The sequence below is a fragment of the Salvia hispanica genome, chromosome 2 (genome assembly GCF_029641045.1).
Source record: "Salvia hispanica isolate PSC_SH4W2 chromosome 2, Shi_PSC_v1, whole genome shotgun sequence".
In the NCBI taxonomy this organism is placed as follows: domain Eukaryota; kingdom Viridiplantae; phylum Streptophyta; class Magnoliopsida; order Lamiales; family Lamiaceae; genus Salvia; species Salvia hispanica.
In genome coordinates, this window is record NC_142693.1 from 26407462 (window position 1) to 26544466 (window position 137005).

The 137005-nt window shown below is 36.7% G+C and overlaps 6 protein-coding genes, 2 long non-coding RNA genes, 1 other non-coding gene and 5 pseudogenes across 12 annotated transcripts; 7 read left to right on the top strand and 7 right to left on the bottom strand.

Annotated features, from left to right (window-relative positions):
* Window positions 1-1424: 1424 nt before the first annotated feature.
* TRNAR-ACG (transfer RNA arginine (anticodon ACG)) lies at window positions 1425-1503 on the bottom strand. Its single transcript has one exon. It is a non-coding gene; the product is annotated as a tRNA-Arg (tRNA).
* Window positions 1504-15838: 14335 nt separating this feature from the next.
* On the top strand, window positions 15839-16814 carry LOC125197429 (uncharacterized). Its single transcript, XR_016134845.1, has 2 exons — window positions 15839-15892; window positions 16135-16814. It is a non-coding gene; the product is annotated as an uncharacterized LOC125197429 (long non-coding RNA).
* Window positions 16815-17555: 741 nt separating this feature from the next.
* On the bottom strand, window positions 17556-18489 carry LOC125195196 (receptor-like protein 53). The gene is made up of 2 exons (XM_048093381.1): window positions 17970-18489; window positions 17556-17896 (listed from the first exon to the last, which is right to left on the bottom strand). The coding sequence occupies exons 1-2, from the start codon at window positions 18487-18489 to the stop codon at window positions 17556-17558; spliced, it is 861 nt and encodes a 286-aa protein (XP_047949338.1).
* A 2187-nt stretch (window positions 18490-20676) lies between these two features.
* On the top strand, window positions 20677-25494 carry LOC125198524 (transposon Ty3-I Gag-Pol polyprotein). The gene is made up of 2 exons (XM_089064966.1): window positions 20677-24909; window positions 25053-25494. Exons 1-2 carry the CDS (start codon window positions 21173-21175, stop codon window positions 25492-25494), a joined length of 4179 nt encoding a protein of 1392 aa, XP_088921092.1. The 5' UTR covers window positions 20677-21172.
* Window positions 25495-26794: 1300 nt separating this feature from the next.
* On the top strand, window positions 26795-30161 carry LOC125198523 (uncharacterized; annotated as a pseudogene).
* A 14989-nt stretch (window positions 30162-45150) lies between these two features.
* Window positions 45151-50468, top strand: LOC148931955 (uncharacterized; annotated as a pseudogene). The gene is made up of 6 exons (XR_016135228.1): window positions 45151-46514; window positions 46794-46865; window positions 47363-47434; window positions 47901-47972; window positions 48668-48739; window positions 49045-50468. The product of XR_016135228.1 is annotated as an uncharacterized LOC148931955 (transcript).
* Window positions 50469-58939: 8471 nt separating this feature from the next.
* Window positions 58940-60828, top strand: LOC125216359 (uncharacterized). Its single transcript, XR_007175402.2, has 3 exons — window positions 58940-59083; window positions 59712-59859; window positions 60474-60828. It is a non-coding gene; the product is annotated as an uncharacterized LOC125216359 (long non-coding RNA).
* A 5439-nt stretch (window positions 60829-66267) lies between these two features.
* Window positions 66268-67206, top strand: LOC125209623 (receptor like protein 22-like). The gene has a single exon (XM_048109213.2). It carries the CDS (start codon window positions 66283-66285, stop codon window positions 67204-67206), a length of 924 nt encoding a protein of 307 aa, XP_047965170.1. The 5' UTR covers window positions 66268-66282.
* A 1600-nt stretch (window positions 67207-68806) lies between these two features.
* LOC125209621 (uncharacterized) lies at window positions 68807-72902 on the bottom strand (annotated as a pseudogene). The gene is made up of 3 exons (XR_016135902.1): window positions 72311-72902; window positions 71741-71777; window positions 68807-70100 (listed from the first exon to the last, which is right to left on the bottom strand). The product of XR_016135902.1 is annotated as an uncharacterized LOC125209621 (transcript).
* Window positions 72903-74085: 1183 nt separating this feature from the next.
* On the bottom strand, window positions 74086-77930 carry LOC125201410 (receptor-like protein EIX2). The gene is made up of 2 exons (XM_089065953.1): window positions 75070-77930; window positions 74086-74886 (listed from the first exon to the last, which is right to left on the bottom strand). The coding sequence occupies exon 1, from the start codon at window positions 76276-76278 to the stop codon at window positions 75076-75078; it is 1203 nt and encodes a 400-aa protein (XP_088922079.1). The 5' UTR covers window positions 76279-77930; the 3' UTR covers window positions 74086-74886; window positions 75070-75075.
* Window positions 77931-91335: 13405 nt separating this feature from the next.
* On the top strand, window positions 91336-92412 carry LOC148931956 (receptor-like protein 39). Its single transcript, XM_089065954.1, has one exon. The coding sequence runs from the start codon at window positions 91495-91497 to the stop codon at window positions 92410-92412; it is 918 nt and encodes a 305-aa protein (XP_088922080.1). The 5' UTR covers window positions 91336-91494.
* Window positions 92413-103961: 11549 nt separating this feature from the next.
* LOC125190767 (receptor-like protein 9DC3) lies at window positions 103962-104982 on the bottom strand. The gene has a single exon (XM_048088166.2). It carries the CDS (start codon window positions 104862-104864, stop codon window positions 103962-103964), a length of 903 nt encoding a protein of 300 aa, XP_047944123.2. The 5' UTR covers window positions 104865-104982.
* Window positions 104983-117192: 12210 nt separating this feature from the next.
* On the bottom strand, window positions 117193-123330 carry LOC125199634 (putative metal-nicotianamine transporter YSL7; annotated as a pseudogene). Its single transcript, XR_016135967.1, has 6 exons — window positions 122801-123330; window positions 121364-121524; window positions 121178-121273; window positions 120414-120548; window positions 120086-120275; window positions 117193-118461 (listed from the first exon to the last, which is right to left on the bottom strand). The product of XR_016135967.1 is annotated as a putative metal-nicotianamine transporter YSL7 (transcript).
* Window positions 123331-134590: 11260 nt separating this feature from the next.
* Window positions 134591-135585, bottom strand: LOC125198796 (receptor-like protein 9DC3; annotated as a pseudogene).
* Window positions 135586-137005: the final 1420 nt, after the last annotated feature.

The following is a 137005-nucleotide window of genomic DNA, read 5'->3' on the forward strand; positions in this document are numbered from 1 at the left end:
AATGATGTTATAAGGAGGCAGAGATGGGAAGATGTATCCATTAGGCTTGATTTTTAAAGAGGTAATTGTATGGAGTATACAAGGTATGAGCTACCACTATATATACCTTGAAAGAGTACGTGCTGTATATGAATTTTTTAAAATTTCTACTTAAATAATTTAACAAAGATAAAGAAAAAGTAGTCTAAAAATCATATATTATCATGAAGAATTAAATAGTAGTGATGATTTTTCCTTGGAATGGTCTAGTGTTATAAGTTAGTTACTAATTTGTAAATTAAATTAAAAAAAGGTGTTTCTGTAACATTATATTCATATACCCCAAAATTATTTACTTAAAAAGTTGGCCAATAATTTTTATTTTTATTTTTATTTTATCAATGCAGTTTTGGCCGATAAGATTCTTCACCTCATATTAATCTAGCTACGTCCTCATCATTAGTCAGCTCTTTAGACCTTCAAAATCAACTTTTCTTTGTTATTGAGAAGCTATATTGATTCAAAATTTCTGTCATGCTATTGCGCTGGTGTCAACTTTCATCCTCTTCTAGAATTAGACCCCACTTTTCATCACTTTTTAATTCATATTCCATCGGTCTCCTAATAATAGAAATTCTTTTCTTTTTATTCATCTTCTAAAAGTTTAAAAAATTCTTGGCAAATTTTTTCTCTCAACTAGAATGAGACCTATTTTTCACTAAAACACTTTTCTCTTTATTTCTCTTATACTTTACCAACTTTGCATTAAAATCAGCATAATTTTAAAAGTTTTTATTTAGAATATAGAGATAATAGTATAACTATCAAATTAAAAAAATAATACTCCCTACGTCCCACTTTAGGAGTTCTAGTTGAGTTCGACACGTGTTTTTTAAGAAATGTTAAGGAAAGTTGGTGAAAAAGATAGTGGAATGTGAGTTCTACTTTTTATATTAGTTTTATAATAAAATATGAGTGGAAAAAGGTTAGTGGAATGTGGAGTCTAATATTATGTATGGAATATTTTAACCGGAACTCTTAAATTGGAACACCCAAAAATGGTAAACCTGGTCTCCTAAAATGGGACAGAGGGAGTAGTATATTACGTAAAATCATGTGTCTAAGTAAAAATGCTTTCACGTAGAATAAGACGGAAGGAGTACTATTAATAAATAATTTACATTAGTGGAGGTTTTATCTTACTAGTTTGTAGCATGCATATAAGTAACTCAAAAGTTATTTAACAAATATAAAGATTAATTTAATTAAAAAAAACTCATAGTACTCGCTTTGTTCCATAGTAATGGAGGCATTTCTTTCTAGTACGAAGATTAAGAAAAATTATGTTAAGTGAAGTAAAGGAATGATAAAGTAGGAAATGGAAAAGGTAGAGAGATTATTTTCCTACCCCCAGAGGGGGAGGTACTTCCCTTTTGGGCCGGTTGTGGGCGAGGAGGGATTCGAACCCCCGACACCGTGGTTCGTAGCCACGTGCTCTAATCCTCTGAGCTACAGGCCCCACCCCGTCTCCACTGGATCTGTTCCCGGGAGTACCCTCAAAAAAAGGAATCTTTCCTCTCCCCGGCCATTTCAGGCTAAGAAGATGTGAAAGCGCGTTTATCTCTATAAGAACGGTACGTTCCGAGGTGTAAAGTAGGAGAGAAGGGATGTCATGATTGGGGTTTTGAATAAGACGAAGAGAGAATAAAGTAAGAGAGAGTAAAGTAAGTGAGAAGAAATATGTTGACATAAATGAAATGACTCCACTATTATGAACGTACCAAAATGATAGAATGACAAAATTACTTTACTACAATGGAATGGAGGGAATAGTAAATTAGGATTACCAGTACAGCATGGTATAATGAGTTATCCAATGCACTCCCTCCGTCCCATAATAGATGTCACACTTTCCTTTTTAGTTTGTCTCACAAAAGATGTCACATTTCTTCCTCTAGAAAATTATAAAATTATATTTTCTCTCACCACTTAACATACAAAAATAACAATCTCCTAAAATATCGTGCTATCTCTCAATTGTGACATCTACTATAAAACGGAGGGAGTATAAAGTCTGGCCCCGTCAATTCTAGGAGAATAGTATGTGTGAACACTATTTGCATTTTCAACAAATCTATACATATATCCCTAGATGGGAAGACTTTAGGAGAATTAAGCCAAAAATTTACTCGTAGCTTGATAGGATAAAGGACCACTTTGTCCCCAGTGATTAGTCTTCGTCAAGCGTCTAATAAATCATATAAAAAGGTTCGCATGCATATTGAGCTATCAATCATTAATCACACGACAATGATGAAGTTCATTTTTGGTTAAATGTAAATAAATTCATTTTTTAGAATGTTTTCATTCTAAAATATTTAAGAGTTTATAAACTCTTTGAAAATCGTTTGACAAAATCAAATACTCGATTATAATTCCATTGAATTTTGTAATTTTAAATACCCTCGTCTCTTCAATAATTACAATTAACTCTCTTCAATTCATAATGACTGTAGTAAATATTTCCGTTATATTTGATGTCTTCTATAAAACTATATACTACAGTTTCATTTCTTCGTATTTCATACTCACATCGTTCTTGAAAAGTATAAATTTTTGGTTTAGATACGGGTTTAAAAGTATAATTGGTGAATCAGAGAGTGGATATTGGAAGTAGTGTTAATTAGTGGAGAGTGAAGTCCAAATTATTAGTGTAGTTTAATTTCCAAAACTTAAAAGTCCATACTCCCTCTGTCCATGAAATATTGTCCAAATTTTTCTCTCCACGGGTTTTAAGAAATATGAAGAAAAGTGAGTTGATAAAAATTAATATAATGAGGGTTCCGCATATATATACTCTCTCCGTCCCATAAAAATATGGGCAATGGATATGACACGAGAATTAATACAAAATCTGTCAAATAAGAGAGAAGAGGAAAATGGTAGTTAAAATAATGTTAGTGGATAGTGGGACCTATATTATTAAATTGATATATCTTTCTAAAAATGGAATGCACATATTTTTGTGGGTGCATATATTTTTATGGGACGGAGGAAGTATTAGTTTTATAATAGAATGTGATAGTAAAGAGCAGTGGAAAGTGAGATCCATTTACCAAAAATAGAAATAAGAAAAGAAAAAGTAAAAAAAAAAAGAAGAACAAGAAGAAGAAGAAGCTAACATGACAACTTTTCATGGACGAACTAAAATGACAAAAATGGACAACACTTTACGGATGGAGGAGCAATTTTCAGAGATGGAATAAAAAAAAATATGGTTCGTATTATTTTTAGTGACGGTGGAAGTATAACTCTTCAATTTTTATTTTAGCGTCATAAATTTACAATTTTTAGTGTTTTAAATTATGATGGGCTTACGATTGGGCCTCTATAATATATTGAACTCATTTTTTGTGAATAACATGTGATATCTCCACGGAATCAGTTCGAGCCCAATTGGCTAACATGAAAAGGGTGGGTGGATCAAACTGAGCCGTTGGCGATGGATTATAGTAATTTTTTTTATAATGATGAGAGATGATTATAATTTACTATAAGTTATTTTAACACAGAAAAATAATTAATGTTAATTTTATTGTTGCTGGTACTACTATTCAATGACGGACCCAGAAAATATAGCTCGTGGGATCGGACCGAAAATTTAATAGTATATAATATTTAAATAATAATTTTATAATATATATTAAATAATTTTTTTATAATTTTTGTTGTTCTTATTACGTTTTTTGTTAATAAAATTTATAAACTTGAAATAAATCAATTAAATATAAACATTTTTTTAATATTAACATATTTATATAATCTACTAAAGCTAAATTAGTTACACGAAATAAACAAGCTCATAGTATTAAATATATTAATTACTAGTTTATATCTTAAAACTAAAATATAATAAAATAAAAGTCATAAATAAATAAAACTATTCCTAGATTTAGCGCCGCCCCTTATCTTCTTCCAATTATTATGCAACTTACCACTAGTTTACAGCTTTTTTAACTCAAAATTTCTCTAAATTTTTATAGTATCCTTAAATTCATTCTTATTCTCTAAATTTCCTCCTCATTATAATCCATAACAAATGGTTTCTCTATATTTCTCTACTCTTTTCTCATTTATTCTCTTGTTTCCTATAGAGGCGGAGTTGTTGTACGTGGGTCGGAAGGCGGAGCTGCCGTGGGTCGGAAGGCGGAGCTGCCGTGGGTCGGAGGGCGGATTATAGAGCTTCCCAAACAGTTGTCACGAACCGACGGTGGGGTCGGCCGATCCCGCCTGACCCCACCTGGGTCCGTCGTTGCTACTATTAACATCATTACGAGTTTATTACTCCGTATATTATCTAATACTCCATCCGTCCCAGTTTAAGAGTCATGTTTTGTCATTTCCGTCGGTCCCAATTTAAGAGTCCTATTTGGATATTACCGTATTTAGATACAAAATTTGACCTCATTGTTGATGAAACTTACACTCAAATGTCATTACTTTCATAAAAATATAATAAAACAAAATCATAAATATACAAAAAGTCAAAAGGACCTCACTTTCCACTACTTCACTTCAATTATTTCACACTCCAACAACAACAACTACCTTACTTCAATTATTACACACTCCAATAATTTCTTAAAACTCTGTCCTAACTAAACACTCCTTAACTGGGATGGAGAGAGAGGAAGAGAAAAGCCTAACAGAATTAGTGTTAGTAAATTATGAAGTCCATTTTTAAAAATGGAAAGTTTCTATTTTCATAAAACAGACAAAAAAGAAAAGAATTTCTAAAAGAACGGAGGATTATAACTTCTTGGGTCGGGCCAGTCCATTTGGCTAATATATTTTCTGTCAAAATATGTTTGGCTTGTTAATTTTGGGCATATAGTTTGTTCCTTTTTATGAGAAATAAAAACACTCTTAGTGAGACGTGAAACGGCTCGAAAAAAGGAAAATATTTCTTATATTGTTTACATTCTTAAAACACAATTTCACAGATATATCATAGTATATAGTAGTAACAATAAGCATATAGTCGTTATTGATTTGACAAAAATATGATACATTCGAAATTATATACAGTATGAGCAAAGTAATGATTTTATATAAGAAAGAATTGTGATGGAAAAAAATTAAAGTGAGCTCATGAATTTATTGCGAAAAAACTGCATTGATTTCTCTTGCGTAACGTGGAGGTGGAATATTGTGGAAAATATGTGGAAACAAATTAAATGGACCTCAATTATATAGAGGTATGATTTATTTTGACTTAGGCAGAGGGCTCAATAAAGTAAGTCTTAACTTAATAGAATGATTTTTTTTATAAGAAGGCAAATATGAAAACTATAAGATTTTATCTTTCTATTAATGAAGAGGTAAAGACCCTTTTTATCTTTCCCCTTTAGAGCCAGAATGTTCTTATAATTTCAAAGGTGGAGGACACTAGTTCTTCCCTACAATAGTCAGTTTATAAATAATTCCATTATATTATTATTTATTTTCAACATATATGTAACGTCCCACTTTTTCGAATCTTAATTTTTGAGACGTGAAAATTTTTGCATTAAATGCTTTTAATGCTATGATATATGTGGAATTAAATGATGAGTGATTTATTGCAATATTCTTTGTGACCTAATTGCGATATGGAATTGAGTTTGAGTTGAATAGTCAAACTTGTGGAATATGTGACATGGCTATTGAATAGTCAATATTGTGGAAAATATGACGTGGCCGTGGAATGGTCAAAGTCGTTGGAAAATGTGGAATGGAGGTGAAATTCGAATATATGAATAATTCGATGCGGAGTGAAATAATATGTGGCGAATTATTTTTCCTAAGGGATGAGTGAGAATTAAATAGGAGCATTATTTGCTTATGTGGAAATTTTTGACCCCTCGTATTTATTGGAAGAAATCCTATTTTTCTTGGATTTAATTATCTCTAGCAAGCACATAATCCTGTAAGTTAGGAACCTCAATGGCATTCTGAATACCAGCAGGGCATTCTGAAATAATACCAGCAGGGCTATTAATCACATTTTGAACACCATTTGGGTGTCCTTCATTAGGTGTCTCATCAGGCATATAGGCTGGATAGGTGTTCCAGAAGGGCTGCTCCACCTCACTTGGAGCATCATTGAGAGGCTCCACAGCAGTGAGTGAGTCTGTGGACTCCACCTCACTAAGAGGCTCATTGTCCACATCTATGGGATCTGGGGTACTTGTCAATCTTAAGCAGGGGAATTCATCTTCATTGAAAACTACATCTCTGCTTATGATGACCTTAAACCCAGGTTCATCCCTAAGCCAGACCCTATAACCTTTAACACCCTCAGGGTACCCTAGGAAAACACCTTTCCTAGACCTAGGCTCAAGTTTATCAGACTTGTGATGCACAAAAGCAGAGCAGCCAAAGACCCTTAGGTGAGAAAAATTAAGAGGTTTTCCATAGAACACATATTCAGGACACTGACCAACCAAAGGCACAAAAGGAGACCTATTCACCAAATAAGTAGCAGTTAATAAAGCCTCACCCCAAAACTTTTTAGACAAACCAGACTTAGATAGCAAGCATCTCACTTTTTCAAGAAGAGTCCTGTTCATTCTTTCAGCAACCCCATTTTGCTGGGGAGTATATGGCACAGTTTTATATCTTTTAATTCCAAATCCATCACATAAGTCATCCATCTGATTATTGCAGAACTCCAGGCCATTATCAGTTCTAATAGCCTTGATTTTCTTACCAGTTTGAGTTTCTATCAAGATTTTCCAAGTTTTAAGTTTTTCAAAAAACATCAGACTTGTGTCTCATCAAAAAACACCAAACTTTTCTTGAAAAATCATCTATCACAGATAAGAAATATACACAACCAGAGTGAGAAGACACAGAAGCAGGACCCCACACATCCATATGCAACTATTCCATAATGCATTTACTTACATTAGCAGGTGCAGGAGTAGTAGGGAAAGAAACCCTATGCTGTTTACCCAGCACACAAGAATCACAAAAGGGCAACTCACTTTGGACATCATTATCAGACAAGATGGCATACTTTTTCAGAATACTCAGACCTTTAGCACTCATGTGACCAAGCCTATTGTGCCACAACATGGTTCTATCATTTTTAACAACATTGGCATAAGCTTTTTCACATGAAAGAGGCACAGCAGTACAGACATATAAACTACACTTTTTGTTAGCCTTGAACAAGCACATAGACCCTTTGCAAATTTTCATGCAGCCTTCCCCCTACTTTCCCCCCATACCCTCATTTTCAAGAGCAGTACAAGACATCAGGTTATAACACAGATCTGGGACATATCTCACATCCTTCAAGTTAAGCACATAACCATTTTCAAACTTCAAACACACAGTGCCAATACCAAGAATTTCACATTTCTTGTCATCAGCCATTGACACAAAGGTTTTAGTTACAGGTTTTAGCTCAGAGATCACTTCCTTGAAAGGACTGATATGATAAGTACATCCAGAGTCACATAACTAATCATTAGTAGTAAAGGGGCATGCAGGGGAAACATTCACAAGAGGCAGATCATGCACCATGAACACAGAATCATTCATGTTATCATAAGTAGCAACATTGACAAGAGGTTCAACCTGGGAATTATAATTCTGGGATTTATTCTTTTTAGGTTTAGTGCACTCCTTTTTATAGTGCCCTATATCCCCACAGTTAAAACACTTCCTATAGGTCTTAGGATCCTTACTTCTGGACCTAGATCTATACTTTTTCTTGCCATTATTACCTGAGTTAGAGCCACTACCTGATTCATTTCCCCCTCTAGTTTTAGACCTACCTCTAACATTAAGGACTTTGTTATAGGCATTCTTATCAGCAGCTCTTTCCCTAAGTTCAAGTTCCTTAGACTTTAGAGAGCTAACAATTAAGTCCAGAGGAGCAGAGTCTCTGCCATACTTAATGGCAGCTTTTACATCACTATAAGAGTCAGGAATGGCATTCATTAGGGCAATACTGGTATAAGCATCTACTGTGGTGTCACAAGATCTTTTAATATCTTGAACAAGCTTCTGAAACCTATCAACATTATCATCTATGTCCTTAGTAAGATCAAGCTTAAACTTAAACAACTTTTCAAGCAAATACATCCTTGAGGACATAGAGGTTTCAGTGAACAAAGTATCAAGTAATTTCCACATTTCAGAAGCAGATTCAACATGATCAACTTTTCTAATCACAAAATCAGACAAATTTAGCACAATAGTGGCCCTAGCCAACTCATTCAACTCATCTTTCCTATCCTGAGCAGTATCCTCAGTTAAGGAGCCATCAACAACCTTGAAAACTTTTTGTTGAATCAGAACACATTTCATTTTCTGTTTCCAGATAGCAAAATCATTTTTACCATTATAAGGAACCACACCAACAGGCTGAGACATTTTTACAACAAGTTTTGCAAGAACACAGGAGGCAAGGCTAAAACACACAAACTTACACACCTGAGAACACACAGACATCCACCAGCAAACACAAGACCAGGTTATGGCGCGGTTGGCGCCGAATCCGATGCTGATAATTACATCTCGGTCGATGATTACGATATTGATGACGTTAATGTTAATCTGAACGATGATAATGAGGATAGTGACGGTGACCACGAAAATGAGGAAATGCCCCCCCTCCCCCCGTCAGAAGACGGCCGCGGAGAAAAATCTAAATATAAATCTGATATGTTTGTGAAACATTTCAAAAAGGTCCCAATAGTTTCTACCGCTAATGAAGTGCCGATATTTTTTATGGCATATTGTAACTACTGCACCAAAAAATACAAATTCAAGAAGTCCCGGGGATATGGCTCTCTCATCCGTCACATGCAGACGATTCATCCCAAACTATATGGGCATAGCGCTAGCCAAACCCAACTCAACTTCCAAAGTGCGAGTGCCCATGGCTCTCGCCTCCGGTTCGTCTCAAACAGGTACGCCGTCCTCCGCTCTTTTAAGATATGATCATAAGCATACTACTGACGTTATGGCTAAATTTGCTGCCATGCATCATCTTCCTTTTGGTATTTATGATAATCAAGATTACGAAGATTCGATGAAAGAGTGTTATAATTTGAACTCAAAAAGACAACCTAGAACTAGTATTCAACAATCTACCAAAAATCAATATTATGAAATGAAAAAAGATTTATCACAATATTTGAGTAACATGGGACACAAAGTGAATATTTGCTTATGGACTGACGCTTTCCAAAAGCATGCATACATGGGAATTACGGTTCACTTTATGGACAATAGTTGGTCTTTGAACAAACGTTTAATTGCTTTTAGAGATTTTCCTACACCACACACTGCAAATGCAATTGCTTTTTTAATTATTCAAGTTTTGAATGAATATCAATTATGCAATAAGGTGTTTTCTATTGCTTTTGATAATGCAACTGCTAATACTGCGAGTATTAGCGACTTGATTGATGCGTGCTCTCCGATTATCGATGGTAAGTATTTTCATCAAAGATGTGTATGTCATATTTTGAACTTATGTGTACAAGATGCGCTTTCTTTATGGCAAAAGCATGTTGATCCTATTAGAAATGCAGTTAGAGCGATCCATTTCAAGCTTGGCAAGGCTTGGAAAAAATATTGCCGTAACAGGAACATCAGGTATACAACTTTTATAATGGATGTGTCTACTAGATGGAACTCTACATATGATTGCCTCAATTCTACTTTGGAGCATAAAGATGCTTTGTGCGATTTTTTTAGAACTAATCCCTATGGTGATATAGTTCTTACGCCTAATTGTTGGGACCAAAGCATGAGTTTATGTCAATTGTTCAAAGCTTTCAAATGTGCGACCGTTGAATTATCGAGTGTTTACTATTGCACATCTGTTCGTGTGTTAGAGCATTGCATGTATATAGCACTTGGTTTTAAAACATGCATGAAAAATGCTAGATCTCGTGAGTTAATGTGTGTTTTATTTTATATGATTGAAAAATGGTTGAAGTATTTTAGTGAAATTCCAACTGTGTTTTTAATTGCTAAGTGCTTGGATCCGAAATGGAAATTAGCTGGCACAACTAAGATCTTAGATTTCTATTATCAAAATTTGCATTCTATTGATCTTAGTCCACTTCAAAATTTGCCTTATGATGATGATGAAACCTCGAGAGTTTTTGAACTAACCATTCCTGATAGATCACTTGTTCAAGCTCAATTTGAAAGTAGTTTGCGTACTCTCTTTGCGGAATATGAAGAAAAGTATAACCGTACCCACCAAATTCGTCCACGTACACAACTTGCTCCTCAACCGCAGCAATACGGCGGTTTTGGTTTTGCTTATGATGACCCCGATGCTCAATCACAATTAGCCGACTTATACGGCTACGACACAGGCTCAAGTTCAAGGTCCACCTCAATGGGATCGGTAAGCGAGTTAGATTTTTATTTGGAAGCACGCCACCATACTTTTAGTGATGCAGGTCCTACACCCGCCCAAATCGACGTCCTAGAGTGGTGGGGAACACACGAGAAAGATTATCTCATACTTGCGTCAATGGCTAAGGAGATCTTTGCAGTCCCGGCTTCCACCGTAGCCGTCGAGTCCGCTTTCAGTGTTGGAGCATGTGTCTTGGACGTGAGAAGAAGCAAACTCTCCGCGAGAAATATGGAAGCTGTGATGTTACTTGATGATTGGGGTAAAGCTGCAAAGAGAGCGCAAGAACCATATTGGGATGCTCGTGAAGAGAGTGAGGAAACCTTCACCAACACCGAGGATGAAGGTGGAGAATGAAGGCCAACCGTCGTCAACCGCCAAGTCCAACCAACAAGGTAAGCAAGGTAAGAGAACTACGTGGACTTTGATTCCTCAATGCAATTGAGCATTGAGGATACGTAGGCACCTCAACTTAAATTTTAAATTTAAGTTGAGCTCAAGTCCTTTTCCTTTTATTTCTTTTTTTTTTTTCTAATTGTTTCAACTTTACTTTTAATATGTTTTTTGTAAATTGTAATTTTTTATTTAAATTTTAAATTCAAGTGTATAGTTGTATTGTTGTATTTTGTAACTTGTAATTGTAATATTGTATTGTAGAAATTTACATTCAAAGTTTCAAATCAATAAAATTGCAATTCTTTAGCGTTATCAATTCTCTTTGGATTTTACTATAGAATTGCAATAAAAGTTATAACTCTAAGATTTAAAAAAAAAAATGAACCGGAACAGAACCGGTGAAAAACCGGCGGTTAGTAACCGGAACCGGAACCGGCGGTAACCGGCGGTTAAACCGGAACCGGATAACCGGTATCCGGACCGGTTACGGTTCACGATATCGACGAACCGGAACCGGCGGTTTTCGAACCGTGGCCACCTCTAAGTTGGACTAGTTTTTGAACACCGGGCGTCCAATTGGCTCCTTCACTACTTTGATATAGTCATACAGGCTCAGCCCTTGACACTAATGATTCAAGCCGGATACTGCGTGCCCCTCATATTTTCTTACAGGCATAAGGGGTGGCCAAGGCGTGGTTGATGGTGTGCGACGATCCGCTGGTTGCGACCAACATGTGGGCGAAGATTAGAGCTGCCTACAGGAGGAACTGCCCGCACGGGAAGGACATCAGCGGGGAGGAGTGCCGGAAAGGGTGGGAGCGCATGATGCACTATTTATTAGCACTAAAAATACCTGCAAGTTTACAGGGTAGATCTAGTATAGCTAAAGGTCAGTACCGGGATATCGAACACATGGAATAAGATTGCAACTGACTACCATATACTAAGCATCACATACTATCTAGAGACACGCATTATTTTTGGTTTTTGGTTTTATAAACTAGACATAAATAAAAATAAATAAAAGAAAATAAAATAATACAAAACATGCTAAAGAATGTAGAGTTTTAGGATCCAACTAATATAAACTAGTGATGATTAATCTCATAGAACCTTTACCTTTATGTGTCTCCAGGATTATTAGGAAAGTCGCGATTATCAGATAAGCCCCCTCTCGAGTGTACCTATCCAGTAGATTAGACTATAACTATCAAAGTCTCCTTCTAATAGATTAGATTCTAACTCCTTAAGTTCCCAAGACTCAAGCCCTCACAAAGGGTCCCCTCTCTCGAGTGCAGATAAACCTATGTGTTGTACCCGTTCCTTTTACCACATAAAACTAGCTATCTCTCGATTAATCTAGTTAAACGGACATAGTTCTAAAGTTGGCCAGACAAAAGAACAATAAAAGCACAAGAACAAGCAAAACAATCACAAGAGCTAGGAAAAAGTTCAATTCAATAAATCAAAACATGTTCATAATAGTTTTCAGCAAAAACCATACAAAAGATATTTAACTACTCATAGACAAGTAGTAAAAATCAATAAAAGTACTAGACATGAAAGAATTTGATAAAACCCAAGGTTGAATCTTCAATCTCCAGTCTTCTCTTGCCTGGATCTGCAAAGCTCCGCTCCAATGGAAGATGGATGAATTATGTGTGGATTATGGAGTGGAGGAATGTGTAGAGGGAAAAGGATTGGAGGCTCTGAGATAGAGATTGTGAATTAGGTTTGGGTATTTATAGGCTAGAAAAAGGGTTTAGGAATGATAAAAATTATCCTCCAAGAAATATAAAAGATATTATTTTCGAATTCTTCAATTAATAGGAGAGATTTGAGCAATAATTTATTCCTTCCTTGAATTTCCGCCTAATTTCCGTCAGCTTTGACTGCACTGCGCAATGTTCGTAGAATAGTCATAACTTTCTCCAAAGAACTCCGATTGAGACGTGCGAGATGTCCACGCGAAGCACTTTCAAAGAAGAAGAGAATGATATGAATTAAGCACTGATTGGACTTCAAACTCGCTGGCAGAAAGGGCTCGAACAGAGGCTGTTGCACCTTGGTCTTTTTGCACCTTTTTCTATCATTTATCAACAAACACATTAAAAATACCAAATGTATAACATATGCAATTTAAGAACATAATTTTCATGATTTACATTTAAAACGAGTCAAATCTAGCCCTTAAAAACATGCAAAATCTGTGTTTGTCAGCGCATCAGGGCCGCGGTCGGCCGTTTTCGGGATTGTACGCCAACGCCCTCCGTCAGCTCACTAGTGGGCAAAATGAGGAGGACGCCCGGAGGATAGCGGAGAGTCAGTTCCCCTTGCCGGGGAAGTATAAGGAGTTCCACTTCTGGGAATGTTATGTGTTGCTGAAGGACTCCGAGAAGTTCCGGGCGGGGTGCGACGCTGGGTGGTCGAAGAAGTAGAGGCTGAACTATTCCGGCGACTATAGCGGCAGCAGCGGCGGATCCCATGACCTCCCCCCGGATGCTGAGGAGTTTCCGTCCTCTCCATCCTTTGCTCATCGCCCTCGCCCGGTTGGACAAAAGCGGGCACAACGGGCAACGAGGGGAGGATCCCCCCTATCGCCCCAAGAGGTCATCTCGGCACCCCCCACGCGAGTACACCTTATTCTCGTGTCAAAAAACGGAGGAACGGATGTACAAGGCCTTCGTAGAGTGGAGGGCCGCAACTGACCCCACGAAGAAGATGTTTCTCCACTCGATGCTCGAGAACATTTGGGTGGATTTGAATGCCTCGAGGGCACTGGTGGGGGGTTCCGACGTGGGCTCAGATACCCCGGGTGGCGGCGGCGACGGCGACGAGGAGTAGAGAGTGGCGGGACTCGTGTGTGGAAGCCCTTTTTTTAAAAAAAAATCATGTATTTTTTTTAATCTTTGTACTTTTTTTTAATGAAATGAATTAATTTTCCTGTATATGTGTCGTAAATTTAATCGTAATTTTAATTCCGTAAATGTAGTATTTTTTGAATTATTTTTATTGCAGCTGGCCTATGACTGTCCTAAATCTAATGTGGCAGATTTTTAGTGCTGCTGACGTGGCAGGGAGAGAGAGTGGCTGGCCTATGGATGACCTATATCTATTGTGGATGCTCTAAGGTCACGTGTTAATGGAAAATGAGTGAAGCTTTTTTAATGAATTCTTACCCTACTTTGTTGACATGTTTGTGCAAATCATTATTATGTAACGTAGAGTAAGTTTCAAATGAATTTTGTATAGTTTGGGGTTAGTTTCAGCTGCAGTAATTTTGAGATTTAGCTATGATATATATAGGGCCGCACTAAAATAAAACTATTCTTATTTGAATTATAAAGATGGATATAATTCAAATTTCTTTAATAAAATCTAAAAATGCAAATGCATAAACATATTGGCATCATGGACTATTTTAATGATTGTAGGTATAGGGGTGTGTTATAATGCTTACTTTTTAAGTTGCTAACTCTAATAACTCATCAATGTAATGTAATAAAAATGTCAATATGACATTATGTGTTGATATTTTAATGTCATCTTGTTAACATTTTTAATACACGGCGTTGATGAATTGGCAGAGTTGCAACTTATGAAAGTTAGCAATTGATCACACCACAACATTGCAAATTTTAAAATGCATTATTTGCAAAACATCACACATTAATTGCCCCAAGCATGCGAGACTGCCGAATTAAGCTCAAGAAAATTAACAACAATGCTTATCTTAAATAATAGGACTATAGGAGTAGTAAAGATTCTAGATTTCAAAACAACAACAAAATAATATATCCAAAATAATTAATTTTGAAGCTATCCGTCATTTAATTTCTTGCCTTGCTCCACCAAAGCCCGAATTCAATTTCCTCACTCATTGGAATAGCAAGTAGATGAGGATCTCAATAAAACAAAATATTTATGAGAAAATAATATCTTTACCGCTTTCACAAAATCTCTAAGCAAAGATCCATTTTAAAGATCAAACCCCCACAAAATTCCTTTCTAAAAGATTATTAAAAGCTAATTAGCTAAAGCACATTCACGAAGAATGATATGCAATGAGTCTAACGAGGTTATGCTTCCTATATTCTTATTTAGCTCAGAGGCCTTCAATTTTTCATTTTTCCATTTTTGTCATAGTTGATTTATTATTCCATTTTCTATCTTTCTTTGGTATTGGACTAATCATTGGCTTGTTATTTTATTCAAAGTACGTTTGGATTTTATTTCGTTTTTATTTGTTTTAGAGTTATTGAAATTGGATTAATCCTGATATATTATCTACTTATGGATCAGTTTTAAATATATTATTTCCTCCGTCAGTGAAAAAATGTTTTAGGTATGTGGATCACACTCAACCAAATAATTACTCACGTCTTATTGTAAAATCAGTATATAAAATTTGAGCCCACATTTCATTAACTCATTTTTCCATTTTACTTTATAAAATTAAACAATTTCTTAAAATTCATGTCAAGTCAAAATGGAACTATAAATGGCGAACGGAAGGAAGAATTGTGATTGAATATTTTCCATTGTCGTTAATCATGATGACTAACTAACAATTGGGGCATGACACCTATATTGCGGAAAGTAAATGTTTGAAGGTAATGTTTTCTTGACATTATTAAACGGCCAAGGTTTACAAATGGGTCACGATCAATATATACAATTTGACTTATACAGAGGGGACTCCATTTTTTTAAAGGTAAATAGCCATATTAAAATCTGATATATTCCATAAAGTTTGAAATCCGCTACTTAGATAACAAAATTTCAATTTTTCTAGTTTATTCCATCTTAAATCTCAATTTAGATCGACAAAAATGTCCAAAGATCCACTCTAAAGATTAAAAAAAGGGCCATAATCTCAAAAGGGGTCTCAAATCAAATAAAAAGGCCCAAAACTTCTTTCTTCTTCTTAACAAAATAGGCCCAACTGAATTATTTAAACAAAACAAACTGGCCCAAAAGTGAGCCCAACTCCTGAGAATAAGATGCTGCCTTAACACACACAAATCAGAAAAGCTGTGACCTCATCTGCGCCACCAAACCGCCGTCGCCGGTCACCAACTCCATGTACGGTTGTTCCCCTTTAACATTTGTGCTTTAATACATCTTTATTATTTTTTATTTGATCATAACATGTCACCATTTCAGTATTTATCATATTTCACATGACATCATAAGAGGCACTCCAACCGTTTGCCAAAATGCCCGACAAAGTCTGGTGTAGTCTAAGTGTTCTTCATATCATCAATGACAAAGATTACTCCATATTGTTTTAAACCCTAACCTTCCCCTTCATCAAAATTGTTCAGCCATGGCTCATGCTGATAATTCAAAGTCCAACAATTCGGAGCAGCGACCCTATCTTCAGCTCGATCCCCCGAAATTCAACGGAGACGATCCATGGGGATGGACTTTCAAGGTTGACATGTATTTCGACTATTACGGAATGTCGGAAGAGCATCGTCTACACTTTTGTCGGACTACTCTTCGAGCAGCCGGCGCTGGATTGGCTCATTTACCGAAAAAAACACAATTTGCTGAAATCATGGCCTAGTTTCATGGAGGCGGTGAAAGAGAGGTTTGATCCAACATATCATGACAATCACTTTGGGATACTCTGCAAGCTGCAGCAACTCAACATGGTGATGGAATATCAGGACGAGTTCGAGAGGCTTTTGGTCAAGATTAAGGGTGCATCGCTATCGGAGAGTCACCTTGTCTCCATATGTGAATCGGGCTTCAAAGATGCTATTCGATGGGATCTACACTTGCGAAAGCCGTCGTCCTTGTGTGAAATGTTTGCGCTTGCGCGCGAATTCGAGAAGATGTACGATGAAGGCTTCAAGTGAGAGTGGTATGTTTTGGTTGTTTTATTTGTTTTGAGTTGAATTTTGTGGGGATTGAATATATTTGCAGTTGTTTCCAATTATAATTAGAAGTTGAAGTTGGATATAATTCTTATAAGATTGAATTTATCTTTTTGTTTCAATTTGTAATAGGATTTTTGTTGTCTAGGCTTTATTGTTAGTTTGAATGAGGTCCTTTTTGATTTTTTATTAAATAGAAGATTTAGAAACTTTAGATTTTGTATGTGTTAGGCTTCGTTTCCCTCATATGTTCGGTTATTATTTAGAGCGACTAGGCAACATTTGGTATCAGAGATGTAGACATGGTGATTGTGGTATGCGTGGTAGGAGACAAGGAGAGGACCCCTGATAAACTCATGTTTTGATAGTTGAAGTTTACTCAATTTAAATCCTATAGTTTTTGACCAATTATATGACTTTTAGGAGTTTAATGAGTTTGTTTAGAACGTGCTAAGAAGTAAGAATATAGGTGAAACGGGCATGAAAAGGCAAGAATACGTGAGTCATATTAGTCCACATTAAAGTTTAACAGAAGTGGCTAGTATTGTTAGAATCATCATCAAGTTCTGAACAATTACTTCTGATATTTCTGTTTAAGAGAAACAAAATATCAGAGTTATATTTTGGTCCAAAGTCTAAGACATACGATTAGAAAACAATTTTGAGCATTGAAATATTTGAGTTTTTAGCATCTGTGCAGATTGCATGCAAGGGTTGCTTGTACAATTTTATGAACAAAAGTAGCCTAACTTAGAAATACAACATTGCACAATTTAAGATGCATTATTTGCAAAACATCATATAGACACAACCAGCTAGTGTTCCAAATGAAACTCAAGAATAGCACAATTGTTTGTCTTGAATCACCTTCCCCTTATTGTTGCTTTTGCTGTATTTCTTCTCTTCATCTTACTATTACTATATCCAATGAGAGTATTACTAATACTTATATTCCCAAGAGACACAGGAATCTCTCCCGTGAGAGTATTATTGGACAAATTCAAGTATCTAAGAGAATTAAGATTGCCAATGGAAACTGGAATATTCCCGGAAAATCTATTGGAAGATAAGTCAATCATTGTAAACGTATCTAACAATCTTTTCAATTCCTGATCCAAACCCTTCAAAATGACACCTAAGTCTAAATATGTTTGGAGCCCATCCTTCCCAACGCGTGTCAGATTATCCTTGGCATCTATCATACCTTCACAATTCTTGAAATAACTATCGGGTAAATAGCCAACAAATGCATTTCTTGATATATACAAGACTTGTACCTTCACAATTCTTGAAATATCTATCAGGTAAATAGCCAACAAATGCATTTCTTGATATATACAAGACTTGCAACTTTGGAAACGGATGCTCGGTCTTTGAAGCCTCCAACATAGTACCATTCAACTTGTTAGACCTCAAGACGAGGACGCGAAGTTGAGGGAATGCTTCCATCCAGAAAGGAAATGCACCTCGTATTTCATTATCACCAAAATCAATGCTTTCCAGGCGTTGGCAGTTGATTAGGGAATGTGTTATTCCTTCCAACTTATTGCCATACAGAATAAGGGACTGAAGACTGCAACCTTTTGCAAATGTGGATTGAAGGGCTGTGATTTGGTTTTGACCTAAATTAAGAGCCAACAATGAACTATTGAAGTTTCCCAAGCACTTTGGAATCTGTCCTTCCAAATGATTGTCTGCTAAATGGAGGAGTGTCAGTAATCTCAAGTCGCAAATGGATGATGGAATCTCTCCAATTAGTTTGTTATGAGGGAGCACTAAATAATCCAGCTCTGACATATTCCCAATGGCGGAAGGTATTGGACCTGAAAATTGATTTTGAACAGGGATCAAGAATGAGATATTGACATATGAGAGAGAGAGAGAGAGTATGATACCATTTAAATTATTGTCGTGAAGCCATAACTCAATGAGGTGTTTCAGGTTTCCAATTTCTTTTGGAATTGTACCTACGTACTCGTACAAATTTTGAAATGACAATCATAACATCCAATGAGTTAGTACAACTTTGTATCCAAAAATATATAAAGAGACATGAAATCATGCTACTTAAAACATGGAAGTTGTGACACTAATATATGTATGTTTAGGGTTCAGTAAAACATGACACAATGTATTACTTCCTCCGCCCACAATAAGAGTCATATTTTGTCATTTCGATTCATCCCACAATAAGAGTTATTTCACTTTTACCATAAATGGTAAGTACGCCCCGCATTCCACCACTTATTTCACCCACATTTTATTATAAAACTAATATATATAAGTGGGACTCATATTCTACTAACTTAATCAACCTACTTTTCTTTATATTTCTTAAAACCCGTGTCAAAACTAAATAAGACTCTACTATTGCGGGACGGAGGGAGTACTTTATATAACTCTGTGGAACAATGAAAGAGAAAATATCATACCGCTTAATGTATTATTGGAAAGCCGCAAGTAGGAAAGAGATGTCTTGTTCCCAATTTCCTTCGGTATAGATCCATTTATTAGAATATTGTGTTGCAACTGCAGCTCCCATAAATTAAAAATGCGACCTATCTCTTTTGGTATAGGACCTGCGAGAATATACAAAAAACATTGTGCAAGCTTTATAAACATAGGAATGGCCCCTTGAGACAAGATAATGATTTAGTTATAACTAATAAACTTTAATTTTCATTTATACCGAGTTAACATCAATATACCTGATTGATCCGATGGATGACACATGGTAGTAGTTACTCCCACCTTTCCATATTAATTGAGTAAATTTTCTATGTTGAGAAGTTCCAAGATAATTGAGTTTCTATTTTTGGAAAAAAGTAACATTCTCTTTAACTTTATTCTCTCTCACTTTATTTACCATCCGTTTAACACATTATTCTTAAACTCTGACTAAAAAAAGTGGCTCTATTAATAAGGAATGGAAGGAGTATCATATTATGGGAAAATGTGACGCATTCATGTTGACACAAAATTGAACGACTTAAACTAGTTTTAGTAGCAACAACAGCAATAAAACTTTACGATAAAGTAAGTCATGAAGGGTTGGGGTCGTACCACTTAAAGCATTATAGGAAAGGTATACACCAACCATGGCTGTCAAGTTCTCAAGTTCCCAAGTTCTCTTGGCACTGAACCACTAATGTTGTTGCAACACATGCTTAATCGCTCGAAACTAGTAAGATGACCGATCTCTTTTGGAATTTCACCTATAGGATTACGATAGAAATCATAAACTTAGCTCAAATTAAGCATCAACAAGTGATTTGCTCATACCGGTTAGATTATTATATTCAAGGCCTATTCTGAGAAGGGATGTCATGTTTCCAATTTGTGGTGATAATGATCCACTTAGTTCATTGGAAGCAAAGTCAACATATTGCAAGGATGTCATGCCGAAAAGAGTTGCAGGCAATGAGCCTTTTAATTTGTTGGAACTCATGCCCAATCTTTTTAAATTTGTTAGACGACCAATCTCCTCTGGAATATCACCTACATGAATCAAATCCATATTATTTAGTACATGTTCATATAGCATTATAATATTTTAAATTATACTCCCTCCGTCCGCGAATAGGAGTCTCATTTTTTTTCCGGCGCGAGTTTTAAAAATGTTAAAAAAGTGGGTACACAAAAGTTAGTGAAATATGGGTCCACGTGTATATATTAGTTTTAAATGATATGTGAGCGGAGTGTGGTGCCTTTTTACCATTTATTCTCTGTCTTACTTTTTCTCTTTAATTATGTTACTTTATTCCCTTTCCACTTTACTAACAAAACCCCATTTCCTTAAATCCTGTGCCGAAAAGTTTGTGCTCACTTATCTTGAAACAAAGGGAGTATTAAATTTGCCCAATGCAGTACACTTATATTTGGTGTTGTTCTAAATTTATCAAGATTAATCCTCGATTTAAACACAATAAGTACTACGTATAGTACTGATGAGGGACATCAAATATAAACACTCAAGTATTAAAACCAATTATATTACTTCAAGAAAGAAGAAGCCAAAATCAATTTTGCTACACCAAAGAAGAGAAAGTCAATTTGAATTTTGCTACTAGATGTCACTTGGTTGGCAAGTTTATCCTTTATATATTTCTAGAAGCCTTAGTTATTAAGGATGTGTGTTGTCATGTATTAGTTGTCATTGAGTTGTCAATGCTTTTGTATCCTATAAATAGAGGCATTGCCTCAACACATGGGACTCACTTTTGAATATCAAATATACTTTGAACTTTGTTCTCTTTTAGATCTTGGATTAGATCTTGTCTTTTGAGGGCTTTGGATTAAGCTCTTGTTATCCTTGGATTCGGATTGTCTTATCTCACAACACGTTGAAGTTGTTCCTTCAACAAATTGTGTTGATTCATTTTGTTAGCACATTAGAGAAGTTCCTCTAATACTTGTGCTACATCAGTTTGGTATCACGAGCCAGACTAATCAACTCTAGTTGTTATATCTCGGAGGAATAATGCAACAAGCTATGGATGATCTTACAACACGGGTGAACAACCTAGAAGAAAGATTGGATCAACGAATCGATGCCCTTCATCAAGATCTCACTAGAAGGTTTGAAGAACTTATTATATTAGTGAGATATAATCAAGGTGTTGGTGCTGGTGTTGGAGCTGGATACCAGAGAAACAACATCAACCAAGGAGGAAATCGGAGACAACAACGGGGCCAACAACAAATGGAAGAGGAAGATGATGCAGAGGAGCATGACCATTACCAACAACCAAGAAGAAGAGGTGGTGGAGATATGTACAAAATTAAAGCAGAAATTCCAACTTTCAACGGCAATGCAAATATTGAAGGATTTCTTGATTGGATCTATGAGGTGGAGACATTCTTTGAGATAATGAACATCCCGCCGGATCGAAGAGTACCATTGGTGGCATATAAATTGAAGGGAGGTGCTGGAGCTTGGTGGAATCGTCATCAAGAAGAGCTACGCTTGAAGGGTGAGAATCGTGTAAGAGATTGGGCACAGATGAAAGCACTTTTAAAGGCCAGATTCTTGCCAGCAGATTATGAACAACTATTATACCTTCAATTCCATAACTGTGTTCAAGGTAACCAAGCTGTTTCTGAATATACCGAGGAGTTCTTACGGCTACAAGTAAGGTGCAATCTATATGAAAATGAAGACCAGCAAGTTGCAAGATATGTCAATGGTCTCAATGATTCTATTCAAGAACGCTTAGGCATACAACAAATTTGGTCTATAGATCAAGCTCAAACTCTTGCCTTGAAAGCTGAGAGATTCATAAAGACCAAGGTATCTTATAAAGCCATGTCTTATTCTTGTCCAGAAAACATATCAAGAAATTTGCCACGCCGAGAGGAGGAAAAACCTACTCCATTTAAAGGAAAGAAGACTGATAAAGGGCCATCTTCTAGCAAAACTTATGAAAAGCAACCATCTAACCCTATCAAGTGTTATAAATGTCGTGAAGAAGGTCACATATCAAGTAACTGTCCCCGGAGGAAGTTTGTCAACACCACTCGTCGTGATGAAAATGATGAAAGCGATGAAGATGTGGATGAACCTGAAAACGAAGAAGCTGAACTATGTGTAGAAGATGGGGAAGAAATAGTATGTGTGGTCAAACGTCTTCTATGCTCAACTATACAACCTGAAGAGACGCAACGAAAGAAGATATTTGAAAGCAAATGCACAGTGAATGGAAAGGTATGTAAATTGGTCATTGATAGTTGTAGTAGTGAGAATTTAGTTTCTGAAAGAATGGTCAAACACTTGAATCTTGAGACTAGAGATCACCCAAATCCATATACTATTGGTTGGCTCAAGAAAGGAGTGAAGATCAAGATCACCAAACAATGTTGGTTACCACTTTCCTTGGGTAAGCATTATCGTTCAAATGTTTTATGTGATGTGATTGATATGGATGCATGTCATGTTCTTCTTGGAAGACCTTGGCAATATGATGTAAACACCACTCACCAAGGAAGAGACAATTGGTATTCTTTCATTTGGAATAAACGGAAGATCATCATACTTCCGGATAAAATTCCTAATATTGCTTCTGAAGTAGAGGAGAAGAGTATGCTAACCATTACTCAAAATTCAAGAGAATTTGCTCAAGACTTGAAGGAGTCAAAGTTGTGTGCCGTATTAGTTGTGAAAGGTGATGAACAACTTGTGAAAGAAATTCCAACGGAGATTCAAAGTCTATTATCTGAGTACGAAAGCATACTTGGAGAGCCTCAACATCTACCTCCTATGAGAGATATCCAACATCGAATAGACTTTGTTCCAGGTGCAAGTCTTCCCAACCTACCACACTACAGAATGAGCCCACAGGAGAATGCCATTTTGAAGGAGAAAGTGGAAGAGTTGTTGCGTAAGGGGCATGTCAGAGAAAGTATAAGTCCATGTGCTGTATCAGCACTACTCACACCAAAGAAGGATGGATCTTGGCGGATGTGCGTGGACAGCAGGGCTATTAACAAAATCACCACAAGATACAGATTTCCTATTCCACGTTTGGATGACATGCTTGACCAATTGAGTGGAGCAAAGGTGTTCTCGAAACTTGATCTAAAAAGTGGATATCATCAAATACGAATTAGGCCTGGTGATGAATGGAAGACTGCATTCAAGACAAAAGAGGGGCTATATGAATGGCTCGTCATGCCATTTGGACTTTCTAACGCTCCTAGCACTTTCATGCACTTGATGAATCAGGTTCTTCGCCCATTCTTATCGCAGTTCGTAGTTGTCTATTTTGATGATATACTAATATATAGCAAGAACCTGGAGGAACATTTTGCTCATGTCAAGAAGGTGATGGATGTATTAAAGGAAAATGAACTCTATGTAAACTTGAAGAAGTGCATATTCGTTGAGACAAGGTTAGTTATCTCAAGTGAAGGAATTCAAGTTGATGAGTCTAAAGTAGAGGCAATAAAGAGGTGGCCAACTCCAAAAACAATCTCTGAAGTGAGGAGCTTTCATGGTTTAGCCACATTCTACAGAAGATTTGTGAAGAATTTTAGTTCAATCATGGCACCAATTACTGAATGCCTAAAGAAAGGGAAGTTCAAATGGGATGAAAAGGTTGAAGATAGCTTCAAGAAGATTAAAGAAAAGCTCTCACAAGCACCTGTTTTAGTATTACCAGATTTCAACAAGACTTTCGAGTTGGAATGTGACGCTAGCGGAGTAGGCATTGGGGCTGTTTTATCTCAAGATAGGAAACCTGTTGCTTTCTTCAGTGAGAAGCTAAGTGAGGCTAGACAGAAATGGAGTACCTACCGACAAGAGTTGTATTCAGTGTTTAGAGCATTAAAGACATGGGAGGTCTACTTGTTGCCAAAGGAATTCATTGTCTACACCGATCACCAATCTTTGAAACATTTTAGAAGTCAAAAACATGTGGATCGCATGTTGGCAAGGTGGGCGGCATACTTAGAGAGGTTCAATTATCTTATCGTCCACAAGTCTGGAGTAACCAATCGAGTAGCGGATGCCTTAAGCCGACGTGCAAATCTTATGGTTTCTTTCGAAGCTGAGTTGCCTGGAGTGGATCAAATTAAGGAGTTATACGAACATGATGAAGACTTCGGGCGAATCTGGATGAAGCATATGAAAGGATTACAATTAGAAGAGAATTATGTGGTACAAGATGGATATATCTTTAATGGAGACCGCCTATGCATCCCCAGAAGTTCTCTACGAGACAAGTTTATTAGAGAGATGCATTCAAGTAATCTCAGCGGTCATGTTGGGCGTGATAAGACTATCGCTAATCTGGAGGCACGCTATTATTGGCCCCAACTTAAACGAGATGCCGGCAAGTTTGTGCAAAGGTGTCCGGTGTGTCAAGTTTACAAGGGTCAAGTACAAAACACTGGACTATATATGCCATTACCAGTTCCAGCTGCACCATGGGAAGATCTATCAATGGATTTCGTACTTGGATTACCAAGGACACGACGGGGGCATGATGCTGTTTACGTGGTAGTAGACAGATTTTCTAAAATGGCGCATTTTATCCCTTGTCGTAAGACAACAGATGCGCATCATGTGGCTAACCTTTTCTTTAGAGAAGTAGTTAGGCTACATGGTATTCCCAGATCAATTGTTTCGGATCGTGATAGCAAATTCCTTGCCGCATTTTGGCTTACATTATGGCCATCCGCAAACCGATGGCCAAACAGAAGTGGTGAACAAGTTTATGGGTAATTTAATTCGCTGCATATGCGGAGATAAGAAGGGTCAGTGGGATTTAGCTTTATCCCTTGCAGAGTTTGCCTACAATAATTCTGAGCATAGGTCAACAGGTCGTAGCCCATTCTCTATTGTCTACACTAAAATTCCAAAGGCATGTGGTTGATTTAGTAAAGTTACCAACAAAGGAGAGTTCAAGATCAGCTAAGACGTTTGGTGACAATTATTCTAAGCTGTTTAAAGAGGTACATGATGTATTAGAAGCTTCAAATCAGAAATACAAGCAATTGGCTGATAAGAAGAGGAGGGAAATGACCTTCAAAGTTGGTGACAAAGTTATGGTTTATCTTAGAAAGGAGAGATTGCCTATTGGTGTTCATGGAAAATTAAGGCAAAAGAAATATGGTCCGTACACTATTCTAAAGAGGATCAATGAAAATGCATATGTGGTAGAATTGCCAAGTGAGATGAATATTTCAAATACTTTTAACGTGGCAGACTTATCACTCTATCTCCCGGAGCAGACACTTTACGAAGATAACTCGAGGTCGAGTTTCAAACAAGTAGAGGAGAATGATGAGGGACATCAAATATAAACACTCAAGTATTAAAACCAATTATATTACTTCAAGAAAGAAGAAGCCAAAATCAATTTTGCTACACCAAAGAAGAGAAAGTCAATTTGAATTTTGCTACTAGATGTCACTTGGTTGGCAAGTTTATCCTTTATATATTTCTAGAAGCCTTAGTTATTAAGGATGTGTGTTGTCATGTATTAGTTGTCATTGAGTTGTCAATGCTTTTGTATCCTATAAATAGAGGCATTGCCTCAACACATGGGACTCACTTTTGAATATCAAATATACTTTGAACTTTGTTCTCTTTTAGATCTTGGATTGGATCTTGTCTTTTAAGGGCTTTGGATTAAGCTCTTGTTATCCGTGGATTCGGATTGTCTTATCTCACAACACGTTGAAGTTGTTCCTTCAACAAATTGTGTTGATTCATTTTGTTAGCACATTAGAGAAGTTCCTCTAATACTTGTGCTACATCAAGTACTTTAATTAAATTCCCACAAGAAGAAATTATTTCTCTCGACAAAACAAATTACACTACACTAGTATGACTATTTAATCAACGTACGTACTTTCCATCACGCAATCAACAATAATTAGTCCCTTGGTGTTATGCCAAGTACTACAATAATTCATCATCACATCCATTTGATTACTTACTCAAGGTTCGTATTTCAAGTTCATACGAAACTAAAAGAACTCACGGGGCTCCAAAAATATTATTGGTGCGAATCCCAAAATATTCACTTCCTCACTCCGCGAGAAATTAAATATTATTTTTACAAAATTCCTTTAACTCACCATATCACATTCATTAAAAAAAAATTTAATCTGAAAATTGTGAGCAAAAAGTTTATTTGTTATTATAAAGTTATCACCTAACGCCTTCTCAAAATAAACTATAATTTGTTTACAAAAAAATTGTTGAGTATTAGACTTTCTAAATATAAATGTAATATGGGAATAATATATTAGACCTCATGTGATCTGAACATAAACTATAAATGGTTTTAAAGTATTTGTAGTATTAGACCTCATGTGGTCTTAATATAAATGTAATATAGGAATAAATCACAAATTTGAATCATTGTATGTAAACAACTTTTAGTCATATCACCAATAAAAGAGCTTGACTATTCCATGGAAAAGAATATGTGATTCAAATTAAAATCCTGTACAGAATGATGTCTCCCATTCAATCAACACGCCAAACTCTGCCGTGTTTTTTAGTCTTAACTTTTTATTTTGTTTATAGTGTTTACTCTTTAGTTTGCATATGAATAGGCAAATGAAGCAGAGTAGATAGACAAAAACATCAGCCATGAAAACAGCATACCTTTTCCTTATATATCTTTTTCTCCTAACACTGTGTCTATATGTGTGTCCTTCAGGAGCAGCCACAAGTGAAGCAGAGGCTTTGATGAGATGGAAATCCAGCCTATCATCTTCTGCTTCACTCGAGTCTTGGTCCGTCAAAAACATCAGCAACCACTGCAGATGGATCGGCATTAGCTGCAACGACGAGGGATCTGTCTCTGGGATTGATATCTACGGTGCAGGCCTTGCAGGGACATTGGATCTGTTCCATTTCACTTCATTGTTGAATCTCACCACTTTCAGCCTCAACGGGAATTATCTCAACGGTTCCGTACCAGCTGCTCTTGGCAACCTCACAAGCCTCACTCTCTTGGACCTCTCCGACAATCAGTTTACCGGCGCCATTCCACCAGAGATTGGGCGCTTGACAGAGCTTCGATACCTGAGCCTCTCCATGAACCAGATGGTTGGAGAAATCCCATATCAGATTGGCAATATGAAGAAGGTGCGCTTCTTGGATTTGGGCTTCAATTACTTTGAAACTCCTGACTGGTCTCTATTTCCCACTTTCCCTTTCCTAACTCACCTTGATCTTGGTATCAATGAACTTACCTTGGAATTCCCACACTTCATAACCACATGTCTCAACCTTACTTTTCTTGACTTGTCTCAAAACGACTTCACAGGCCAAATTCCTGAATCATTGTTCACCAATTTGGTCAAACTTGAATATCTTAACCTCACTAGAAATGGTTTTAAAGGCACCCTGCCACCAAATATCACTAACGTCTCCAAGTTGAAGGATCTTCGCCTCGTCAGCAACTTTTTCTCTGGCAACATTCTTGATTCAGTAAGCCTTATTCCAAGCCTGCAAAATCTAGAGCTGTACAATAATTCATTTGTAGGAATAATCCCTCCTTCTATAGGCCTACTCACGAATCTCCGAACTCTAGGCCTTCAAATGAACAGATTCAATTCCTCCATTCCTCGAGAGCTCGGCCTATGTAACAAGCTGACCTACTTAGATTTATCCCAGAATTCACTCTCGGGGCCATTGCCGCCATCCTTTTCAAATCTGGGCAATTTATCTGAGTTGGGACTATCTGCTAATAGCCTGACTGGTGAAATATTGCCCGTTTCATCATGAGTTGGAGAAAACTAATCTCACTCAAATTCAACACAATGAATTCAGCGGGGAACTTCCATCAGAAACAGGCTTGCTCACAAACCTAGACTATCTGTATCTCTCTAATAATTCGTTTTCAGGCAGCATCCCACCAGAGATAGGAAACCTACAAAATTTGTTGGAGCTGGACCTTTCAACCAATAACTTTTCAGGTGAAATATCGATAGAGTAGGAAAACAATGCCTTAGACATGTGCTCGTATTGTCTCTACTGCAAAATGTTACATATACAGATGATAGACATGTGCCTTTTTCCGATATAAATGTGTTTGATTTAAATCCTTGTTTATCTTTCAAATACATCTTTTGTAGGTGAGCTCCCATTCTCCGTCTGCAAGTTGTCTAGGCTTAGAATTCTTGTTCTCTCAAATAATACTCCCTCCGTCCCGCTTTAGCAGTCCCATTGACTTTTCTGCCCTCTTTTGGTAAAAATGATAAAAAATAGTTAAAGTGGAGAAATGGTAAAGTAAGAGAGACAATAATGTAGATAAGACTCTTCTCTATATTATTCTTTATCTTAATTTACCATTTCTCATCTTTAACTATTTTTTATCATTTTTACAAAATGGGGACAGAAAAGTCAATGGGACTGCTAAAGCGGGACGGAGGGAGTACTTTGGAAGGAAGACTGCCACAGTGCTTTGGAAACTTGAGCAGATCTTTGACCATCTGTCATCTAAATGAAAATCAATTTAGTGGCCCCATTCCATCTACCTTTCTTAAGAATTGTAGTCTTATATCCATCAATTTGGGTAATAACAAATTCCACGGACGATTACCCAAATCCTTAGTCAATTGCCGAAATCTAAGGGGTCTCGACATTGGAAATGATAGTATACAGGACGAATTTCCCTTTTGGATGGAACGCCTACGCGAGCTTCGAGTGCTAGTGCTGAGGTCAAACAAGTTTGGTGGTAACATGTCGTTTCCTTCACGAACCAAGTTTCCGTTTCCTCGGTTGCAAGTTTTAGATGTATCCCATAATGAATTTCTAGGCTCTCTACCTCAAAGATATTTCAACAATTTCAATGCAATGATTGAGCCGGTAGAAAATGAATATGATGAGTTTCTAAGGTACGTGGAGACGAGGGTCAGCTTGAAAGGTCAGGATCAGTTAATTACGAGACTATTGGAAACCTTCGCAACAATTGATCTTTCCTCCAATAGATTCTCTGGGAGTATTCCACCCTCCACAGGAAATCTTAAGATTCTCAAATACTTGAACCTATCACACAATAGCCTCACAGGACATATACCTCCATCTCTTGGAAACTTGAGTGATCTCGAATCGTTGGATCTGTCAACAAACAAATTGGATGGTAAAATTCCAAGTGAATTGACAAGGTTGACATTTCTTGCGAAATTTAACCTTTCAATGAACAACCTTGTTGGACAAATACCATAAACAAAACAGTTTTCCACATTCGAGAATGATTCATACATTGGAAACTTGGCATTGTGTGGACTTCCATTGACAAAAAAATGCAAAGAGGATGATGGGCAGTCAATGCAGCCTGCAGAAGAAGATGATGATGAATATGAATATGAATTCATAGATGGATTTGGTTGGCGATGTGTTGTAATTGGATACGGAAGTGGTTTCATAGTTGGGATTGGAATTGGTTACATGATTATAAGAAGTGGAAGGCCATTATGGTTAGTGGAATTCTTTTTTGGAGTTGGATATAAATATAAGAAGAAGAAGAAGAAGAAGAAGAAGAAGAAGAAGAAGAAGAAGAGACGCAACCGAGTGATAAGGGTACCCCTAACAGCAGCCCCAACATCAGCGACGAGAGGTCACATGAAGAGGAAGCTGAGGTAACGGCTACGGCACAGGATGTAGCACCACCGCAACAGCCGAAGGAGAAGAAGAAGAACAACGAAGCATCAAGGACGTTGAGGCCAAGGGATCGAATCAAACCGCCTCAAAAGTTTGCCAATTACGTCGCTAAGTAGCGACGAATTGATAGATTGTTTTTTTTGCTTTTTAATATTGTTTTAGTTGATGTTGCGTTATTTTTCTTGTAACTGAGTCGGGCGAATTATAAGCCCCGTTTGGGTTTTCTTTGTTGGTTCTTTCCCGAACGTATAGGTTAAGTCGAACCAACCCTAGGGTCTTTAGTATAAATAGGGCCACTCTCTGATCATTGAATTAGCTATGAAATCTTTTATTTTGGCCCAACAAAGTGTGCATCAAGAAACCTAATCTTTATCGCTGCCGTCGAGAACCTCTCTCGCGTCCAGCAACCCTTCAGCCGTCAAAAGTCGCCGACCCAATCCTCTTGGGCGCTCGATCTTTCAGGCTTGTGTTTCTTGTGCTTGGAAGTAGACGTTAATTGAAGGTTTAAGTTAACAACTGGTGTCTTTCATTGTGTACTCACTATGGACGCTATTGAGGAGTCGATTCCACCATCTGGCCTCCTCACGGGAGGCAACGCTCAAGAATTGTTGATGGGTCAGCCGCCCCTCACTCAGGCGGGTAACCGCCGTCGTAACGTCGGCACTCGTATCTCTCTAAGGACTCACCCAGAATCGAGTGTGCAGCCAACGGAAACAGGGGGCGGAAACGATCTGGTAAACCAAGGTTTTGAGAAAATTATGGCAAGATTTGATGAGTTGGAATTTAGGTTGGACTCCACTGATCGTCGCGTGGATAATCTGGCAGAGTCGGTGGTGCCTGATCCAGACCAACCCTATTACTCTGAAGATGTCGAGGCAGAAGGGTATCGTGTTCGGCGTGACTTCTCTGCCGACGACGGCGATGTCCCCCGGATTTTCAACCACGGCCAACGCGCCCGTGGTGGGGACCTCCGCCAACGCCGAGGGATGCAGCGCGATAGATACCGGCACGAGAGACGACGTCCTTATCGATCTTCGTTCTCTGTTCCGCGCCGCGATCACCAATACCCACGGCAGAGGACAAACTGGGATAGGCCGAACGGTCGTTATCCCCACGATCTCGACCGCGATTTTCACGGCTATCGCCAGCCCACATCCTGGGATTCTCCCCTGAACCGTCCCACTTATCAATCGGCAAGAGGGGATCGACCTAAAGATCTCAACATGAAGGCGCCCCGTTTCGATGGATCGGATGCGTCGAACTGGATTTCGAGGGTGGAATATTATTTTGAACATCTACAAATGCCAGACGCTGATCGATTGCACTACGAGGTAATGCTTTTTCAACCACCGGCTGCGGAATGGATTTTTAACTATAGGGCGAACAATCCATATGTGACATGGCTTGAGTTTTTGGAGGACGTCCGCCACAGGTTTGACCCTCAGAGCTTTCGTAATTGCATCGGACCGTTGTCCAAACTGGTGCAGACCGGTTCGGTGGCCGAATACCACGACGCATTTGAGCGCTACCTGAATCGGGTTCAAGGATTATCTGAGGAGGCTTTGATTCTGATTTTTATTACAGGTCTTAAGGAGCCCATCCAAGAGAAAGTAGAGTTGCAGCAACCGGTTTCCTTGGCTGAAGCGATGGCCTTGGCCTTGCGACTTGCGGCCTCACATGAGGAACGACACCCTCCCCAGAACCGCAGCAAATGGAACAACCGAGACTCCCGGTACTCTGTTCCCAACCAGAGCACACCTGCTGCACTGCCGAGTTCGAGCTCCAAAGACACGGCGAAGCCAGGCTTTAAACCCATCCTTGTTTCGAACGCTGAGAAAGCGGAGCGTTCGCGGAAAGGGTTGTGCTACCATTGCCCGGAGAAGTGGGTACCTGGCCATGTCTGCAAGCAGAAGATGTTGTATTATGTGGGAGAGGCCGATGGTGATGATCCGCTGGATAGCTCGGAGGGCAGCGAGGCGGGCGATGCAGTCATCACCGCGGACTTGTCGCATCTCCACGCCCTTACTGGAGGCAGCACGGCGCGCCCATTCAATGTGGTAGGAACAATCGGGAAGACCACAGTTAGCATCCTAATTGATACGGGCAGCACACACGATTTCCTTCATCCCAGAGTGGCGAAGCAACTACAATTGTCCTTGACTCCAATTCGACCGTTCCGTGTGTACGTAGGCAACGGTGCCTCGTTGGTTTGCTCACACATGGCACGCCGCACTAAACTGTCAGTGCACGGGGTTAATTTTCTCATTGATCTTCACATTATGGAAATTCACGGTCCAGACATAGTGCTAGGAATGGCATGGCTGGAATCATTGGGCAAGATCTCTGCGGATTTTGTAGGAAAGACCTTGGAGTTTGTTCAGAATGGGGTTCCGGTGGCTCTGCACGGCGTCCAGCCATCTCCCCGCCTCATTTCCTTGCAGACGCTATCTATGCTCACGGCCCACTCGCCAGCCCATGAGTTTTACGAGATTATTCAGAGTGCGACAAGGCGCCATCATCGGCAGGTGCTGATTTTCCAACGGAGATACCATCGGAAGTCCGGCGAGTTCTAGACCAGTTCAGGCCGGTCTTTGCCGTACCCACGGGCATGCCACCGCAGCGAGAATTCGACCACCGTATTCACCTACTCTCTAACTCGAAGCCTGTCAATGTGAGGCCGTACCGGTACCCCTATTTCCAGAAAAATGAGATCGAACGGCAGGTTCGGGACATGCTCGATCAAGGCATAATTCAAAGGAGTCATAGCCCCTTCTCTTCTCCAGTGTTACTGATCCGGAAGAAGGATGGGACTTTCAGGTTTTGCATCGACTACAGAGCATTGAACGTGGCAACGGTCCCGGACCATTTCCCTATACCGACTGCAATGAACTTTTTGACGAGCTCGGCCGGGCGAAATTCTTCACCAAATTGGATTTGCGGTCCGGCTACCATTAAATCCGCATGCATGACGCAGATTTTTTCAAGACAGCTTTCAGAACTCACGACGGACATTTCGAATTCTTGGTCATGCCTTTTGGCCTCACTAATGCCCCGTCCACTTTTCAGGCTGCCATGAACATGATTTTTCAGCCCTTGCTACGGAAGTGTGTAATTGTCTTCTTCGATGACATACTTGTTTACAGCCCAACGCTGGAGGAGCACTATGCACATTTGGCGGAGGTGTTAGCCTTGCTGCAGACTCAACAGTTCTTCGTTAAGCTCTCCAAATGCTCCTTCTGCAGCACAACAGTGGAGTATCTAGGCCACTTAGTATCGGACGGGGTCCTCAAAGCTGACCCCGCAAAGATTGTAGCGATGACTTCTTGGCCACTGCCTAAATCCGTCAAGCAACTACGGGGTTTTTTGGGCCTCACAGGTTATTATCGACGTTTCGTTGCTAACTATGCCATGATTGCGGCCCCGCTCACCGATCTCTTAAAGAAGGAGGCTTTCGGGTGGTCCTCAGATGCGGAAGCAGCGTTCGCCGCCCTCAAAGAGGCCATGACATCGGCCCCTGTACTAAGCCTGCCTAATTTTGACAAGCAGTTTTGTATCGAGACTGACGCGTCGGATATTGGCATTGGCGCAGTGCTGATCCAGGATAAACATCCCATTTCCTTTTTCAGTAAAAAATTGGGACCACGTCGCCGGGTGGCATCGACGTATCACAAGGAGCTGTACGCCATTGTCGAAGCAGTGCAGAAATGGCGGCAATACCTCCTTGGGCGGGAGTTCATTATCCGTTGTGATCAGAGGAGCCTTAAAGATCTGCTACAACAAGTGGTCCAAACCCCGGATCAACATCTCTATGTGCGGAAATTGATGGGGTATAGGTTCACTATTGAGTACAAAAAAGGCAGCTTGAATAAGGCCGCGGATGCCTTGTCCCGCAGAGATGAATGCGGCGGGAGTACTGCCACCGGCGAACACGAGGACCGCCCCGACGAGAGTGCCGAGTCACAACCTCAACTGCCATTGGAACAGGCTACATTTTTTGCTGCTATTGCTCAGCCAGTTCCCAAAAATTTGGACCGGCTGCGGGAAGAGACAGCCACTTTAGCCGACCTCCGCGCGCTGGTGGATCAGATCGCGGAAGGCACTGCGCCACCGCATTTATCCTTTGCAGATGGCCTGGTTTATTTCCAGCGCCGAATCCTCCTCAGTCCCGCCTCCAAGCTCAAACAGCCTCTCTTAACTGAGCACTGCACGCCGTTAGCTGGCCATCCAGGGAACGAACGCACTTTTCGCCTCCTATCTGCGGGTTTTTACTGGCCAAATATGCGCAAGGACGTGAAAAAGTTCGTCGAATCTTGTGCAGTGTGTCAATCCACGAAGTACTCGACGCAAAAGCCGGCGGGTTTACTCCAGCCGCTACCCATTCCGTCGCAAGTTTGGGAAGACGTATCCATGGATTTCATCACGGGCCTTCCTCCATCTCGAGGGTACACCACAATCATGGTAGTGGTGGACCGCCTTTCGAAGTATGCGCACTTCGCCCCGTTACCTACCAAATTCGATGCCTTACGGGTGGCGCATTTATTTATTAACACAGTGGTCAGACATCATGGTTTTCCCAAGACTTTGGTTTCTGACAGAGATTCGGTTTTCTTAAATGCTACGTGGGAAGAAATGCTACGCTTGAGCGGCACAAAACTTCATTTTTCTACGGCCTATCACCCGCAATCTGACGGCCAAACGGAGGTTCGAAACAGAGGATTGGAGCAGTATTTAAGAGCATTTGCCGGGGATAGACCGTCTAAGTGGTGCAATCTGTTGCCTTGGGCTGAGCTCGCTCTTAATTGCTTCCATCATGCCGCGCTAGGGACGTCTCCTTTCCGGGCACTGTATGGGTGGGACCCCCCTTTACTAGTGGCTTCACCACCCTCGGCTGCCACCCCCCCTAAAGTAGCTGATTTGATTCGTCAAAGGGGGACACTTCTCTGCGAGCTGCGCGGCAACTTAGAACGTGCCCAGCAGCGAATGAGGGATACTGCTAATAAACACAGACGTCATGTGGAGTTTGAGGTGGGAGACATGGTTTGGTTGAAGCTTCAGCCGTACCGCCAACATTCGGTGGCCAAGCCGCTGTCGGCTTGGCTAAACTGACACGGCGCTACTATGGCCCGTTCAAAGTCGTGCAGAGGGTGGGCCCTGTAGCGTACCGCCTGCGTCTTCCGGAGAAAAGCCGAATCCATGACGTTTTTCACGTCAGCCTCCTGCGGGAATTTGTAGCAAGGTATGACTCTGTTCCGCATGTTCCGTTGCCGGAGAACTTTGTGGGCGATTGGCCGATCGTATATCCTGTGGCTTTTACGGATTCTCGGATTATGTGGCATAACAATAAAGCGGTAGAGCATGTGCTTGTGCGTTGGTCAGATGGATCGGACTCCCATTCATGGGAGCCATTGGATGTCATTCGGAGACGATTTCCTAACCTCCACCTTGAGGACAAGGATGCTCTTAACCAGGGGGGAGTTGATAAGGGTACCCCTAACAGCAGCCCCAACATCAGCGACGAGAGGTCACATGAAGAGGAAGCTGAGGTAACGGCTACGGCACAGGATGTAGCACCACCGCAACAGCCGAAGGAGAAGAAGAAGAACAACGAAGCATCAAGGACGTTGAGGCCAAGGGATCGAATCAAACCGCCTCAAAAGTTTGCCAATTACGTCGCTAAGTAGCGACGAATTGATAGATTGTTTTTTTTGCTTTTTAATATTGTTTTAGTTGATGTTGCGTTATTTTTCTTGTAACTGAGTCGGGCGAATTATAAGCCCCGTTTGGGTTTTCTTTGTTGGTTCTTTCCCGAACGTATAGGTTAAGTCGAACCAACCCTAGGGTCTTTAGTATAAATAGGGCCACTCTCTGATCATTGAATTAGCTATGAAATCTTTTATTTTGGCCCAACAAAGTGTGCATCAAGAAACCTAATCTTTATCGCTGCCGTCGAGAACCTCTCTCGCGTCCAGCAACCCTTCAGCCGTCAAAAGTCGCCGACCCAATCCTCTTGGGCGCTCGATCTTTCCAGCTTGTGTTTCTTGTGCTTGGAAGTAGACGTTAATTGAGGGTTTAAGCTAACACCGAGCTGCACCAACACGCAGGGGAAGTTAATTCAGTTGTGCGATTTCTTGAATTGCTGCTTATGTTTGAGTTGTGTTTTGTATTTCTTTTTACCTTTATAATTTCTACTTCTGTCGTTTCGCTTAGTATCTATAATAAATAAATTCAGGTATGAAGCTACAGTGTGTTCTAAATTTTGTAAAAAATAACCTATCCTGCAGAAAATAGTTGATGGCTAAAATTATAAAAAAAAAAAATAATTTACTCCCTTAATTAATAACCAATGGTCATGTTTTTCCATTTGTTGTTTGATTCCTTTTCTAACGAGGTTTATTTCATTTTCTATCAATAATGACTAAGAGAATGGGAAATAAGATACTACCTCCGTCCCTGAAAATTTGATACAGTTTACTATTTTGGTCCGTCCTTGAAAATTTGATACACTTAATTTTTACCATTTTTGGTAGTGGACCCCATATTCCACTAACTCATTCCTACTCACATTTTATTATAAAACTAATACTTTAAAGTAGGACCCACATCCCACCAACTTTTTCAACTCACTTTCCATTACATTTCTTAAAACTCGTGTCGGGTCAAAGTGTAGCAAATTTTGGGAGACTGAGGTAGTATGAGTTAAAATAAAGCACGACACAGAATAAACCGAAAGAGATTTAATACTTCATCCGTCCCACAATAAGGTCAGGATGATTTTATTTAATACTTTCTCAACTTATATTATTATTTTGTCTTAGGCTCATAGCCTTATTACTCATCAAATCAATACTGATTACTGATTATTTTGTATGGGACTAAGTTCTTTTTTGTGTAGGTAAATGAGTTATAATTTCCCATTAAAAATTATTGAGTATAAATATAGGAATTAATTTTCCAAATGTATGAATGGGAAATAAGATATGAATGTCCCAAAATTAAAACAAGCAATTATCTTAAATTATTAGGATTTTAAGATGAGCCCAATGCGACATTATATGAATTTGTGCTTAAGTCAAAGTCCATTCTCTTACTGTTATGCAAGGGACTGTTCGTGGTCCAATTATGGCTACTCAAAAACGATATTATATGCCTTGTGAATAGTCTTTCTCTCTTTTTCCTCTAAAATTTACTCATTTCACATAATTTTGCAAAATAATTGGACCACCACTCCTCTGCAATTGGAAGCTGACTAAAGTAGCCAGTTTTTTTTATTATTATTAAAGTTGAGACTTCTGTGCTCAAACTTCAAACACATTTATGTATTTATTGTAATCTAATTATATGGATTTTATCTTATTCATAAAATCATTATTTTATAGCTTATACGTTGCATGCAGAAAATAAATTCACGGTTAATCACTTGCACATACAAGTCAAAAAGTTAGGTTGATTAGAGAAGCTTCCCATTAATGAGACACCAAATATGACTTTATTTGATTTAGTTCCTGAAATTGACTTTTAATCTGACTTATGGAGGGGATTGTTATATTGTTAATTCAATATTAAATTGCTAACTATAACTAAATACTAGTCATTAGATATTCAAATCAACGGCCTAGATCATCAACTCCAAAATGTCAATACAATAAAAAAAAACGTCAATAAGGATATTAAGGTCAATTTACAACAAATTAGTTGTAACTAACTTTTGAAAAATATCTCATAACTTTAAAACGCATATAACTTTCTCGATTTATATATCCGATTTCACGGCAACTTGATTGGACATAATGAAGAAGAACAAGGATGATTATGTTGTGCATACTTATAATGTCAAGTAGAATATTTATTAAAGGATAAATAAAAAATAAAAGTAAGATAATTTAATGACAATAGAGAGAATAATTATCAGTGGTGGATCATGAAGTTTGGCAAAGACTTCGTATGCAAAGTCGTCAATTCAACTTATTGGAAAAAAGTTGCATTAATTTCTCTTGAAAAATTAGTTGTTTCTCATTTATGTCTTTTTATAATAATACAGAGAAGACTTGGTCTTTTTTATATTTTTATATAAGGGAAAATTAGAAAAAATAAATTAGTAGGTGTTTAATTTAACTGAGATTTTTTAATAAATTCAAAAACACTATTTTTAATGGTTTATATAATTTCAAAAAGTATTTAAAAAATAATATTCAAAATAAGTTCTTAGTTTTCATAATCAGTTTACGAAAACTATTTCTTTATATTTGTTTTTTTCAATTCATTCTTCCTAATTCATCTATATCTTCAATTTCGACCATGATCTATTGAATTCACAATATTCTCTCTTAATTTATAATGGGCTTACAATTGGGCCTCTAATATTGAATTCGATTTTTGTTGAATGAAAATAATCCTATCTATCTATACATATATAAAAGGCGAGTTTTGGCCATCATTTTAAATATTAATGAATTTTGTGTAAAACTTTTAATATTAATAAGTTGTGGACCTTTAGAATATTTATACGGGTTAGTTCTATTTTTGTTCTAGGATACATTGCCTATTCCATCTTAATACTGCGTTTTTTATAGCTTCCCAGTTTGGGAGAAACGCATGAGGATCATGCGTCTTCCGTTAATGAGACGCATGATAGTTACACGTTTTAAAGAAAGACGCATCACAGTTATGCGTTTCTCATTTTTTTTTTTAATTTTTTTGAAGACGCATGACGCTAATGCGTCGATACTTAAAACGCCATAACACACACGCGTCTTTAATTTGAATTAAACCCCAGCGTAGAGAAGGAAGAAGCGCAGCGACGATATCCGACAATTAGCGGCGATTTCCGGCGACTTCTTCCGATTTTCCGTTTTATTTCGGTAAGTTTTCTTTAATCCTTCAACATTCCTCACTTATTCGTTGATAATAGACTTTTTTTGTTTTGGTTTTAGGTGATTTTGTAAATTAGGGTTTTTGATGAAATTGTTCAATTAGTCCGATGATTTGTTGTTTTGTTAATTGTAACGGATTTTTGTTGATGATATGCAAGCAATTGATTCTATATGTTTGTGAAATTTATCCAATTATTGAAGTTGTGAAATTTATCCAATTAGTGAAGAAAAATTGTTGAATCTTGAGATTTTTGGTAAGTCTTTTGTCTCCGATTTATGAACGAAATTCAGAAATTAATGTGAGTAATTCACCTTACATTGGATTGTTAAATTGGGTGGATTCTTAATTTTTATTTTTGGGATAGGCCCCTAACCATCCTTTTCAGTATTGACGTTGATTGATATCCTTAACACACTTTATTTGCATAGTATTTTGGCTTAATAAAATTAGTGTATGGCCTAAAATGCATTATTAGACATCTTGTTGTTAATTGATCATTTGGAGGCATTATCAGCCTGCTGCAACAAGGCTTAATTAGCATATGATTTGTTTGTAATTATTGTTTTGTGATTATCTTGTAGGATTATATGGCAACTTCAAGTTCTAGAGGGCAATTGTTATATAGATGTAATACCCGCTCGTTTTCTTTTGAGTTAAGTTGTAAAGGTTCACCAACTTGGAAATTTTCGTCACTCTCTTCTTATGATGAAATAAATAAGAACTCGTTAACTTGTGTTACTTAAGTGCCGATTAGATGCAAAATAAAAATAGTGAGATTTGGAGTGAACCAAAGTTTTTCCATTTCTGTTACGATACATATCTAACGAGGAAGAATATGAAGAGTTCATTTTCTAGCTAAGAAAGTGCAACTACTTTCCAAGTTACACTTTAGCTTACTTAATTAAATACATGTGAGTTTAAGGAAAAGGAAATTTGAATGCTAAGTACAAATTATACAAGTATGGGCCTAGAGCTTGGAAGAGGGACTTTTTTTTTGTGCAGTTTCCACCCTTGGACTTCGACTTCCTCCTCAGACCCAAACCCTTTCTCGGCCCTTCTGGTTTAATACGAGCCAAGTACGAGCCATCACCTCTATTGAGCACATGTAACATGAAGACCAAGAACAAATAAAGAAAAAAAATAATGACCTTGCAAGTGCTGAGGCTAACTGTCTCCTAAGTAAAGAAAAGGGAGCAACAACCTTTCAAATATAGACCAAAATACCTTGCCAAAAGAGGCAAGGGCAGCTGCAGCTATTGATCCCCCAACAAGCCCCTGCAAAAAGAAAAGAAAGACAACAAATAACATGAATGCATAGTCCTTATGTCCTTAGAATACCACCAATTCTCAGTTAAAGAGTGCTGCATAAGGATCACTAAAGGTGAGATTTTCTGCCACATAGCAACAAATGGTACAGCAGCCATTTAAGGCTCAAGAGTACACCACAATCAGCCTATAAAATTCCCTCCACACCACATTCAACTCCCTTTCACACACACTTCAAATTTCAGCATAAACCGAGAGTAAAGGGTGGAACAAGGTAAACGGCAGCAAAGGCAGCCATCCTTTCGATTTTCCAGAGGTATTACACCTCCATCTTTTTCTTCCAATCAATTCTCATGTCATCATATAGAAGCTCTATAACTTAGAAGTCTCAATCAACATGTTAAGTCTTAAGTAAGATCAGTAGACCCCCAAACCTTCATTTTCTTTCTTATTTTACAAGCATATGCACAAATAATTGATAGTAGAATCTGCCCAAGTAACATCAACAAATGCACAACAAGTTTAACATCATTTTCCACCACTAAGCCAGCCAAAACAGTAAGACAAATGCTCCAAAATCACTGAATTCATGAAGCAGCAGAAGTAAGTAGACACTTTAATGACTAAGCTAACTGGAAAACTTATCTTGAGGAGGTGAATCTGCCGGACTTCCGGCAGCGAGCATCGGCTCTCCGTTGGACAGCCCCACACTCCGAACCACCACTACAACCTAGCAATTACAAGCTACAAGTTAAAAGCACCAACCTTTAAACAAAAAGAGGGAAAGATGATAAATAATTAAATACTGTAAATAAATTGCCCTACCTTACCTGACGGAATAATGGCGAGGCGAGAGGGTGCAGTGGCGGAGGGCTCTCCGGCTGTCCGGTGATGGGAAGGCCGGGCTGCTGTGAAGGCGACCTCCGGGCAGGAGCAGGGCAGCGTAACCGCTGCCTGTGCATTCACAGCGGCGCCGAGCGACGCAGCAGGCGGCAGCCCTGCTCGTCGGACGGCCGAGGAAGAGGGCGAGGCGGCGGCGGATGGCGGCGATACGCCGAGAGAGAAGAGAGAAATGGATTTAGGGTTTGGTGTTTTGAAAATTGGGGATTTTTGTTTTGTGTTGGATGAGAGAGAGAGAGAGGCCGATGGGTATGGGGGAGTATTGGGCCACCTTTTTTTTATGTTCTGGGCCTTGACAATTTGATTAATGTCTTGGGCCACTAATTAAATTAAAGTAGGAACCTAATTGAATCATGGGCCTTTATATGTTATGGATTAGGTAATAGCCCGCTAATTATTTTCCACGAGGATAAGTCTAATTGTCCCGGATTTTAGTATGGGTGCTCAAATGATTAATTATGATACACTAACGATGAATAGACCTCGAGCCTAAATTTTTCTTAGTACTTAAATAAATGGCATAGGAGGTAGCACCCTCTAGTTAAGCGAATAATTTTCCAATTTAATTAAATCTACTGATTTAATTAATATTCAAGAATTCTAGAACTCTTCTAGAAAATTTTTTTAAGAATAAAATGATCACGCACTTAGGATGCATTCATGTTTAAGCTTAATGGATATCTCAAAAATCTAATTAAGTATCATTTTATTTCCTAAAGGGACGTCTTCACACGGCATCTAAGGCCAAGTTAAGGAAATTACGGAAGGAGCTTTAGCTTTTAAGGCGGGCATTCTTTTAAAACGTGATTTCAGTATGAAAATGTGAATTTTTGCTCAAGTATGTTGTCATGCCATGTTTTGTTTTATGATTACCTATCTGCTTGGCTATGCCAATTTAAGTTAAATCGAATTCGGGTCCTAGTAGGGCCGCAAACCCTACTCGGACTAGTGTACACATAAGGGGATCGTGAGCTAACAAAGGAGTTGGCCGGTCCAGTGACCGTCGTGGAATGTGGCCACATTCCCGGTTCACATCAGTTTCAGATATGGTATATCCATGTTATGTGATTGCGCAATCAAAATCTTTACTAAAGGAAAAGTATTTAGTGACTCGGGACTTTTAAGTAAAACCCCGTGATCACTTAACTGTGGCATTGACAATTAAAGATAGAACTATTTTTGGCAATGTGCCCACTGAGTATATCAAATACTCAGCCCTGCATGTTATTTTCAAATGTGCAGGTTGAACGTGTACGAGGAGGCGAAGGTGTTGGGACAAGACTTCTAAATAAGTAGTTAGGTAACCCAAAGTAGCATGTCTTCATACGTGCTATTTTGTCTTGGACTCTTCCGCTGCAATCTAGAGTTATGTGCTAGAAAGCTATGAACTTAGTCTTGATACTCTGAACACGTTTTGACTATGTACCCATATGCCTTTGATACTATTGATTTAAGTGATTTCATCCTTTTTATTGTTGTCCCTTGATTACTGAGAATTGTTTAGTCGCGAAATAGCTACGCTCACTAGCACTAGGGAGTTGTGGTCGTGACAATAGACCTGAAGATCCATCAGTTCTATATTTTCAGAAATAACGCATATCAAATAAACTACTAACGGAAGGGACATCACATATTTTCAAAGTTCGCCGTACGGAAAGTAAGACATGGGATGTGGATATTCATGCCCATGTGAGGCATTGGCTTAACATGTTTGGTTTTGGAGGCGTGATCTAATGTGGGAAGTCGATGAAGGTCGACAACGAGCTTATAACTGCTTTGGTTGAGCGTTGGAGGCCGGAGACACATACTTTCCATCTAGGAGAGGCGACAGTCACCCTAGAAGATGTACAAGTACTCCTGTGGGGCTTGAGAGCGGACGGTCGTGTTTTCACATGTCATGATCATCATGTCGGATATCCCGATCGACCCAACAAGTGCCGATATTTGTTGGGATGGATACCCGATGCAACATACGAGACAAAGCAAGGCGGAATGCTAATGACCGCTCTGATTAATCAAACGATGATACCTTTGGGTGATGGGCTACCTGATTATGTCTACATCCAAAGGGCACGTATCCATGCTTTAATCTTGTTAGGAGGACTAATTTTCCCAGACACCACAGGGTGTAAGATTCCTTTTATGTGGCTCAATGCATTTGAGGATCCGGACGAGGTGATCACCATTAGTTAGGGAAGTGCAGCTTTATCGTACTTGTATCATTGTGCGAGGCTTCCGTTCACAAGAGGAAAGAGTTGGGCGGGCCTATGATTCTTCTGCAGCTTTGGGCGTGGGAAAGAATGCCTACATTGAGGCCGTCGTTCGTAGTAGCGTCTGTGCACGAGCCGTATACACCATGTGGGGCTAGGTGATGTATTTGAACATTTATTTGTTTATGCATCTTGGGAACTACTCAAATAGGAACTACTCAAATAGGAAATGCTCCTAGATTTTCGGTGGAGCATTATTGTTATCAAATATCCTTGATTACACCTGGGCCAAGTGAATTTTATTTTTATGTTGACTTAATTTATGAATTTATTATTTTGTTAATTTGGCGTTTGCATTGTTGGTTTGTAGTTTCTGTGGACACCATATGTGGATCGCATACTGCCTGACTACTGCAATGATGCGAACCAATGCTCCATGTGTGATACTTATTTAGTGTGTTGGGCCTATATCGAGGCGCATGAGGCTGGGCAAGTGCGCAGACAATTCAATCGGTACCAGGAGATTCCTCAATCAGTCGATAGGTTGCTCAAAAATGCTGATCATTTGGGTAAAAATGATCGGCGTGGTAAGAAGGGTAATGATTGGGAAAAGACGCATCAGTTGTTCATTGGGGAGTGGGACATGAGGTATGAAAGGTTCCAGGCATCCGATGCCGCGACGATGTCCATAAATATCCCATTGAGTCCGGGATATATGGCATGGTATAACAGGATTACAGTGACGTACCTAACTCAACCTGGAGGGTACGGTCAACTGCTGGGATGAACGAACCGGCTTCTTCGATGAGATTATTTGTAAGTTTGTGATATTAAACTATATGCTTTCATGTGTTATATACGTATTGATATTTGTATGATTTTTTTATCTAGGTTGAGGGTTTTCAGGAGATTTGGCATATGGCTACTGAACAAGAAATAGACCCTATGACAAAAATAATCTGTTTTATTCATTGAAAAATAAAATAAGAGTTTTACAGTATTCAATCACTCAAAACATGATTTCTAGTATACAAACTCTGACAATTGAATCATTTCTCTCCAAGAAAGTTGTTATCCCATTATCATGGAGTAACCATTCCACACGCCAAACTATGTCAAAATTCCTCCTCTTGATGACTTGATTGCGCTAACCATTATTGAAATCACCCCTTTTTTGCTGGGTGATTATATAAAAAGTTTCATCCACGTTTCAATGTAATATATTTCGTCATATGTACTTAGACGTAAAAATGATTGTTCAACAATTTCAGAGCAATGATCGAGAGCCAGTAGAAATAGAATATGATGAGTTTCGAAGTAACGTGGAGATAAGGCTCAGTTTCGAAGAAACTCGACTATTCCAAGGAAAATAATATGTGTGATTCACATTAAAGTCTTGTATACAATTATGTTTCCCACTGAGTCATTTCTCTCCAAGGAAGTTGTTATCCCATTATCATCGAATAACCATTCCACACGCCAAACTATATCGTAATTCTTCCTCTAATATTAATGTTGCGTTGATACAAATTAGGCATGCGAGAGATTCAAAACCCTAGTTGGAGGCTAAGGTTTAGGACGAAAATTTAGATGGATATGTTTGAGAAAATTTATTATATTATTTCTCAATGCTGGCCTATTTATTCGTTTCTGTTTCTAGTTAATTTATTGTGTGTTATATTCTTTGCAAGTTCAAGCTTACCAATTTTCCACTTCTCTATCCTATCAAAGACTAAGCCTGCCCTCATTTCTAGTGGGGCAGCAAAAGTTTGGTAATTTTACACTTTGCACTTGACTTAGACTTGACTTGAAAAATATTATTTTAGGTATAATATTTCATTTTAGCATTGCAATTGCAACATCAAAAGTTGCCACTTTTTTCTTCTTAGCACATCATTACAATTAGCACTCTGGAAATTTCACACTTTGAAGTTGACTTGACTGAGAAAATGTAATTGGATAAGCTTTCAGACATATTTGTGGAATATATTATTTTAATTTTGAGTAAAAGGGCATTTCCTAGTTTGCATATAAATAGGCAAATGAAGCAGAGTAGATAGACAAAAACATCAGCCATGAAAACAGCATACCTTTTTCTTACATATCTTTCTCTCCTAACACTGTGTCTATATGTGTGTCCTTCAAGAGCAGCCACAAGTGAAGCAGAGGCTTTGATGAGATGGAAATCCAGCCTATCATCTTCTGCTTCTCTCAAGTCTTGGTCCGTCAACAACATCAGCAACCACTGCAGATGGATTGGCATTCGCTGCAATGACAAGGGATCTGTCTCTGGGATTGATCTCTCCGGTGCAGAACTTGCAGGGACATTGGATCTGTCCCATTTCACTGCACTGCTGAATCTCACCACTTTCAACCTCAGTGGGAATGATCTCACCGGCTCCATACCAGCTGGTTTAGGCAACCTCACAAGCCTCACTCTCTTGGACTTCTCCAACAATCTATTTGTTGGCGCCATTCCACCAGAGATCGGCCGCTTGACAGAGCTTCGATACCTGAGCTTTTCCAACAACCATATGGTTAGAGAAATCCCATATCAGATTGGCAATCTGAGGAAGGTGCGTTTCTTGGATTTGGGCTTCAATTACTTTGAAACTCCTGACTGGTCTCGATTTCCCACTTTCCATTTCCTAACTCACCTTAATCTTGGTTTCTATGGATTTCCCATGTTCCCTTTCTTAACTCACCTTAATATTGGTTTAAATGAACGCACCTCACAATTCCCACACTTCATAACCACATGTCTCAACCTTACTTTTCTTGATTTATCCCTAAACAACTTCACAGGCCAAATTCCTGAATCATTGTTTACCAATTTGGTCAAACTTGAATATCTTAAGCTCACCAGCAATGTTTTTCAAGGCCACCTGCCACCAAATATCACTAACCTCTCCAAGTTAAAGGATCTTCAACTCACCAACTTCTCTGGCAACATTCTTGATTCAGTAAGCCTTATTACAAGCCTGCATATTCTGAAGCTTACGATATTTCGTTTATAGGAGAAATCCCTCCTTCTATAGGCCTACTCACAAATCTACGAACTCTAGATCTTCGAATGAACAGCTTCAATTCTTCCATTCCCCGGGAGCTGGGCCTGTGTAACAAGCTGACCTACTTAGATTTATCCATGAATTCACTCTCGGGGCCATTGCCGCCATCCTTATCAAATCTGGGCAGTTTATCTGTGTTGGAACTATCTGATAATAACCTGAGTGGTGAAATATTGTCGCGTTTCATCACGAGTTGGAGACAGCTAAACGAACTACGAATTGAAGACAATGAATTCAGTGGGGAACTTCCATCAGAAATAGGCTTGCTCACAAACCTCAAGTATCTGGATCTCTCTAATAACTTGTTTTCAGGCAGCATCCCACCAGAGATTGGAAACCTACAAAATTTGTAGTGGCTGCGCCTTTCAACAAATAAATTTTCAGGTGAAATACCTCAAGTCATTAACCGATTGAGTGGGAACTTGGAAAACAATGCTTTATATTCCTCGGCAATAATCGTTTCACATGCAATATTTTAGTAGTAATTTGTTCCTCGAGATTTTACCATATGAATTATGGCTATATATGTCCCAACAAATTAAGTGGTGCTTTTATCTAAAATATGGAGTATTAGTTTAGTTCACAACCTGATATGCATGTACAATTTTAGATGTAAAGAAATTTTATTTATATACTTCTTATATTTCAATAAATGGTTTGAAGGTCCAATACCATCCACCATTGGAAACCTTTCAAATCTGCGGATCTTAGATTTCTCTTCCAACAAATTAAATGGTGAGCTCCCATTCTCCTCTCCAACTTAACATTCATTAAATAATCGTGTTGGGAATTTTTATAACTCTCATAATACATAGCATATTATATCATTTTTATAATTGTTTTTGTTATAATGATTTCCTATACGCAAGCTGGGCAGATTGAACCTGAATTTCATTACTTGGGATATTAACATGAATAATCTATATATGTCAGAACACGGATATTGAAAAGTTCATACATTAGGGTGAATAGTTATATTTTTGCCAACACTTTTATATTTGAAAATTATGCTAACTTTATTTAAACATTCTGATTTATGGGAGTTATTTCATGAAAGATTGGTCACCTTGACAACTTACACTTTGATTTTATGTGGTCCCTGTACCGGAAAATGTTACTAATATTTAATGCGGATAACCGTCATATTGTTACAATGACTAAAATGTCATGTATGTATATTTTAAATATATAAATAAATTTGATTTGTATCCTTATTCACAAATGGTTTGAAGGTCCAATTCCATCCACTATCGGAAATCTTTCAAATCTGGATTCCTTAGATCTCTCTTTCAACAAATTGAATGGTGAGCTCCCATTCTCATCCGCAACTTGACATTCATTAAATAAGATTGTTGGGAATTTTTATAACTCTCAGAATACATAGCATATTATGTCATTTTTATAATAGTTTTTGTTATAATGATTTCCTATATGCAAGCTAGGCAAATTGGACCTGAATTTCATTACTCTGGATGTTAGAACATGGACTGGACACTGAAAAGTTCATACAGTAGGATGAATAGTTATATTTTCGCAACATCTTTTATATTTGAAATTATGCTAACTTTATTTAAACATTTTGATTTATGGGAGTTATTTCATGAAAGATTGGTCATTTTGACAACTTACATTTTGATTTTATGTGGTCCCTCTACTGTAAAATGTTAACCGCCATATTGTTACAATGAGTAAAATGTCATTTATGTGTATTTTTTATATAAATAAATTTGATTTATATCCTTCTTTTATCTTTCAAATAATTGATTGAAGGTCCAATACCATCCACCATTGGAAATATTACAAAGATGCGGTCCTTGGTTCTCTCCTCCAACAAATTAAATGGTGAGCTCCTAACTTCCATCTGCAATTTGTCATCTCTTGAATAATCTTGTGGGCTCATTCCATCAACATTTACCAATGGCTGTCTTATGTCCTTTTTATATTTCGAATAAATTGTTTGAAGGTTCAATACCATCCACCATTGGACATCAATCGAATTTGGTATTCATACATCTCGATTCCAACAAATGAAATATGTCATAATATTATATATATAGTGATTTTCTACATGTTTGAGCTAGACAGATTGGACATGAATTCCGTTATTCGGGTATTTGGGATATTAACTTAATACTCTAGTCTCTGGATACGAAAGGACATGAACATTGAGAAGTTATACAATCTTTATGTAAACACTTTGATTATAAGAGTTATTCCGAGATTTTGTCATCTTGATGATTGAGGAGAGTTGGAAAACAATGCTTTATATTCTTTGACCACAATGCTTTGTAGTATTGCATTTTTGGGATCTTTAGAGCAAAATGCAATATATTAATTTGCAACTAGGCATATCCCTTAGTGAATATTTCTGATGACAGTTTGCATCGATCAAAACCTCAGTTTGATTTAAATAATAATTTTAAAATAATCAGTTTTGTACTCATAAATGTGTTGTTAAAATGCTATGCATGTGCATTTTTAAAAGTAAAGAATTATTATTTATATCCTTATGTATCTTTCAAATAAATTGTTTGAAGGTCCAATACTATCCACCATTGGAAATCTTACAAACCTGTGGTTCTTAGATCTCTCTTCCAACAAATTAAATGGTGAGCTCTCATCCTCCATATGCACTTGTTGGCCAAATACCACATTTTGATAGCTACTCACGTGCTAGATGTCATACTAGTGACATTTATATTTATAAATCTCTCAGGGATATTAACATGAATACTATGGCTACAATAGGACACAAATGAGTTGGAAAACAATGCTTTATAATGCAGATATGTTTACATATAATGCAGATAACAGGCATGTGCTTACAATGAGTAAAATGACATCCATTTGCATATTTTGAATAAAGAAATTTGATTTGTATCCTTCTTTTATCTTTTAAATAAATTGTTTGCAGGTCCAATTCCATCCAAAATCGGAAATCTTTCGTATATGAAGTATTTATATCTCTCTTCCAACAAATTAAATGGTGTGCTCCCATCCTCCATCTGCAACTTGTCATCCCTTGAGTATCTTTTTCTCTCAAATAACACTTTGGAAGAAAGACTGCCACAGTGCATTGGAAACTTCAGCAGATCTTTGACCTATTTTCATATAAATGAAAATAAATTTAGTGGCCTCATTCCATCTACATTTTCTAAGAATTGTAGTCTTTTGTCCATCAATTTGGGTAATAACAAATTTAACGGACGATTACCTAAATCCTTAATCAATTGCCCAAGTCTAAGGGGTCTCGACATTGGGAATAATAGAATACAAGACGAATTTCCCTTTTGGATGGAACACTTTCCCAAGCTTAAAGTGCTAGTGTTGAAGTCTAACAAGTTTGATGGCAACTTATCACTTCCTTCACCAACGAAACATCCATTTCCTATGTTACAAGTTCTAGATATATCTCATAATGCATTTATAGGCTCTCTACCTGAAAGATATTTCAAGAATTTCAGAACAATGATTGAGGAAAAGCAAAGAGATGACACAGAGAATTCCAACAGTGAAGAAGAATATTATGATGACGAGTATCGAATATCTGTGGATATGATAGTCACCTTGAAAGGTCAGGATCGGTTATTGAATAAACTACTGGAAACCTTCACAACAATTGACTTATCCTCCAATAATTTCTCCGGGATTATTCCACATTCCATAGGAAATCTTACGATTCTCAAATACTTGAACCTGTCCCATAATAGCCTCACATGACATATACCTTCATCTCTAGGAAACATGAGTGACATCGAATCGTTGGATTTGTCAGCAAACAAATTGGATGGAGAAATTCCAAGTAAATTGACAAGGTTGACATTTCTTGCGAAATTAAACCTTTCAATAAACTATCTTGTTGGAGAAATACCGCGATATAATCAGTTCTCCACATTTGAGAATGATTCATATATGGGAAACTTGGGATTGTGTGGACTTCCGTTGACAAGAAAATGCAAAGAGGATGATGGGAAATTGATACAGCCTGCTGCTGAAGAAGAATATTATGAAAATGGATTTATAGATGGATTTGGTTGGCGATGTGTTGTGATGGGATATGGAAGTGGATTCGCAGTTGGGATTGGAATTGGTTACATGATTATTAGAAGTGGAAGGCCAAGATGGTTAGTGGAATTCTTTTTCGGAGTTGGTTATAAATATAAGACGAAGAAGAAACGCAACCGAGCTACACCAACACGCAGGGGAACTTGATTTGAAGCCAAAGAGAATTGTGTGATGTCTTGTGTTTGATTTGGAACTACTTGTGTTTGATTTGGAACTACTGCTTGTGTTTGAGTAGTGTTTTCTATTTCTTTTTACCTTTTTAATTGCTACTAATCGATTTGCATAGTATCTGATGCACTATTTATTAGCACTAAAAATACCAGCAAGTTTACCGGTAGATCTAGTATAACTAAAGGTCAATACCGGGATATCGAACATAGGGAATAAGATTGCAACTGGCTATCATATACTAAGCGTCATATACTATCTAGAGACACGGAATATTTTTGGTTTTGGTTTTATAAACTAGACATAATATAAACAAATAAAAGAAAATAAAAAGCAGACTAAAGAATGTAGTGTTTTAGGAAAGTCGCGATTCTAGAATAAGCCCTCTCTCGAGTGCACCTATCCAGTAGATTATACTCTAACTATCAAAGTCTCCTTCCAATAGATTAGATTCTAACTCTTTAAGTTCCTAAGACTCAAGTCCTCACAAATGGTCCCCTCTCTCGAGTGCAGATAAACCTATGTGTTGTACTCGTTCCTTTTACCACGTAAAACTAGCTATCTCTCTATTAATCTAGTTAAACGGACAGAGTTCTAAAGTTGGCCGGACAAAAGAACAATAAAAGCACAAGACTAAGCAAAACAATCACAAGAGCTAGGAAAAGGTTCAATTCAATAAATCAAAACATGTTTATAATAGTTTTCACCAAAAAATCTACAAAGTATGTTCAACTACTATAGACAAGTAGTAAAAACAATAATAAAAGCACAAGACATGAAATAAATTGATAAAACCCAAGGTTGAATCTTCAATCTTCAGTCTTCTTTTGCCTGGATCTGCAGAGCTCCGCTCTAATGGAAGATGGATGAATTATTTGTGGAAGATTGAATGGAAGAATGTTTAGAGGGGGAAGGATTGGAGGCTCTGAGATCATGATTATGAATTAGGTTTGGGTATTTATAGGCAGGAGAAAGGTTTATTTTTAATGATTTTCGTACCCTACAAGAAATGGGAGAGATTGGGCTTCACAATATAATAATTTCTTCTCTGTAAATTTCCGCTTAAATTCCCATTAGCTTTGACTGCACTGCGCAACGTTCGTAGAATAGACATAACTTTCTCCGCATAACTCTAATTGAGACATGCAAGATATTCACGCGAAGCTCTTTCGAAGACAAAGAGAATGGTATGAATTAAGCACTGATTGGAATTCAAACTCGTTGGCAGAATGGGCACGAACAGAGGCTGCTGCACCTTGGCCTTTTTGCACTTTTTTTCTATCTTTTTCTATCATTTATCAACAAACACATCAAAAATACCAAATGTATAACATATGAAATTTAAGAACATAATTTGCATGATTGACATTTAAAACGAGTCAAATCTAGTCCTAAAAAACATACAAAATCCGTGTTTGTCAGTATCTTTAATAAATTTTGTTAAGTATTGCTAAATTGTGTTATGTCTTTGAAAAAAATATATTATCTTTTGGATAATTGATCGGAGATGACAAAGAATGAAGGAAGAAGAAGATGTATTTTGCGAGAGGAAATTCGTGTGTATTGTATTCAAATTGGGAAAGTTTCAATTACAATGAATGAGCCCTAATTTCCCTTATTCCCCCTTTTAGCTAGAACTAACAAATCCTACTGCTAGGATTCAATCAACTTCTAATACATCATCTAATGGCTAGGAATCAGCCATTTAACAATCACCTAATTGCACACTTAATTGCAGCTAAGCAATTAACACTAACAAATCTCCACCTTCATTGCTTAGATGAAATGATCACTGACTACACATACCAATTAGCTTAAGGCAGAGTTCAAACGTTTCTTTAGCCAATGGTTTAGTCAGCATATCTGCAGGTTTATCTGCAGTATCCTCTTTGAAGAGCTTGACTCTCCCTTTCTCAACTTCCTCTCTAACAAAATGTAGCCGCTTATCAATGTGCTTGCTACGCTCATGGAAGACTTGGTGTTTTGCCAAACTCAAAGCTCCATTGTTGTCACATCCTATGGCTACTGTTTGTTGCTCCACCCCAAAATCAGCAGCCATCCCTTTGAGCCAAAAACACTCTTCCACAGTTGAGGTTAGAGCAATGTATTCGGCCTTTGTAGTAGATAAGGCCACCACACTTTGCAGACCTGACTTCAGGTCACAGCAGCACCATATATAGTGAAAACATAGCTGGATTGAGACTTTCTAATGTCAACACTCCCTGCAAAATCACTATCACAGTGGGTTCTCAGGTATGTGAGGGGAGCTGGAAACTTAGGAATTTTGTTCAGGTCTAATGCAGATAGTAAGGCTGATGCTCTGATGGGCTAGCCAGGGTTCTCTGCCATGGTTGCTCATGAACCTGCTAGTGGTGCTAATTGCATGTGCCACATCCACTTGCTTCCAATCATTGCATACATCACACTTCCAACAATGTTTGCATAGGGAATTGTCTGCATCTCCAGCTTTTCTTCCATATCCTTTGGTGCTTGCTCTACTGATAATCTGAAGTGCATAGCCATAGGAGTCCCCACTACCTTGGAATCTCCCATTCTGAACTTAGATATAACTCTGGAAATGTAGTCACTTTGATTTAGCCAAATCTCTTTCCTTTCTCTGTTTCTGACTATATTCATTCCCAAAATCCACTTGGCTCCACCTAAATTCTTCATATCAATAGTTGAGCTCAAATCATCCTTCACCTTTTGAACCTCTTGCTTTGATGCCCCTACCACCAACATATCATCTACGTACAACAGCAAATAAGCAACAGCAACCCCTTTTTTCTTCTTTATGTACACACACTCATCATACTTAGACCTTATAAAGCCATTTTTCAACACATGGTCATCAAAGCTGATAGATGTGTGTTTCACTACGGGTGAAAACACTTCATGATAGTCAACACCAAGCTCTTGTGTGAATCCCCAGACTACCAATCTTGCCTTGGACCTTATTCACTCATTGTCAGCAGACTAAATTTTCTTCTTGAAAAGCCATTTGCAACTGACTAACTTTCTTCCCTCCATCTTATCCACAAGGATCCATTTCTCATTCTTGATTAAAGAATCAATTTCATCAATCATTGCCTTTAGCCATTTGTCTCTTTCTCTGCTATTCATTACCTCCTTGTACGACTCAGGTTCTGAGAATTCTATCTCCTCAGCCACACAAAGTGCAAAATGGAGCATTTAAGAGTCAGCATACCTATTTGGAGGTCTCACATTCTTCCTTGCACTTATTAGGTTTCTTTTCACCTCGGGGATATATCTCACATCGCTTAAAGTGGCAGAAGTGTTATCATTCAACCTGAAACGGATCTTGCCAATCCCTTGTATCTGACATACTTGGTTGTTTCCCAAGACCACTGAGCCATGAGCTTCTGCAATCTCCTCAAATAAATCAAGTGTCGGGCACATGTGCAAGCTGCAACCAGAGTCTAAAATCCAAGGTTCCCCACAAGCTTTCTCCATAACATTTAAAGCAAGTGTAATTTCTTGTTCCTCAACGCAATTGGAGCTAGGTTTGGGATTTGTACCTTCTTGTGTCTGCTTCCTTTTCCAAGCGAAGCAATCTTTCTTCAAATGGCCAGGTTTTTTGCACCAATGGCAAGCCCGAGTTTCCTTCTGCTCACTGCCACCAGATTTGAGGGCTTCATTGTCCTTCTTGAACCCTTCTTGGCCTTGAATTTCTTTATACTAAAGCTTTCTGGAGTCGGTCCATTTACAGGATCCGCACTTCTTTGCAACTCCTTTGACCTCAGCGCTGACTGGACTTGTTGCAATGTGACAGTCCCTTCCCTGCCAAAGAGAATCGCATCTCTCTTTTGATCATACACTTTTGGCAAGGCATTGAGCAGAAGAATTGCCTTGTCTTCATCATCGATCTTGACGTCAATATTCTCAAGATCGTCTATCGCCTTACTGAAAATCTTCCAATTGCTCCAGAATATTCCTCTCCTCCGAAAACCGATAGGCATACAATCGTTGCTTCATAAAGAGCCGATTCGCGAGCGATTTTGTCATGTACAACTCTTCACATTTCTCAAAGATTCCCAACACCGTGGTCTCCTTCGACACCTCTCGGAGGACCTTGTCACTGAGACTCAACACCACAACACTGTGTGCTTTAGCAAGAACATCCGCTCGCTTAGCCTTGGCTTTCTCATCGAGCACCACCATCGGATCATCCTTATTCAACGCCTCTGCCAACCCTTGTTGAATCAGCGTCGCTCGGACCTTCATCCTCCATAGACTGAAATCATTCTTGCCGATAAATTTTTCGGCCTCAAATCTTGAAGCCATCACTCTCGATCTGGAGCTCAATCGATCTCAATAACCGGTCGCCACCTCCACCCTTCCCAAAGAATGAAGGAAGAAGAAGATGTATTTCGCAAGAGGAAAATCATGTGTATTGTATTCAAATTGGGAAAGTTTCAATTACAATGAATGAGCCCTAATTTCCCTTATTCCCCCTTTTAGCTGGAACTAATAAATCCTACGGCTAGGATTCAATCAACTTCTAATACATCATCTAATGGATAGGAATCAACCATCTAACAATCACCTAATTGCACACTTAATTGCAGCTAAGCAATTAACACTAACATTATCATACTGAAAAAAATCGATGGGTAAAATTATGGAAAATTTTAGAATTAATTCCCTTCATTTAAAACCAGTTGTCATGTATTTCCATTTTGATCCATTTACGAAAATTAGTTAGACTTCCATTAGTTTGTTTCTCTTTCTAACAAGGATATCAATAATACTTCTGCCATTTGTTTCTCTAGTCTCTCTGTAATTAATTGTACATCATAACTAATAACACAACTGAACAGTTTGCACCACGGTATTCGATGAAAGGCTCATGAGAACACCGTAACTAATTTGGGCCCAGCCCAGTTCAGGTTAGCCCATAAAGTGGGAGTTTTATGGACCTACGGTAGTGGACTTCATATTGGTTTTGTACAGTCATAATTATCTTGAGATTTTTCTCATTAAGTATTAATATTTTGGTTTTACCTTCAAATGTATAATGAAAAAAGAGAAATTACATGCTATATACCTTGCGTAAATACTATTCATAAACATTGTTCTCATCTAGTCAATGTTGCTACTAGTTTTTTTTTTTCATTTTATCGATTTAATTTAATTCTAATATATTAAAATTAGAGTTTTGATTTTATTTATTTAGTTTGGTTGTAACACTATACAAGATTTCATTGACAGCATACGTGAACACCGTTCTCGAATGATCTAGGTTAGCATTATTATTACATTTTTTTTCCATCTAGTATCTTAAAAATTAGCATTTCCGCTTCATTCAATTAGTTTGACATAATACCTATACATTATTCTACACTTTCATGTGGCAGTGGAACTGGTGTGGAATTGATTTCTTATCTTAAATTAAATGGATATTAAGATATTAAGATTTTGTTGGAAATGGATCCCACAAAACCAAGTTACTATTATTAGAAATATAACCAGATACGACAAAGAAAGAAGATACACATCAAAGCTACACCCACACGCATGTGAACTCAATTTCAAATTTAGAGTTTCACGGACATGATTCTCATTGCACTTACATTTTATAAGGTCCAAAAATAAAAGCCCAAGATTAAAACCCCAAGATTAAAGCCCATTTACATACATGTATTCTTTTATCATCATTATGACCTTATCTATATCCACTTACATTTACAACTGGTGAGTTGTTACGGACGTTTTCCGCAACGGACCGATTGGCTATCTTCTCGTGGTACGATGATGATCAGACCCTCGATAAACTCGCAGGGATGATCACTGTTTTGCTGATTAACGGACGTGTTCCGTTCAACGACAAAAAGAGAGCAAAACAGATTCTTGATGCACACAGCACAGGATAGGTGTAGGCAAAATATTTCATTCATTGATTATTCTATCATATGCAAATACTCCACATATTTATAATATGTGGGGATACAATGATACCCGAATAAATCAAATCTAATAATATATAAACTAATATGAGAAAGATAGGGTGAATCACAATTAACTAAATAGAACAATATCCTATGGATATTTTCTAATAATATGTAGAGGATGATCGTATCAGACTCAAATAATACTGGCAGTTCGAAATAGAATATGACTTAACTAACTTAGGACGGATGAGATATTATTTTTGTATTGATCAAAACTCATTGTCGGTTATAGGCAATTACAATAAGTTGGTCAGTCTTGGCTTTACTATTTTGTCTTTTCCCATGGATTATAGTCTATAGACGCAATTCTTACGTTAAATTATCAAGTATCAATTTCACTGATTTGTATCGATTTATAAGTTGGTTGGAAAATTCTTTCTTCAATTAAAACCACAATTGCTACCGTTAAGGATGAAGTTCCTTAACACGGATAATTTGCGTTGAACGGGGAGCTTGTTAAGAAAGGAAAGATTGTAATTAAGATCAATTACCTAAATCGCGTAATTGACAAAAATAAGTTTCATAGAATAGGATTATTCTTTTTCCCTTGTGCAAGACTTACCATGTAAATTGTGTTATACTCCCTATTTATAGGGAACTATATTCAATGGAATAATCATCCTTTTCATACAAATCATCTTCTATGTCTTCTTTTGTACCGATTAAAATGGTACAAGAGCAGGACTCATCAGAAACATATCATCATTGTCCCTAACCTTTCTCGACCCTTTAGCCAAAAATCTGCAGAAAACCACCCAAATAACCATGTCAGAAACTGATAAAACAATAGGCTCATCCCAGTCGGATGAGATTGCCCGGCAAATCACCGAAATCATGAGCAAAAGTTTTGCCATGATGTTACCAACAATAAACCAGAAGACACACATGACCCACCGGAACCACCAAAAGCCTACAAGATCGATACTCAACCTCTCCACATCGGAGGAAACAAATTGAATGGGGAAAATTACTCCACATGGGCCGTATTGATACAGACGGCGATAAGCGGCAGGGGGATGGTCTCTCACATAACCGGAGTGCCGGGCCCCCCGGCGGCCGGCGCGGACAGATCTAGCCTTCCCGCAATGGCAGCAAGCCGACCACTGCGTGTTTACATGGCTCATACAAAACATCGAACCAAGGTTGGTCAACCGAGTCTTGAAGCAGCCGACGGCCAAACATATTTGGGATGCATTGGCCGTCACGTACGGGAGTGGAGGAGACAAGCTCCAAGTATACGACCTGTACACTAGAGCAAGTATGGTGAAACAGGGGAACCAATCGTTGGAGGAGACTTGGAGTACCCTACAAGATTTGTGGTTATCGATAGATCAGAAAAAAACCATTCAGATGAAGTATCCCAAAGATATCGAGTTACATGAGCAATTCATCCAAGAGCTAAGACTTTATCAATTCTTAACTGCAATTGACAATAAGTATGAAACTACAAAGAGGGAGATAGTAAAGATGGAACCACTTCCCTCAGTGGATCAAGCCTACAATCTGGTCCAGCGTGAAGAAACCCGATCTCAGTTGTTACATCCCGGAAATTCAAACAATGGAGTTTCTACGGACGGTGTAGGGGCTGGGCTCGCCGTTCGAGGACGGTGTAGTACTCCGCCATTTCCTTTCCTACTTTATTACTCACTCCGTCCTACAATACACTCTTTCCTTTTTTATTCGTCCCACAAGAATATGCACTTTAATTCTAATTTTGGAAACTTTTTTCTGTCTAATGAGGTGAGACTCATTCTTTACTAATAATACTTTAATTACTTTTTCTTTTTACTTCTCTTATTTTACCAATTTTGCATTAAAACTTGTATAGAACCCAAAATGCATATTCTTTTGAATTGGAGAGTATTCATTTACTTAACTCAGTGTATAATTTTTTTTAAATTCCATACCGAAAAGGAAACCCCTTCTACAGAGGAACCGAGGTAGTACAGTTTTATAGAAAGTGTCATCATTGGATAATTGAGAACAAATCTATATTTCATGGATTATCATTGTTCTTCCTTTGTCAATATTTATAAGTCCAATCTGTTAACTTCTGTGATTCTTTCTTAATGTGGAGTAATTTGCGATTCCGAATTTTTAATAAAAGTTACCAAATAAAAATTTTAAAATAACAAAATTATGATCTTAAAATTATACCCCTTCCGTCTGTCATTAGGAGTTCCATTTGGATTCAGGACGAGTTAAAAAAATGTAAAGGAAAGTGAGTGAGAAAAATGTGGAACGTGGAGTCTAGTTTTATAATAGAAAGTTAGTAAAATGAGTTAATGGAAAGTGGGGTCTATCTATGATTTATAGTAAAAATGAACCAAAACTCCTAATAGCAACAGACTGATTTACTAAAATAGTAAATCAGGACTCCTAATGATTAATGGAGGGAGTACTATTATAAAATCTTTTAAAAATTGATAAATATTCGTTAAAATTTCAAAGAGTCGCTGGGAAAAAATAAATCAAAAATCATATGTTTAAATTTGTTAAGTACTGCTAATTACTCATTCCATACCATATTAATTGAATTATTTTTATATTTTAAATGAAGTCCATTATCTTTAACAAAAAAGTAAATCTCTCATTCTTATTTTATTTTCTCCTCCTTTTAGCTCGGAAGTAATATATCAGTATCTGCAAATTCCGGACACGTTCTAATGAAGCCAAAGGGGATAAAGATTAAAATATCTCACTGTTGTTATCTATTTGATGATGGATCCCTCTCGTCGATGAATGAAGGTTCGATTATTCGCTCAGCTCGCACCTCTCTGCTTGAATTGTTCTAGAAGCTTCGTATTTTTTGTGAATTTTGAGAATTGTGAATTTACCCTAATTTCTCACTTAGCTCAATTATTGTTTTTGAGCATGGGAATGGGAGTTTAATCTGTTTTGATTAGTGGTTTATGTGTTAATTCACTAATTAGTGTGATATTTATGAGCTAATTTTGATAGTTTATGTTGTTGGAGTTCTTAGGTGTTAGTGGGTAGTGATGTGTTTGATTGCTCCCTTTTCTTTGTTATATGTCTTTTAATTACTTAAAATTAGGCTTTTTTTGCTTATCAATTAAGAAGAAGATTGAATTTTGCATTGGTGTGTAGGGAACTGTTGGATTCTATTTTATGTAATTAGTTAACTTTATATACCTCTGTTTATATGAAGATTGCTATTTTGCTTTGTTCTGTTGCGAACTGTTTGAATTGTGTGACCAACTGCTTGAATGTGTATCCTTTTGCATTTGTTACGAAATTTTTTTAATTTAAGTTTGGCTCATGGATTATATTAGTCAATGCGTACTTGTTTTGTTTCGTTGATTGGTGTTTGCTGACCCTGTCAATGTCTTTCCTGTTCTTTTTTTTGGTTTGGTAGTTTTTGGTTCGTGTAGAAGATTTTGTGGGAAATGGATCCCACAAAACCAAGTTTTATGATTTAACAAGTTTGGTGGAATTATTTTTTGGCGTTGGACATATAAATATAAGACACAGAAGAGACGCAAGAGAGCTACACCCACTCGCAGGTGAACTTGATTCAAACACATAAAAGTAGTACATTGTTTGAGTTGTGTTTTCTATTTGTTTGTTACTACGTTTAATTGCTACTTATGTGGTCGTACTTGATTTCAAATTTAGAGTTTGTAATATGTAAAGTCTTAACCTAAAATTTGTTCTGTATTTCAAAAATATTAATCTGTCCTGCAGAAAAGTTGATGAGTATAATTTATTAATGTTTAGAATATATAGCCGTCACCTGATCTAAATTTGAGATGAAATATTTTTATAAAATTGATGAACTTGTCTGATTAAACCAGCTGCATGTCAACCATAAATTTGTAATTAGTTAACTTTATATGCCTCTGTTTTTATGAAGTTCATAGCATTCTGTTAAACTTAATATGAAGATTGCATTTTTCTGTTGCCAACTGTTGGGGTTCTGTTTTGTGCAACCACTTAACTAAGTCTACTTGTTGAATGAATGTCTTTGCGAAATTGTTTGTAGAAGTTCTACTCTCTGAGTTTCTTCATTGTGGCCGGTGGATTGCATTAGTCAATCAATGCATACTTGCTTTTGTTTTGTTGATTGGTGTTTGTTGATGCTGTCAATGACTTTCCTTTTCTTTTCTTGGTTTGATAGTTTTTTACTCGTAATATCTTGTGGGAAATGGATCCAAAGACATGAGAAGTTGACCCTAGTAATGGCTGGGAATGCAAGATTTGAATTGACCTCGGCCAGTCCCGGACTCTGGTTTTGCTGGTAACTTCCAAAATGGGCAAAGGGGTTATTCTGCCTCCTCTTTGGATAGGTCGACGACAAGTTTCAGAGATGAAATCGAGGGAAGAAACTTTTCTTCTGGGAAGGCGAATTCTAGAGGGAGTGCTACAAACATCTTCAGGAGATGCAACTACATTATCTCAATGTCTGACGTTGGATCCATTTGTTATTGATAAAAAAACATGCACAATTTAGTGATATAAGGAGTGTTCTCGGATATTGTTTGCAGTAGTTCAGAAGATAAACCCTTTTGGTACCGCTCATACAATATATTAATGTGTTACTTATTCAATAATCAACACAATATATTAAAAATATCAAATAATAATATGAGTATGTTAACACAGATCTATCAACCCAAACTGCATCTGAAATTAACCCAAACTACGAAATTCATTTGAAACTTACTCTACGTGACAAAATAATGACTTGAACAGACAGGTCAACAAAGTTAGGGGCCAACATCTCTTAATTTTATAACAAAATTTGGGTTAAGTGAATTAATAGAATGTAATATACGATTATCAAAAAGTGAAATGAGAATTTTAATTATGGATATTTGTAAATGGCAATATGAGATAGTAACGGCGGATGTAGAGAGTAAAATAGATCGGAGAAGCTTAACTCATTTATTTAGTATGTCATGACCTGGAAAATATTGTACTGCGTATTAGTTTTGTATAATTAAAAAGGGCTCCTGTGCTGAAAGTCTGAAACGGAGGAAGTTTTTGGGCTCTCATTTTATTTCCTTGGGTGGGAAATGGGCCCAACACTTGTAAAAGGAATTAATTCTTGGACTCTTATTTTTCATGGCCCAAAGCCATTTGTAAAAGAACTTTGATACTTCCTCCGTCCCACTACAAGTGATGGATTTCTTTTGAACACAGAAATTAAGAAAATGATATATATTAATTTAAAGTGGAGAGAGTAAAGTATGAGAAAGAAAAAAGTAAGATAGAATAAAATATGAAAGGAGAATATGATAAGAGAGAGAGAATAAAGTAAGAGGTGATTGAAGTTTTGTTTTTAGCTAAAAAAGGAAATTGATCGCTTGTGATGGGAAGCCCAAATGTATCGCTTTATATTTCACATTGTTTATTTATTAATTAAAATTCATGAAAACTTTAATTAATTTGTTGTCCCGCCCTAACGAGAAAAATATTAAATTCATCCAATGCAATCCAACTAGTATTTGGTGTTGTTCCAAATATAAATTTTAAAATTAATCCTCAATTTAAATACGTTGAGTACTATGTATAGTACTTTAATTAAATTCAGACGAGAAGAAATTATTTCTCTCAACAGAACAAATCACACTACACAAGCATGACTATTTAATCAGCGTACGCACTCCCCTTCGCGCAATCAACAATTATTAGTCATTTGGTGTTATACCGAGTACTACAATAATTCATCACCACATCCACTTGATTACTTACTCAAGGTTCATATTTCACCAAGTTTACAAAGAACTAAAAGAACTCACCGTGCTCCAAAAATATTATTCATGCAAATCTCAAAATATTTAATTCCTTGCTCTGCGAGAAATTAAATATTATTTTCAAAATATTCCTTTGACTCACCGTATAGCGTTCATAAAAAAAAATTTAATATCAAAAAATTGCAGATGTTACAGTATAAGACCAAAAAGTTTATTTAGGCAAATGTACGTGACCAATTTTGAACTTTAGTATGTTTGTTATTATAATGTTATTGTTGCATGTAAGATATCACCTAACGCCTTCTCAAAATAAACTATAAATGTTTTATTCTAAATATAAATGTAATATTTGAATAATATATTAGACCTCGCGTGATCTGAACATAAACTATAAATGGTTTTAATAAAGTATTGGTAGTATTAGACCTCATGTGGTCTTAATATAAATGTAATATAAGAATAAATCACAAATTCGACTGATAAACAACTTTTAGTTTTATCACCGATAAAAGAGCTTGACTATTCCATTGAATAAGATATGTGATTCACATTAAACACTTGTACACAATACATTCAATCATTTCTCTTCATAAAGATGTTTTCCAATTATCATCGTCTAACCATTCAACACGCCAAACTCTGCCGTGTTTTTTACTCTTTATTGTTGGAATATAGTATTATTTTAATTTTGCGTAATAGGGCATCTCCTAGTTTGTATATAAATAGGCAAATGAAGTAGAGTAGACAGACAAAAACATTAGCCATGAAAACAGCATACCTTTTTCTTGCATATCTTTCTCTCCTAACACTGTGTCTATGTCCGTGCCCTTCAAGAGCAGCCACAAGTGAAGCAGACGGTTTGTGATAGGGACCTGATATTCTATTTTATTCCAGAAGGAAGCTGATATTCTCTCCGTATATTTATTTAGTTTATTTATGTTTTAGTATTATTTAGTTGCTATGATTTTATTTACTTTCCCTAGTGGTTAGGATTTGATTTGCTTTTGATTTACATCCCTAGTTTATAGGAGATCTTTTTGTACCACACATATTATAAATATGTGTGGAGTCTTTTATTATTATCAAACAGAATGAAGAATTAAATTATTAATCTCGTTCTCTATTCTGGCGTGAAAATGCTCCCTAGAACCTCAACTAGGGTTGTTCTTTTTCTCTCTCTACAAATTCACTCAAATAATTCATCCGATAGGCTAAACCCTATCAAATTGGTGCTTTCATTAGGTTCTCATCCTCGTATTGATTTCTACCACCATGTCTGTCTTGCTGTCAAACTCTCCTCCTCGGTTTTCTGGTGTTAACCCCGTGAGATGGATTTTGGATGTTCAGGAGTATTTTGACTATCATTTGTTTTCTGATACTGATCGTTTGTTTTTTGTGAGGTTATTGTTTGACCATTCAGCATCTGTATGGCTCCACAAATATCGATGCTCGAATCCTAATTGCTCATGGCAAGAATTTCTGGATCTTTATCATAACTTTGATGAGGATGCCATTTACTTCGCCGAGATGAATAAGCTTCTTAACAAAATTTCGGAGGCAGTTGCATATTTAGCAAAAAAGGAGGCCATGGCTAAAAAGGAGGCCACATCTGATTCTGTCATCGAGACTATTTCCAAAAATGACGATGTGTCAACAACAAATGTGAAGTCTGATCCCATCATCGACGAGACGGAAAAAGATGACGACGAATCGCCTCAAGCGTTGGATGAGGCAATGGCTTTGGTGGAAACCAAATGTCCCCCACAATCTCATAGCCCAAAATCAATGTTTTCATCATTGGTTATGTCACTGAAATCGTTGAAGAGATCTCATGCCCGAAGACGGTTTCTCCATCATTCGTTGAGGTCACAGTCTATACAATTTTATTTGAAGATCTAAACAAAGACAACGAGATGGAAGATTATTTTTCCGACTTCCACCTTGAGGGAAAGGTGGTTTTCAACGGTGGGGGAGTTGATAGGGACTTGATATTCTATTTTATTCCGGAAGGGAGCTGATATTCTCTCCGTATATTTATTTAGTTTATTTATGTTTTAGTATTATTTAGTTGCTATGATTTTATTTACTTTCCCTAGTGGTTAAGATTTGATTTGCTTTTGATTTACTTCCCCAGTTTATAGGAGATCTTTTTGTACCACACATATTATAAATATGTGTGGAGTCTTTTATTATTATCAAGCAGAATGAAGAATTAAATTATTAATCTCAGTTCTCTCTTCTGGCGTGAAAATGCTCCCTAGAACCTCAACTAGGATTGTTCTCTTTTTCTCTCTACAAATTCACTCAAATAATTCATCCGATAGGCTAAACCCTATCAGTTTGATAAGATGGAAATCCAGCCTATCATCATCTGATTATCTCGAGTCGTGGTCCCTCAACGACATCAGCAACCACTGCAGATGGATTGGCATTCGCTGCAACGACGAGGGATCTGTCTCTGGGATTGATCTCCCCGATTCAGACCTTGCAGGGACATTGGACCTGTTCCATTTCAGTGCATTGCTGAATCTCACCACTTTCAACCTCAATGGGAATGCTCTCAACGGCTCCGTACCAGCTGCTCTTGGAAAACTCACAATGGTTTCCAAGGCCCCTTGTCACCAAATATCACTAACCTCTCCAAGTTGAAGGATCTTCGCCTCTCCCACAACTTCTTCTCCGCCAACATAATTGATTCAGTAAGCCTTATTCCAAGCCTGCAAATTCTAGAGCTGTGCAATAATTCATTTGTAGGAGAAATCCCTCCTTCTATGGGCCTACTCATGAATCTCCGAAGTCTAGACCTTGGGATGAACAGATTCAATTCCTCCATTCCCTGAGAACTCGACCTGTCATGTAACAAGCTAACCATCTTAGATTTATCCCAGAATTCACTCTCGGGGTCATTGCCGCCATCCTTTTCAAATCTGGGCAATTTATCTGAGTTGAGACTTTATGATAATAGGCTGACTGGTGAAATATTGACATGTTTCATCACGAGTTGGAGAAAACTAATCTGGCTAGACATTGGATTTGGAGACAATGAATTCAGTGGGAATCTTCCATCAGAAACAGGCTTGCTCACAAACCTCGAGTATCTGGATCTCTTTGATAACTCGTTTTCAGGCAGCATACCACCAGTAATAGGAAACCTACAAAATTTGGTTGCGGTGTACCTTTCAACCAGTAACTTTTCAGGTGAAATACCGATAGAGTAGGAAAACAATGCTTTATATCCTCAATTTGCAATGGATACTTTTTAAAAGGAATGCAGTACTCATAAATGTGCTATTAAAATGCTATGCATCTACTTTTTTATTTATATCCTTATTAAATTAAAATAATTGTTTGTAGGTCTAATACCATCCACCATTGGAAATCTTACAAATCTGGATTTCTTAGAACTCTCTTCCAACAAATTAAATGGTGAGCTCTCATTCTCCTCTGCAACTTGGCATTCATTAAATAATCTTGTGGGCATTTTTATAACTCACAGAATACATGGCATATTATGTCATTTTTATAATAGTTATAATGATTTCCTATATGCAAACTAGGCAGATTGGACCTGAATTTCATTAGGGTGAATAGTTATATTTTCGCCAACACTCTTATATCTGAAAATTATGCTAACTTGATTTAATCATTATGATTTTTGGGAGTTATTTCATGAAAGATCGGTCATCTTGACAACTGACATTTTGATTTTATATGTGGTCCCTCTACTGTAAAATGTTAATATCTAATGCAGATAACCGCCATATTGTTACAATGAGTAAAATGTCATGTATGTGTATTTGTCAATATAAAGAAATTTGATTTATGTCCTTTTATCTTTCAAATAAATTGTTTGAAGGTCCAATACCATCTACTATTGGAAATCTTGCAAAACTGTTGTCCTTGGTTCTCTCTTCCAACAAATTAAATGGTGAGCTTCCAACTTCCATCTGCAATTTGTCGCGGCTTTATTATCTTCTTCTCTCAAATAATACTTTGGAAGGAAGAATGCCACAGTGCTTTGGGAACTTCAGCGGATCTTTGACCATCTTTCATCTAAATGAAAATCAACTTAGTGGCCTCATTCCATCTACCTTTTTCTAAGGACTGCCCTCTTATTTCCATCAATCTGGGTAATAACAAATTCCACGGACGATTACCTAAATCCTTAATCAATTGCCGAAGTCTAAGGGGTCTTGACATCGTAAAAAACATAATACAAGATGAATTTGGATGGAACGCCTCCCCAAGCTTCGAGTGCTAATGTTGAGGTCTAACAAGTTTGATGGAAACTTATCACATGCTTCACCCATGAAACTTCTATTTCCAATGTTACAAGTTCTAGATATATCTCATAATGCATTTGTTGGCTCTCTCCCGAAGAGATATTTCAAGAATTTCAGAGCAATGAATGAGGTAAAGCAAAGAGATGACACAAAGAGTTCCTTCGACATAGAAAATGAAAAAACAGAAGATGACTGGTATGAAGATTTTGTGGATATGATAGTCACCATGAAAGGTCGGGATCAGTTATTGAAAAGACTATTGGAAACGTTCACAACAATTGATTTATCCTCTAATAGTTTCTCTGGAACTATTCCACCTTCCGTAGGAAATCTTAAGATTCTCAAATATTTGAACCTATCCCACAATAGCCTCACAGGACATATACCTTCATCTCTTGGAAACATGAGCCAACTCGAATCGCTGGACTTGTCAACAAACAAACTGGAGGGAGAAATTCCGGGTAAATTGACAAGGTTGACATTTCTTGCAAAATTAAACCTTTTAATGATAAATCTTGTTGGGCAAATGCCATTGTCTAATCAATTCTCTACATTTGAGAATGATTCATACATTGGATACTTGGGATTGTGTGGACTTCCGTTGACAAGAAAATGCAAAGATGATGATGGTCAATTGATGCAGCCTGCAGAAGAAGAGGGTGAGGATGAATATGAATTCATAGATGGATTTGGTTGGAGATGTGTTGTGACGGGATATGGAAGTGGATTCGTAGTTGGGATTGGAATTGGTTACATGATTATAAGGAGTGGAAGGCCAAGATGGTTAGTGGAATTCTTTTTCGGGGTTGGTTATACATATAAGACGAAGAAGAGACACAACAGAGTTGCACCAACACGCAGGGGAACTTAGATTGGAAGAGAAAGGAGGATTGTGTGCTTTCCTTGTGTTTAATTTGGGAATCTTTCCCTTGTTGTTTCGAATTAACTTTTTTACGTTTTTGGATGTCATGAGTGCTTGTGTTTGAGTTGTGTTTCTACTTTTGTGATTGTGCTCAATTTCAAATTTGGAGTTGTTGCAGTGTATTATGTTAAGAATTAAAGCTAACTTATGTTGTGTATTTTGCAAACTAAAATTTTAAAATAAAAAACCCCTTTTTATTTGTCCTAGTGAGTCGACTTATTTTAACACAAGTGATACCCGCAAGTGTACGTGGCTAGTGTAGCAATTAGCAAGCAAGAGTACGTAGACAAATTTGTATCAACTTAACTACCACGAACAAACGTTGACATAGATATTCGGTTCTGGGTAAGGAAGGAGTCTTCGATTCTAGATAGCAATCTACAAATTATATGCTTTGGGAAAAGATATAGTTTTACCTTAGTGATAGCTTAATAACCATTGAGACCCTTTGTTGGCATAGTTAGGAAATTAGTTAGCATAAGATAGTTGTTATCGATCCCGTAGGATTCTACCCTTCTCATCCTTGATCTACATCCGTTTTCTCTTATTTGCTTTTAGTTCTTCAGTTGTTTTTAATTGTTTTTACCTTGCTTTTAAGTAGATTTAGAAAACCCAAACTTTCCGATTCATCTAGATAGTAGTTGAGGTTGATTCGTGGTAATTAGGTTGACACTGATTGTCTCTTTGGATACGATACTCTTTGCTTACTATTTGCTACGTTAGCCGCGTACACTTGCGGGTTTACTTGTGTTAAAAATAAGTTGAGTCACGGCGCCAATTTGTGAATCGATAGAATGAACAATAGCAACCAAAAGCAAGAAATGTGAAGCACACAAGCAATTACGTGGTTCGGATGAATCCTACGTCCACGGGAAACTCAAGATCCGATTTATTCAATGTTGAACCAGATACAAGATGAAGAACAATCAATAGAGGTTCACCACAACTACAATCTCCAAATCCCTAGCTCAAAAAACACGATTGAACCAAACAAAACTAACCAAACAGCTGTGGCTATTTTCACCTCTATCCTCCACTGCAATCTTGATACAGATGATCCAGCTCGAGCACAAGTTTCTTGATCTGAGTTCTTTGCCGAGAGAGAGAGATATCAATGAGAGAGAGTTATATCTGTTATTCTATTTTCAATTTCTGACTAAAATGAGTATATATGTGTGGGCTCACAACTGCTCCAACAAACTTACTCTACTCCTTCCAGTCAGCTGGCCCATCTGTTATGGAACGGCCCAAACATCCAATTTGTTGAATATTTGTGAACCAATACCCAACAAAATTAAATCCACCTTGTTAGAAAAAGAAACAAACTAACGGAAGTCTAACTAATTTTCGGAAATGGATCAAAATGGAAATACATGACTATTGGTTTTAAATGAAAGGAATACATTCTAAAACTTACCATAATTTTACTCAAATTTTTTTTCTGTAGGATAGATTATTTTTTTTGAAAATATAGAACACAATTTTGCAATACCTCACAAAATTTATTAAAGATACTAAGAAAATTGAGAAGTAGCAATTGAAAAGGTAAAAAGAAATAGAAAACAAAACTCAAACACAAGCAGTAGTTCCTAATCAAACACAAGACATCACACAATTCTCCTTGGCTTCAAATCAAGTTACCCTGCGTGTTGGTGCAGCTCGGTTGCTTCTCTTCTTGGGCTTATATTGATAACCAACCCCGAAAATGAATTCAACCAACCATCTTGGCCTTCCACTTCTTATTATCATGTAACCGATTCCAATCCCAACTACGAATCCACTTCCATATCCCATCACAACATATCGCCAACCAAATCCATCTATAAATCCATTTTCATCATCTTCTTCTTTAGCAAGCTGTATCGATTTCCCATCATCCTCTTTGCATTTTCTTGTCAACGGAAGTCCACACAATCCCAAGTTTCCCATATATGAATCATTCTCAAATATGAAGAACTGATTAGATCGCGGTATTTCTCCAACAAGATTGTTCACTGAAAGGTTTAATTTCGCAAGAAACTTCAACTTTGTCAATTCACTTGGAATTTCTCCATCCAGTTTGTTTGTTGACAAGTCCAACGATTCAAACTCACTCAAGTTTTCAAGAGATGAAGGTATATGTCCCGTGAGGCTATTGTGTGACAGGTTCAAGTATTTGAGAATCTTAAGATTTCCTATGGAATCTAGAATATTCCCAGATAATTTATTGGAGGACAGATCAATTGTTGTGAAGGTTTCCAATAGTCTCTTAATTAACTGATCCTGTCAAGTTGAGCCTCATCTCCACGTACCTTAGAAACTCATAATCTTCAATTTCTACTGGCTCAATCAAAGCTATGAAATTGTTGATATATATTTGAGGTAGAGAGCCTAGAAATTCATTATGGGATACATCTAAAACTTGCAACTTAGGAAAGGGAAACTTGCTTCGTGAAAGAAGCGACATGTTACCACCAAATATGTTAGACCTCAACACTAGCACTCGGAGCTCGCATAATCCTTCTATCCAAAAGGGAAATTCATCTTGGATTCTATTATTTCCAATGTCGAGACCCCTTAGATTTCGGCAATTGATAAAGGATTTAGGTAAATGTCCGTGGAATTTGTTATCACCCAAATTGACGGAAATGAGACTACAATTCTTAGAAAAGCTAGATGGAATGAGGCTACTAAATTGATTTTCATTTAGATGAAGTATGACCAAAGATCTGCTAAAGTTTCCAAAGCACTGTGGCAGTCTTCCTTCCAAAGTATTATTCGAGAGAAGAAGATAAGCAAGGGATGACAAGTTGCTATTGGAGGATGGGAGCTCACCATTTAATTTGTTGGAAGAGAGATACTCCCTCCGTCCCACATAATTTTACACACTTTGATCCGGCACAGGTTTTAAGAAATGTAATGGAAAGTGAGTTGAAATAGTTGGTGGGATGTGGGTCCTACTTTTAAAGTATTAGTTTTATAATAAAATGTGAGTAGGAATGAGTTAGTGGAATATGGGGTCCACTACCAAAAATGGTAAAAGTGAAATGGGTAAAATTATGTAGGACGACCCAAAATGGAATGCTGGGTAAAATTATGTGGGACGGAGGGAGTATAAGGTATCCAGATATGGAAGATTTCCGATTGTGGATGGAACTGGACCTGCAAACAATTTATTTGAAAGATGAAATATAAATCAAATTTTATTGTTCAAAAAATGCACATGGATGTCATTTTACTCATTGTAAGCAGATGTTAACATATTGTGGTAAAGAGCCCAAGGAATATAAAGCATTGTTTTCCAACTCATTTGTGTCCTATCGTGAGTACATATTCAGAGATGTATAAAATGTCACTAGTATGACATCTAGCACGTGAGTAGCTATCAAAATGTGGTATTTGACCAACAAGTGCAAATGAAGGACGGGAGCTCATCATTTAATTTGTTGGAATAGAGAAATAAGTTCCCCAAATTTGTAAGACTCCAACGGTGGATGCTATTGGACCTTCAAACAATTTATATAAAAGATAAATAAGCTCATAGATCATAATTCTTAACTTTTAAAAATGCACATGCATAGTATTTTGACCACACATTTATGAGTACTACATTAAATCAAACTGTGGTTCTGATCAAACCGTGATTCTGATCGGTACATTAAAAAGATCTAAGCCATACAAATAGAGTTGGTGGAAGACAGATCTAAACCATGGGTATTGTGCCTACAAAATAATACAAAGATACAATCTAGGATTGATTGAGTTGTGAGATTATTTTAGTCATAGGGGGTTAGCTATGACTAATTATCCCATGATTATCCATCTAGGATTGAATTGTAGAATTGAATCTCATGAACCAAACACACTGCATATTTAATCTGAGATACAATCTTGCAAACCGAACACCCCCTAACGTAGGAACTTCTCAATGTTCATGTCCTTTCGTATCCATAGACCAGAGTATTTAAGTTAATATCCCGAATTCCCGAGTTACGGAATTCACTAACTTGTTTCCACTCACTTTTCTTAATATTTTTTAAAATCCATGCCGGGAAGAAGTGGTACTCCTTATGGTGGGCAGAGGGAGTAACATTTTGAGGTAGAGGGAGCGCACAAAATCAATATGTTTGTTGTTAACATTATTCAAGATATGTCAAGTAGCAGATAGGGGATGAGAGCTCACCATTTAATTTGTTGGAAGAGAGATATAAGTACTCCAGATTTGTAAGATTCCCAATGGTGGATGTATTGGACCTTCAAACCATTTATTATAATATATAAGAAGGTTATAAATTAAATTTCTTTACATCTAGAAATGACATAATGTTTTAGGTTTATATTGTGATATTTATAAAATGTCACTTCATACTAGTATGACATCTTGCACGCGAGTAGCTATTAAAATTTGGTATTTGGCCTACAAGATTATTCAAGATATGTCAAGTTGCAAATGGAGGTTGAGAGCTCACCATTTTGTTTGTTGGAAGAGATATCTAAGGACCACATATTTGTAAGATTTCCGATGGTGGATGGTATTGGACCTACAAACAATTTATTTTATAGTTAAATAAGGATATAAATCAAAATTATTTAATTTTAGAAAGGTAGATGCATAGCATTTTAATAGCACATTTATGAGTAATGCATTGCATTCTTTTTTAAAAGTAAAATCAAACCGAAGAATAAGAAATTCACTAAGGATATGCCTAGTTGCAAATTAGTACTCCCTTCGTCCACCATGTAAAGGGTCATTTTGACTCAGCACGAGTTGTAAGAAATTGTTTGACTTTGTGAAGAAAAGTAAAGGGAGAAAGTGAGTGGAATGTGAGACCCATTTAAAGTATTAAATTTTTATTGGATTGTGAGCGTAAAAAGTTGGCGTGGGATGTGGGATCCGCATACCAAAAATGGAATAAAGCAAATGGTTATTTAAATCGTGTACAAACCAAAATGGCAAAAAAGTTCTTTAAATGGTGGACGGAGGATATTGCATGTGAAATTATTATTGCCAAGGAATATAAAGCATTGTTTTCCAACTCCCCACTCAATTGGTTTATGATTTGAGGTATTTCACCTGAAAAGTTATTGGTTGAAAGGTCCAGCCCCATCAAATTTTGTAGGTTTCCTATCTCTGGCGGGATGCTGCCTGAAAACGAGTTATTAGAGAGATATAGATACTTGAGACCAGTGAGCAAGCCTATTTCTGATGGAAGTTCCCCACTGGATTCATTGTCGGAGAAGCTGCTCAGGAATCGAAGCTTTATCAAGCGGACGATCTCTGGTGGAATGGCGCAGGAAAACTGATTGTTGGAGAGGTCCAAGTGAATGAGGCTTGTGAGGTTTCCAATAGCAGCCGGTACGGAGCCGTTGAGATAATTCCCAATGAGGTTGAAAGTGGTGAGATTCAGCAATGCAGTGAAATGGAACAGGTCCAATGTCCCTGCAAGGTCTGCAAATGGGAGATCAACCCCAGATATGGATCCCTCGTCGTTGCAGTGAATGCCAATCCATCTGCAGTGGTTGCTGATGTTGTTGACGGACCAAGACTTGAGAGAAGCAGAAGATGATAGGCTGGATTTCCATCTCATCAAAGCCTCTGCTTCACTTGTGGCTGCTCTTGAAGGACACAGACAAAGTGTTAGGAGAGAAAGATATGTAGGAAAAAGGTATGCTGTTTCCATGGCTGATGTTTTTGTTTATCTACTCTGCTACATTTGCCTATTTATATGCAAACTAGGAGATGCCCTTTTACTCAAAATTAAAATAATATATTGCACAAATATATCTGAAAGCTTCTCCAATAACATTTTCTAAGTCAAGTCAACTCTAAAGTATAAAATTTCCAGAGTGCTAATTGTAATGATGTGTTAATATGTTCCAAGTCAAGTCAAGTCAACTTCAAAGTGTAAAATTACCAAACTTTTGTTGCCCCACTAGAAATGAGGGCAGGCTTAGTCTTTGATAGGGTAGAGAAGTGGAAAATTGGTCAGCTTGCACTTGCAAAGATAGTAACACACAATAAATTAAGTAGAAACAGAAACGAATAAATAGGCCAGTATTGAGAAATAATACATAATTTTCTCAAACACAAATCCCTCTAAATTTTCGTCCCAAACCTTATTCTATGATAGTTTGGCGTGTGGAATGGTTAGTCGATGATAATGGCATAACAACCACATCATCTCCAAATTATTAAGATCACCAATCTCTTTGGGTATAGTACCAAAAATACACTCTCTGTCCACGACTAATCGACAGTACTTTTTTTTGTCCTTTCATGATTATTGACACTCTTACTTTTTACTACTTTTGATAATGCCCCCCATGTTCCACTAACTCATCCCATCATCCACTAACCTTTTCTATCCACTTTCAATTACATTTCATAATACTCAACCCGAGTCAAACGGTTCAATCAATCGTAAACAGAGGGAGTAATCGTGTAATTATCTCATAAGGTTTAGAAAAACCCTCAACTTGATTTCTACCCTACAAGATTTGGACAGAAGGTCTTAAAGAATTGTTCAGTTCTATGCCTATAAACCGGTTGAATTTTGTTCCATTTTGAAATTGATACGGTAGACAAGTAAGAGAAAAAAGCACACAGTTCTCTTTCTTGCACTTCTTATGTCAACTAAATATCTATCTATGAATTCATTCATTATATCACCTTCTTTGTTACGAAAGAATTCGCAACTGAAACAGGGGCGAGAGATTCGCCGGATAAAGGTCCGTTCGCAGAGATGAATCTCCGTCGAGCAACCGGATTTCCCACGCCAATAAGGTTTTGGCCGTGGAGAAGGTAACTTTGCGGAAAAGTAATGCAAGGGAATTAAGAAATTTCTGATATATTGATTGATTTCATCAACTCACAGAATCCCTATTTATATATCTAAGGACCCTAGGTTTGGTTCGACTCGATCATACCGGGAAAGAACCAACAAGAAAACCCGACACGGAGCTTATAATTACGCTCAACTCAAAAGGAATTAAATAAGTCCAAAACATAAAGCCCATAAAAATAATCCAAATACTAAACTAACAGGACACCAATTAAAATAATAAAAGTACTACACTAACGAGACACAAAGTCTCCAAACATCACCGGCTTCTTCTGTTGCCGCTTCGGTCTTCCATCTTCCCTCGGTTCCACTTGGGCCTGGCCCTTTCTTCCCTTCTTCCTTCGCATTCCCGCAACATTCTCTTCTGACCTCGCCAAGACGTTGTCACTGTTATCCTGCCTCACGGAAGTGTCTGTCTCTGTTATCGGGGCACTACTCGTATCATTCTTCTTCTTCTTGTCATAAGAGTGACAGAAGCTGATGGAGAAAACACATAACCCTAGCTTCTTAAATTCTAAAATTTATTAATAATATCTGAAACTGATTGTAATACAATGAAATCCATTATTATATAAGTGGTTTGAAACCCTACCGATTCAGAAGGAAGTAACAAAATTACAGAAAAAAAAGCCTGAAAAACAAATAAAAGGACAATTTAGTAACTTAAAGGATGTTCGTTGGTCCATCGAACATCATAGCACATAGATGCCTTTGATTCCTCAACCTGTTCCGCCAGCATCACGTGAATTTGACGCCATAATTCAAGTCACCCCAACACAATCAACGTTTTTGGCCTCATTTGCTGGAACTGCATCAACCATGTTTGCACAATTGATATAAAAGGGACCAAAATAGTTCAATTTTTTTTTTGGTAAAAAATTATTGGCTAAAAAGTCATACTATTTCCATATAATTCACTAATAATAACATTTTATGAAAACTCAAGTCACCAACAGTATCTAAAAAAGTTCAAGGGATGAGATGATTGTACCTTATTTTAGGTCCGTCTCCATTTGGATACAAGCACAAGACTCCTAACGTAGAGCCAATCTCCAACAGCATCAAAGAAGTTGAAGAATGCAAATCTACATGATTTCTTTAGTATGAAAGAACCAACAACTCCCCAGAATCCGAAAATAAAACCAAAGGCCATTGATATGCCAACTTCTTGCATAAAAGATAGGTTGCTGCCTTTCTCATCTGTTTTTTCTCTCGGATTAGGGGTGGATGGCTTCAAGCTATCCTCGGGGCACAACGCCAGAGGGGGGCCACATAGTCCATCATTCCCAGCATACATGGAGGCATTGAAGCTCTGAAGTTGAGTACTCGTTGGAATTTTTCCGTGCAATTTGTTGTTTGATAAATCAAGAACAGCCAAATATTGTAATTGTGCCAAGCTCGTGGGTATTTTCCCAGACAATCGATTCGCAGATAGATCTAGACATTCTAACATCTTCATCTGTCCAATATCTGGAATTATATTTCCTGTGAAACTATTCGATGATAGATTCAAGGAAATCAATCCCCTCATACTGGAGAATGATTGGGGAATGTTACCACACAATCTATTGCTTGAAAAATCAACGAGTTTGAGAATTACAAGATTTCCCCTGTATTCCGATTCATGGCCCTTCCACTGAACCAACGAATATGCATCGTAGTACTTTGGCATAACCACATTTGGAAGATGATCATTGTAATAGAAATTCAAAATATAACCCCTACGACTTATATTAGTTGGTATATTCTCTTGAGCCAGTGAAGTAAAATTGTTGAAGCAATCGGGTATTCTCCCAGACAAGTTATTTACAGACAAGTCTAGAACTTTAATATAAGTAAGATTGCATATCTCAACGGGTATACTACCAACCAATTCATTTCTTCCAAGGTTCAGAAATTCCATATAATACATCTGGCCAGTCCAAGTGGGAATCTCACCTGTTAACTCATTCCCTGCAACATCAAAAAGCTCCAATCCTTTGGCAATGTCCCAAACTAGAAGGAAACCCTCCAGACAACCTATTACCACGCAACTGCAGTACAAAGAGATCGCGTAGCGACCCCAAAGAGTGAGGAATTTCACCAAAAAAACTGTTGTTAGCCAAATTGAGATAATGCAAGTTTGGCATTTTCTCCCAGCAGTTGGGTACCTCTGCAGCCAGCTGATTATTGGAGATGTCAAGTAATACAAGCTGATCATGTCGAGTTTTGCAAATAGATGAAACTGAACCAGAGAATATATTTCCACTCAACTGACTAATTTCTACATTGGCAGGAAGTAATGGAATATGACCTGAGATACTATTGTTAGTAAGATCTATGTCCCGAATGGAAGATGAGAGATTCATAACAATGCCGGTAATTTGATTGTCGAAAAGATATATGGCTTCTACCAAAGGGGATAAACTCCACAACCATGTTGGGGCTTCATCTGCTATATTAGCTCGAGAGAGATCAAGGAGTGAGAAATGTTTCTGAGTTTGAATCCATTTCGGAAAAGATGGACCGACATTGCACCCTGACAACAATATCTCATTCAACTGAAAAGTAGGACTCCAATCAGGAGCAAAATGCAACACCAATGAATTGTGGGATAGATCTAATATCTCTAACTTATCAAGCTTGGCGAGGTGGGTTTCAGAGACTACGCCATGAAAATTATTTCTAGAAAGATCTAGAACACAAAGCTCAGAGAGCTGGCCAATATATTGAGGAATGGATCCATTGAAGTTGTTTCCCCCAAGGGATACTTCAGTTAATGCGGAAAATGCTCTCAGGTCTAGCATCGATCCATCGAAAATATTATAAGCTAAGTCCAGAATTTGGAGTGATTCAAATATTCCTTTCCCAGATTTATTTCCAAATAAGTCATCAAGGTCTCCCTTAAAGCCATTACCATAAAGAAGTAAGGCGCGCAAATGACCTAGATTGGACAAAGATTTTGGGATTTGACCTTCAAGCTTGTTACCAGAAAGATAAAGATCTTCAATAAGAACTAATCTCTCTATGAATGAATCAGGAATTGGGCCATCTAAAGCATTGCCCGAAATGTCCATATACACTAGATTTGTGCTTATGTTAGATAACCAATGGAACGAGGAAGAAGTGAGATTATTACTATACATACTTATGACAGAAAGAGATATAGAAGAAGAATTTACAGAAGGTTCAGCATCCTTTATGTTACAAGAGTTCAAGTACAATTTATCGAGGGAACGAACACTTAAGATATTTTGGAGCCAATTTGTATGACTTAAGTCGATTTGACTCAAATCAAGATAAGATAACTGAGAGAGACTTGAAAGCCAATCAAGATTCTCAATCCGCAGAGAGTTAAATGATAGAGAAAGAGATTGCAGATTGGTAAGGTTGCCTATCTGAGGAGGAACAATCCCAGAAAAGTTAGAACGAACCAGATACAAGTGCTGTAACTGTTTCGTGGAACCAATGAATTTTGGGATTGGGTTGCCTCCAAAATCATTTGAGCCGAGATCAAGATAGTTTAAATGATGCAACTTAAGCAAGGAAGAACCAACCTCACCTCGCAATTTGCCACCATAATCATCAGAATTTAGTCGGAGGGCGATGACATGGCCAGTGGTGTTGCTGCACCAAACACCATACCATTTGCAGCATTTGTCGCTTTGCCACGACGAGAGACAGCCATAGTCATCGATGAGGCCATTCTTGAAGCTTAGAAGAGCTTCTCTCTCCCTCTCTATGCATCTCACTTCTGCATCTCCTAAAACAAACAAGCAGACTAGGACGAAAAGAAGAAATTTGATTGCTATTTTTTTATCAGAAATCATTCTCTCTATATTCTTTTATCAGAAGGGATGTATAATTGTGGGATACACCAATGTCTCAAGTGTAACGGTTTAAATAGACCACACTACATCTGCAAGTCAATTTGAAAGATAAATGAAGAAAGTGAAGCACGACTAGGTTATGATCAACAATAATGTAGAAATTGTTTGATGATAATTCATGTAAACATAATGTAGCAATTGTGGTTTTAAATGACGAAAGACTTTTCTAACTTATACACACACTAGTGAAGTGAGGTGTGACTAAGTTACAACCAATATAAATCAATGAAATTGATTCTTGATAAGTTAATCAATATAAGAATTTAATCAAAACAAAAAAAATACCCACATGTACTTTTTTTGTCTTATTCATGAACAAGACAAAAAGTCAAGAACCCATTAAAATGAATTTATTAGATTAGATAAGTTATTTAAAGTTAAGAAGTGCAGATTAAATAGTATTGATTTGAGAGTAATAAGGCTGTGACAAGAAAATAATATAAGTAGAGAAAGTAGGAAATATGGGGAAACTCTATGTCCAATAAAGCCATACATTTTCTTGTCCCGTTAATGAAAAATACATAATGGAGCTAAATCAAATAAAGCCACATATTTTCTTGTCCCATCAATGGCAAAACATGACTCTTATTGTGGGACGGAGGGAGTACTATATATGAAATGATACAACTATGAGGGAACTTCTAGAATTAGAAAAATTACTCAACTACGAGAACGGAGCGATATTTGGGAAGCCTAAAAAAATGTAAACATAAAGTAAGTTTTTTGGATTGGTGGTCCAATTAATTTTCAAAATAATGTGAAATGAGTAAATTTTGGAGGAAAAATAGACAAAGACTATTCACAAGGCATATAATATCTTTTTTGAGTTGGTCATAATGAAGTAAGCAAAAATTGAGCGAATTACTTCCGACTAAGTCTTTTTTATTTAATCTTTAGCCCCTTAACCGGCCGTGAGTTCATTTAATGCAACGAATAAGCAACAAAAATACTTTATACTCTCTAGGTTCCAAAGTAGTTAAACCGTATTCTTTTATAGACCGTCCTAAGGTGGTTGAGTTGTTTCTTTTTAAGCAAAAAAAAACTTTATTCTCTATTCAACCTTACTCTTTTTTACTCCCTCCGTTCCATAGTAATAGAGTCATTTTGCAATTTTGGTATGTTTCATAGTAATAAAGTCATTTCCCTTCTTAGTAAAAGTCAACACATTTTTCCACATCTACTTTACTCTCTCTTACTTTATTCTCTCTTCATCTCTCTACCTTTTTTCATTTTCCACTTTACTCTCCCTTTACTTAACTCACCTAACACAAATTTTCTTAATCTCCGTGCCGAAAAGAAACGTCTCCGTTACTATGGAACGGAGGGAGTATCTTTTATTCTTTTATACATCACTCTCTTCACTTTCCCCTTTGTCCACGCATCAAAATAGTAAATTCAGTTTTATGAATAATATAAAAACCATTAAAAAGAAATAATTAGATTAAATAAATTAACTCTAGTATCAGAGATACACATTTCCAATTTTTTATTGTCCTATTATTTAAATACATCAAACAAGCTTTTCCAATGCAGAAGCATGCTCCCTCCGTCCCCCATTAAGAGTCAACACTTTTTCATTTTTACCCGTCCCCAATTAAAAGTCACACTTCATTTTTACCATAAATAGTAAGTAGGTCTCACATTCCACTAACTCAATTCACTCACATTTTATTATAAAACCAATATAAAAAATGGGTCCCACATTCCACTAACTTTTCTTTATATTCATTAAAATCCGTGTCCGATCAAAGAGTGACTCCTAATAGGGGACGGAGGGAGTATTAATGATGGAATTCCAACGGTCAATGCAAACGACGATGAAAACATCAACTGATTTAGAATGATACACTCCCTCCGTCCCCCATTAAGAGTCACATTTTTCCATTTCGGTCCGTCCCCAATTAAGAGTCACACTTCATTTTTACCTTAAATAGTAAGTAGGTCCCACATTCCACTAACTCAATTCACTCACATTTTATTATAAAACCAATATAAAAAATGGATCCCACATTCCACTAACTTTTTCAACCAACTTTTCTTTACATTTCTTAAAACCCGTATCCGGTCAAAGAGTGACTCCTAATAGGGGACGGAAGGAGTATTAATGATGGAATTCCAACGGTCAATGCAAACGACGATGAAAACATCAACTGATTTTGAATGATTTAAAATTCGCAACGTTCTTGCATAATGGGAGGACATCGTTCAAGGGGTGAAAATGCCAATTTTTTTTGGGATACTAGGAGTAGGGAAAATATGTAGAATGGGGATACTCTCTCCACAATGCAAATGGAGAGTGCTAATTGTAGTGAATAGTGATGTGTGCTAACAAGAAGACTAGTAGGTGGCCTGTTATACAAAACTAATACACAGTACAATATTTTCCAGCCTCCAGGCCATGTCGCACTAAAAAATTGAGTTTAGACCATCTCCAATAGTACACTAAATTCAAACCCATTTTAGTGTAAATCTCACACTAAATATTGATTTTACTCCAACCATTTACACTAAACTCAAACTTAAAAGAATATTCTCTATATTATGCTTTTTTATTCACAAAATTTGAGAATTTTTTAGGTTTTGGTTTAGTGTAAACCTAAAGATAGGTATTTTTTTCTCAAAAACTAAAAATAGGATTGATTTTTTAGTACTATTGGAGCTAAATATCTATCCCATTTTAGGTTTTAGTGTACCATTGGAGATGGTCTAAGCCATTACTATCTCATATTTGCCATTTACGAATATCCATAATTAAAATTCTCATTTCACTTTTACTATTACTGATAGTATATATTACATTATATTAATTCACTTAACCCAAATTTTATTATAAAATTAGTAACATACAAAAATAAAAATCATAATCTACTAACTTTTTATATTCATATGTAGAATAATTCTTAAAATATGTTTTGATTTAAAAAATAGAATTAGAGTAACTTACTTGAAGTGTGATTGGGGCTAAGAAGACAATTTTTATTGAAAGCTACTCCCTCTGTCTCACAAAAGATGTCACACTTGTGGGACGACACGGGATTTCAGGAGGTTTTATTTTGTGTGTTAAATGGAGAGACAAAATATAATTTTTATATTCATGTGAGAGAGAACTTTTACCAAAAAGGGAAATTTGACATCTTTTGTGGGACAAACTAAAAAGGAAAGTGTGACATCTTTTGTAGGACGGGGGGAGTAAAATAATTGCAGTGAAGGTAGAATTTTGGAGAAAACTTTTCCAAGTCAAGTCAACTACAAAGAGATAAATTCCAAAATTGTACTGTCCCACTGGAAAACGAGTGAAGCTTATGTAATCAAGTCCCACTTGAAGTATAAATACGCATTTGGTGTCCCACCTTAACATTAATTTTTATTGACTTGTCGGTTCAAGTCATTATTTTGGGCCTTGATAAAAATATTTGGTTATGAAAATAAAAGTTACTTTTGGAAAATTACTACCTAATATGTTTTTGGGAAATAAGAGTGGTCATGGAAAATATACGTGAGCCCAAGTTTGTATTATAATCACAAGGCGTTGTCAAATTATTTAGTAATGAAAGTAAAATTTTATTTTGGGTCAAATTATGTGTTAATCTTTTGTGCTTTCGTGATATTAGAGTGGTATTCTATTTAAAATTTAAATATTCGTGTTGTATTCATGAACCAAGAGAAAAACTTACGTGAATAAAACCGGGCAACTTTATATTATGTTCCAAACAAATGTGCAAAGTCTATCACGAGTCAAGTCAAGTCAAGCGCAACGTGACAATTTTCATTATGTGTTCTATCTCATAAATGAAAATGAGTGTAGCTTCTTAATAAAAAATGGATACAATGTCTCCTAATTATAGAACGTTCGAGTCAATTTTGCATTTTGGGAAAGAATTGATAATGAAAATAACACAGAGTGTAGCTCATAATTACGCATTACTCTTACATTAAATTAAATGCAATAATAATAATAATGAAAGAAAGAAAGAAATTCAACTATCGGTAAAATCTTGATAACGATCGAGACAACGAGTCTTACGATGAGGCCGGGCTCCCTTGGTGAATTGGGCCTGCATGACAGTCGACAGCCGCTTGACCGGGGCTGCTTTCCAAATGTGACAATTAGAAAGTGACAATTTTCCACATACTTCTCACTCTGTAAAGTCACATATTAATCGAAAATGAGGGAAGCTGTTTTAATGAATTCTACACTTTGTTGACCTGTCTGTGCAAGTCATTATTTTGTCACGTAGAGTAAGTTTCAAACGAATTTCGTATGGTTTGGGGTTAATTTCAGTAGCAGTAATTTTTGAGATTTAGCTATGATATGGCAGCGCTATTACATAACTACAAACTATACATATTATATATATTTGTAATGAATATTATGAAAATACTATATATATCTTTATTATCTTTAGTAAGTTAAGTTTAAATATATACCCCTAAAGTCTTGATTACTATCTCATTATATGAAATTTGCTATGATTTTAGTCAAATTTAAACAAACAATCATTTAGTTAGTCCAAAACACAAGTAATAAACATTGAGTAATCTCATGAATCGACTTTGGAATTAGACTTTATTTTGGGCCTGGACAAATTATTTGGTAAAAAGAGTAGAATTTTATTTTGGGCCAAATATTTACACTTTAATGGGCCTTCACGTGGATCGTTCCTTTTGTTTGCTTTTTCTTTCTATGTTTCTTCAGATACAATGTTCTCTTAAGCTTTTTATCGAATACCTGTGGCATGAACTGTTCCATTGAGTTAAATATATTGATTTGTCATTTTCTTAATCTACTCCCTCTTGCTGAGTAAAATTCTTTACCACAAGTCTGGCCTTGTACCTAAGGCCCTCCACCTCAAATTTTAATTTGTAAAGCCACCTGCAATCAACCACAGATGCACCAGGAGGCAAAGGTACAAGGATCCATGTATGATTTATCATCAAAGAATGCATTTCCTCCATCATGGTTTTATGCCACTGTTTCCAGAATTTAGATTTGGCATCTTGCTTATAAGATTGAGGTTCATCCCCATCAGATTCATACACATTAAAAGCAAGATTTATAAGAGCAACCAAACCAACATAGCCATCAAACTTGACAGGTTTCTTCACATTAGTTCTTCTAGTTCTAACTCTAGCAAGCACATAATCCTGCAAGTTAGGAGCATCAATGGCATTATGAATGCCAGCAGGGCTATTAATCACATTCTGGACAGGAGGAATATTTCTTACAGGACTAGCATGCACATTAACAACATCATCATTCACATTTTGGGGAGGCAACTCATCATTCACATTTAAGTTTCCCTCATTGGGTGTGTCATCAAGAGTAGGAGTATAGACCAGAAAGGTTGCTCCACCTCACTTGGAGTATCACTAGGATGCTCCACACGAGTGAGAGATTATGTGGACTCCACCTCCATAAGAGGCTCATCATCCACAGTAGCTGGAGTTGGGTTATCAGACAACTTCAAACAAGGAAACTCAAGTTCATTAAACACAGCATCCCTGCTAATTACCACTTTAAATCCAGGTTGATCTCTTAACCAGATCCTATACCCTTTAACACCCTCAGGATACCCTAGAAAAACACCCTTTCTGGATCTAGGTTCAAGTTTATCAGTTTTTGTATGCACAAAAGCAGAACACCCAAACAAAGATGAGAAATATTCAAAGTTTTTCTAGAAAAAACATATTCAGGGCACTGCCCAAGGAGAGGAACAGAGGGAGACCTATTAATCAAATAAGTAGCAGTCAACAAGCATTCACCCCAAAACTTTTTTGATAACCCAGATTTAGCAAGCATGCACCTCACTTTTTCAAGCAAAGTCACGTTCATTCTTTCAGCAACCCCATTTTGCTGGGGAATATAAGGAACTGTTTTATGTCTTTTAATTCCAAAGGCAGCACACAACTCATCAACATGCGTATTGCAAAACTCCAAACCATTGTCAGTTCTAATAGCCTTAAGCTTCTTTCCAGTCTGTGTCTCAATTAAAGTTTTCCAAGAAACAATTTTCCTAAAAACCTCATCCTTATGTTTCATAAGGAAACACCAAACTTTGCCCCCACACATCCATATGCACATATTCAAGAAATATCTTTGCTAACATTAGCAGGTACAGGAGTAGGAAAGGAAACCTTGTGCTGTTTTCCAGCACACATGTGTCAGAAAAAGGCAAATCACCACTAACATCAGAATCAGATAAAATGGCATGCTTCTTCAGAATATTAAGGCCTTTTCACTCATATGACCAAGCCTATTGTGCCAAAGCACAAATTTATCAGTATTAACCACATTAGCATAAGCTTTTTCACAAGTAACATGCACTCATTATAGACGTACAAACCACATTTCCTCTTGGCTTTAAACAGACACAATGAACCTTTACAAATTTTCATGCACCCTTCCCCCCATTTCCCTCCCATGCCAGCATTCTCTAAAGCAGTGCATGACATAAAATTATAGCATAATTCGGGAACATATCTCACATCCTTCAGGTTGAGCACAAAACCATTGTCAAACTTTAAACACACAGTGTCAATGCCAACAATCTCATAATTTTTGTCATCAGCCATAAACACATAAGTATTAGTCACAGTTTTCAGCTCAGAGAAGCAGTCTACGTGAAGCCCCACATTATGGCCATCCTGCCTGTGTTCTTGGGGAGGTGTTGTGACATCCCTTATGAGTGTTTACATGAATTTTGCAAGATCTGCCTTGCACAGAAGCGGCCAGCGGGATCAAGAGAGGATGACTATAGGCTGAAGGCCCTTCCCCTTACTCTTAAAGGGGATATGAATACTTGGTTCATGAGGCTGCTACCAAATTCTATCAGAACCTAGTCTGACTTCAAGATGATGTTTTTGGATCAGTTCTTCCCAGCGGCCAAGACAAGGGCACTCAGGGAGGAAATCCGAGGAACTACACAAGGTTATGATGAGACCCTAAATCAGTACTGGTCAAGATACATGGGTCTGTTGGAGGCATGCCCAAACCACCACATGTTGGAAGTAGAAATTTACTCAATTTTCTATGAGGGGATGAATAAGGAGAGCAAAGACTTAGTGAACTCATCGAGTGGAGGAAGTTTTTCCAAACTACGAGTTAGTAAGGCGAAGAGAATTATGGAAAGACTTCTCTACGCGAAAAGGGCCTATGACGATCCACGTGCTCCCCTGCCCAAGAGAGGTATGGCGAATGCTGCAGCAGTGGAAAATGATGATCAGTTGCAGAGTCGGATTGACAAGCTCGAGAGGGCACTTTTGTCGGCAATTGAGAATAATAAATTGCAAGCTCCTCCAATTAAGGCCACCACAGTAACTGCCCAAGAGGATCACTATCGAAATACAACTGGGCTTTGGAATTCAAATAGGAGCTCGAATCCTGGAAGGCAGGAGGATGACCTTGGAAAGAACACCCGAACTTTAAATGGGAAGAGGGAAACTCTAACCAGCCTAACCCACCTCATAATTTCTATGATGGACTTGCACATTTTTTCTATCTTTTTCTATCATTTATCAACAAACACGTCAAAATACCAAAATATATAATATATGCAATTTAAGAATATAATTTGCAAGATTGACATTTAAAAAGAGCCAAATCTAGGCCTTAAAAACATGCAAATCCCGTGTTTATCAGTTATATTAGTAATAATTTGTTCCTTGGGATATTACCATATGAGTTATTGCTATATATGTCCCAACAAATTAAATGGTGAGCTCCCATCCTCCATTTGCAGCTTGACATCTCATGAGTATTTTTGTTGGCCAAATACCATATTTTAATAGCTACTCACATGCAAGATGTCATACTAGTATGGAATATTAGATTAGTTCAGAACATGATATGCATGTACAATTTTAGATGTAAAGAAATTTGATTTATATCCTTCTTATATTTCAAATAAATGATTTGAAGGTCCAATACCATCCACCAATGTAAATCTTTCAAATCTAGAGTACTTGTATCTCACTTCCAACAAATTAAATGGTGAGCTCTCATCCCCTATCTACTACTTGACATATCTTGAAAAATCTTGACAACAAACATATTGATTTTGTGTGCTCCGTCTACCACAAAATGTTAAGAAAAGTGAGTGGACTATGTATCTTATTTTTATACAACTAAATCTAATGTGAGTGGAATATGGATCAGTGGTACGTGGGGTCTATTATCATTTATAGTAAAAATAAATCAAGTGTCCTATTTGCAGACGGGCCAAAACGGAAATATGGGCCTCCTAATTGCGGACGGGGAAGTAATATCTAAGGCAGATAAAAAAACATATTGATACGATGAGTAAAATGCCATGCATGTGTGTTTTTGGTATGAATAAATTTGATTTATGTCATTTTATCTTCCAAATAAATTGTTTGAAGGTCCAATTCCATCGACAATCGGAAATCTTTCAAATCTGGAGTTCTTACATCTGTCTTCCAAAAAATTAAATGGTGAGCTCCCATCATCCATCTTCAAGTTGTCACAACTTTCTGATATTCTTCTCTCAAATAATACTCCCTCTGTCCCACAAAAGATGTCACATTTCCCTTTTTGGAAAAAGTTCTCTCTCACATGAATACAAAAATTATATTTTCTCTCTCCATTTAACACACAAAGTAAAACCTCCTAAAATCTCGTGTTGTCCCACAAATGTGACATCTATTGTGGGACGGAGGGAGTACTCTGGAAGGAAGACTGCCAAAGTACTTTGGGAACTTCAGCGGATCTTTAACCATCTTTCATCTAAACCAAAATCAATTTAGTGGCCTCATACCATCCACCTTTTCTAACAATTGTAGTTGTTGGGTATCGGTGGTGCACACCCGAACTCCACATTAGTATGATATTGTCCTCTTTGAGCAAAGCCCTCATGGTTTTGCTCTTGGGATAATCCCCAAAAGGCCTCATACTAATGGAGTTGGGGTTGCCATTATATATGCTTGCAACTATAGTTCATTCTCCGATGTGTGATATGGTTTGCTCCCTTTCAATCATCTCCTCAAACCAAGACCACCAGACCACAGACCACATGTCTACCCCATGTTACAGGCCATCAGGTCACCCACACCACAGGTCTTGGTCGAGCTTACGCAGAGACATCGGAGAACTTGTAAGCGCAACCACCACCCAGCCCCTGAACCAGGGCTCTGATACCACTATTGGGATGGTGCACACCCGAACTCCACATTAGTATAATATTGTCCGCTTTGGGCAAAGCCCTCACGGTTTTTCTCTTGGGGTACTCCCCAAAAGGCCTCATACTAATGGAGTTGGGGTAGCCATTATATATGCTTGCAACTCTTGTTCATTCTCCGATGTGGGATATGGTTTGCTCCCTTTCAGTAGTCTTACATCCATCAATTTGGGGAATAACAAATTCCACGGACGATTACCTAAATCCTTAGTCAATTTCCAAAACCTAAAGGGTCTCGATATTGGAAATAATAGTATACAAGACGAATTTCCCTTTTGGATGGACGCCTACGCCAACTTCGAGTGCTAATGTTGAGGTCTAACAAGTTTAGCGGTAACATGGCATTTCCTTCACGAACCAAGTTTCCATTTCCTAGCTTACAAGTTTTTGATGTATCCCACAATGAATTTCTAGGCTCATCTTGAAAAGTCAGGAAATTGATACACTATTGGAAACCTTCACAACAATAGACATATCATCTAATAGATTTACTGGGAATATTCCACCTTCCATAGGAAATCTTAAGAATCTCAAATATTTGAACTTGTCCAGCAATAGCCTCACGGGACATATACCTTCATCTCCTGGAAACGTGAGGCAACTCGAATCGTTGGATTTGTCAACAAACAAACTTGATGGAGAAATTCCAGGTGAATTGACAAGGTTGACATTTCTTGTGAAATTAAACCTTTCAATGAACAATCTTGTTGGGCAGATACCGCTAGCTAACCAGTTCTCCACATTTGAGAATGATTCATATATAGGAAACTCGGGATTGTGTGGACTTCCGTTGACGAGAAAATGCAATGAGGATGATGGAAAATCGATACAGCCTGCTGAAGAAGAAGATGATGGAAATGGATTTATAGATGGATTTGGTTGGCGAAGTGTTTGTGATGGGATATGGAAGTGGATTCATAGTTGGGATTGGAATTGGTTCTATGATTATAAGAAGTGCAAGGCCAATATGGTTAGTGGAATTCTTTTTCGGGGTTGGTTATAAATATAAGACGAAGAAGAAATGCAACCGGGCTGCACCAACACGCAGGGGAACTTGATTCGAAGCCAAAGAGAAATGTGATGTCTTGTGTTTGATTTGGAACTACTGCTTGTGTTTGAGTTGTGTTATCTATTTCTTTTTACCTTTTCAATTGCAACTTCTCAATTTGCTTAGTATCTTCAATAAATTTTGTGAAGAATTGCTAGATTGTGTTCTGTATTTTGAAAAAAATAATCTATCCTACTTAAAAAATTGATAGATAAAATTATGGGAAATTTTAGAATGTATTCTCTTCATTTAAAACCAGTAGAATAGTCATGTATTTCCATTTTGATCCATTTACGAAAATTAGTTAGACTTCCATTTGTGTGTCCATTTACGAAAATTAGTTAGACTTCCATTTGTGTGTTTCTTTTTCTAACAAGATGGATTTAATTTTATATCAATAATACATCTACATTTTTTTCTCTAGTCTCTTTGTTATTAATTGTACATCATACTAATAAAATGATAGTGCTATTATGAGACTCAAATTACAAAATTAAGACCTTACGTTCAAATGATAGTGCTATTATTAAATCTTTTAAAAAATTGAAAACTATTTGTTACATTTTAAACAGTCGTTGGGTGATTTGTTTAGGAACAAAAGGAAAATCGATAAAGAAACAAAAAAGCGTCAATACTGTCTCAGTTGAGTCTCTCTACGAGCTTCGCTCTCTCACTTTTTCTATCTCGTCGATGAATGAAGGTTAGATTCTTCGCTTATCTCGCACCTCTCTGCTTGAATTGTTCTAGAAGCTTCGTATTTTTTGTGAATTTTGAGAATTGTGAATTTACCCTAATTTCTCACTTAGCTCAATTATTGTTTTTGAGCATGGGAATGGGAGTTTAATCTGTTTTGATCTTCATTTGAATGAACTCAACTTGGAATTCCCAGACTTCATAACCACATGTCTCAACCTTACTTTTCTTGATTTGTCTCTAAACAACTTCACAGGCCAAATTCCTGAATCGTTGTTCACCAATTTGGTCAAACTTGAATATCTTGACCTCACCAGCAATAGTTTCAAAGGCCCCATGTCACCAAATATCACTAACCTCTCCTTGTTGAAGGATCTTTGCCTCGGTAAAAACTTTTTCTCTGGCAACATTTTTTACACAGTAAGCCTTGTTCCAAGCCTGCAAAATCTAGAGCTGTATGGTAATTCATTTATAGGAGAAATCCCTCCTTCTATAGGCCTACTCACAAATCTCCAAACTCTATACCTTGGAATGAACATATTCAATTCCTCCATTCCCCGAGAGCTCGGCTTGTGTAACAAGCTGACCTACTTAGATTTATCCCATAATTCACTCTCGGGGCCATTGCCGCCATCCTTATCAAATCTGGGCAATTTATCTGATTTGGGACTATCTGAGAACAGCCTGACCGGTGAAATACTGACCTCTTTCATTTCGAGTTGGAGTAAACTAATCTGGCTAGAAATTGAAGACAATGAATTCAGTGGGGAACTTCCATCAGAAATAGGATTACTCACAAACCTCGAGTTTCTGTATCTCTCTAATAACTCGTTTTCAGGCAGCATCCCTCCAGAGATTGGAAACCTACGAAATTTGAACTGGCTGAACCTTTCAACCAATAACTTTTCAGGTAAAATTCTTTATATCAGATTGGCAATAATGGTTTCGCATGCAATATATTAGCAGTAATTTGCAACTTGGCATATCCTTAGTGAATTTCTTATTCTCTTTTCATGACGATTTGCAAAGAGTTTGAATTAAATATACTTGTTAAAACGAATGCCACGCATTACTCATAAAATGCTATCAAATCTAGCATTGTAAATCTATCAAATCTGGGATCCTTACATCCTCCATTTGCAACTTGACATCCCTTGAGTATTCTTGTTGGCCAAATACCAAATTTTAATAGCTACTAGCGTGCAAGATGTCATACTAGTATGAAGTGACATTATATAAATATCTCAATATAAACCTAAAATATTATGTTATTTCTAGAATATTTTGTCATAGTGATTCCCTACATACCTGCTAGAACATGAATTTTGTTCCTCGGGATATTACCATGTGTATTATGGCTATGTCACAAACTTGTACCATCCTATATACTTATGAGTTATGGCTATATATGTCCCAACAAATTAAATGGTGCTTTTATCTTCTATATGGAGTATTAGTTTAGTTCACAACATGATATGCATGTACAATTTTAGATGTAAATAAATTTGATTTATATCCATCTAATATTTCAATAAATGGTTTGAAGGTCCAATACCATCCACCATTTGAAATCTTACAAATCTGTGGTACTTAGATCTCTCTTCCAACAAATTAAATGGTGAGCTCCCATTATCCTCTCCAACTTGACATTCATCAAATTAATCTTGTCGGGCATTTTGTTAACTCTTAGAATACATAGCATAATATGTCATTTTTATAATAGTTTTTGTTATAATGATTTCCTATATGCAAGCTAGGCAGATGGACCTGAATTTCATTACTCTGGATATTAACATGAATAATCTTGATATATATGTTAGACCACGGACATTGAATTTCACTATATATCCACTGCACACACTACACACTTCACACATGTCACACACTACATAAATTTCAAACACACTACAAACACTACTTACATTTCACACATTTCAAGCATCCTATTTTTGAGCTTTTATTCAGCTTTTAGATTTTTTTTCTATTCAAACCGAACCGAATTAAAAAACTGAAATTTTTCAAAAGTTTAAACTGAATCAAACCAAAAAAATGAACTAATTATGAAATTTTAGTTTGTGTGAAGTGTGTGTATTTCGTGTAAAATTTGTAAGTGTGTGTAATGTGTCTACAATGTGTTTATTTTGCATGCAATGTGTGTGTTTTGACTAAAATGTCATGTATGTGTATTTTTCAATATCCTTCTTTTATCTTTCAAATAAATTGTTTGAAGGTCAAATTCCAACTACAACCGGAAATCTCTTTCAAATCTGGTTCTATTGTATCTCTCTTCCAAAAAATTAAATGGGGAGCTCCCATCCTCCATCTGCAACTTGCCAACCCTTCGTTATTGTATTCTCTCAAATAACACTTTGGAAGGAAGACTGCCACAGTGCTTTGGGAACTTTAGCGGACCTTTGACCATCTTTCATCTAAACCAAAATCAATTTAGTGGCCTCATTCCTTCTACCTTTACTAAGAATTGTAGTCTTATTTCCATCAATTTGGGTAATAACAAATTCCACGGACGATTACCTAAATCCTTAGTCAATTGCCGAAGTCTAAGGGGTCTCGACATTGGAAATAATAGAATACAAGACGAATTTCCCTTTTTGATGGAACGCCTTCCCAAGCTTAAAGTGCTAGTCTTGAAGTCTAACAAGTTTGATGGCAACTTACCACTTCCTTCACCAGTGAAACTTCCATTTCCTACGATACAAGTTCTAGCTATATCTCATAATGCATTTGTAGGCTCTCTGCCTGAAAGATGTTTAAAGAATTTCAGAGCAATGATAGAGGAAAAGCAAAGAGAGGACACAAAGAGTTTCCATGACAAAGAAAAAGTCAACGACGACTATTATCTAAGTTCTGTGGATATGATAGTCACTTTGAAAGGTCAGGATCGGTTATTGAAAAGACTACTGGAAACCTTCACAACAATTGTCTTATCCTCTAATAGTTTCTCTGGGACTATTCCACCTTCCATAGGAAATCTTAAAATTCTCAAATATTTGAATTTGTCCCACAATAGCCTCACGGGACATATACCTTCATCTCTTGGAAACGTGAGGCAACTCGAATCGTTGGATTTGTCAACAAACAAGCTCGATGGAGAAATTCCAGGTGAATTGACAAGGTTGACATTTCTTGCAAAATTAAACCTTTCGATGAACAATCTTGTTGGGCAAATACCACGATCTAACCAGTTTTCCACATTTGAGAATGATTCATATATAGGAAACTTGGGATTGTGTGGACTTCCGTTGACAAGAAAATGCAAAGAGGATGATGGGAAATCGATACAGCCTGCTGAAGAAGAAGATGATGTTGAAAATGGATTTATAGATGGATTTGGTTGGCGATTTGTTGTGATGGGATATGGAAGTGGATCCATAGTTGGGATTGGAATTGGTTATATGATTATAAGAAGTGGAAGGCCAAGATGGTTAGTGGAATTCTTTTTCGGAGTTGGTTATAAATATAAGACGAAGAAGAACCGCAAACAGGCTGCATCAACACGCAGGGGAACTTGATGGAAAGCCATGAAGAGAATTGTGTGATTTTCTAGTGTTTGATTCGAAACTATTGCTTGTGTTTTAGTCATGTTTTCTATTGTTACTTCTAATATACTCTGTGATTTTATTATGCCAATATGTTCTTCACTTTGAAAAGCAAAATCTGTAGTACAGGAAAATTTAAAAAAATGAACATTCCATTTTCAAATTTCAAAATACACAGACCACCATTTCACTGTCAATTTTTTTGAAGCATGAAGTTACATTTTATAGTAATGTATCAAATTTCAAACTATAAAATAGGTTTTACATCATAAATTGTACAAACGATGTTCTTTTATTAAATTCCTTAATTATCTCCTGCTTTGTATCAATTTCCATTATTTAGCATATTTAATCGAACTGTTCACGCCATAGCATAGGTATTCGACGAGAGGCTCAGTTGACAAAACACTGTAACCGAAGAAACCAATTAATTTCTTGTTACGACCTCAACAACCTCGCCTACTGCATCTGCTGCAGAGACGAGCCCAGCTGCAGAGACGAGTCCAGCTTCCTCGTCAACTGAGGAGACGGTAGAGGAGAATGGAGGTGAGGAGAAGATATCAGGGGAAGACGTGTTAGCAGAGGAGAGCGTAGCGACCAGGACGCTGAGGCCGCAGGAGCAAATCAGACGACCGGATCGATATCAAAACTTCGTTGCCAAGTAGGCGCCGAAGTATGGAGAGCAGTAGAATTAGGAGTTAATTAAATTAAGTATTTTGCTTTACTTGCTTATTGTTATTTTATTTTATTTTTGAACTTAATTGAGTCGAGCGTTTTATAAGCTCCGTCGGGTTTTCTTTGTTGGTTCTTTCCCGATGAATAGGGCTATTCATTAATTCTGTCATTCAATTAATGAAGTAATATTTTGCCCACATACTTGTGTGATACACAAACAACAAAACCCCTTCACGCTGCTGACGGAAATCTCTTCCGCGCCAGCAACCTATCCGTTTTGTTTCAGCCGCCGATCCCAAGCTTAGAGACGCCGGAATCGTGTGTTGTTGGTTGGTGACAGGAATTCTTCATTAAGAAAATCGTTATCTTAACATTTCTCCAGGCCCAAAATAAAATTCAACTTTTTTCACCAAATATTTTTTCTCCATGCCCAAAATAAAGTTTTATTCCACGGTCGATTTCTTTCTATGGGCCCAACTACCGGTTTATAACTTACATAAATATTGCTCAATGCTCTTATCATTTAAGACTAGATTCATGAGATTACTCAGTTTTATCATATCACTTGTGTTATGGACTAATTAAATGATTGTTTGTGTATGTTTGACTAAAATCATAGCAAATTTCCTCAAGATACATTGTTACGGAACAAACTTTTGAGAAAAATGCAGCTGAACACAAAAAAAATTAGATACGGTATTTCATATAGACATGACAATCGAACAGCTCCGTATAAATCAAAATCAAATACATATAATCTGACAAAATAATTATAATTGTTTATTATCAATTATTAATATTGTTTTATCAATTAGTAATGATTATTATTACTATAGTAGTAATTAGTTATTAATGACTTTCTCAATTAATAATTTATTAAAAACATCTTAATAGAAAATACTATGGATAATTTTATTAAATATATTATTATCATTATTATTCTCATCGTTATTAATATTATTATAATTATTATTATTGTTTTTATTATTGATTTATATAAAAACATACTTTAATTATATAAGGTAAATTAGTTAGTTGAATTTAACTAAAGCAAGTAATCTTCCTCAACTGTCAACGATATATTAATTGAATTGAACTAAAGTAAACAATCTTCCTAATTTTTCTTGATTACTTCACACAAAAGATAAGAAATATACAATGACCTATAATGTGTGTTTGTTTATCTTGACAAAAAAGATGTGTAAGACGAACAAGATAACTATTCCTAAACCCATCTTCTCTTGATATCTTAATTGAATTTCAGTAGAGTAAGCCATCTTTCTAAATTTTCTTAACTTTTCTTGACACAAAAGATAAGTAATGCATAATTAATGACCTAAAACATGTGATATTCTAATAAACTCGAACAAGATTAACTTTTTCATAAACCCTATTCTTCACTTGACTTCTCCTTCACCCCTTAAATCATATGGCAAGAGAAACTCATTCTATTGATTCAAAAACCAATTTTCAAGAAGATCTTGTGTTATCCGTAAAATGTATATCTTCGGAACTTCGCTACAACAGACATGAATTTGTTGCCTTCTCACACCGAGCGGACCGGCTGTTTTTGATATTGGAGGCCAAGGCAAGGCGGCCTAATCTTCGCATCGAGCCTCCAAAATTCAACGGAGACGACCCATCGGGCTGGATTTACAAGGTGCAATCTTATTTCGACTATTTTCAGCTCTCAAAAGTAGGGTTGGCACGGTACGGTATACCGCACCGAGAATGTCATACCGCATACCGTACCGCAAATTGCGGTATGACTAAACGTCATACCTACACCTTACCGAATTTTTCGGTATATCGCATTGCGGTATACCGAAAAATTCGGTATGTCAATATTTGAAAACCTTTACCTTACCGATATTTCCAATATGACGTACCGTGTTGCGGTATACCGCAAATCATACCTGTTTGATATATAAAATATTAAAGAATTGAGATTTAGAATTAGGGCAGAATAATGAATTAATGATGGCTGCTACTGCTTTACGAATTACGCCTCTAATCTTTCTTTAGTTTTAAAAATATAAATATTATAATTTTATAAATAATATATATATTAAAAAATATATATTTATTAACGGTATATACCGTAATTTGCAGTACATACCGTGATTGCGGTATGATGCGGTATACCGCGGTATATGCAAAATCCATACCTTTACCGTACCTTAATCTACCGGTAAGGTATCATACCGTACCAAAAAGTGCGGTATACCGAAAATTCAGTATTTTCGGTATTTTTTCGGTATGGTAAGTGCGGTATTTCGGTATGTTTTGCCAGCCCTACTCAAAAGAGAACCGTTTACGCTTAGTTTCGCTACTATTTGAACACCCGGCGTCCAACTGGCTCCAATACCAACACGATAACAATTTGCTAATGTCGTGGCCTAATTTCTTGGAGGACGTGAAGCGGAGATTCGACCCTCCTCGGGTGTTGAAAGTGACAGGTACTGTAAAAAATAATAAATTCTACCCCATCAGCTATCCTATCTCATCTATACCGTTGGGCCTAGCCCATCTGGTGTGCCTATTCATATAGAAGTAGGTAACATAACTCTGTAATCTGAAAACACAAGCTGAATGCAATCTGTTCTCCTGCCGATGGATGTTAGCCAATACAACGTTAGTGTCCCCTTACGATTCTGTTTGCCTCGATTACAGAATACTCCATCACAACTCTTTTAGGGTGGCCCCAGTCGATGATAGATCTCTTTTATCTCATGTATCATCTTTATTCATGAGTGGAAATCCGAAGTTCATATGTGTGGCCAATTTCTAATAGGTACGATTTCGGGGGAACATGTCCAAACCTTAATCAGTGGCGGCAGTACACATAATTTCATCCATCCGAATATTGTCACTAAATTTCAGTTGCAGGTTGCAACAATCAATCCTTTATGTGTGCATGTGGCGAACCAATCCTTTCCATGGGTATGTGAGCAAAAGTGTAACAACACGAAGTTATCATTATGAGGACATGAGGTTGTTGTCGATTTATTTGTGTTCCACATTGATGGTCCGGACGTGGTCCTTGGAGCTCCGTGGCTGAAGAGCTTGGGTGAGATCAACCGAAACTATGACGACCACACGATGGAATTTAGGCATAAGGATAAGGTCGTTACGTTGCGCGGCATTTGGGAGAACGGACGGCAAATTATTTACAATGCAGTGAATGTTGCTAAGGGATATGAAATGTTGAAGATATTGTGATTAGTATCAAGTCACTTTACCATGTTTATCATAGTTGATTTAGAATTCTAATTGTTGTCTTTATTGATTTGTTATTTTATTCTAAATTAGGTTTCAATTTCGTTTTAATTTGTTTTAGTTATTGAAATAGGACTCTTGATGTATTATCTGTATATATAATTGTGGGTGATCAAAATGCAGAGGCATCAAAAGGGATCAATTTCATAAACTTCAACAACTAAAAATTTGAAATTGAGAAAACCACAGAACTAGCGATTAACAAGATAAAAGAAATAGAAATACAACTCGAATTCAAGCTCTCATGACATCCAAAAACGAAAAAATAAGTAAGAAAAAAAATTCAACAACTCAAGAAAGAGTTCAAAATTAGACACAAGAAGAGCACGCGATCCTCCTTCTATCTTCCAATCTAAATTCGAAACAACTCAAGAAAGAATATTATTTATTTGTTTGCAGAATACAGAACATAAAATAGCTCAATTCGTAACATAATTTAATATATATATTACAACTCCAGATTTAATTTGAAATTGAGCACCACCACAAAGTAGCAATTAGCAAGGTAAGTGAAATGGAAATACATCTCAAGAAAGAGTTCCAAATTAAACACAAGAAAAAACACAATCCTCGTGTTGTCTTTCAATCTAAGTCCCCCTCTGTGTTGGTGCAGCTTTGTTGCGTTTCTTCTTCGTTTTATATTTATATCCAACTCCGAAAAAGAACTCCACTAACCATCTTGGTCTTCCGCTTCTTATAATCATGTAACCACTTCCAATTCCAACGACAAATCCACATCCATATCCTATCACCACACTTCGCCAACCAAATCCATCTACAAATCCATACTCATCATCATCTTCTTCTTCTTCTTCTTCGTCTGGTTTTCCATCACTCTCCTCACATATTTTTGTCAATGGAAATCCACACAGTCCTACATTTCCAACATATGATTCATTCCCAAATGTGGAAAGTTGAGTAGACTGTGGTATTTGTCCCTCAAGATTATTCATCGAAAGGTTTAATTTCGAAAGAAATGTTAACCTTGTTAATCCACTTGGAATTTTTCCAACCAGTTTGTTAGAAGACAAGTCCAATGACTCGAGCAAACTCATAACTCCAAGAGATGGTGGTATATGTCCTTCGAGGCTATTGTAAGAAAAATTCAAGAATATTATATAGTTAAGAAGCCCTATAGAAGGTGGAATGCTTCCAGAGAATTTGTTGGAGGATAAAACTTGTCAGGAGTTGCATCAATGGCTGATCTAATCCTTTCAATGTGAGCCTCAAGTCAATCAAATGTCTCAGGTTTGGTGCATTAAGGTGTGCTCCATCATTAGTTTGATTTATCTTGGCATCAAACGTACCTTGAAAGTTCTTGAAATATCTATCAGAGCCAACAAATGCATTATATGATACATCTAATACTTGCAACTTTGGGAAAGGCTTCTCAGTTTTTGAAGACACCGACATCGTACCATTGAACTTATTTGACCTCAAAATTAGGACGAGAAGTTTAGGGAGTGTTTCCATCCAAAAGGGAAACGCACCTTGTACTTTATTATCACCAATGTCCACCATAAGCAAATTTTGGCAATTGCCCAATGTTTGGGGAAGTGTTCCTTCTAATTTATTTCCGTTCAGATTGATTAACTCAAGACTGCAATTCTTAGGGAATGTTGATGGTATGATGCCACTTGGTTTATTTGCATTCAAATAGAGAATAGGCACCGATGAGCCCAAGTTTCCAATACAATATGGAATTGCTCCTTCCAAATAATTGTATGATAAATAGAGGGCCCATAGGGATGTCAAGTTGCAAATGGATGGTGGAATCTCTCCAGTTAAGTTGTTGGAGATGAGTGCTAACAAATATAGATGTCGTGATTGATTCAGAACGGTGGATGGTATCTGACCTGAGTTTAATTTGTTCGTGTCAATTTAAATTTAATCGACATGAACTAAATGCATTAAAGCAAAGAATCATCTACTATTTCCCTAAATTAACGCGTCATCATAATGTGTATAGGGAAAGGGTGTAATCAAATGATAAGTTTGATAACTAATTAAGTTGATATATTAAAATGCCAATACAATGTTATGAGCATGTCAATACAATTTTGAATTGACATACCAAATGTATGAGATTGATATGTATGGATGTATGTATATTTAAATGTCAATAAAAAGACATAAGTATTTCAATTTAAAATTGTGTTTACATTTTGAATATGTGATCGAGTTGACATCCTCGCGCCACTGTTTTGACATTTTGAATATATCAGTTGATCAGTTATCAAATTAGGGAAAAATTGTAATTTAATTAAATGGTTTAGCCAAATCAAATGACATATAGTAGTGATCACCCCTACTTGAAAATATTATTGAGATAGTGTTATATAGTATTCCCCTCATCCCATAAAAGTTGAAAATTGAGTCGTATTTCTTTTTAGTCCGTCCCAATAAAGTTGAGTCATTTCCTTTTTTAACAAAAGACAAAACATCTACTCACTCTTACTTTATTCCATCATTTACTTTACTCTCTCTTATCTTTCCTACTTTTTTCATCTCTCCTGTTTATTTAATATAAATTCTTAATCTCCGTGCCCAAAAGTTTTGTCTCAACTTTTATAGGACGGAGGGAGTACATTGTTACGTGAATTACAATTTTATCAAATTACTTCCTCCATCACACGATATAACAAATGGTGTTGATAATATAATTAGAGATAGAATAAAGTAAATAAATGAAAAAAGTAAAGTATGAGAATAATATAGATAATTAAAAGAGAATAATGATTGATTTTTTCTAATCAAAATAAAAATAACTCATTTACTAGAAAGACTCTAAATGCAAAAATAATTCAATTAACTTGGGGTAGATGGACTATAACAATGTAAATAACATGGCAGGGATGTGATCAAATCAATAAGTGAAATTCTGTTAAAAAATCAAAGCAAATCTCAATCATTGGGTCTTGTAATGTAACCGCATGATTAATGTCGGGTGTCATTTAATAATGTAGATTGTGTAGTCTAATAATGTAGCTCGGCTAATAATGTAACACATTTTAGTCTAATAATGTAGATTGTGTAGTCTAATAAATCTAGCTCGGCTAACAATATAACACTTTTTAGTCTACTAATGTAGCTCGGGCATTATTATCACAACCATCCAATCTAAGCATCCAAGGGCTGAAATTTGCTTTAATTTTTGACAGAATTTCAATTATTGGCCATACTGCGCCCTTTAACATGGTAACACAGATTTATGTAAGGTATCTAATCTTAAATGATTAGTTTTTCTACATTTTTATTTACATGGATAAAGTTTTCTTTTGCTACACGTAAATTATTAGACTGATCCTCTAAAAAATGTATTAATATGAAACGTGTAAAAAGCAACATTAATTTTCTAATAAACTTGATTAAATGAAATGGGAAGAATTTACATTATGAAAGGAAATAGAAAATCATACCGCTTAAATTACTGTAGCTAAGATCCACAATTGCGATGGCTGTCTTACCAATTTGTGTCGGCAATGATCCACCAAGTCGGTTCTTAGACATATCCAATTCAAGTAAATTATTGAGAAGAGAAATTCCTTTTGGAATATGACCTGTGAGATTATAAATATTATACATAAGTACACTTAAATATGAATTGATAAGAGGAAATATGATACCACTTGATTCATTTCTGTATAGGATTAACTTGGTAAGGGATGTCATGTTCCCAATTTCCTCTGGCAATGATCCTGACAACTTGTTGGAACTCATGCTCAAGATTTGTAAGTTACTCCCTCCGTCCCGGCTAAGATGACACATTTTTAGCAGGCACGAGATTTTAAGAGTTATTGGTTAAAGTGTTTAATTAGAGAGAGGAAATATGAGTGTAAGTATTAAAAAACAAAGAGAAAGAAAGATGAATATTCTAATAGGAGTGATAAAAAGTGGTTGGGTATATTAATTGGAGAGAGAAAGTTTTCAAAAGAGGAAATGTGTCATCTTAGTTGGGACAAACTAAAAAGAAAAACGTGTCATCTTAAGCGGGACAGAGGAAGTAGTAAGATGACTTATCCCTTTTGGAATATTACCTGCTGAAAAAGTTGCATAAAATTGAAATGCAATTGTAAACTAATATAAAGAGAGTTGTATATGAAAGATTGAATATTGATACTTAGAAATGAATGGTTTTGACACGTGACAACGCTACATATATTATTAGAGAGACTGGGAATTTACTGAATTTGTTTGGGATTAAATATTACTACTAATTATTGATCAATCTAGCCAATTCATTTTCAAATTAAAGATATCTTTGATTTCAGTCAACCCACTTTTTCCTCATATAAAATATCACAAAATTATAAATAAATATAACTTGTTTATTTAATTTGTTCACACACACCACATATATTAAATTAAAGATAATTTTAGAGTATTATGTAAATTTAAGATGATTTAAATATTTTCTTCACATGAAAAAATAAAAACTAAAAATGGAATATGTAAATATCTAAATCATAGTACTATTGTTGTTTACAGTGTTATGATTTAGAGTTGTATCTAAATAATACTCCCTACGTCCAATAAAAACATAGAATTTCTGGGAATGTCACAAGTTTTTATGAAATGTTGATAAAGTGTGAGAAATATAAAAAAAAAATTTATTAAAGTATTGTTTGTGTTAAATGGATCTCACCTCGTTAGAAGAAAAACATATCTGAAATTGAAATGAGCTAATTATAGAAGACCAACCAAAATAATAAAAGTGGACCTTTTTTGGGAGACAAAGTTGAAATGAACTAATTATAAAAGACAAACTAAAATAACAAAAGTGGACCCTTTTTTTGGGACAAAGTTAGTGTAATGGTGTAGTGAAAAGTGGCTACTATCTACATATCTTTATCTACATGCATAGAAAATAATTATATATACAACAAAATGTATCTAGTTCAAAAGTATAAGGAATGTTAGAGCATTAAATAGGAGAAATTACCACTTAGCTTGTTTTCATCAAGGTCCAGCAATTGAAGCATTGTCAAATTTCCAATTTCTTTTGGCAGGTGGCCACGTAAGTTGTTCACACTCATATCCAAAGATAGCAAATTAGTAAGAGCACCGATCTCTTTTGAAATATTACCTATGAGTCAATTGCGTCAAATCAACATCCAAGTTTGTACATGTCATATGAAGTCGCGCGTCATGGAGATTAGATCTTACCACTGAAATTGTTGCTTTGCAAAGAAAGATACTCTAGGTGCGAACACTGTTCCAAGCATGATGGTATTTCGCCATACAACTCGTTGTAAGAAATACTAAGTCTCTTCAGCCTATGGAGATTGTGTTTGCACGTATCAAGTGAGATAGTCAGCTAGCTAGTGCTTACAATTGGGGCACGACACCTATACTGTGGAAAGTAAATGTTTGAAGGTTAAATTTTCTTGATATTAAATGGCCAAGGTTTACATATGGGCCACGGCATCACTCATCAGTATATACAATTTGACATATACAGTGGACTCAAATTTTTTTTAAAATATAAAGAAAACTTGGAATTTTCTTCAATTTAAAAAATTATAAACTCAATTATCTAATGTTTAAGTAATTTACTAATATAGGTATCATTTGATGATTTGGCCCACTATTAAAACATGTGATCTCTAAATAGAATCTGACGGGCTTCGAGATGGAACCCAATGGGCTAATGAGTCAGGAGAATCGACATGGATGGGCCAATAAAAAAATTGGCAATTAATGAAGCTCCCAATTAAACGAAGCAATTTGAGAAACAAGTATAGCAAACCATCATACATTAACTGCTCCCAACATTCGAAGATTCAATTGCTTGGAATTAATTAATCAGGAGATTAATTTAATTGGTAGCTAAAATCTTGTCTACCTCCTTTAATTTATTATTTCGGGGACTTTTTATTCACCCCAATTAATTAGTGATATTATTATTTATTTTTGTGTTTTTATAATCTATTAATATTAATTCTTTCGTCCTATAACAAGAGTCACATTTTATCATTTCTATCCGTCCCACAACAAAAGTCATATGTATCACTTTTATCATAAATGGTACGTAGGTTCCATGTTCCACTAACTCCACTCACATTTTATTATAAAACCAATATAAAAAGTGGACTTCATATTCTCCTAACTTTTCCAATCAATTATTCTTTACCTTTCTTAAAACTTGTACCCACACCAAATGTGACTCTTATTATAGGACGAAGGGAGTATAAAACTATGGGTCGTGCAACGCATGGGTTAATACTAAGTTATTCGTAAAAGACAACAACATTTTTCATACTTGATGCCCAATCTATTTCTACCGTCACCAATTGGGACCCTCCCCGGATGTTGAAAGTGACAGGTACTACTGAAATCTCCAAATTCTATCCACAATGACTATTCTATCTCATCTATACAATAACCTATTTCTAATATATATTAGAGCGGACCCAAGTTGATAATAGATCTCTTTTAATCTATTCTTTTATCTTTCCTCATGAGTGGAAATCCGAAGTTCATGTGTGCGACCCATTTCTAATAGGTACGATTTTGTGGGAACATGTCCAAACCTTAATTAGTGGCGGCAGTATACATAATTTCATCCATTTCGATATTGTCAAGAAATTTCAGTTGCAGGTTACAACAATCAATCCTTTTTGTGTGCATGTGGCAAACCAATCCTTTGCGTGGGAATGTGGGCAAAAGTGTAAAAACACCAAGTTATCATTTCGAGGACATGTGATTGTTGTTGATTGATTTGTGTTCCACATTGATGTTCTGGACGTGGTCCTAGGAGATCCGTGGTTGAAGAGCTTGGGAGAGATTAACCGAAACTATGACAAGCATATGATGGAATTTAGGCATAACAATAAGGTCGTTACGTTGCGCGGCGTTTGGGAGAACGGATGGCAAATTATTTACTCCCTCCGTTCCCTCATAGTTGAGGCGGAACTTTTCGGCACGGAGTTTAAGAAATGAATGTTGAGTGTGTTAAATAAATAGATAAAAAAGTAAGAAAGAGAAAAATGCAGAGAGAATAAAGTAAAAAGTGAATAAAGTAAGAGAGAGGAAAAAATTACTATAAATGGAAATGACTCAACTATGAGGGAACTTCCCGAAATGGAAAAATGACTCAACTATGAAGGAACTCAGGGAGTACAATGCAGTGAATGTTTCTAAGGGATATGAAATGTTGAAGATATTGTGATTATATCAAGTCACTTTACCATGTTAATCATAGTTGATTTAGAATTCTAACTGTTATCTTTATTGATTTGTTATTTATTCCAAGTTAGGTTTCAATTTCGTTTTTATTTGTTTTAGTTATTGAAATAAGACTCTTGATGCACTATCTATATATTGTGGGTGATCAAAAATTCAGAGGCATAATGGATCAATTTCATATACTTCAACAACCCAAAATTTGAAATTGAGAAAACCACAGAACTAGCAATTAAACAAGGTAAAAGAAATAGAAATACAACTCGAATACAAGCTCTCATGATGACATCCAAAAACGAAAAAAGTAAGTACGAAAGAAAATTCGAAACAACTCAAGAAAGAGTTCGAAATTAAACACAAGAGGAGCACACAATCCTTCCAACCTAAGTTCCCCTTCGTGTTGGTGCAGCTCTGTTGCGTCTCTTCTTCGTCTTATATTTATAACCAACTCCAAAAAAGAATTCCACTAACCATCTTGGCCTTCCGCTTCTTATAACCATATAACCAATTCCAATTCCAACTACAAATCCACATCCATACCCCAACACAACATTTCGCCAACCAAATCCATCTATAAATCCATACTCATCATCATCATCTTCTTCTCCTCCTTTAGGAATGAACGGTTTTCCATCACTCCCTGCACATTTTCTCGTCAATGGAAATCCACACAATCCTACATTTCCCACATATGATTCGTTACCAAATGTGGAAAGTTGAGTAGACTGTGGTATTTTACCCTCAAGATTATTCATTGAAAGGTTCAACTTTCCAATAAATGTCAACCTTGCCAATTCATTTGGAATTTCTCCATCCAGTTTGTTTGAAGATAGGTCCAATGACTCGAGTAATCTCATATCTCCAAGGGATGGCGGTATATGCCCTATGAGGGTATTGTGAGACAAATTCAAGTATCTAAGAGAGTTAAGATCTCCCAGAGAAGGTGGAATGCTCCCAGAGAATCTATTGGAGGACAAGTCGATAGTTGTAAATGTTGTCAGCAGTCGCCCCAATAACTGATCCAATCCTTTCAATGTAAGCTTCAACTCCATAAATATTAAAAACCAATATGCTGCTTCTTCATCAATCTGGTTTTCCGTGGAATTTATCATACCTCGAAAGTTCTTGAAATATCTATCAGGTAGAGGACCAACAAACGCATTTTGTGACACATCCAACACTTGCAACTTTGGAAATGGTTGCTCAGTGTTTGAAGTCACCAACATAGTACCATTGAACTTATTTGATGATAAGATGAAGGTGGGGAGTTGAGGGAGTGTTTCCATCCAAAAGGGAAACGCACCTCGTATTTCATTACCACATATGTCTATGCCCCGCAGACCTTGACAGTTGGCTATGGTTTGGGGTAGTGTTCCTTTCAATTTGTTTCCATTCAGATTGATTGACTCAATACTGCAATTCTTTCTGACTGTAATGGGATGAGGCCACTGAGTTTATTTGCATTCAAATGGAGGACATTTAGAGATGTGCTCAAGTTTCCCACACATTTTGGAATCGGCCCTTCCAAAATGATTATTTGACAATTGGAGAACTTGAAGCGATCTCAAGTTGCAAATTGATGATGGAATTTGTCCAATTAATTTGTTTCGATAGAGTCCTAAATAAATCAACTTCGGCATATTCCCAAAAATGGAAGGTATAGTACCTAAAAATTTGTTATGAATAGGAATCAAGAATAACATATGGAAGATGGAGAGTCATAAAGAAAGAGAGTGAGTGAGTGAGTGATACCATTTAAATTGTTTTCGAAAAGCCATATTCTACTGATGGCTGTCATGTTTCCAATTTCCTTCGGCAATGGTCCACTCATATTGTTGGTTGCAATGTTGAGTGTATCCAATTTATTAAGAAGACTAATTTCTTTTGGTATATTACCTGTGAAATAATGTCGTACAAATTTTGAAAATGGCAACAAAGAAATTCAATAAGTTAATTAGTGTAACTTTGTAACCCAACAATATAAATATAGACATAAAAGCATACCACTTAAATTATTGTTGTTGAGAGATAGGCGGAAAAGGAGTGTCATGTTTCCAATCTCTTTTGGAATAGGACCTGCATATAATCAATTTTTGACAAATCCAATTGGAATAATGATATACGTACTCTGCTTGCTTATTACTACTCCTCATAAATAGTTAAAAATAAACTTCAATAAATAAAAGAAATTATTAAAAAGAATTAAAGAGGTACGCAAGTTACAACTAGATCCCCGCATAGTAAGATTGTGTAACGTCTCCTTTATATACAGATAATAAATAGGTGCACAATATTAAAAGTCTACAACTTTTTTTTTAAATAACTGAAATTTAAAGGCCGCGCCATGGAGGACTCGAACCTGAGACCTTTGGCTTTAGGCATTAACCCTACTACCACTTGACCAACTCACACACACTCCACAAAATTTTATTAAATCTCATTGACATGTAACGATTATCTACATGGTCAGTAAAACTAAGTACACCACTACTAGAAAATTAGCCTTTCACTACATTAAATTAATGGCACTTTCTAAAAACTGCGAGTACAGATTATATATCCATACATTAGCTTTTCACCACACTTTGTAGCATTCACTAATACTGCATTTCAAAATAAGTGCTATAATGAGCCATGTTTAGTGACACTTCCTTTGGTAGCTAATAAAAATAATAATCCTATAATATTTAAATAAAAAAAAATATTAAAATCATATGTGAGTCTGAGAGAAAATAAAAGTGCTAACACGTTTAGAACTATTTCAATATTTCAATTTCCCTCCCTCACGATTCACCTTCAAATTCCTCATAGGGTTCAAAACCTCCCCCAATCATAATTTCCTGTTAGAAATAATGAGATAAAATTCCCAAGCCGTTACTCTAACTATTACAATCGAAGAAAGATAATAACAATAAGTGGAATGAAAATTACAATGGAAATAATAAAACAAACCGAACTATAAGTCGAGTCAAGGGAAGCCCTTCCGCAAGACAAATTACGCCCCGGCTAGTGCTCACGGAATGGCGTATTGTCCCCAAAGATAAAACGACTTCCTCCTAGCGTGTAGAAGCACCTCAAACCCGCTAGGCACCGACGAACTTGATGAAGTTCCGAGAATCGAGCTATGCAATGCTACTATGATGTAGGGAACTAGAGAGAAGAGAGAATGTTTTTTTTTTTATCTCTTTCTCATCTCTCAAACCCACCAATTTATAGGATAGGAGAGAGCACTTCAAAAGTCTTGCCATTAAGATACACCATAAACTAAACGGAGGTTACATAACATGAAAAGCCAAAGGACACAAGAATGTGAAAAGCTTGAAGCCTTTCATATTATCACACGTTTTTTTCAACATTTCCTTGCCATTAAACTACCAAGTCCAGCGACAGTTTCATTTCTCAATTAAAATTAGGATTGCATAGAGATACGGAGAATACAATCTCAGGATTCGTGGCTTCCGGGTAAATTCCAGGTTCTGTGTTTGTGATGTGATTCAGGAATTATCTCATTCATGTAGGATATATTTCTGAAAATTACCGTTCGTCTTTGTTTATGCATTTTCTCGGTTAAGTGCTTGCAGGAAATTTAATTTTTAATCAGGATTCATTGACTAATTTTGTCCAGATCTAAGAATGGAGGGGAAAATTCACGCATAATTTGAGTGGGAGTTTATTGATATCTATTAATTTTAATTAAATTCTTCAATATCAGTGAGTTTTAGATGGACATGAGTGTTATCTACTTTTACTTATTTCTGTTTTTTCTGCCGAAATTTTAGAAGTTTGTTTAGCATACCGTAGATGGTGAACTCTTCATGGCAGTGCTTACATATTAAAGGTGCCCCAGGTTTGTAGAACTTACCCTCGAAGATGCCTTTTTTACTTTGATTTTTTACTCTTTTAATTGTATATAGTTTATCTCACGCACTTAGCCTGAATTTACTAGCTTCTAGTTTATATCTATTGAAGCTGGATTAAATTTGTATTGAACTTTAGAAATTGTAGGTAAAACAGCTGAGAATCTTCAAAGCAAAATTCTTTGTTGACCCACTCCCTAGTTCAAGTGAAGTTGTATTAGCTTCTACAGCTGACTGTGTTCTACATGGAAGACTAGTGTTGATTAGGCTTTCATTTCTTTTTGAATAGGGTGTGGTTGCAATATTGAGGTTACCACCTATTCTTGATGGAAATCATTTTCATTTACAACAGTGATTATCGTAATTGATATCCTTCATTTGTTGGCAAACTTTAAGCTTTTAATGACTAAATATTTAATTACTCTATGTATATGCAGTTAATTACTTTGCATACTCAGGAGAAATGTCAAGAAGGAAACTGAATTTTAAAGACTCTGTCAAGGATGAGACCTCTTCATGTTGAGATGATTTTCAAACTAAGGTTAGTAAATTTTGTTTAGGAACTCTTAAGGTATTATGGTGATGGGGTGGTTTTGAATTCTTATTTTATGTTTGATTAATCTGACTGTGGTTGAAATATTCCTTTATATTGTTTTCTCATTGTTGACTATGACTATGTTCATGTTATGTTATTAATTTTAATTATGCACGAGAACTCCTAGTTCATTTGAATAATGGCTATTTGAATACTCTTACCCTTCATGAAAGGTTTGTGTTTGATTAATAAGTAGCTCATTATTAAGTTCTGATAAGTTTATCAATTAGTAGTAATTTAGCATAATCTGGAGCTAATCATTTAACAACATGGAAAATGTAAAGAAAATCTACAAATAATATTGGTCTCTATTTGGTGTGACCATGTGTGTCAAGAATCATAACTAGATCAGAGAGACCATGTAATAGCTCAATGAACCATAAAATAGGACATAGTCGTGTAGGAATAACTTCTAAACAGTTAATGTATTTATTCGTTGCTTTAATTATTATTTTGTGCTAAATTAGTAACATTACTTTCTAGTGTATGGAAGCCATGTGAGATTGGGGCTTCCATTGTGCATATTCTTAGTATCTTGATAAATGAGGGCATTGCAGGATTGTAATAGAGAAGAATGCAGTTAGAATAGTATTGTTTGAACATTACCTCTTCACATATTAATTGGTTATATATTTTATTAGAAAGTTTGCAACAAATTTTTTCTGTATATATAGTTTGTTGTTTTACTTAATTAGTTTATATATCTTATTCTTTGCATGTGTTATTGTACTATCTTGCTAACTTGTAAGTATGTGGCAGATTGTGTTGAATATAGCCAGCAGGTCCTTGGGTAAATACTCCTAACTAGGCTTATATAATCAATTATATTGTATGTCTCTCTGTAGCTGATTGAGTTATATATGGTGATGTTTGTATGTATGTATTAATTCATTTTGTTAATATTATTGCAGCTTTGAGTATTGGAGATAGCAACGGTCCTTTAGCATTAGTGTTGGAAAGAGTCATGTACTGTGCAATGATCCACCTCAGCTAAGCAAGGAATGTGTTGCCATCTTGAAGAACAAGCAATGTGTCTACAAATGTGCTATATATGCAATTTTGGATAGATTGGGGCTTCACAATTTTTAGAGTCGATATTGTTTGAGTAGAATATGGCCAACATATTATTGTTTAGTATGCACGTTCAAATCACATAGGTTTTGGCGGAAGACCATCAGGTATTTGGGAATTCTGTTATTCAAATTTGACATTTTATTAGGATGAGTAGTTTATGAAATTTTGTTTGGATTTATGTTAATTCAAATTTGACATTTTATTTGGATGAGTTCTTTATGAAATTTTGTTTGATGATTTATATAGTTTAATATGGTTTTTTGTGTTGAAAGTGATAATGTAATTACATATGTTTGAATATAAAAATTTAATATTAAGAATTTAAAGTATATATCAAAGTACCATAAAATACCATTTTTCTAGTAGTGCACCCTTCGTCCCATAATAGATAATACACTTAGGTAATGGCATGAGATTTTATGAGATGTTGTTTTGTGTGTTAAATAAAGAGATTAATTAGTACTATATAAAAAAACGTGACGGAATTAGTGACGGAAACAGAAATTTCAGGGATTAGTGACGGATAAGCAACTGAAAATTTTAGTCGTTAATTCGCGACAGAATATTCCGTCAATAATCCGAATTTACCATGGCGGCCGCCTTTGATTTCTGTCATAGTAACTTTAGTGACGGACAATTCCGTCACTATTATTTTTTACTAACAAGCTTATTATTGAAGGATCCGTCAGTACTTGATCTGTCACTAAATCTGTTTAGTGCCTAAATTTCGTTGATTAGTGACGGAATTTTTCCGTCACTAAATTGCAAATTTTTTTGTAGTGAAATATTAATGTGAGACGCAACTTTTCTAAGAAAATGAAATGTGACATCTTCTGAGAGAAAAACTAAAAATGAAAGTCCGACATATATTATGGGACAAAGGGAGTATTACACCACGCACGCTCACATGCATGTAGGCTGTAGCAATGAAAGAAAATATCATACCAGTTAATTCATTAGTGCAGAGCAATAAGTAGGTAAGTGAAGTCATGTTCCAAAATTCCTTTGGTATTGGTCCGTTGATGAAGTTTTCTTTAAATGGGAGTCCCATAAATTCACAAGGCGACCCAACTCTTTTGGTATAGGACCTGCAACAATGACACTACATAAAATTCTGTGCCGAAAAGCAAACGTTTCATATTTATTGGGACGGAGGGAGTATTCCCCATTTTCTATTTTATTTAATTGCTTTTCCTTTTCCTTTTCTTTTTTTGTGTAAAATTACTTTTACTTCTTAAATCTAATTTGTACACATCAAGTTTCGATTCCACTATTGTACACTAATAGAAGTGTCAGTAAATAAGATTCCATATGGCATTTATGTTGAGGTGTAGTTAAACGATATAATAAACGTGTAGTAAAAGTTAGTGTAGTGACTATATATCTATACCAGTACCTTTTATAAAGTGTGATAAAAAAAGTTAGTGAGAAGCTATTTTTCTAGTAGTATACCTATATTTATTCCTCTATCTTACTTTATTGTCATCACTCAACACAAAAAATTAATTTGTATAAATCTTGTGCCGTCCCAGAAAAGGGTCATCTTGTTTGGGATAAAGGGAACACAAAAGAATAAATAAAATAAGCTTTTCAATTTATACTCCCTTCATCTCACAAAAAGACGTGCATTCCATTTTTAAAAAGTTATCCCAATGTATTATCTATATACATTAATTTATTTACAACTCATACCACCATTGAACACTACTAATAATATGAGTCATAGTATCTACTAACACTATTTAACTACCATTCTTCTCATCTCTCTTACTTTATCAATTTCGTAAAAGACAACATCATTCTTCATATTTGATGTCCAATTCTATTTCTACCATCACCAATTGGGACGGGCAATTTGTTAGGGAAATCTATCTCATTAACCGATTCACTTCTTTCTTGATCGCATTAACCGATTCACTTCTTTCTTGCCTAATCTTCTCTTGACTTCTTCTCTCCCTCACATTAAATAATGACAACTCAAACTCATTCAAACCCCAATTCTCAAGTAGAAACCCCTAATCTTCTCTTGACTTCGCCTTCACCCCTTCAATCATGGCAACTGAAACTCATGCTGATAATTCTCAAGAAGAGCTTCTATCGGCCATAAAATGTTTAAGGTTGGAACTTCACAACACCATAGAAAAATTTGTTGCATCATCAGACTGAGCAGATCGGCTATTTTCGACATTGGAGGCCAAGGCAAGTGATAGGGACCTCGAGCCCCAAACCCAAACAACCAACTAAGCCGTGACCCGACATCTTTTATTGTTAGTTTATTATTTATTTCTTGTCTAGATATAGTATTTTTGGGACACAAATCTTGTTCCTCAAGCAAGATATTTACCCTATTTTAGCATAGGATTTATATAAATCTTTTCGGGTTTTCTTCTTGATTCTTTCCCGAATTGTAGAGTCGAATCAAGCAGGGTCAGACTCTATAAATACTAGAGTCCATTAGAGAGTCAAAAACATTGAGAATTGAAGTAATAAAAATGCTTTTTCTCACTCTCGAAACCCTAGCACTTCAACTAGGTGTGTTTATCATTTTTTCAGATCAATCTCCGTTGTACGCATGCTCTTTTTGCATAGGTAGAACCTCACGTTCTATCAATTGGTGCTTCCATTGACTACTCTTCTCCCTCAACACGCCGTAACAATGGTTTCCAAGCCCCTACCCTTTCCACGGTTCTTTGGTTCTGATTCATTGAGTAAGAAGCTGGAAACTCTAGGGTTTAGGGTGGACACGTGACCGAGGAAAGACACAAGGAAACGCCAGACCCAAATTTTGATGAAGATTACGCGAGCAACAAAACTGCGATCGAACCGCCTGACTCACTTGCTTTTCCTTCGGACACAAGCGGGTGGAGATTGCCTCCGTCACTCACACAGCCGTTGACAGGAGTGGTGCCCATGGCCTTACCTCGCCCTCGTTTTAATGCTCTTCGTTTTGATGGTGAGAACGTCGTCGAGTGGATTCATGGTATACAATTGTACTACAACCACTACTACACACCTCTATCCGATCGGCTATACCTAACTAAATACTTGTTTGATCACCCGGCGTCGACATGGATGGAACACTGGAAGGATAGCAATGCCGAAAAGGGGATGATTGGCAGTCAAGCAACGATTTGAACTCGATGATGACTACGACGGGCATGTTCAGAAGCCTCATACCTCCATTTCGGATTTGCCCACTTCCTCAGAAGCTTGGTCTCCAGCCGCTTCCTCGACCACCACAGCCGCTTGTGATGAAAAGGAATTTGTTGCTGAAATTTTGATTGAAGAATCTAGCAACAGTATTAATAATGAGATTGGGTCGGAGTACAATGGACTTGTGTCTACTCCCTTTTCTCCAATTCACAATCCTATAGTTCCTCACCATTCCAGTGTTGAAGTTAGTGGATCGGTTTTTGCTGATGAAGAGAGCATATCAAATTCATTCACTTTTGTTTATACAACTATTTGTGATGAGAGTTTTGGACCAAATGACACGGATGATGATGAAGCTGGAGACAATGTTGTCAACACTGCAATTGATAGTAGGTGTTGATTCCTTCTTTTACATTGATAGTTCAAAGTTATTTTATGAATTGGATTATTTGGGCGTGACCAATATACAGCTCCCGAATTACGTAGTGGATGATGGTATCTTGCAGGGTGGGGCCCTACATATTCGACAGGTTTCGAATGATGCAACGAGCTTCCTTGTTCTACACGGTGATGCTCGCACAATACCACCGGGCAATCCATTTCCAAGCCAAGCCTTGACTTATGGCCTCTCCGAAACTGAGGTTAATAGAATCAGCCAGAGTTTTTTGGGATTCAAAACATATGTAGAAGGAGTTATTGATGGGCTCTACTCTCATCCCCAATTTCTTCTTCACCGTGACCATTTATGGTGCTTGCTGATCAAACCAATGACTACCCAAGAGGGTGTTGAAGTTTGTAGTATACAAACTTTGACTTTTGTCAGAGTTTCCAATCCCACATCGGTGGGGTATTGGTTATTTGGGGGAGTGGCTGCCTATAAAAGGAGCACTCCTCCCTCATTTGTAATCACCTCAAAATTTGTATCTCTTCTCCATATAAATATAAGCGAGCTCTGCAGAGAGTGCTTGGAGACGTAGGCAATTTGGCCGAACTCCGTTATCAAAGTTTCGGGTGCGTTCTTTCTTTATTATTTATTTTGTTCCGCATTTATTTCTGGGTTTGCTTTTCTGCTGTGATATTGTATTCAATATTATTTGCGGGTTTTGTAGTAGTGTTTTGTACACCGAATGATAAATTCTGTTTGGAGTATGGTAATTAAGAGAGGACAGTGTCACCACCAGTCTTTCCAGAGAATTTATTTGGGGAAGTAATTTTATCGAGGTGGACCCCATTGGGTTAACTCTAAAATTACTGAATCGGTTCATTTCACTATTTGAGAGAAAATTTGCCTGGTTTTCTCAACAGAGGGTACAAGAGATCAAGTTGAAAAACAAAGATACATTTGGACATTCTGCAGCAATCACTGCATTAGAGGGAAGACGTTAAGAGGTCATGTGACGGTTCATGTACCCCAAATTGCAGCTTCTAAATATGCAGTTGGGATCATTGTGGTGGAATTTGAAGGTGGTGATTATCACACCAACTATGAATTGAGCAAGAATATGAACTCTTGGATGATTTCTGATCCCGAACCCACCTTTATTGCAATGACTGCAACTTCCTGCAGAGAATGCGACATGGAATTTGCCTCCTTAAGGCTGGTTTCTGGACATACCAAGAGTATACTTGGGAAAGTGATGAAGGTGTCTAGTGTTGTTGAAGATGATGAGAGTTTATCAGACTTAGGAATTTCTGCATGATTCTTCGGAGGATGGAATCCCTCACTAAGTTTTCGGGGGTTGTGAATCCCTTGTTTTTTAATGTGGCTGTTTCTCATTGTGACGTATCCAAGCAGGATGAAACTGGTTAGAAGTGTGGTAAGTTCCCAGCAGGACGTTGCTGGGTGCTTAATGAAACTGGTTAGAAGTGTGGTAAGTTCCCTCAAGTTCAACTCTAGCGTAGAGGATTATGATAATTCGGATTACTTAGGAAGTGTTATTGCATTTCGTGGGAGTAAGTTATTTCGTGGGAATAATGGAGATTTCGTTCCAAATGCATTAATTATTAAAAAAAAGGCGCCCGAATTTAGTGACCTTGATGTGAACGTTGATGATGTCGAGAGGTTTAGGGTTGAAAATGGAATGAAAGACCATAGGTGTGATGATGCATGGCTTAAAAATTATGGCAGTGAAGGTCCTATTGCACTAGCTAAATTTCTTGATGGTGAAATCTATGAATCGGTTTGGGAGGCGTCTTTATCCACAATTGGTGGGGACTTAGATGAAAGAGCATGTTGTCACTCAATTGGGCTACTGTATGGAGTTTTGATTCATGAAGTCGTTATTCATAATTTGGATGAGATTAGAAATACAGTCATCCTTGGAGATGGTTGCAATTTAGTCGAGGAGGGAAGTAGGATTGTTGTTGCAGCAGACTTATGTATGGAAGTCCATGTGATGTCAAGTGAGTTTGAATGGGTTGTTCTGAACATAGTTGACGCTGCTGCCTGAGATTCGCATTAGGTGCTGTATTTTTGTCTGCTCCAGCTACAAAGAGTACAAGCATAGAGGGAATTACAAGTGGAACTCCTATCGTTGAGACTGATCCGCCAATTATTCGGATTTTGCAGAAGATGAGCCAGAAGTTCAAATGGCATTAGAGATGGCAAGCTTGGGCACAAGCAATCAGCTGCAGAGGAAGTGTAAATGGCTAGTGGTAACCTATGTGTTACTCCAATTTCGAGCTTTAGCACATGGAGTAATAAAGGTCATCGTATGCTACACTTTCGTCATCTTTGCTTTGTCTCTCTGCCTTGCGGACAAGGCGATTGATTTCGGGGAGGGACTTGATAGGGACCTCGAGCCCCAAACCCAAACGACCAACTAAGCCGTGGCCCGACATCTTTTATTGTTAGTTTATTATTTATTTCCTTGTCTAGTATTTCTGCGACACAAATCTTGCTCCTCAAGCAAGATATTTACCCTATTTTAGCATAGGATTTATATAAATCTTTTCAGGTTTTCTTCTTGATTCTTTCCCGAATAGTAGAGTCGAATCAAGCAAGGTCCGGATTCTATAAATACTAGAGTCCATTAGAGAGTCAAAAACATTGAGAATTAAAGTAATAAAAATGTTTTTTCTCACTCTCGAAACCCAAGCACTTCAACTAGGTGTGTTTATCATATTTTCCGATCAATCTTCGTCGTACGCATGCTCTTTTTGCATCGATAGAACCTCACGTTCTATCAGCAAGGCGGCCCAATCTTCACATCGATCCTCCAAAATTCAACAAAGACGACCCATCAGTCTGGATTCACAAGGGTCCAATCCTTTTCGACTATTTTCAAACGTCGGAAGCTGACCGTCTACGCTTAGTCGGCCTACTGTTTAAACACCGCACGTACAATTGGTTCTTCCACCAACATGATCACAATTTGTTGAAAACATGGCCTGAATTCTTGGAGGCCGTGAAACGGAGATTCGACCCTCTCCGGGCGTTGTAAGTGACAGGTACGATTTTGGGGGAATATGTTACAACCTTAATCAGTGGCTGCAGTACACATAATTTCATACATTCCGATATAGTCAAGAAATCAGGATGGGAGGTTACGCCAACGAGTCCTCCTTTTCGTGTTTATGTGGGCAATGTTTATGGGGAGTCGTTATTCTGTAAGCAAAAGTGTAACAACGTCAAGTTTTCACTTGAAGGGCATGAGTTTGTTGATGATTTATTTGTGATCCCCCTTCATAGTGCAAAGATGGTCTTGGGAGCTCCGTGGCTGAAGAGTTTGGCTGAGATTTAGCGAAACTATGACGAACACACGATGGAATTTAGGCATGACGATAAAATGGTTACATTGCGCGGCCATTGGGAGAAGGGAAGGCACATTTTTTACAATACAAAAATGGGCTAGATATGTTGCTAGGTGATAGTATCAACTATGGAGACATTGTTGTGATTAGTATCAAGTCAGTTTTCCATGTTTATCATAGTTGATTTATTATTCCATTAGCTATCTTTATTTGAGGTTGTCTTTTCAGTAGGATTGGTTTGTTATTTTATTCCAAGTAAGTATGGAAGACTTAAAGCTTGAGGTTCCAAACATTCTAGCATCCAATTCTTACAAAGAAGGTATGAATCTTATCATTACTTCCCTTTAAGTTGTTCTAACCTTGGAAGTTTTAGATTAAAATGAAGAAATGGGTATTCAAATTTCTCTAAATTCTTAGTTTTGTTTTAAGATTTAACTTTTAGTAACATGATTTATAATTAATAAAGAATTTATTCAATTATGTTTAAATGAGTAGAGTTGTGTACATTGGCATATCATAGTTTAAACATGTTATATAGAATAAATTTAATCTCGAGGGATTATGGAGTCGAAAATTGTAAGTCTAAGTTGGGAGAAAATGCTGTGTATGTGTTTGAATGTTAATTGTTGTGCCTATGCTGAATCTAGGATTGTTTATGTGCAATTGGAATAGTTTAGCATGTTTGAATACTCATACAAAAAAGACCTATAGTTGCATAACATAAAAGGAGAAATCTGTAATACTTGTAATTGTTAACCGTTAATCTATGGAGTATTTGACTGAAGGAATAAAAAAAAAATCTTGAATTACGGAATCTCGTTTATCCAATTATAGTATTTCATTTTGGGTCTTCCAGCTAAAGTTAAGACGGTTAAGTATTTTCTTTTTTTTTGCAAAAACAATCCACCTTATCTATCTTCTCTTCATCTCTCAACTTTATTCTCTTTCAATTTAACTTAACACAATTTTTTTCTTAAATCTTCTGGCCTAAAGAAATTCCTCAGCTATAAAGGAACATAGGAGTTATTTTTTTTTATCATACTTGTTTTATTCTCGCCATAGCCATAGCTATTTGCCAAATCTCTTATTTGACAGCTTATGCATAAAATTGTGGTTAACTTGCAAATAAATCAACACAAGGCATACAACACCACACAACATTAAGTATGTCACATAACAAAGTGTTGCAATCATTCTTTACATATATTGTCAATTTATACAAAAACTTGAGATAACAACATTGTTCACATTTTAAAAATCATCAATAATAGTTCCTTATTATTCACCCGGAGCCCAATCTATTTGCTAGAGAAAAACGTCTTACCAACTAAGAGTATTTCACTAGAGCAAGAAGTCGTCAACCCTAGCGTTCGCTTCCCTAGACAGAAACTTCATACAAATAGGCGGCTTCACGCCCCCCATTGCAAGAAGTGAGGCCGGCAGTGTCCATATCCCATCTCCGCAGATCAACCCTGAAGCCACCGCGGGCGCAAATGCGTCCGCCTTCTCTCTATCGATCCTCCTCCAAACCAAAAGGATCAAGCTCCCAACACACATACCAATGACGGAATACACCCCGATATAGAACGGGATCGCCATTGCCATAGGAATAGGAATGAACCTCCCCCATCTGGGCCCCGCTACGTCCTGGATGCCATTGATCACAACGGCCCCAACGAAGAACACGCAGCACAGCGTGAGGCAGTTCTTGGGCAAAGACGAAACCCCCTCCACTCCCAAGATCGCAATGTTTCGGTAAATGGATGCGTACGGTGCTGGAAACTGCGAGCCACTAACCCCGAGATCATCAAAGGCCTTGTAGAAGATCCAGAAGACGCAGGGCGAGATCACGCATCCCATGGCAGTTCCAATGAGCTGGCTCACGAACATAGACCGCGGAGACGAGAGGGTCATGTACCCGGTCTTGAAGTCCTGTGTCAGGTCTGAGGCGGTCGAGACGTTGTTCATCATCACCCCACAGGCAGCCAGCCCGGCCAGAACGCCTCCGTGGGCGGCTCCGGCATGCGCGCCGATCAAAAATATCACCAGCTTCCCGTAACTCGAAGCCAGAGACCAATCCGTAAGGCCGCAACCGTAGGCATTGCTGAAGGCTAGCACGGGTGTAAGTATGTATAAGACTACAATGTAGTACCATTTTAGAGTGGGGAAGATGTGAGGAAGGATAGCAGAAGATATAACTCTAATAATGATGTAGCCGGAAATGGCAATCCAATTGGGGATTTGGTCCTTGAGAAAAAGATGGGTTCTACGTTGATCGTCGTAGGAGAGAGGATGAGGAGGCGTAGGGGTGTTGTCGTTGCCGACGACTGGTAGGGCTTGAGCCGCCATTTTGTTGCGAAGTTGGAAGTACAAGACGAATAAGGTGTGGCTTAGGATCTTAACCAAGTTGTAGAGGCCATCGCCAAGAATTATGGCTATGGCAATGAAGACCTAGACATTTGGTAAGAAAGATAAACAAACAAAACCGATGAGATAACATTTATAGTCCACGTTTGACTTGGCGTAGGTTTTAAGAAATATAAAGAAAAATGAACGGAAAAAGGTTATTGGATCCCACATTTATATACTTCCTCCATTCCACGAGAGTATGCACTCTTTCCTTTTTAGTGCATTCCACAAGAATATGTATTTTCAAATTTTTAAACTATTTTCTCTCTAACGAGGTGGGACTCATTCTCCACTAATAATACTTTATTTACTTTTCCTCTCTCTACTCCTCTCTTATTTTACCAATTTTGCATTAAAACTCGCGCCAAATCCCAAATGCATATTCTTTGGGGACGAAGTATTAGTTTTATAAATAAATGTGAGTGTAATGAGTTGGTGGAAAATGGGGTCCATGTACCAAAAAAAGAAAAATAAAATAAAATGGACAACATTTCACGAACGGACCGAAATAGCAAAAGTTGACAGTATTTCACGGACGGAGGGAGTAACTACGAGACAGAAGAATTATCTACCTTATCAAACTGCCCCAATGGATTTAAACTTTGAAAAATGAGCGATGAGTTGATTAAATTAGTTAGAAAATTGGATTCAAACAATAAATCTTGGAGAGAGTAGACTTTTTTTTATCGAATTGGACCAACCCTTACACTGGCGTATCCAGTGTAGTAGGAGGGGGTACAACCGTACCTCCAAAAATGCAGTTTTGTATTATATATTGTACCATCTATTTAAAAAGCTTTAGTGGTGCAGCTGTAGAATGCGCCTCTCGCCTTTTGTGAGATGTGAGTTCGATCCAGTGGCCTCATTTTTATTCTTCTATTATTAGATTCTCCTTTATATTTTGGAGTTATATTGTACTCCTACATGAAACTTGAGTGTATTTTTGTTTGCAATTTATTCTTTTCTTCTTCCATTTTATAGTGATTATATTTTTACTATTATTAGATTCTCCTTTATATTTTGGAGTTATATTGCACTCCTACATGAAACTTGAGAGTATTTTTGCTGCAATTTATTCTTTTCTTTTTCCATTTTATAGTGATTATATTTTAATATATATGGAGACTTTCATGTGTTTTTATCTATAAATTACTATGTTTATGTATTATTTTCAATACAATATCAATAGTTTATTTAGTGTATTTTTTATTTTTAAAAGATTTACTTTGAAGGTATTTTATTTATTATATAATATTATATTTATAATTTTATATTCACAACTAACAAAATGAAAGAAAAATGAGCGAATAATTTTCTCTATATCAAAGTAAATATTGCACCCCCGAATCAAAAATCCTGCATACGCCACTGAACCCTCATTATATACTGTTGAGTCAATCACATTTCGGTTTCAGCCTAGTAATATTGAATTTTTAGGATATACTCAAGTCATTTTTTTGGTTTAAATTTAGCTATGTTGTTGAGTTGTTTAAAGTTTTAACACATGGATGACGAGCTGTTTTGATATCATGATAGAAGTCCATGAAATTCTTATCTTAAAACCAATCGAGTGAGAGTCCATTACATTGGTTTCAGTTTTCTCTTTTATGCCTATTTGGAATATTTGTTATGATTGCCAACAAAGAGAACAGGAAAAATGGATTACCTTGTAACCTTGCAAGCCATGAAGGCTGGAAGATGGATAGTCGGCAGAGTACCAGTCGCCCTTCCGGTTGTTTATCAGCGGCCACATAATGCCCCACGACAGGATAGCGCCAACCAGCATTGATATGTTAATGAGATACGGACATAACATACCAACACCAACATATGTTGCTGAGAAATCAAAATAGAACCTGATAGAGAGAGATGTAATAAACACTTAAGTTGCCTTTTGAATAGATGTATGTTGTTGCGGATTTTGGTGTTCCATATAGACTGAATGAGCTCTCTTTCTTGTGAGTTTGTTACAATGTAAAACTGAGGAAACTCACTTGTTATCGTATGCTTTAAGGCCAACTGTAGGGAAACTGCTGAATCCGCAACCATCGGTTGCAGTGAAAAACCATTGGAAGAAACCCCAGAGGAAGCTGAAGGTGAAGAACTTCCCCAAAGCTCTTCCTTGTTTCCTTGACCACCCAAAACATGTTGGACAATCATTTGAGAGTGATATATAGATAAAAGGTTTGTTGCTAATAAAATCACGAAGAATAGGCTATTTTCTCATTTGTCCTACAACTTTGTAAATATGAATGACAAATCATGAAGTTTCAAAAAAACTCAATCATCCCATCTGACCAAATTTGGGGTGAAAGATAACTGAAGCCGAACTGACAAATGGAAAACTCTACATGGAGAGATTCCGTGTAGCCTAGAGAAAGAGTTGAACGAGTAAAGAGAGAGCGTGGAGAGATGAATTTATACTTGCTATTTAAGTTTTTTAGTCTCAAAACTACATTGTTTAGTCGTCCACGTTTTCAAAACCAATGGGTGACTGGAGGAGGGGCCCATGACACTTATATAGTGATTTCAGTTCTCTTTTACATCAGTTCTCTTTGTACACCGATGTGTGATAGTTGTAATATACTATTTTTTTTAGTTTCAATTGCCAACAATTCCACATCACTAAAGTTTTACATGTGTGCCAACTCCACATTTCATTTGTCCAACAAAAATCATGGTGGCACAATACCGAAATTTTGAAACTCAGCCATTTCTAAATCAAATTTTTAAAGATGTGGGACGGAAAGTGACTAACTTGGCTAACTTGGCTCCCTTAGGAGTGTGAAAGCTGTTGATGAGATGAGCTGGCCGTACCACTTGGAAAAGTAAGTCTATAATCAATGATCATGATCTGAACCAATACGAGAAACAACGTTAAGTCAGTCTATCATGAAGAGACTTGATTCTCAGTTGTTCCACAAATGCAGAAGAATATGCTTACCTTCCGAAGAGGTACAATAGTGAAGAGACCCAAAAAGCTAACGCTGAACAAGAACACAATCATCCATGAAAGTTTAGGATTCTTAGTATTCTGAGGTTTATGATCAGCAGTTTGATTGCTGATATCTTCGCTCATACCAAAAAGATAGCTCCCAAAGCCTCCTGAGATTTGATCAGTTTGTGCTAAGCCAGAAACTTGATTTTTGGGAATGGAGTGTCAACAACACATACTATCTTCGTTCATTAAAGATAGACTAACTTATAAATAACACGAGTTTCAATGCGCAATTTATAAAGTAAGAGAGAGTGAAAAAAAAGTGGTGGAATTTGTGTTAGTGAATTGCGGGTCCATATTATTAGTACTTCTTCGATCCCTATTAAATGTCTCATATTTCCTTATTTGGACATTCCCCAATAAATATTCATTTTACTTTTACTACTTTTAGTAAATGGAACTCATATTCTACTAACTCTTTCTCTTCAGAATTACTTCTTCCGTCCCACAAGAATATGCAGTTTTTCCTTTTTAGTTCGTCCCACAAAAATATGCACTTTCTAATTTTGGAAAGTTTTCTCTCTCTAATGAAATGGGACTCATTCTCCACTAACAATACTTTAATTACTTTTTCTCTCTACCTCTCTCTTACTTTACCAATTTTACATTAAAACCCATGCCAAACCCAAAGTGCATACATATTCTTTTGGGACGGAGAGAGTATTATAAAACTAATAAATTTCTTTATAGCCGTTGTTTTGCGAAGATGATAATAAATAATTAAAATAGAGAGAAAGTAAAGTAAGAGAGAGAATAATATAAAAGAGAGTCGTATCTACATTATTCTCTTTTTTTCTTTACTTTCTATCCGTTTTAACTATTTATTACTCCCTCCGTCCCACAAAGATTGTCCCATTTTTCCATTTTCGTCCGTCCCACAAAGTTTGTCCCATTTCACTTTTACCATTTTTGATTGTGGACCCCATATTCCACCAACTCATTCCTACTCACATTTATTAAAAGTAGGACCCATATCCCACCAACTTTTTCGACTCACTTTTCATTACATTTCTTAAAACCCGTGTCGGGTCAAAGTGAGACTATCTTTGTGGGACGGAGGGTGTATTTTTTTTCTCAAAAAATACGTGCAGAAAAGCAGTCAATCACTTGAGATGAAATGGAGGGAGTATATAAAAGTGGGTCCATTTCCACTAACTTTTTCCACCTACTTTCTGTCACAAAGTCAAACAATTTCTTAAAACTCTCACTAGTCAAATATGAGACATTTAATATAGACTAGAAGAAGTACTACTTAATTGTTTAAAACTTTTCATATTTAGAAATTGATCTAATTTTCATGGACTGCTCAAGTAAAATTAGTCTAATTTTTTTGGACGGAGATAGTATAATTTGTGTGTGTGTATGTGAAAGAGAGAGAGAGACCGCTGAAGGCGATGCCGGAGGAGGCGACCACACAAGTCTGAATGACGGCGTTCTCCTGCCTAGTAAATGGCTGCTTGAGAAAGCCAGATTTCTCAAGGAACTTGGTCCACGTCTTGACGAAGAAAAATCCGAGGAGGCCAGCTGAGATGTTGAGTGATGGGATGATCCCAGTCGTCAGATTCAGATTCATCACGATGAACGTGAACAGAATGGCCAAAATGAAACTCACTGCAAACGCACGGAGCGTCAGCTGTCTCTGCCACGACGGCACCTCTTTGCTCTCGAATATCCTCTCCACCGAGTCATCCTCGCTCCCGGTTGCCTGGTCTTGCTGCGGCGCCGTGGTATTCCTCTCACCGTCGTCTTCCATAAGGTTTCTTGATTTTTTTGGAATTTGTGTTTGGAATTAGTAGAGAATAAGACTTAGAAGTCGGCGCAAAGAGACATGTATGTGTGAAATATTGGAACAGATATATATAAAGAAGAAATTATCATAACATTAAAATAGTACTGATATAATTCATATATCCTATAAGGACGCAAAATTAGGGACGCAATCATTTGCATTGGAATTTTTTTAAATAGCTAAAATTTGAGACGCGAAATAAAGCGTGCTTGAATTAGAGGCGCATTAAATACACGTGTCTCTAATAATTAAAATTAGGGACACTTTTCATAAATATGTCTCTAAACATTTTCATTAAGGACGCATTAGATGATCCGCCTCTAAAGCGTAGGTGATATATTTTGCAACGCAAAATAGCGTCCTTGATTGTAAAAAAAAGCATCTTTATCTGTAACTTTTTTTGTAGTGCTGTACAACATCTATTGTGCTTGAATAATATTACCCACTTTTGTTCCATTAAAAGTGAAACACTTTTTTTTTTTGGATTGTCTCATTAAAAATGAAAGATTTCTTAAAATGAAAATAACAAAATTTCTACTTTTTCATCTCTTTACTATATTCTCTCATCATTGACTTACAAAACAATCCTTTATAAAATTTTGTATCAAAAAACAAATGTTTCATTTATAATGGGATGAAGGGAGTACTCCATTATTTCTTTAAAAATATAATACTCCTTGCTTTAAAACATGAAGATTTATAATGGGTAATTGTAAAAGTAAGAATGCAAGATAGTGATAGAAATAAAAAGTGATTGGAGTATCGTTAGTTAGTGGAAAACGAAGACCCTCCCTATTAGAGAGAAAAAAAATTCTTTATGTAGAAATTTGAATTGGTTTCATTTTAAGGGAAGACTCAAAATGGTAAAATTTATTTATTTTTAATAGACAGTTGAAATATTTCATTTTCTGATTATGCACGTATAATGGGACGTCTAAAAAAGGAAATCGAACATTTAAAAGGGTGATGGAGATAGTTTTTCTAAAATTAATTTATTGACGTGGAGATAATATATTTCTAAAATTAATTCTTGATAGCTCCGACCTCATATTAATGATTGAAAGCTCATGTAGCTGTGACACAAAATTGATAATTGTCGCGAAGACTTCCAAGTCAAGTTAATGGCAAGCGCCCAAAATTGATGTGGACATTTATTTATTTATTTATTTTGATTGAAATTTAAAATAGGGTTAATTATGAAAGTAAGTGGAAAGAGAACTAGTAAAAAAAATTAAAGTGAGGATCTTTTTTAGCATATATATTATTTTTAGTTAGAGCATGAAATAAGATCTTACCATTTAACGTGTTGTTATCAAGGTCCAAAATTTGAAGCATTGTCAAATTCCCAATTTTACTTGGCACGGGACCACTAAAGATGTTGATACTCATCACCAAGATTTGTAAATTAGGAAGAGCATCAATCTTTATTGGAATATCACCTGTCATTAAATTGCATCAAACCAATATATCTAATATGTGAGAAGTCTTGAGATCATACAGATCATATATATCTTACCACTTAAATTGTTGGAACCCAAGAATAGTTGTTGAAGCAATGTCAAGTTCCCAATTTGTGCCGGCACTTGTCTATTAAAGTGGTTGTTACTAAGTTTGGGAGAGTTCACAATTACGGATTTTATATGTTTTTAAGGACCAGATTTGAATCATTTTAAATCTGAATCATGTAAATCACATATGTAAATTATGTTCTTAAATTACATATGTTATACATTTGGTATTTTTGATGTGTTGTTGATAAATGATAGAAAAAGATAAAAAAAAAAAAGTGCAAAAAGGGCCAAGGTACATCTGCCTCAATTCAAGCCGATTTTCCCAGCACTTTTGGAGTCCAACCAGTGATTAATTCAGACCATTCTCTTCCTCTTCGAAATAGCTTCACGTGGATACTTTGAATGACTCAATCGGAATTCTGTGGAGAAAGTTATGACTAATGTACGAATATTGCGCAGTGTTGTCAAAGCTGGCGAAAATTAGACGGAAATTCAAGGAAGGAAGAAATTATTGCTTAAATATCTCAAATTAATTGTGGAATCGAAATTATTATATTCTCCATTACTTGGAGGATACTTTTTATCATTCTAACCCTTTTTCTAGCCTATAAATACCCCCTAACCTATTTCATAGCATTGATCTCACAGCCTCCAATCCTTCTTCCCCTCCACACATTCTTCCATTCCATCTTTCATAAGTAATTCATTCATCTTCTATTGGAGCGGAGCTCTGCAAATCCATGCAAGAGAAGCCTGAAATTTGAAGATTCAATCTTGCGTGGATAACTCCCCACATCCGATTCCACTTCCACATCAAATTCCACTTCCACATGAGGCGGTTGATGATCCTAGCTCCTCTATATAAGTGTGGATAACTCTCCCCCTTATTAGGCCTTTTAAGGGGTGAGTGGCCTATTTTTAATAAATCAAATTTTGTACCTCTAATTTACGTGATACGTTGGAATAAAACACAAATATATAAATACTGAGGTTGGATAATAGAAGAAAGATGTGTTTATGGTTCAAATCATATCACCAAAAGACCCTTAAAACACGGCATGCCTTAATATACAGTCCACATTTAGTGGTCTCTAGTCAAGTCTATGTTTCTATCACTAAATAATCGCTTTATGAATAGACAATTGGACATATATATGTCAACATATAGCTGTGGTGGATTTGGACATAAAATATGGCATACTGGAACTATACATCATATTAACGAGAAAAGTATTACTCCCACCGAAGATGACCCCTTTCTTGGACGGCACGAGTGCAACTTTATATTAGTATATGTGTTTTATGGAGAGAACAAAATATGCGAGATGGAATAAATTAGAGATAATGTTATTTCCAATTTTGGATCATCTTGATTGAAACCAAAAAGGTAAATGAGTCATCTTTAGTGGGATTGAGGGAGTATTATTTTTATGGGTGCAATACTCCCCCGTCCCACAATAAGAGTCCAATTTTGGTCCGTCCAACAATAAGAGTAACACTCCACTTGTACCATAAATGATAAGTAGGTCACACATTCTATTAACTCACTCCACTCACATTTTATTATAAAAAAAAATATTAAAAGTGGTACTTATATTTCACTAACTTTTCCAACTCAGTATTCTTTACATTTGTTAAATCCCGTGCCCACAATAAGAATGACTCCTATTGTAACACCCCACGTTTTCGAACCCATATTTTAGAGCTATAAAATTTCTTAATTAATACTATTGCTGACGTAGGAGACGCGAATTAAATGATGAACGAATTTATTCCATAAGTTCTTATGACCGAGACACGTCTAGGGTTCAGTTGGAGTTTGAAAAGTCAAACTCGTTGAGTATATGACGTGGCTTATGAATATTTGAATTAAAGGTGAAATTATGTGGTGATTTAATTGTTTAAGGGTGAGTGAGATTATTAGTATATTTTCATAAATACTTTAACCACATTTTCATTTTTGAAATTTTCGAACCCCATTAAATTATTGGAGAAAAATCCTATTTTTCCGGTTTTAATTTAATTCTTGGGATATTTATCCAAATTAAATCCAAAACTCAATTATTCTCTATTTCTTAATGAGAAAGAGCGAACCCTATTGACTCTAGGTGATTTTCGAAAATCACCTCTATTTGGGAAGGAAGAATTATTTTATTTTTAATTGATGCCTTATTGATTTCCTTCCATGCCTAAAATTAAATATTCTAGCAAATCTTACCATACCTCAATGAGATCTTGCCATATCTTATTTTAGTTAATATTAAAAATCCATTCCTTATTAAAAAAGGGCCATATTACACGCCTAGTTCCTTTTTCAAATGGGAGGATTTTTATTTTTATTTTGCTCCATGATATTTTATTCTACTTCGAAAAATACACAAAACAAAATCTTGGCTAAATAAAAAGCCACAATTTTCGAAAACTCCATGCCTTGAACCCTAGTTCATATTTTTTTATTTCTTCTTCCCTACTCCACAGTATTTGTTTTATTTAATTTTGGAGAATCAAATCTTCCCAAATATTCTATTTAATTACTTAAAGATCTTATTGAACTCTATAAATAAGCGAAACACCTAACCCTAGCCATCAAATTTTCGCCCCCCACCCCACACTACACGCCTCCCTCCTTTTTCCCTCTCTCTCAATATTCTTCTACTTTTCTCCAATAATTCTTCATCCTTTGAGAAGAATTACAGTTTGAGCCTCAAGAATTGTTGAAGAATCAAGTCTCTACTTTGTTTCTACCGTTTGTTTTGACAAGAAAAGGTACATATATATTTATCTTCTTCTTCTAACCGATTAATCGGTATTGAACCCTCATGCATCTAGATTCAGTGAAAGTGGGATAAATGGTATACGGGAAGTGCATGTGTGTGTTTATGCGTGCGTGTGTGTGCGTGTGTGTATGTGTGACATAAGTTGATAGATCTAAAATTGTTGAGTGTATAGATGTATATGATGAGTGCGTCTTGATTCTGAATGATAAATGTGAACCGGATCGGTGAGAAAAAGGGGAAAACGTTGAGACATGCATGATTTAGGAGTTGGTGTTGAATTTGATTTATGATATGTGCCTATGTGATTAAAAGGTGAAACCTCGGTTGCGAAGCCGGATAACGAAAGAGAGAAACGTACTTGAAATCTAAGCAGTCGAGGTGGGCTTTATTCTTAAACTCTTTTCTGTTGCAAATTTATGAATGTGGAGAGATAAGGGTGGTTTAAACTGTTATGTCATGCCTATGATTGTTTTGTTGATGTTGTGCGCTCCATTGGGCTATAGGGCTATGGATATGTATAAACGAATTCGGGTCTGAGTAGGGCCGCAAACCCTAACAGGCTAGTGTACACAGGTGGGATCGGGAGCCGTCCTTGCTAGTCGGCCGGTCTCGTGGGCGAAAAGTGTGGCCACACTTTCGTCGCACTATGGAATTGTTGTGATTGTGGAAAGTGATGAGGAAATTAGGGAGTTGTTTGACTGGCCAGTCTATGAAAATATTTTTGTGATACTCGATGATATTTATTTTGAAAGTTGTAAAACTCGAGTACATTATGGTAAGGGTGGCATAACTAATAAAATGTTTTGGCAACGAGTTCACTGGGTATTTCAAAATACTCAGCCTTGCATGTGTTTTCCTTATGTGCAGGTTGAACGGCGACGAGTAGATTTAAAGGTAAAATTATGTGGTGATTTAATTGTTTAAGGGTGAGTAGATTATTAGGATATTTCCATAAATACTTTAACCACATTTTGATTTTTGAAATTTTCGAACCCCATTAAATTATTGGAGAAAAATCCTATTTTTCCGGTTTTAATTTAATTCTTGGGATATTTATCCAAATTAAATCCAAAACTCAATTATTCTCTATTTCTTAATGAGAAAGAGCGAACCCTATTGACTCTAGGTGATTTTCGAAAATCACCTCTATTTGGGAAGGAAGAATTATTTTATTTTTAATTGATGCCTTATTGATTTCCTTCCATGCATAAAATTAAATATTCTAGCAAATCTTACCATACCACAATGAGATCTTGCCATATCTTATTTTAGTTAATATTAAAAATCCATTCCTTATTAAAAAGGGCCATATTACACGCCTAGTTCCTTTTTCAAATGGGAGGATTTTTATTTTTATTTTGCTCCGTGATATTTTATTCTACTCCGACAAATACACAAAACAAAATCTTGGCTAAATAAAAAGCCACAATTTTCGAAAACTCCATGCCTTGAACCCTAGTTCATATTTTTTTATTTCTTCTTCCCTACTCCACAATATTTGTTTTATTTAATTGTGGAGAATCAAATCTTCCCAAATATTCTATTTAATTACTTAAAGATCTTATTGAACCCTATAAATAAGCGAAACACCTAACCCTAGCCATCAAATTTTCGCCCCCCACCCCAAACTACACGCCTTCCTCCTTTATGCCATGCCTATGATTGTTTTGTTGATGTTGTGCGCCTGATGCCTAGTTTGTGAGTTCGCTCCATTGGGCTATAGGGCTATGGATATGTATAAACAAATTCGGGTCTGAGCAGGGCCGAAAACCCTACCAGGTTAGTGTACACAGGTGGGATCGGGAGCCGTCCTTGCTAGTCGGCTGGTCTCGTGGGCGAAAAGTGTGGCCACACTTTCGTCGCACTATGGAATTGTTGTGATTGTGGAAAGTGATGAGGAAATTGGGGAGTTGTTTGACTGGCCAGTCTATGAAAATATTTTTGTGATACTCGATGATATTTATTTTGAAAGCTGTAAAACTCGAGTTCACTATGGTAAGGGTGGCATAACTAATAAAATGTTTTGGCAACGAGTTCACTGGGTATTTCAAAATACCCAGCTCTGCATGTGTTTTCCATATGTGCAGGTTGAACGGCGACGAGCGGTGGCGGGTGTTGAGCACATTAATTAAATAAGATGGATATTCTGAACTTCGAGTGTAGTTGTGTGTTCATACATGGCTTCATTTTCTCTTGGTCGTTTCCGCTGAATTTTTTTGAAACACTTTAGTATCTTTTGGTTATTTTGAACTTATTTCCCTATGAGTTAGAAGATTGAGACTTGTTGTGGTTTTGTTGAATTCATGTCGAACCCTTGACTTTTGATCGTAGTTATGATATCTATTCTTCTTTTAATTTCTTGATAAAACCGTTGACTTACAGCTTTGATAATTCGTTTAATACCTTGGTCAAATCTCTTTAAATGAAAGCCTAGATTATGTTTTTATTTCTTCTAAGTCCGTTTTGGTAGCAGTCGCCGTATTTATTATACCCTAGAGAGGCGGGCTGTTATAGTTGGTATCAATGCCTCAGTTCTTTCCGCTCTGGACCAAAGAGTCTTTTCAAAATTTAAGTTTATCATTTACTAACGCACTAAATATGAAAGGCTCAACACCGCAACTCGTCCCGCTCAACCACGAAGAAAGAGGTACAAAATATTACTATGACTTTCATTTGAAAATATTATGCTCTTGAAAATTTCGGTGGAAAATGTTATTGTTATGAAAATGGAAAGCATGCCATAAGTGTTAGAAATATTGTGTGAATGTGAATCGATGCTTCCCGAATGGTGATCCGTCAAATATCGTATGCGAGCTTGTGAAATTGTGAAATGCGATTCCATAGAATATTGATTGACTGAGTGTTACTATCCACATATATTAATGTCCGTTGCTTGTAATGCAATGGGACACCAAATGATTTATATAAACATGTGGATTGTGCAATATATGGATGGCGTTTTATGTGGTGAAAATTCATGACTGAGGAAGTGCGAGGTATCGCGAAGAACCACTATGAAAGTAAAATGTGGAACTTTGAACTTTGCTGCTAACGTAGGAGCCATATGAAGCTTGAGTTAGGTAATGATCGAATATATGTTGATGTATGAGACTTCAAGCTATGCTTGAAATTATAGAGTGCCTAAGAAGTAGGCCAGACTGAACGTGCTAGAACTTAGTTGTAAGTTGACAACTGCAATATCACTTTCCTGAGTGATAGAACCAGCGAAAATATATATTCCGAACTTTGGTGTATCCTTACAATGGTGAGATCATACCTAAGATCTAATAAGACTATGCAGTCTTGCATACCATGCCAAAGTGGCAACGCGACACAAATACGACGTCGTTTATGACACCTTAAGACCACGTGTATAATGGCAATCGAAAATGACTATGTGACATGGCAAGAAGAAGAATTTGAAGATGCGACCATCAAAAATAGTTATTAATTTCGACGATACGATGAATCTCAACCTGGAATCCACAGTTTCATAGAGCGACGTTGCCATGATCAGGCTCGGGAAAAATGTGCGAGGAAGTGCGACCTTCGTAGTTAGAATGACCAATTTTTAAATCAACAGTACTTACTTGGATCCTAAGTTCTTTTCGGGACGTTTTGAATAGTCGTGAGCCCTTGTCTATTTAAACATCTTGGTTGACTCATAATTTGCAAGTGATGTCCATTATTTTTTTTCATATATCGAGTCATGACTCACTTGGCGTGAAATTTGTGTTTGCCCTTGTAACTTTGGACCTCTTGCTTGAGTAGTATTATTTAAATTCATAAGAACGATATTTGATTTTATGAGCTTCCATCATTGAACTTCATTCATAAAGTTGTTTGTAGCTATGACCTTCAGTATGATCACATCTTCAGACCTGTTTTTCTTCAAAGGATGGAATATTCTTCTTGGAACTTTGGTTCACCCCTTTATTTTGTAACCATGTTTGTGGCAAGCTCTTTCTGGCAGAAGTGAAATTCTTTTTAGCTCAGTTTCACTACATATATTGTTTCACACCCAATGATTTTTCTTTCTTCAGCACCAAGTTAAGGCTATCATGTTCTCTTCTTCCTTAACGGTTCTGAATAGTTTCAATCACTTTGTGTTGCCCTCAACAAACTCGTCGAACCATTATTAGTTTCAATCACTTTGTGATTGTTTTAGGCCTTGACATGTTTGATCAATAACTGCTGTCTGAAATTTTTACAAATTTTGATCGGGCAGTCTGGTATGGAATTTGAGATTTCTAAAGCTTTTATCTACCTTACCATTTTACTTTCGCATTTGCGTTACTCCTTTTTGTTCGTTGCGCTAAGACCCCTTTGAGACCACATTTTGAGAATCTATGGGGAATTCGAACCTTTTATCATGCAATGAGTTACTTCTACTCTTTTCTACCTTATTGCGTGAACTTACTTGTCCGTTCTATTTTCTTCCAAGTATTTTTCATCTTGCTGTGCAACTGTCCTATGTCTTTTCTTGCGCAACTGTCTTCTTCCAATGCTAATGTGTGATCATTCCTTGAACCCTACTTATAGGAAGAATCATAATTTTACAAGTACATCACATCACTACTATTGGATTTGAATAAATACGCTAACGACTCGAGTGAAAATGAATTAGAATGCCACCTAGACGCAACGTAGGACGTGGGAATCAGGAATCCACCACCTCCACGGGTAGATAGGGAAGTCGTGAAGCTGTTTTTAGACCAAAAGCCTCCTCTCTTCGACGGAACGGGACCAGCGAAGGCTGAAACTTGGGTACGCGCTTTGGAACGCATCTTCAAAACCTTGGTGTGCAACGATGCGGAGAAGATGATTTGCGTGATACATCAACTGACCGGGTCCGCCGACTTTTGGTGGGATACCAAGCTGAAAACCATGCCATAGGATCGAGTGGATGGGATGGCGTGGGAGGACTTCAAGGCCGAAGTATATGACAAGTACATACCTAAAAGCTACCGCAAAGCAAAGGCTTCGGAAGAAGAAAGTGTGACGCCGTATTTATTATACCCTAGAGAGGCGGGCTGTTACAGTTGGTATCAGAGCCGCAGTTCTTTCCGCTCTGGACCCAAGAGTCTTTTCAAAATTTAAGTTTATCATTTACTAACACACTAAATACGAAAGGCTCAACACCGCAACTCGTCCTGCTCAACCACGAAGAAAGAGGTACAAAATATTACTATGAATTTCGTTTGAAAATATTATGCTCTTGAAAATTTCGGTGGAAAATGTTATTGTTATGAAAATGGAAAGCATGCCATAAGTGTTAGAAATATTGTGTGAATGTGAACCGATGCTTCCCGAATGGTGATCCGTCAACTATCGTATGAGAGCTTGTGAAATTGTGAAATGCGATTCCATAGAATATTGATTGACTGAGTGTTACTATCCACATATATTAATGTCCGATGCTTTTTATGCAATGGGACACCAAATGATTTATATAAACATGTGGATTGTGCAATATATGTATGGCGTTTTATGAGGTGAAAATTCATGACCGAGGAAGTGCGAGGTATCGCGAAGAACCACTGTGAAAGTAAAATGTGGAACTTTGAACTTTGTTGCTAACTTAGGAGCCATATGAAGCTTGAGTTAGGTAATGATCGAATATATGTTGATGTATGAGACTTCAAGCTATGCTTGAAATTATAGAGTGCCTAAGAAGTAGGCCATACTGAACGTGCTAGAACTTAGTTGTAAGTTGACAACTGCAATATCACTTTCCTGAGTGATAGAACTAGCGAAAATATATATTCCGAACTTTGGTGTATCCTTACAATGGTGAGATCATACCTAAGATCTAATAAGACTATGCAGTCTTGCATACCATGCCAAAGTGGCGGCGCGACTCAAATACGACGACGTTTATTACACCTTAAGACCACGTGTATAATGGCAATCGAAAATGACTATGTGACATGGCAAGAAGAAGACTTTGAAGATGCGACCATAAAAATTAGTTATTAATTTCGACGATACGATGAATCTCAACTTGGAATCCACGGTTTCATTGAACGACGTTGCCATGATCAGGCTCGGGAAAAATGTACGAGGGAGTGCGACCTTCGTAGTTAGAATGACCAATTTTTAAATCAACAGTACTTACTTGAATCCTAAGTCCTTTTCGGGACGTTTTGATCGTAGTTATGATATCTATTCTTCTTTGAATTTCTTGATTAAACCGCCGTCTTACTGCTTTGATAATTCGTTTAATACCTTGGTCAAATCTCTTTAAATGAAACCCTGACTTATGTTTTTATTTCTTCTAAGTCCGTTTTGGTAGCAGTCGTCGTATTTATTATACCCTAGAGAGGCGGGTTGTTACACCTATTGTGGGACGGAGGGAGTAATTATTATGTAAATCAATTTTCTATAGTGGTCAGTAGTAACTTATTATGATTACCTAGTTCGAGGGGTATTTGCTGATAAAATTATCTATCAATATAATTGACTTGAGGTCAATATTTTATTGGCGAAAAACTGCATTGATTTCTCTTGCACAAAGTTTTAATTAGAAAACATTTAATATGACACATTTGGAATTATATACAGAATGCGAAAAGTATTAATTTTATTTTTATGGACGTAATAATTATGACGGAAATTCTATATCAATTGGCTTGAGATGACCTAGTTCGAGGGGTATTTGCTAAGTTCTCTATCAATTGACTTGAGGTCAATAGTTATTGGCCAAAAATTTATTTAGAAAAAATTTAATCGATTGACGAATCAAATAAAATTGAAGATAAAAATTTTGGGAAAATTAAATTGTCATTGCTTACAAGTGGTCCTATATAGAGGTTAGAGAAGTATAAATATATTTTTGACTTAGTCAGAGCCTCAATTTATATCTTCTCCCAAAAATCAAAATACTTATGCTAGTTTTTTCTGAAATAAATCATCGTTTTAATACGTTAACTTTTCTTATTGTACAATATTATGATTTTAAACATAATTTTTTATGCAATTCTAGCATTAAATGGAAGAAAATGTTAATAGTTATTTGGACTTCATGAAAATTTCTTACTGCATAATTACTTCTAGAAGTAGACACACAAATATAATGGCATATATTAAACATAAACAAAACACTAATAGCGATCAATACAAACATTGGATAATTAAAACAAAAACATTCATACTATGACAAGCTAGATTGCCTTATCTTCACGACTGTCTTCTAGCCAGATTCCTCACAGTTCTTCTTTGTCTATCTCTTTTCTTCCTGCACCGGCAAAAGTCAAAGATCTTCTCTAAAACATCGTCAACTATCTCATAGTATTTATACCTGAAACTTCGCCAAAATAAAAGCAGCCAAGAAAAGATTCCTATGCTCACAACATATCCAAGAGCAATAAACACATAAATCCACTCCACCTCCACATCCGATTCCACTTCCACATGAAGAGGTGATGGTTTCCGTTTTCCATCGCTCCCGTCACATTTTCTCGTTATTGGAAATCCACACAACCCTACATTTCCCGCATATGAATTATTCTCAAACGTGGAAAGTTGACCAAACTATGCTATTTTTCCCTTAAGATTATTCATCGAAAGGTTCAACTTCGCAAGAAATGTCAGCTTTGCCAATTCACGTGGAATTTCTCCATCCAGTTTGTTCGAAGACAAATCCAACGACTTGAGGATACTCATATCTCCAAGAGATGCCGGTATATGTCCTCCAATGGTATTGTGGGACAAATTCAAGTATCTAATAGACGTAAGATTCACTATAGAAGGTGGAATGGTCCCAGAGAATTTGTTGGAGGACAAGTCAATAGTTGTAAAGGTATTAAGTAGTCGCTGCAATAACTGATCTAATCCTTTCAATGTGAGCCTCAACTTTATATATTTTAGAAATAAATTTTCTCCATCATCGGTCTGGTTTTCCTTGGCATCTATCATACCTCGCAAGTTGTTGAGATATCTCTCAAGTAGAGAGCCAATAAATGCATTATGTGATACATCCAAGACTTGCAACTTTGGAAACGGCAGCTTAGTGTTTGAAGCCACCAACATCGTTCCATGGAACTTATTTGACCTCAAGACAAGGATGCGAAGTTGAGGGAGTGTTTCCATCCAAAACGGAAACACATCTCGTATTTCATTATTACCAATGTCGATACCCTGCAGACCTAGGCAGTTGAGTAGGGTTCGGGACAGTGTTCCTTCCAATTTGTTTCCGTTCAGATTGATTGACTCAAGACTGCAACCCTTTGTGAATGATGGTAGGGTGCTTGTAAGTTTATTTGCATTCAAATGAAGTATTAACAAAGATGTGCTCAAGTTCCCTAGACAATATGGAAGTGCCCCTTCCAAGTTATTGTACGATAAATAGAGGATTCGGAGGGATCTTAAGTTGCAAATGGATGTTGGAATCACTCCACCTAAGTTGTTGGAATAGAGTACCAAATTTTGTAGTCCTGATTGATTCACAAGGGTGGATAGTAGTGGACCTGTAAGTTTATTTTAAGCATGAAAAGTTTCAATTTGGAATGCTATGGAATCAATTACCAATGAAATTTTAAAATTGGAATTTTTAAGCAATCATTTTAATTAATATGAAAGTAGTAGCCATTGTTTACTCTAATAACTAGCACACGCGATTTTTTTATATGATAGTATTATTTAGGGTTTTTGGCTTTAAAAACCAAAAACTTTCACCGAATTCCGGTTTTTCCCACGAACTATGAGATTGGTTTTTAAAACCACGAACTTTCACATCGTTTGCTATTTCCCAACCCGACCCGAATAACACATTTCCGGTGCAGAAGCTGTCCAACGTGGACAGTCGCAAAAATGAGATGGACGTCGGTTTTATGACCCTTAAATGACGTTGTTTTACCCTCAATCACAATTAAAAGTCAAAATCAATCAAAATCTCGTAAACCCTAAACGAAATCGTCAGATTCGAATCAATTTTGGGTGTTAGGGTTTCATCTTCAGAATCGTCATCACAAATCGTCCGCACAAATTGTTCTCAAATGTGTTATTCGGGTCGGGTTGAAAAATAGCAAACGATGTGAAAGTTCGTGGTTTTAAAAACCAATCTCATAGTTCGTGGGAAAAACAAAAATTCGGTGAAAGTTTTTGGTTTTTAAATCCAAAAACCCTATTATTTACATTATTACATTAATTTTCAACTTTATCTTAATCATATAAGGATGTATTAACATGGTGCATGTATTTTTTGTGTAAGGGTACGAAATCCAAAATGGCTTTTACTTACGAAATCCAAAATGGCTTTTACATTAATTACATATGAGTTTTTGTATATTCAATATGAATCATTTGATAAAAGAATAACGAAATATGAAATTAAATAAAAATCATTTAACGCAATTATCAGACTATTTAATTTGCTATTGTCAAAACTCATATACATAACATGGATGTGGGAAGCATTCAATCCATTTAAGATTATTTGTATAAAAAATTAAGAGTATATTCTGAAAAGCACATAATTGAAATAATTAAATAGAATATGACTTAAAAATAT

Coding starts and splice junctions, on each gene's coding strand:
- LOC125195196 (XM_048093381.1), bottom strand. CDS start 18,489: ATGTCAGAGCTGGATTATTTAGTGCTCCCTCATAACAAACTAATTGGA. Junction 17,897..17,969: donor ATATTTCAAGAATTGTGAAG/GTACAAGTCTTG, acceptor AGAATTGTGAAG/GTATGATAGATGCCAAGGAT.
- LOC125198524 (XM_089064966.1), top strand. CDS start 21,173: ATGCAACAAGCTATGGATGATCTTACAACACGGGTGAACAACCTAGAA. Junction 24,910..25,052: donor AGTGGTGAACAAGTTTATGG/GTAATTTAATTC, acceptor AAAATTCCAAAG/GCATGTGGTTGATTTAGTAA.
- LOC125209623 (XM_048109213.2), top strand. CDS start 66,283: ATGGAACGCCTCCCCAAGCTTCGAGTGCTAATGTTGAGGTCTAACAAG.
- LOC125201410 (XM_089065953.1), bottom strand. CDS start 76,278: ATGATCAGCTTGTATTACTTGACATCTCCAATAATCAGCTGGCTGCAG.
- LOC148931956 (XM_089065954.1), top strand. CDS start 91,495: ATGGAACGCCTTCCCAAGCTTAAAGTGCTAGTCTTGAAGTCTAACAAG.
- LOC125190767 (XM_048088166.2), bottom strand. CDS start 104,864: ATGGAAACACTCCCTCAACTCCCCACCTTCATCTTATCATCAAATAAG.